This window comes from Panicum virgatum, chromosome 7K (genome assembly GCF_016808335.1).
Source record: "Panicum virgatum strain AP13 chromosome 7K, P.virgatum_v5, whole genome shotgun sequence".
NCBI classification, from domain to species: Eukaryota; Viridiplantae; Streptophyta; class Magnoliopsida; order Poales; family Poaceae; genus Panicum; species Panicum virgatum.
This window is the reverse complement of record NC_053142.1, coordinates 37632998-37753260: the sequence shown is the minus strand read 5'-3', so window position 1 is coordinate 37753260 and position 120263 is coordinate 37632998. Positions and strand designations below refer to the sequence as shown.

The window sequence follows — 120263 nt, the reverse complement described above, 5'->3', positions numbered from 1 at the left end:
ACAAAAATGACTATTCGTCTCCTGAAATGCGTGCTTTCATAAACAAGAAACGAAACAAAATTGTAAGAAAAGTTAAAAAGCTAGAAAAAATATTAAATATATATATATACCTGTGATATTACACCTGCCTTTTGGACTTCCTCAATATTCTTACAAGACCAATACCTCTGGCCAAAAGTCTCGTACTCACGAGATATGTTGGGAACACAATGCATCAGATGATCGTACATTAGACGGAACATCCTTAAACAATTTTTATATAACCCACCCGCGAACAAAAAACAATGTTATAAAAGGAACTCAAATAAAATCAGTATTCCTATGCAATAATTATATATAATCACAATACAAATAACGACACAAAATAATGATCTCAAATTTCTAATAATAGGTATGAAAAAGTCATTTTATCAGTTCAAAACAGTGAACAAACGGGTGCATACAATCATGTACTTGCAATGTAGTTATAAAACTTCCTTCAAAATCTCTCAGAAACATCAATTAAACAAAGTTAATTATCAATGCATTCAATCATGTGCATACAATCTATTGGTTTCAATTTCCTAGAAGTACATCATGTTATTCTAACACTTTAAAAAATTAAATTACTGTCATTCCTACACTACACTACGGCGTCCACGACAAACCTATAATAAACTAATCTAAGGGTAACTAAATTGTAATTAAATAAGACTTAGTTAAAAAATTTCACCTTCGATCGATGGAGTTGTCGGACTTGCGGGAGCCAAGGGCGGAGCCGCGCCTTGCAAACGGGCGGGGCGGCAGTGTCACAGAACAGTCCAAATAATACCCATCAAGTGCAATAATTAACACTTAAACTTAAACCAGGATTACTGCACTCAACCAGTACATTCAGACCGCCTGCTGTAACCAGGATCGATTACACAGGAACTCTCGCCAAAAGACGAGCACAGATGATTACCGGCAGCAAAAGCGTTCAAAACCATTTACAACTCGAGTTTAACAGAAATTCTAACTTAAACTACAACAAGTGGTTACAAGCCAGTTTTACAAATTAAACTTCAGAGTTCAACGCAGCGGAAAGTAATTTAGAGTTTGAAACAAGCTTCAAAACAATACGATAACCAACGTCGCAGACAAATACGAGCTTCACACCTTGCCCACTGATGTGAGGCTCACCTGCCCGAACTTCACGAAGAAGACGGGACCCACACAACCGACCAACCCGGAGGAAGTGGTTGACCGATCCACGAGGCGTAGATCTCTTCGGAGTCCTCCGGAACGTAACCTGCTAAAAATATATGGCAGCAACAAGCCTGAGTATTCTAATACTCAGCAAGACTTACCCGACTATGGGTATACTTAGCCCATTATCTAGACATGCAAAGCTGTTTGGCTCTGGAGTTATTTTGCTGAAAAGCTACTAACAGTGAATCCTTACTTTCAGTATTTTAGCTCAATTTAAATTTATCAGGTACCAACTAGGTTTGCACCAACATCTAGAGCACGCATGGTTGATCACATTATCTTTTCAGATTACCACAGCCAAACATTCTCAGTTCAAACTTATTCCACTTCTTTACTATGATGTGACAGAGAGATCAAGGTTCTCATATCCGCGAGTCACGGCGAATCGATTCGATTTAACCTTGCAAGGTGGACCTAACCAACACGGCACGTATATGCCCCGTCGGGCTATACACACCAACCCTTCACATATGCACACCGAATAGGCGAACTGCCCTGTGACCCGAGACTGCTAGCCCCACCGATACCAACGAAGGGTCAGCCATGAGTTTGAATACTAGCTCCACTGGTGAAGACAGTATCAAGTCCGCCTACCGGTGCACATATGGTACTGAGCTTACCGGTTTCGACTACCTCCTACTCCCGGCATGCGGTTAGTACTGTTCAATCCTCGATCAATAGTGCCAACAACGGTACGGTCCTCAATCGACACAGACGGAGGCTGATTTTCCATAACTTCCATATCCATAACCAATCCATCTCCGCCCGGTCTCCATTTTTCCTTTCTTTTTCTCAAAGATTCAAACTCCAGAACTTTTTCATAAGTAACAAGACCTATATCTCGCGAGTGACAGGAATCAATTGTCTTCTACCGAATCCTAATTAAGCATTGCAGTACTAACGACCTGTATACTAGTAGAGCGACTGAGGAAACCTAGGGATCATGCATCTAAGGTTCCAATCAACTCCTAGAAATCTAAATGCACAATAAAATATATAACAAACATTGAATACTGAAATTAAGGGTTATGCACCGGGGCTTGCCTTGCAGGTCAGCAGGGTTAGTGGTTTCTCCGGAAGCTTGATTAACAACTTCTCCTGGCTGCGGTTCTCCTGCGAAAGGCTCCTGGACCGGCTCGGCAATCAGCTCGTAGACGACGTCGGTTTCAGCGTCTACACGAGTAAAATATGCTATGCATGAAACTCATGAAATGATGCAACGCAATACAATGCAGTACAATGCAAAACTCACAAAAGGCTGCACGGACAAAACTTTACCAACAGCCGCTTCAACTAGGGTTTAACGGGATGGTGGAAAGCGGCGACAGGGTTTGGTTCTAAGTTTCTTTTTAGCCTAAAGTGTCTCCATCAAAGAAGACGAGAGGGTGCATTGATCAGATCCAGTTCAACTTTAAGTCCGAAAGGAGGTGCTCTCGGTCTCAATTACCATTAAACAAGTGCAAACAAAACCATCTATCATAAGTGATGAAACTATCCATTTCATGGTTCTATCAAATAGAGCATGAAATTACGAAGCTAATGCAACTGGTTTTGACTTTTTAGGATTTTTCTAGGAATTTCTATGAATATTGGAAGATTTCAGCCAAAATCAACAAAAAGAAATAAAACTACCCTAAAATCCTGACTCGCGGGCCCCACTCGCCATAGAAACAGAGAGAGAGAGAGGGGAGGGGGGGCGCTCTCCCCTGCTCCGCTCTGCCGCTTGCCCGGCCACGCCCGCCGGCGGTGCGCCGAGCGCGCGCGGCGGCGGCTTGGGCCGGCCGGCCAGCGGGGCGGCGCGGGCAGGCCCACGCGCAGGAGCCAGCACGGGCGCGGCCCGCGCAGGGCGGCGGCTCGAGGCAGAGCGCGGCGGCGCAAGGACCAGGGGCGGCGGCTGCTCGCGGGCAGGGGCGGTGGCGCGGTGTTCCTCGCCGGCGGCGAGGCCGGTCGGCGACGGGCGGAGCAGCACCACGGCCAGGGGAGCCCGACGGCCTAGGGGCGCGCGGCAGCACCTTGCGACCCCACGCAGGGTGGCTCCGCGGCGGCGCGCACGGCGGCGCAGAGCGCCCGCGGCGGCGCGACGGTGAGCCGGCGACGGTGGCGGCGATTTCCGCGGGGGAAAAGGTCAGTGAGGAGGAGGAGTTCGCGAGGATTCTCACCGCGCGCTCGATTCGAGCTGAGGAGGGCCGGGAGAGGGAGTTCGACGGGAGGGGCGAAGCTCCAGCGACGGCAATGGCGGCCAGCGGTGGCGCAGGCGCTGATTCGGCCTAGGGTTGGCTCAAACGAGCTCTGAAACGGGCGGAGGAGATGGTGGGCGAGGTGGAGCGGCTTGGGGCGCGGAGAATCGAGCGGGTGGCGATGATGGCGGCGGAGGACGGCCAGAGGACACCGGCGACGGCCTGCTCGTGCTCGGCTCGGCTGCGTGCTCCACAGGGGTGAGGAATGGGGAACGGGGAGGCGAAAACGGGCACGACTCTGTGCGGATAAGGACGGTGCAGGAGCACGACGGGCGAGGTTTGTCGGCACGACGCGTGGCGACGCCAACGTCAATGGCCGGCGGTGCACTGACTAACCGGGGATGCACAGTACCAATGTTGAACTCGTTTGAATGATTTTGATCAAAGTTTGACTGCCCAAAACTCCAAATTTCATACAGGAACATAAAATTTGGTCAAAATAAAAGTTGTAGAGGGATAGAAGGTCTACAACTTTGCTTTTGGGCGAAAATTGATTCGAAGCTCGGATTAGGGAGAAAAACGAGAGCGAACGCGGCTAAACAATGTTTTACCACGCGAACTCGATTAATGCTAACGATGAGCTTAAGTCCATCTTTAGCGGGTTAAGCACATGATTAGCATCACAATTAACACTGGGGTGTTACAGCCTTCCCCCCTTAAAAGAATCTCGTCCCGAGATTCACGCACGAGAAAACGTATAAGATGAGATGGGGCATTTGAGAAGTACCTTGATGAGCGTTTAAAAAGTCCGGATACTTGGATCTTAGAAACTCTTCTTGCTCCCAAGTAGCTTCATCTTCGGAGTGATTACTCCATTGCACTTTGTAGAATCGGTTGGTTGTGCGACGAGTAACTCGATCCTTGCGATCAAGTATCTTGATTGGACGTTCAGGATAAGTGAGATCAGATTCTAACTGAATGGTGTCACTGTCAATTACTTCAGTTGGAACTCTAAGACACTTCTTGAGTTGCGATACATGGAAGATGTTATGAATTGCCGAAAACTTTGCTGGAAGATTCAACCGATAAGCTACAGGACCACACCTTTCGACAATTGGATATGGACCAATGTAGTGGGGAGCTAGCTTTCCTTTTATCCCAAATCTTTGCACGCCTTTCCAAGGTGATACTTTTAAATAGACGTGGTCACCAGCTTCAAAAACAAGTGGATCACGTCGCTTATCCGCATAACTCTTATAACGGGATTGCGCAATCTTCAAGTTTTCTTGAATCAGATGAACTTGTTCTTCGGCTTCTTTAACCATGTCAGGTCTAAAGATAGTTCTTTCCCCCACTTCAGACCAATTCAGAGGTGTACGGTATCGACGACCGTATAAGGCTTCGAATGGTGTCATTTTAATGCTTTCTTGATAGCTATTGTTATAAGAAAATTCAGCTAATGGCAAGCATTCATCCCATTTCTGCGGGTAGGCTAAAACACATGCACGGAGCATATCTTCTAAAATCTGATTAATTCTCTCCGTTTGGCCATCTGTTTGAGGGTGATAAGCTGAGCTGCGGATCAATCGAGTTCCTAAACAAGTATGCAATTGTTCCCAGAAGCGAGCAACAAACTGGGTCCCTCATCTGATATGATAGTCTTTGGCACTCCATGTAAACATTGGATGTGATCCATATACAGCTCGGCATACTTCTTTGCTCGATAAATTGTCCTAACTGGAAGAAAATGTGCGGATTTGGTCAGGCGGTCTACAATGACCCAGATTGAATCATAACCCTTTTGAGTTCGAGGTAAACTGACAACGAAATCCATGCTGATGTCTTCCCATTTCCATTCAGGAATACTCAAGGGTTGCAACATTCCAGCTGGTCTGAGATGACTAGCTTTGACCCTACGACAGATGTCACATTCTGACACATACTTGGCAATCTCTCTTTTCATCCGAGTCCACCAAAACTGTTGTTTCAAGTCTTGATACATTTTGTTGCTACCAGGATGAATTGATAGTCGAGAGGTATGAGCTTCATCCAGAATTTGCTTTCTGAGTGCAAAATCCTTAGGCACCACTAATTGATTCTTAAACCATAACACATTCTCACTATCTTGGTGAAAATAACTTACTTTCGAATCTCCTTCTAATAATCTCCTCTGAATTTCCTTTATTCCTTTATCTTTCTTTTGTGCTGTGATGATTAGATCACGAAGAGTAGGAGTGAGTTCTAGATGGGCCAGTGTGCCATGTGGTACAATGCTCAAGTTCAGCTTCTCCATTTCAAAGCAAAGAGACTCGCTTAATGGTATAGCTGAGATGCAATGACAGTGAGCTTTGCGACTTAGCGCATCTGCAACTACATTCGCTTTACCCGGATGATAATGCACTTCAAGTTCATAATCCTTGATCAGTTCCAACCATCGCCTTTGGCGCATGTTCAAATCATGTTGAGTAAAAAGATACTTAAGGCTCTTGTGGTCAGTGTAGATGCGACAAGGACTACCCAAGAGATAATGCCTCCATATCTTCAGAGCATGAACTACAACAGCTAATTCCAAATCATGAGTTGGGTAATTTTCCTCGTGGCGTTTGAGTGACCTAGATGCATATGCAATCACTCGGTTCTCCTGCATTAAGACACAACCAATACCAGTACCAGAAGCATCACAATATATGTCAAATGGTTTTGACGTATCGGGTTGAGCCAGGATAGGTGCAGAAGTTAAAAACTTTTTCAGAGTATGGAAAGCCTCTTCACATTTGCCATTCCAATGAAATTTGACACCTTTCTTGAGTAGCTCGGTCATAGGTTTAGCAATTTTTGAAAACTCTGGTATGAATCGACGATAATACCCAGCTAATCCTAGAAAGCTGCGGATTTCCTTAACTGATATTGGAGCCTCCCAATCCAACACATCCTGAACTTTTCCTGGATCAACTGAAATACCCTCTGCAGATATGACATGGCCTAAGAAAGGAACTTTTTTAAGCCAAAATTCACATTTACTGAATTTTGCATACAGCTTGTGCTCTCGTAGACGTTGAAGAACAATATGAAGGTGCTTGGCGTGCTCTTCTTCATTCTTGGAGTATATCAAGATGTCATCAATGAATACCACAATAAACTTGTCCAACTCAGGCATGAAAACCGAATTCATAAGATACATGAAATAAGCTGGAGCATTAGTCAATCCAAAAGACATGACTAGGTACTCGAATAAACCATAGCGAGTGGAGAAAGCAGTCTTTGGAATGTCCTGAGGTCTGATCTTTATTTGGTGATAACCGGATCGAAGATCTATCTTAGAAAATACCTTAGCTCCGGCTAACTGATCAAAGAGAATGTCAATGCGAGGCAATGGGTATTTATTCTTGATGATAACTGCATTTAGAGGCCGGTAATCAACACATAACCTCAAACTTTGGTCTTTCTTTTTCACAAATAAAGCTGGGCATCCCCACGGTGATGAGCTTGGACGAATGAAACCCTTATTCAGTAGATCTTGCAATTGTACCTTCAGTTCTGCCAATTCATTTGGTGGCATCCGATATGGCCTTCTAGAGATAGGTGTTGTACCCGGTTGAAGTTCAATAACAAACTCAACGTCCCGATCAGGTGGCAGTCCAGGTAAATCCTCTGGAAAGACATCTGAATAATCGCACACTACAGGTATCTCCTCTAAGCTTTTACCCTCCAATTTATTTATGGTTGTATTGTGTGCCTTGTATTTGGTCAAAAGTAACACCGTAGAACCATGTGCACTTGAATTGATATGAACAGCATGCGCATGAGTATCCAACACAACTTCATGCGCCTTCATCCAATTCATACACAATATGATATCAATCCCTTGATGTGGGAGAATGATAAAATTGGTCGGAAATATTCTCCCAGCCAAGTTGATTGGTACCATTCTTGCCATTTGGTTTGTGATTATTTGACCACCTGGGGATTGAATTTTATATGAAGTATTCATGCACTCAATTTTTAATCCGTGTCTATCTGCACAAGCCTTGCTAAGAAATGTATGCGAAGCACCAGAGTCGAATAGAACCCTAATTGGATGATCATTGAGGGAAAATATATCTACCATCACGTGTTCCCCTTCTGGCACGTCCTCACAAGTGGTGTAACTCACACAGCCTTCCTTAATATCAGACACCTTCTTTTTCTTATTTGAACTGCTAGAGCCTTTTCTCGGCTTGGGTGGAGTGTAACCGATATTCTCCGAGTGATGGCAACCCTCGGCTAGGTGATGCTTGCACGGATCAGAGTGGGAGCGAAAAACATGCTGCAATACGGGTTTCTTTTGCTCCAACTGTGGAGGAGCCACAAGTTCAGGAATCCCCTGTCGTAGTTGATGTTGAGTTTGGGAAAAGCTAGTGGACACCAGGTGTAGGCGTTGCACAGCATTCCCAGAGGACCCAATAGTTGATTTTTTTCTCTTTTTCGCCTTTTCATGCTTCAGCATCGCATCTTCTTGGAGGATAGCTTTACTGACCAAGTCACTGTAGCTGCTAAATGTTCTCGCTGCTAAACGCATGAGTAACTCAGTATTTAACCCTTTCTGGAAACAATCTTGCTTCTTTTCATCGGTATCTACGTGATGTGCAGCATATTGTGCAAGATGATTGAAAATGTTGGCATACTCCATCACCGTTATGAGCGCTTCAAGAATAAGGAACTTATGAATTTGTTCAAGAGATTGTGCACTCAGAATCAGCAGCGGAAGTTTGATGCATTGTGGCAGGTGCTAGATAACATGTGCGCCGAGCTGCTAAAGGAACATGCCTCAACCTCCAGCCGGAGACGTTCCGGCGGCAGACCTTTCACACAGTGGATTAAGGATGCACCTAAGGAGAAGTGGTCAATTCTATACGACACTGGTGGTCGTCGATATGGGATTGAGACAACCAACCACGCAGAGTGTTACAATATGGCAATGCGTCATGTTCGTGGATTTCCTCTTGTTGGCATAGTTGAGTTTATCATGTACGGATGCACAAGGTACTTCAGAGAGCGGTACCAGGCAGCTGTTGTCTTACTTAATAATCCAGGAGTGATTTTTTATAATAAGGTCACTAACTACATGAAAGAAAAGATTGAAAAGGCTCAATATCACAGAGTGGTCTCCATGGGCACAAAGGATCAAAGGTTTGAGACCCTGCTTCCTTAGCACGGCGGGCCCTCTCTTGCTTCCTCTCCCTATCAGCTTCACGTTCCTCTGCCTTATGACGTTCCACTTCTGCAATCCTCTTCTGAATCTCTTCCTGGTTTTTCTTGCGCTTCTCCTCCATCTGTTCTTCATGCAGCATTCGTTGCCACCTTTGTACAGCCCACCTTGCTTGACGCTCCACGTGATCCTTATCCTGCTGAGATTGCTCGGTGTCTAACCACTGCACGAAATCACATAGAAGCGGTGGAGTCTTTCCCCAAATCATGTTAGAAGTTATTACTAGATCTGAAAGTGACAACCTCTGATAGTGTTTTGTAGTACCTTTGCTCGGTCCTTGCCGTAATGCTTGGGCGGGTCGTACTCGTAATTCTCGCACATGAAGAATCTCTTGCCAAAGTCATCCCCCAAAACCCTTGATTTCATTAGTTTGCACAAGGATCTGTAAAAACACATAGTCACCTGGACTCCTTGGGGGGTTGTTTCCGTCACCTTACTCCATGGAATGTAGGTGAATCCTGAGGATGCCATGGTGTAGAGCCCTGGCAATCACAAGTGAGCAATCAGATTGCTAATATACTATATCAACGCTAATAATTATCAGTAACTACACCTAAATGTACCACTAATCACTCCTAATAATAATTAAACTGATTGCTAAACTACTGTTTCCACAAAATACTTTCTACAATTTTCTAGCAGTTTCTAAATTTTTTTACTATTATCTTCCAATTTTTAAGACTTTCTAATACTTCTCTAACAATTTTCTAGTACTTTCTAATACTTAATCTAACACTAAATGTACTGTATCAACGCTAATCATTACAAGTAACTGCACCTAAATGTACCATTAATCACTCTGTAAGGATCACCGGGGTGTCCGACCCTAGAGGGGGAGGGGGTGAATAGGGTCGCTAATCGCTTTTCTATCCTAGGACTCAATCTAATTGCATAAGATAAACCTAACACGTCCTACACATGCTAGTTATGACTAAGGTTTATCTATGCTACCCTCTACTTACCCCAAAAGACTTGCAACCTATAGCCAATCCTAATCAAACTAACTAGGAAAGTAAAGGTAAGCAAGAAAGAGTAAATGCGGAAACGTAATGTGGTAAGTAAAGCGGTAAGGGAGAGGATATGCAAACTCCCATGAAGACACCAAGACACACGATTTAACGTGGTTCGGTTAGGACACCAAAGTCCCTCCCTACGTCCACGGCCACTTGCTCACAAAGAACAAGTGTGATGCCGAGTCTCTTCGCTTGATCACCGTCTTGCCACGCCTCCAAGGCTCCCGACAAGCAAAGGCTAAGTGACGCCAAGTCACAAAGACGAGGTCACCGCCACCATCTATCTCGAAGCGTCACCACGGCACCGTCTTCACTATCTTGGAGCTTTAACACCAAGTAGGGGCCTCCTTCCCCGCACAAAGTGTCGTTGCCACTCCACACCAAGTCGGAGGGTCACACGACGAGTACACAAGGTGCTTACCGCAGCAAGGCTTTCTCTCAAGCTAGTTCTCTCAAGAACTAAGCCTAAACAAGCACTAAGCACTCTCACAAGTGTGCTTAAGCCTATATGATGTACAATGAAGCTCTATGGTGGTTGGAGATGATCTTTAGCTCTTGTATACTTCCTTGAACTCCAGCCCTCTCAAATGGTGCGGCCTTGGGGGTATATATAGGCAGCACAAGCAAATATAGCCGTTGGAGAAAAGCTGCCAGAAATGTGCTTAACACCGGTTAATCCGATGCTCCCCAAATCGCCATCGTCGGTTTAACCGGTGATACTAAACTGCCCACTGAAAACTAGCCGTTACGTGTACGGGCAATCAACCGACGCAATCGACCGGTGTATGTAATGTTAGCGTCGGTTTAACCGGTGAGTGCAACTGTCCTCTGATCCTTGAAAAACAAACTCTCTGGACAACTGCACCGACGCCATTAACCGGTGCATCATCGGTTCATCCGATGTATGCATTTTCCTTGGTCTGCTTCTGCCATTGCACCGACGTATTCAAACTTCCTATCGTCGGTTCATCCGGTGCCAAACCCTAGCCCGCAGGCCATCTCTGTCATTGCACCGATGAGTACATTTTGCCTTACGTCGGTTCATCCGGTGATACTAAAACTCCCAGACGTGCTCAAGTCAATGCACCGACGTGTGTAATTTGCTTGGCGTCGGTTCAACCGGTGACTTGATTTCTTTTAGGGGCGGCCCTTCGGGCCTAGCTTCGCCTCTCTTCTCTTTGTCATCACTTGAACCTAAAAGCCTGAGTATATCATCTAAGCAAACACATTAGTTCAAGTGTTGCGTGTGTCATCAATCGTCAAAACATTTATATTGAAATATGACATGAGAGGCCATTTTCGCTACACACTCCTAACAATAATTAAATTGATTGCTAATCTACTGTTTCAACAAAAATAGTTACAACATAATCTATTAGTAAAGCGTAGAAGAATTTTGGTTACATGTAGTCACCGGCTCGAAAATCTGGCAGGGCTTCGCCTCTGTTCCCCCTCCCTCTTTTTTCTTGGTTTCTGAAATTTTAGTGATGCAAATGAGGGGTGGGGAACCAGCCAACCCTTATATATGGGTGGGAGAGCCGGTCGCCCAGCAGCCGGGCGGCCAGGGCCGGCCGCCCAGCTGCCGGGCCCAGGGACCTCCGCGCAATTATTTGAGCAAAAGGCTTTTCACAAAAGCCCCTGTCGCCCCGCTGCCGGGCGGCCAGGTCCGGCCGCCCGACAGCGGGGCGGCCGGGTATATTTCTGTAAATTTTCAAATCGAAAATATATATTTTTTTAAAAAAACGAAAATAAAAAATAAAAAAATAAAAAAACCGCGGTGGGTGGTGAACGAGCGGAGCGGCCCCTTATTGTTTTAGCGGCCTACTAAATCAGCCTGTGGACTTCATGGGCCGTACAACACGACACTGTATAAGCCGAACACACCATGTTCGGCCCATGGGCCAAGGCCTCCGCGGCTTAGCAATTGGCCCGGCCCCCTAAAAAAAACAATTGGCCCGGCGCGTCACTCCTCCTCCGTCTCTTGCCCTCAATCGCCGCTCCGAACGACGGCCGCGGCGGTGAGCGGAGCGGCGGCCCGTGGATGACTAGTCGTAGCAGACGCCAGGCGGTACGAATACAATCCATGTTGAATCGGATTTCTTCTCCAATCAGAATTTTGTCTTTTGAAATCCTCCCAACGTTGGACCTTCAGAAACTTCAAAAGGTGGCAGATGGTGCTCCCTATATTGAATTGGCAATAATAAACGTGGCCTAGTGACTGGTATAGTAACAGAAATTTCTAAATTTAACAAGTTGAAGGACAAATGGGTGAACCCACAGCACCACTAGACAAATAACTATTCAGTGTTTGCTGACAGCATCAGGACTTGATAAGCTTAGTACAGAATTGTGTAGCAAACAAAATTGCCGGTGACAGTGGCAACAGCATCAAGCAAGCCGTAGGCATGAGCAAGGTTGCACCTGCCAAGCACAACCTGCCAATGCCAACATATGCTTTTCACCTCTGCATCTACACATCACATTAGGACAAGAATTCTGCACAATTACGAGGAAATCAATTTCCTGACTACATGAATCATGATTTCCTTTTGGTCATTTTTTACGCATTCATGCACTGGCAAATCGATGGTGAATCAGATTTCTTCCCTAATCGAAAATTTGTCTTTTAAAATCCTCTCAAATGTTGGACCTTCATAAACTTTGAAAGGTAGCAAATGGTGCTCCCTATTTTGAATTGGCAATTGCCAACTGGATAAGGAAGGGGCGCAGCAGGTGAGCTCCCGCAAAGAAGGGAAGGCGGCAGACCGGTAGAGCCGGTGAAGCGGGAGCCGGATCGCCAAGACGAGGCGGCCGGCGCCGGAGCCGGAGCGCAAGGTGGACGCTGTCGCGGTGGCGCGGTCCGACGGCGCCTGGACGGCGTTCAACAACAGAGAGCAAAACGTGCGCGTCATCGAGCATCGAGATCGCCGGCTCGCCGCAGCATGCTCTGAGGCGGCCGGCATGCCGCATGCGCGCGGCGCGCGGCCACCGGGGGCCTAGGTGGCCCGCCGTGGACTCCGACGAGTGAGGAAGGTGGCTTACGGTCGTAAATCTCAGCTAGTCAGGTTCGATCGAAGGGCTAATATATCGCCTAGGGTGGACGGTATTCCATTTACCGTCCACCCTGACGGTATATGAACTACCGTCCACCCTGGCTCAGTTCGCCTCTCCCCACCGCCCACCTGGCCGCCACTCTTGACGCCGGCACGTCGTCGTGAGCTCGGCCACGGGATAGCGTGCAGAGGAAGGAGGTTCTCGGTCCCCGGCGAGCTGCCTCTGGAGGAGTCTAGACCCGTCCCGTGCCCCTCCGGTACAGTCCCTTCCGCCTGGCTCTGGAAGGCCAATGCGGTCGCGCGCCACACCTCGGCACCATTCGTTCGCGAGAACTGGGCAAGCAGAGCTCGAGAAGACGAGTTCAGGATGGCGCATGGCGTCTTGCTTCCGGGATTTCCTGGGGTAGTCTTCATCTACGCGGTGAGTCTGCGTCGCGAATGATCTCCCGATGGCACGGTTGCACGCCGACCACGTATGAGCTGCAGCGCGTGCCGTTCCTATGTTTGCAACTTCATGGGACATCGCAAGATTCTGAATCGAATTCTTAGAAGAGAGATGTTGGGATCTTAGCTTCTTAGATGGCCAAATAGGGAGCATGAACATATGAAAATGGCAATGAAAGTAGAAACTAAATTCTCCAGTAATGGCCAAGAAAATTCCACCCTTTACACTGTGGAGGGGGGCTATTTATACCTCTAGCCCTCGGCCAGGTTTTCCTAAATTCCCCCTCCAACTCATTTACAGCTCACTTACAGCCGGTTTCGGGGTAAAATTACAAGGTGCGAGGTGTACAAGTCCGACCTTCTCACGTATTCACGTTTTACACGCACGCTTATACCCGTCGAAGGTCATTGTGTCCTTCGGAGCATCTCCGAAGGTTATCGTCTTCGATCCTGTGCTTCCGAGTGGTCAGTCGCCACCTTTGGTCACCCGAAGGTGGTCTTCCCAAAGCTTCGCAGGTCTTGGTCCATGGGCTTGTGCTTCCGAGTCGTCGATCATCACCCTCGGCCACCCGAAGGCACGATCTTTTGTCACCTTCGGCTCCCCGAAGGTGCCCATCTTCGGTGCTTCGCAGGTACCTTCGGGTCCGAAGGTGGGCTTCTCGCTCCCTGGTGTCTTGATTGGCACCGAGCACCCTTCGGACGCTCTTGTTACCCAACACCGTGGCCCTGCAGACGGGTTAGGAGATGTTTTTGAGGCGGGGATTACCCTCCGGGTGTACTCCCGAAGGTACAATCCCCAACAAGAGATGACAAAAGCGTGTACCATTTCAATCTTCAGCGAAGCACAGTACATCTTCATGCGAGCAAGCATACTGAATTGCAGGATTCTGAGTCAGCGGATCGGAGCAGATAGGTTGCGGTGCTCCGTGCTGAAGACGGCGGCGGCGGTAGGCGCTCTCGTCTTTGCGCGATGTCCCTGCTCTTCCTCGCCCCCTCCCAGCTCCCCGTCGGGTAGTTTCCATGGCCGCTGGACGCCGGCCGGTGTGAGACGGTATTTGCTTTACCAACCGGAGTCGGCGTCGCGGCAGCCGGCGTGAGACGGTATTTGCTTTACCGACTGGAGCCGGCGCCGCGGCAGCCAAGGTGGCCGGACCTCAAGTGCAAGATTGCATTCCGGCTTCCCGCTGCCGGAGGCGCGGCGGAAGCGTCTAGTGTTCCAGGCGTGCGCGGCGGGTGGGACTAATTCGCTAAGGTCGCCACGGCGCTCTCTGAGGCCGGCCAGCATGCGCGCGGCGACCGGGGCCTGGTGACCCGGTGGAAACGGGCCCTTCACCGATTAAGATCATAGATCTCGGCCGGTCAAGTTTAATCGAACGGCTGATATAGCACCAGGGGTGGACGGTATTTCATTTACCGTCCACCTTGGGTCGGCCACCGTCCCCCTGGCCGCCACTCTCGACGCCAGGAACCACGCCGGTAGGGTTGAAAATGGGACGGGAAAATCCCGTCCCGACCGGCACCGAATCCCGTATAAACCGACCGTGCACCGTTTCGTCAGAGAAAAATAGGAATAGGAAAAAAACGGGGAAAAACGGCGGTAACGGGAACGGAAACAGGAGAGGGCGTTTCCCGACCGTTTTTGCGGTTACCGTATTTCATCCGGGAATTCCCGTCGGATATTCTCGTATTATATGGATCTAAACCTCGTATTCAGCCCGCATAACCATTCAGCCCAGCACCTCCCCCGCACTCCCTCTCGGCCCAGCCCACTCCAGCCTCCACTCCAATAAAACCCTCCAAATCCTAGTCCTCCCCCTCTCCTCAGTCCTCTCCCACCCGCCCAGCCGCCACGGGCGCCCACCCGCTCTCCTGACGCGCCCCCGACGCCGACGATTGACGACCTGCCGCCTGCCAGCCCCACGGCACGACCCCGAGTCCAGATGCTGCGCTCGGCGACCGGTGTCCCTGGCCGCGCGCAGCCTGCAGGACCGGCGACCGCCGTGGTGCCGGTGCTGCTCGACGTCCAACACGAGCAGGTGCGTGGACACGAGCTGCTGCTACATCATCGACTGGCAGACTGCAAGCCCTTCGGCACCTGCGCCTTCACACCCCAAACCTGCGTCGGCGGCACCAACAACTGCACCCAGCCATCGTGATACTTGATTTCCTGATTTCCTCATTCCCGGGAGGAATCCTGGAGGAGCAGGCGGCACCGGCGTGGCATGTGTCGTGTGGGTGTGCTCATGGCTGGGCCGTTGCCTGTTGGGTGTTGGAGATTGAATGTTGCATGGTTGTTTGTTTATCAAATTATTATCTCATTGTCTGATTATGCTGTTTATTCAGTGTATTGTTTGCATATAAATGATGAATGGTTGTAACTATTGTGTCCAGCTAAATGTTTCAAGTGCTTACATGTGTTCGTGTTCTCGATTTGAGTTACCGATTTTCGATCGTAATCGACATATTCCCGATCGAAATGTTTCGTTCCCGATATCCCGTAATATCGGTTTCGTTTCCGTCCGTCTTTCCCGTTTCCGACAAAATAAAACAGGAGCAGGAACGGTTCAGTGGTTTTCCCGACCGTTTTCAACCCTACACGCCGGCACGTCGCCGCCGAGCGCGGCCACGTGATAACGCGCAGAGGCAGGAGGTCCTCGAGGCCGCCGAGCTGCCTCTGGACCCGTATCGTGCCCATCCGGTACAGTCCCTCCCGCCCTGCTCTAGAAGACCTCAGGACCATGCCCGCCATGGCAGTCGCCCACCGCACCTCTCGGCGTCATCCAGTCGCGTGAACTGCGCAGAGATCGATAGGATGGGTCCAGGGTGGTGCGCGGCGTGTCCCGGCTCTCGGAGTAATCTTCATTTACGAGGTGGGTGCCGTCGGCCGTCGCCATGGCGCGGTCGGACGCCTACCACGAGCGCAGTGCGTGCCGGTGGACCTGGACGGCGTCCTGCTGGTTCTCTCCGCCCGCCACCAGCCCGCCACGCGCGGGCGGAGGTGGACGGTGCCCGGCGCGGTGCTGTGTTGATTCAATCTTGGCGGATGATGGTGCAAAGGAAATTTAAGACGGGAAGATGATGATGGTAAAGTAAATTCAGGGGCGGAGACAGGAAGTGATTTTTTCATTATTAAGGAGGGGCAAATATACAAATTTATATAAAAATTTAATCATCCCCCTCCGCCCCTGTAAATTCAGTTGCAAGTTATAGCCGAATGCAGGAAGGTACAGGTACAGCACTGTGCGGATTCTTCTGCTGCGTGATTTTGCCCCCCTGGGACTAATGCCTCGTGCTGGCCAGCATCGTAGTGCAGCTCCTCCTTGTTGGTACAATCCATGTTGAATCAGATTTCTTCCCCAATCAGAAATTTTTCTTTTGAAATCTTCCCAGACGTTGGACCTTCAGAAACTTCAAAAGGTGGCAAATGGTGCTCCCTATATTGAATTGGCAACGTTAAACATGGCCTGGTGACTGGTGTAGTAACAGAAAATTCTAAATTTAACAAGTCGAAGGACAAATGGGTGAACAAACTGGACCACTAGACAATAACTATTCAGTGTTAGCTGACACCATCAGGACAGGATAATGTAGAATTGTTTAGGAAAAAAAATTACCGGTGACAGTGGCAAAAACATCAAGCAAGCAGTAGGCATGAACACTCTTGCACCTGCTAAGCACAACCTGCCAATGCCAACCTATGCTTTTCACCTCTGCATCTGCACATCATATTAGGACAAGAATTTTGTACAATACAGAGGAAATCAATTTCCTGACTACATGAATCATGATTTCATTTTGGGCATTTTATGCATTCATGCACCGGCAAATCGACGGTGAATCAGATTTCTTCGCTAATAAAACAATTGTCTTTTAAAATCCTCTCAAATGTTAGACCTTCAGGAACTTTGTAAGCAAATGGTGCTCCCTATTTGAATTGGCAATTGGCATTGCCAATTGGATTAGGAAGGGGCGCAGCAGGTGATCTCCGGCAAAGAAGGGAAGGGGGCAGGGCGGCAGAGCCAGTGAAGCAGGAGACGGCCGGCGCCGGAGCCGGAGCGCAAGGTGGACGCTGTCACGGTGGCGTGGTCCGACGGCGCCTAACAGCTAGCAGAGAGCAAAATGTGCGCGCCATCGATCATGGTCTAATCCGTCGAGGTCGACGGCTCGCCGCAGCGTGCTCTAAGGCGGCTGGCATGCCGCATGCGCGCGGCCACCGGGGGCTAGGTGGCCATTGGCCCGCCGTGGACTCCAACGAGCGAGGAAGGTGGTTTACGATCTCAGCCAGTCAGGTTCGATCGGACGGCTAATATATCGCCTAGGGTGGACGGTATTCCATTTACCGTCCACCCCGGACGGTATTTAATTTACCGACCACCCTCGGGTCGGTTCGCCTCTCGCCACCACCCACCTGGCCGCCACTCTCGACGTCGGCACGCCATCGTGAGCTCGGCCACCGGATAATGCGCAGAGGAAGGAGGTTCTCGGTCCCCGGCGAGCTGCCTCTGGATTCTGGACCCGTCCCGTGCCCCTCCGTACAGTCCCTTCCGCCTGGCTCTGGAAGGCCATGCCTGCCAGGGGCCAGGGCGGTCGCGCGCCACACTGTTATTCTAACATATGGACGAAAATGACAGAAAGGGAAACAAAGTTTAGCTCAATGGCAAATAGGAAAACAAAACTTTCTCAATGGCAAATAGGGAATCACTGTAAATTTTGATGGCAAATAAGGAATTGTCTCTGTAACTTCATGGGACACCGCAGGATTCTGAATCGAATTCGTGGAAGTGAGATGGCAAAAGCGTGTACCATTTCAATCTTCAGCAAAGAGTACATGTTCATGCGAGCAAGCATATACTGAATGGAGGCATCTACGGAGAGAGAGCTCTCCCTTTAACTGTCAAGCGAGAGCCCCTCCTTCCCCTTATCCATTCCTCCTCCCCGCTCCTCCTCTTGCGAAAAAAATCAATCGTCTTCCTCCGCTCGCCCAATCCGTGCCGTCGTCCGCTGCCCTACCCCGCCCCGTCCCGCCCTCCGCCACCCTCTGCCCCCGCCGCCGACCTCCCCCTCACCGGCATCGCCGACGCCGGCGAGGACCGCCCTCTCCTTCCCCCTCCCCTCCCTCCTCCTCCACCCGCACACCTCCGCCCTCGCCGCCACCATCCTCCGCCTCGCCGGCGAGGACCGCCCTCCTCTATCCCCTCCCCTTCTCCCCTCCCTTTCCCCTTTCTCTCTTCCTCCTCCGCCCGTGCGCCTCCGCCCCCGCTGCCAACACCGCCCACCGGTTGTCCACCACCACCCGGCAGGCGGCGCCATCGCCGCCGGCCTCGCCGCCCACAACCCACCTCCTCCGCCGCCCACGGCCATCCCTCTAAGGCCGCCGGCCATGGAGCAACCCCAACCCCGAAAACCCAAAAACCCTAACTCCGCCGGCCTCCGCCGCCACCCGCGGCCGGCGGCGACCCCGCCGCCTACCGCCCCGCCCACCTCCCGCCCGTCGCCGGAGAAGAAAGTGAAGTTACTTTCTCTACTTTCTCTCCTATGGTTTTAGAAGTAACAAAAGGGCTCTCGATTTAGCCTTAAATCGAGAGGGCTCTCGATGTAGCATCTGGGATACTGAATTGCAGGATTCTGAGTTGAGCAGAGCAGATACTGGAGACGACGGCGGCGGCGGTAGGCGCTCTCGTCTTTGCGCGATGTGTCTGCTCTTCCTCGCCCCCTCCCAGCTACAGCTCCCCATCGGGCGGTTTCCGTGGCAGCTGGACGCCGGCGTGAGGGGTGGACGGTATTTCATTTACCGTCCGCCCGGGGTGCCTGGAGCCGTCCGATCCATAACTCACGGTTGCGATTTGAAGCAGGCCAGGCACGGCCATACGGAAGAGACGAACCGTACCGCCCCGCGCGATGACCATGCGCCGCCGCTGACATCGCCGGAAGCCGCCGCCGCGAATCGAGCTCCCGACGGCCGGGACCATGAACTCCAGAGAATCAAGATCACGAGACGCAGATTCTGGTTCCCCCTCTTGCGCGGCGTGCTGGCCATTGGGATGCTTGGATCACGGCGACCAGGCGTCCGCCACTTCGGCTGCAGATGATTCACGGCTGCGCACGCGCGTGCATGAGTGCGTAGTGGGCCAGGATCCAAGGATGCAAGGAGCAGTCGATACCTGCTATTGCAGTTGCTGCGCTGCACAGCCTGCAGTGTGTTCGACTGAATTTGGGACTGAATTCACGGCAATTTATCCATAAAATATGTCATTCTCTTCTTACTTGTTTTTTGTGCATGCAACCACACGGCGGGATTCAGGCAGCTCCTTGAAGAGTTCGCTCTGCTAATGGATCCTACTTGACTCTGGATTTTCGGAACCAATTTTATTTGTCATGGCTTAAGCAGGAGCCACCTGCATTACGACATCGACACTGATTTGAGAGTGGACAAAATTCTGTTAGCACACTCCTCCAAAGTTGTTACTCACAGGATAGTGTTAACTCTCAGGTCACACCAGGACGGCAGTGGTCTATACATACCAAGTTACCAAATATTGCAGTGGGATGCAAGATAGTACTATTCTTGCAAAAATGCCTGGTCTCAAAATCAGCTAATACATGCTAACCCATGCAGTATACATCTAGCCCAGTTGGCTATCATCTGGCTAAACACTCGCTCCATTTCATCAGCATCTTGTTTAACAGCACAGCTCTTTATCCAAATATTCTAAGTGCAGACATCAGAAGGGATATATTTTTTTTCCTTCATCTCATCAATAATTGCTGACACTTCGTCAGGCTCTCCTACATCCACATAGAAATTCATCAGCACATTACAAGGTAATGTGTCAGATGCAAATCCTTTTCCCCCTAATTTGCTCAAATGTTCTCTTTCATCATAGCTTGGGCGTCAACATTTAGAAGGGAACCACAAGTTCTCTTGTCCTTCAGGGAGTGCGTCAGGGAGCTCCTAGTATTTGTCAGCATGTGAAACACCATGTACTTTAGCAATCAGATCCAACTGCATTGCCATGCCACTTGATGAGAGCAAAATCTATCTCTGCGCTCTGTCGTCCAATCATAAAGATAAACCTATGCATGAGAAAACATTTTATGAGACCCAATATCAAGGCTATCTCTGTTATGCTTGGGTGTCAGAAGGCACATCAAGAATGTAGTAAATTCTAATGCCTAGTCATCAATAAGCATTATCGCAGGATGAGCAGCAAAAAGGATTTTCGAGATAGTTACGGGAATCAGGGTTCCCACCCCTAAAATAGTGATCTTAGACTGACTTCAACAATCATAGGCAAACGCATATATGCCTCCGACGCGACACTGTGCATCACCGATTCGAACTCCAATAGACGAGGCATCGCGGGATGCAGTTTGCGTCGTGAGGAGAGAGGTGAGCCAAAAATGGATTCCCTCTCTCCTCCTACGCAAATCCTCGTGCTGCTCCCGCTCGCCGCCGCGTCGGAGGAAGCTGCGGTGGTGGACGCTCCGCCGGTGGAGGCAGCTGCCGTGACCGAGGCCGCGCTGCTGGACTGGCATGCGGCGCAGCTCGCGAGGCTGGAGGTCGCGACCGCGAGCTCCTGGTGCGGCGGGGCTCGCGGGCGGAGGGAACAGAGGAGGGGAGGAACGCGTTGCGGAGGCCCCGGCACCCACCATGGCCGCCGCCGGGGAGGAACGCGCCGCGGAGGCCCCGGCGCGCGCGAGTAGGGAGGAGGAGGCACCGGAGCTTGGCCGCCCCTGCTCCTGCTTCGCCGCCGTCGTGCCGTGTCCTTGGTCCACTCCGCGCGCGCCCTTGCTCCGTCGTTGACACACGCCGCCGCCCCGGACGCCGCCGCGCGCGCACGCCGCCTCGCTCCCGCCGCCCCAGATCCGCTCGAGGAGACGCGGGTCCGCGCCGGGGAGCGAGGCCCGCTGCCGGCGCGCGTGGACGAAGCAGAGGCTGCGGTGGCGCGGAGCTCGGCCAGCCCGCGGTGGCTGCGGAGGGAGGTGGCCGGCAGCGAAGGACAGAAGAGGAGGAGGCACGACGAGGAGGCCGAGGCCGGAGGCGGAGGTGGCCGGCGGCGCCGGAGCTCGAGCTGCCGTTCTTGGGTGGAGATGGGGTGGGGAGGAGGCGAAGAAGAGCGCAGCGGCGTCGAATCAAGCTTCCCGTCACCTCCTCCCCTTCCACAACTCCGGCGCCACCTCCGTGGCGGGCGGGACGAGGATTCATTTCCCTTCCTCGTCCTCGAACAACTCTGGCTTGTCCGTCACCTCCTCCCCTTCCACAACTCCGGCTTCCTTGTTCGAGGACGAGGACGAGGGCCCGCGTGTGCAGGGGCCGCGTCTCCCGCCTGCCATGGTGCGCGCGCAGTGCGGCGAGCGGGACGAGGACGGCGAGCGGGACGAGCTGTCCGCGGGACAGTGAGCGGCGGGCCGGCGAGGGGGGAGCGGCCGAGGCTTCCGGAGCGGCCGGGGGAGCGGCCGTGGCGGCGGCGCGCGGGGCGAGCGGCGGCGGGATGATTTGCCTCTCCAATGGCTATTGTTGTTGGAGAACACCCAATATACATTTCCCTTCAGCTACTGTACACGCAAGGCAATCAGCGATTTGCCTCTTCAAAATAGCTATTGTTGTTGGAGTCAGTCTTAGGTTGCTTGAACAGTGATTACTTTTCAATTCAGTTCCAAGTTCATGAATAAATAGGTCCATTGACTGAAATCGAAAGGGAATATGTTGCCGAGAGACGCCACGGAGGCAGATCCCAACAGCATGGCTTCTTGCCAATGACATAAGAAAATTGTGAAATACGAATATACTCCGTAAGTCGTTTTTTGATGTCACGTCTAGAAATTTGATGCAAGTCAGGATAATAGCAACTAATATTGCTAACCTGAGTCACCCTGAATGTGGGTGTCATGGGATCTTTTGAGCAGTTTCATGGTGGACCCAGCAAAGCCTATTGATTCACTGATATTCTCCACTCCCCCAATTTCCTTAATCTCCTTTTCCTGAATAAGAGGAAACAATCAACTTAGAGTATGCACCTTTATACCTTTATATGTATCTTAGTTCATGACTAACCATTGAAACTAAACCCAAATATTATCTTCTAATGCTTGAGCAGGATGTTATCAAATATGTTAGCGTATTTGAGTAATATGTTAACCATATCCAAAGGCCCCAAGGCAATGGAAAAAAACGTCATAGGATGGATACCTCTAAATCTACTGAAACTAAAGGTGAGTCAATGCTCTCCAGGATATGCTGTTTTTCACAATGAAGTTTATCCCTGCAAAACAGAGATGCGGAATAAAAACTTAGATTGATTCTTATACAAAAGTAATTTGGTTAACCAATATTTAATGAGAATAGAGGATAAAACCAATGCTCAAATATACTCATAAGTTAATGAGATCATAAAAAGTATAATACCTGCTAGCATTATCTTCAATATGCAGTGACAACCTCTTTGGCCTTGCAATGGCAGCATTTAAGTTGACTGTTCCCTTGTTTCCATCGTGAACAACAAACAAGGCAGACCCTGAATAGGATTCACTTGTAATATATGATTTACCATCTGAAGGAATGGAGCTTGCTTCTGATTCTTCCTCCGGTGATTTCGAGTTCGGATGCCTTAGAAGGACACTTCCAGAACCTATTTCAAAGGAACCCACAGGAGTTTCACTATGGTACAGCAGGTCTTCCTCTGAGGATCCTGAAAGGTAATATAACTGATCTTCATGCATGATGGATTTAAGATCTTTTACAAGCTTTTCTACAGGCGAAGCCTTTGGACGAGTGACACAGCTCCTCTTTCTTGATGGCACTAGGGACTCCCAAGCATGTGATTGTGCTGAACCTGAATTGGAATATATCAGAGAGTCAACATTGACATATATAACAAAAAAAGTAATTTCTATAGCAAGTATGGCAAATCTTGAGAATCATTATTAGTCTATTAGATCTTTATCTTGGTAAAGGAAGACATGCTGTTGCATATTTACGTTATGATAATTAATGAAATGTTATCTTTGCTAGATGTTAGGGTCCATGCCATCTGAACCTAATATGTAGATTACAATCCTCCACTATTACCTCTATTATAATAATGGTTACTTCTCATGAAACCTAATAGGTATCGCATCTAATGGTTTATCAAGTCATCATAAGTTCTGAACTTCTCATGAATCCATAATTCTGGACTACATATAGAACAGAAGGTTATTAAAGACATATTTAGGTGACATCAATAAGTTCATGAAAAGCAAAGAAAAATAAGATCTTCATAACTTATTAATAATATGATCTCTAAAAGGGTAGCAGTAGAATAACGATTCAAAGATGTCTAAAGAAAAAAATATTGTTTTAAACAGAACTTCATAGACAAAGCACCCAACAATGTGCTTCCGACATTACGTCCTATCACCAGTCTGAATTGAATCCAGTCACATTCACATACAAAGTATGAGAGGCACATAATTCATTTTGTTAAACAACAACAAAGTAGGCATTGAGATGACTGACCACTCATTTCACTTGCATCAACATCACCATATGGGGCGCAACTCTCGGAGTATGATATTGCAGACCCCAAACTAGATCGATTGCTTGTGTCAGCATCCCCCATCTTTCGAAAATTCTGACCAGAGAATGGAACATTCTCCATTATGATGTGACTTGCTTTTTTCTTCTGTGACTTGAGCTTTGATGTTGGCGGCTTCAGCTTGCTAACTCTAGGTTCATCATCATCAATGTCATCCTTGCGATGCATCGGAGTGTAGTTTGCCAACGAACCCTTCGTCCTCCATCTTGAGCCACATGCATTGCAGAGCACTGGCTTATCTGGTGGCCCATTTCGCCAAAGGGGAGTACCTGTTCCAGCATTTCCCATGAGAAATACATCAAAATCGATACACAAAACATGAGCAGCGTATAAGTTAAGATAGTGACAGTGGCCCACTGTCCACAGGAATTGATATCACATTTAGATGTATCAAGAAATGGTGCCATCAGGGTAGGAAACATAGAAAAAGGGTAAGCAACTATACACTATCAAGAATGCATCCAGAAGACATAATGTAATTAATCAAATACATTCAGACTAAGTATTTCAAGATATTGTTTCCAGTGCCTCAATGGTTTGTTCAACTGTACAGGCATGCAATTCTTAATATGTTGTTATATGCAATGTCTATACTGAATGCAGATAGCCACAACAAAAGAGCATTTTGCTGCAGCAAGAGCTAAATAAAGTCCAGACCATATAATGCTCCATGCACAAGATGGGATAAGCCAGTGTAATTACACAGCAAACCAAAGTTTTCACTTCAATGGCATCCTGAAACTAAGCATTCCTGCAGCAGCAGCAATTGACCTCTAAATGTCAAATTGGCAGAAGCAAATGTTTATTATTTTCTTGTAGAATAGGCCTCTGAGCTGCATTATCTGCATAAGTTATCTAAAAAGCGCATTAAACCGTATTCAACCACAAGTCCAGATGTGTTCCGTGAGCATGGTACAATATGTTCCTCACGTTCAGAAGGATTTTACAGGCAAAGGCCTCTGAAACCACAACCATGCTCACAGGTTTGTCATGAACATTCTTGGCAGTTCAGCGAATTCAGAGTACTAATAACCATCAGTGAACACATAAGGAACACGGAAAGATGAATCCGAGTTCCACGGAGTCCAAAGATTTCGTCTAAGTCCCGATTCCCAGATGCATAATTGGGGGAAATCATCACCCCAAAAGTACTACTTGCTGCGGAACAAAAGGGAAAAGGGGAAAACCAAGAGAGGAAAAATAAAAATATGAAAAATTCTAGCTTTATTGAAGAACATGAGCTCACTTGTGACACCGCAATGACGGCAGGGCCCTTGCTTCCCCATGACTCCCCCTGCTCTTCACCTCCCCACAGGTGAAGAAGAACGGAGCAAAGGAAAATCCCAACAAAACAAATACGAAAATAAAAAACAAAAGTACAAAGAAGCAGTTCCCTGAATCTCTGAGCAAAAGAAGGGGGGAAATAATCAAGAACTATTTCTCTGTATGAATCTCGTCAAACTAGGAGGGGATTCCTGGGGGACAATTCAACAGCCCATGGAGTCCTCAAGAACCAAGTCTTGCTCGGTAGGTGTTGTTCGTTCTTCCTTCCTCCCGCCCCCTTTCTATTTGTTTTCCTATTGTTCTGTATAGTATCCAGTCTTTTAGAGAGGGTAGAGGAGAGAGAGAAAGAGAGGGGAAAGGGGTGGAGAAAATAATGGAGGAAGCCGGGGACGGAATGCAGCTAGGATGGCAACGGGCACGCGCACGGGCACGGGGCACGGATACGGCCTATTCAGACCCGTGCCCGCGAACTTATTCTCAAAAACTTGTGTCTGCGCCCGCCAGGCCGCCACCGTCGCAGCTACATTGTGCCTGCGGCCAACCGTGACATTTTTTTTTGAAATAACCGTCACAATTTAGACGAGAGAGCAAAAATCAGAGGAGAGATCAAACCTTAGGCCGGCGAAGGTGAGGGCATCTTCTTCGGGTGAGAGGAGCCATGGCTCCCGATGACCATACGGTCGAGGTTGGCATCTACACCAATGACTGCCCTCAGATCTCGTCCGGTGGTGTGGTGGTGGTGCTGGCGGTGGACGGACGGAGGAGCGACGCGTCTAGCGGTGGATGCCAAGCGCTCAAGCGGGCGTTGGGAAGGAGGTATTTGACGGCGTTCATTTTTTCTTTTGTTTTTATTACTCCCTCCATTCTATTTTAATATCTATATTTCACCTTAACACAATAATTAAAAAAATAATCTTTACTTATCTATCAATAAATAAATGCAACACTGATTTTTTTGTTGACCCTTTAATAAGCTCATGCAAATAGCAAATATAGCTATCATTTATGAACATTTGAATTTTTGGAATATAACTGTCAAAACAGGATGGGTAGTATTACGAGATGAGAAGAAAAAGTGGTGTATGGATTTGGTGTGGTGGGCCTACCTGTGAGGTTAGCGGGTAAACGGGTGGAGCAGCCTCTCCCAGACCCGCTGGGTAAGAAAGGCATTTGGTTGAGGAATCTAAAGGAATTATAGATTAAAAGCTGTATGTTTTTGTTAAATAGAGAGAGGGAGAAGCAATTAGGGATTGGGCAAAGAAAGAGAAGACGAGGAAGAGGGACGGGAAAGCTTCTTTCCTCTCTTGTACCTTTCGGTCTTTTGGGGTTGGTTTTGTTACGATTTTGCTTGAGTTCATTCGATTCCGTCATTATTCATGCGGATGTGACTAGGTTGAAGTTTAGGATATTTCCTTGCACCAATTAGTCATTTTGCTTACCTTTGAAGCCCTTAGTCATTTTGCTTACCTTTGAAGCCCTCCACGATGTGCGTGCCATTAAAAGAATATTTTCGCCTTGCCATTTTTGCATCTTACCCCCCCCCCCCCCCGGAGAGATAGCACATGTTCAATCCAAAAATGTCCTATGCATGCAGTAGTACAGCGTCTGGATATGCCACACAAGAACAGCCGGGGATTGATTATTTACATCAATTCGATGTGGCAGTTTTTCTTTCTTATAGTTATTCAGAGCAAGGAAATGACTAAATAAAAGAAAGTTAGGTGTTATTAATACAGATTTTTTCCCCTAGTTATCCAAAAGGCTTAGCGTATAAACATAGATTTGGTGAAGATAGCTATATTTAGAAACAGAGTGCCAAACACACTCAAGTTCCCATAATGGAGGCCTGCACATGCCAATCCCAAAAGTTACTTTGACGTGTTTGCCACAAATAATAACTTGGTGATTCCCGTACAATTCTGTGGGTGATCTTGCAAGAATTGGCAAAGGTGAAGGTGATATCTTGCCATTTTCCCTGTAACACGTTTGGAATTCCTTGTGCAATCTAGCATTTTACATCAAGACAAGCGACTCTGCGCTGTATCATATCAAATCCAACTAACAACAGCCATATACAAATCTGACGCATCAACCATCTCTCGTCACTTATGTCGGGTACCATGGGGGCACCCTAACTAGTGTCAGTGTCCTGACTCGGGGTCCGGATCCCAACTAGTAAATACTATGTGTTTCTTCGTCCCAAATGTTGATGCAAGAGGCAACACAGTAACGCACGGGTTTATCCTGGTTCCGGCCGCGGGGCCGTACATCCAGCAAGAGGGTGTGTGAGGACATTGTATTATCTTGCACCCGGAGTGCTTGTAGTAGGGGGTACAAGCGAGGCGAGAGAGGGAGGGAGGCTCTCAAGTCTCTGCTAGAAGAGAAGTTGAGTGTGGCGAATAGCGATGTTGGGGCTAGAAGCGAGCGTGTGCTCTGTGGATGGAGTAATGCCTAGAGAGCTGACCGACCCCCTTAAGGGAAGCTCGCCTCCTCCTTTTATAGACACAAGGAGGGACGGGTAGATGTACAGGGGATCGCGGAAGTCGTCGTTTCTCCCCGAGCCATGGGGATACAATAGTCGAGTACTGTGGGAAGTACACTGTGGGGTATGGCGTTTGTCGTGGTGGTCGTCCTTGTCCTCGCGGAGGTCGCGCCGGCGTCCTGTCAACCCCAGCAGGCGGCGTGATCGTCGCTGTAGGGTGTACAGTCCTCCAGATGTGGCGTGGTGGCGTTCCGTGGGCCCTGCAGGCCAGGGTCTTGCGTGCTCCAGCGGTAACGGGGCACGTGGCGATCCCGGACCCCCGAACAAAGTGTTGGCGTGCGCACTAAGGAGGTCCGAGGGTCGCGTGGAGGCCCCGGACCCCTCGAAGGGGAGGTCCGGGCCCCCGGTTGCTAGCGCTGGGCGTCCCTCTCCGAGGGGCTCGTGGCGACACCGGACCCCTTCCCGGGCAGGGGGCGGGTCCGGGGCCATACGTGTGATGAGGTGGAGTCATGACGGCCGAAGTTGGCAGAATAGTAACGGAACTGTGTCGAGCGCGCTTCGTCCCGCGTCGCAGGTCCCACAGTGTTGCCACAGCGTCCGGGATGGCGGAGTAGGGACCGGAGTTGGCGGATGGGACTCCGGTCACAGCCACTGTGGGGAATGGCGGCATGACGCCGTCTGTCCTGGGCGCTGTGGAGGGGTGGTTGGCACTTAATACCTCCGTACGACGGGTGGGTGAGCGGCAGTGCCATTTGTCCCTTATGCCGAGAGGTGGTCTCGAGCGAGGCGGGGATGAGTTGCCCGCTCGAGGGTAGATTCGCTACCCTCGAGCGAGGCGGAGATGCGGGACGCAGTCGAGGGTCTTGATGGGAGCCCTCGAGCGAGGCGGAGATCGCTCCGCGGGTTCGAGGGGGATGCGAATGGGTCGCATGCTTGGTTTTTTTGAGTCCTTTCCTTTCTTCCAGATTGGAAGGAGGCCGTGGGCCTTCGTTGGCCCAGTTGCCTTAACATATGTTTGCGTTTTTTAGGGTGATCTTAGTACCCCGATTAGGGTGTCCCTAATCGTGGTACCCGACAACCAGGGACTAAAAACGCCCTCAAACACGCATGAAACAGTACCCCCACCCGTACTCAGATGCCCAAATCACCTCTGGGTGTTAAAGGCCCAAAACGCACGCTCGGCCCACGGCCCAGTACTGTAGTACAGTTCTTTCGAGGCTTCATCTGCCGTGGCATAGACTTCGCCTCGCTCGAGGCCCCTCAGTCGAGCCCTTCGCGAAGCCTCGGCACGGGGGAAACTCCGCCTCGCTCGAGACCCCCCTCGGCAGATCGGGGCAGCGGCCCAACCGCTCGATGGGACGGGCGCATTTTTATCGACCAACCACCCCGCGGCATGGAGCGAAGTCAGGCGACGGCAGCCGGCGTCAGCCACCATGCCGCACTGCGGACGTGACCGGCGTCCCGTCCGCCTGCTCCGGTCACTGTGCCACTATTCCCGGCGTGGAGCGGAGCGCTGTGCGGACTGGTCTGACACCGCCTCGCCACTGTGCCACCTACCCCTTGTACTTTCTCCTCTGCGGAACCCTCGGCGGGCATGGGTGACGACCCTCGGACGCGGTACAGCCCTTGACCGGGGCAAGACCACCATCTGCGGCACCCCCGGCGTCTCGCCTCATCAACACGGAGCGCTGCGCACCTCCACAGCCATCACCACGCCGATGACTGGCGCCACAGGGCAAGGACATGCCTCGAACATAGTCAAAAGATTTCCAAGGACAATGACCACGCCTGGCACCATGCTCCATAGTGCTCGGCGACATGGGCCCTCAACTGTTCTCCCCTGATTCAGGGGGAAAGAAGACGATTCCACTAATCCCCCACGCATGTAACCCTCCCTCCTTGAGTCTATAAAAGGAGGGACGGAGCGCACTCGAACGGACAAGCGAAGCGAAGAACGCTCGGTCGCACACACGTACACTTACAACTCCCGATATTGGCACTCGCCTCAATCAGCTCTAGCGCACCCAGGGACTTGGGAGCTTCACTCCCACTCCCGCACAGGCTTGTACCCCTTACTACGAGCACCTTGGTGCAAGATAATACAGTATCACCTCTTTGCTGGACGTACGGCCTTGTTGGCTGGAACTAGGATAAACCCGGTGTCTCTGTGTCTCTTCTTGCATCAACCATCTAGGGACAGAGACACGCAGTATTTTTACTAGTTGGTGCTAGACCGCGAGGTCCGGACATCGACAACTTACTACCCGTTTCAACAAAGCATTTAATTATCTAGATTCCGGAGTTTGGTTTACACAAGAATTTGAATTTGGTTCAACCACGAGATTGAATTTTTTTTTAAAAAAGGAATATTTTATGCATTCATTTCTCCTTGAAATTAAAGTTGAATAAAAATCGAGAAAAAAAGAATTCGGCCCTGTCACCCATCAAACGGTAGCCACATCTTTAACCACTAGAGAGGATTCGTGACTCCATCGACTGATCTATTTTTACACCAAAAGAGGCTGCCAATATTCAAATCAGCGACGTGATCGAGACAAACGCTTTGTTTGAAATTAGGTGATTTATGTGTCAAGGAAATTATTAGGAATCGTCAAGGCAGGGCCACTAATGCGAGCCATATTTTACTCCGGGGACAACAAAGCGTCGTTCTCTTCTGGGTTAACATTCTTTTTGCAAAAGTCTTCTTTGTTAACATGGTGGCCACACTAGTTGGTACTTGGTAGAAGCCACCCAGACCGCCCAAACTTGCTAGCAAACAAAGGCTATTCATAAACTGAAGGCACCTAGGATAATGTTTAAAAAAATCCTGGACTAAATATTATATGTATGTATATACTAAATCCAATGGATTTGCCTGCGAAAAAGGATATCCAATGGATTTTCCCAAAAGAGAAAGAAACCCAATGGAAATCCCCCAAAAGAAAAAGAAATCCAATGCATCATTTACAAGTCTCTTATGTGAAATGGTCCAAGTTCATCATGAATCTTGTGTGAAATGTTCAACTCCAACATGAGTAGTCCGTCAAATATTCTTGGAGCAATTAAACTCTTGTAGATATGAACGTGCTTCAAGATTTTTGTGAAACAAAATACCGTTCCCCGCAGTTCAGGGTTAACCCATATATTTTATTGGTGTGAGTTTAGCTCAATAAAGGTACAATAAGGGGATGGTGACAGACCATGAAAAAGGGTCCAGGGGGGATGAGATAGAGAATATTTGGTGTACATATTCTTCTGTGTTGACCTAAGCATGTAACCCTGGCCCTGGTTCCTTTCTTTCTTATTTCTTTCTTTCTTTCTTTCTTTCTCTTGAGATAGGCTTGGCTTAGATGTGGTAGCTCTATTTGTTTTCTCTCTTGGAGGGGCTAAGAAACGGAGGGAGGCATCAAACAGGAAGCCGGCCAGATAGTGGTGCCAACCAACTCAGCCCCTCACTTATCATCCAAAAAGGAAAAGAAAACACATGCCAAATGCTAGGGAAAAACTCCACCGAATTCTCGCTTTGCTTTTCTCGCCCTGTCACAGCACTTTGCATAGTATAATAGTATAATACCGTCACCGGTTGATTAGCCTGGCACGATTAGGCCCCGTCCAAAAGCGTTCAAAGAACCTTCTCCTTCTCTTTTTTTTTTTTTACTTCATTCATCCCGTTTCATCTCGAGTTAGTTCAAGAATCACACCAGCTGTGAACTGAGAGGGAGCTGAATCCTAAAGCTCTGTGAAGGCATGTCGTCATCCAGAACCGAACGCTCCCAAAGACGCAGGGTTTCAATGGGTTCTTTCCGGTCAGTTACTCGCATTTCCCCTCCGGTTCTGTCCAGCAGCCGGACGCCCAACCTGCCGTGTGGCTCCCGCGAGAGAATTCAAGCGCTAAGCAGAGGAGAAGCCGGGTAAGTTGCGCGGAGATGGTGATTAGCCAGTCAAACAGGGCCTCCGGTCAAATCAAACGGGCTGTTGGCATCTACCTGTTCAGCTTTGCAGGCTCTACAGCCAAACATTTCTTGGACAGATCAGTAGACAGTTGGTAGAGCCCCCATCAGCAGCATAGTTGCAGGGAAAAAAAAGAGAAAACAATATCTGACCTTGGAAAAGAAAATTGATTTTATCTTTTTTTTTTTAAAAGAAAGGTAAGGGAGGAATTTTTCCTCGCTGGAAGCCTGTGGCTCAGGCGATGCTGGTGATTAGATGGATATGATATGCATCCATCCACATGTAAGCAGGAGTGTTCGATTAGGCATCTCGATCCGCCGCTGCCGGGGTGGGTTGGGTCGGCTTGGCTGTCCAATTGCATCTCGTCGTCGCCCCCCACTCCAATGCGTCATGACTCATGCGTGTGCAGTCGTAACAGCCGTGTAGCCAGGCCAGATCCTACACAAATCACCGTGTAAAGCAAAGCAGGCAGCAGGTCGTGACAAGTGGGTCGCGTTGTCCTCCTCTCTATGTAGTCGCGTGTCACTGGAGTGCAGTGTGGATGATGTAAAAAGTCACCGGTCACTCCAAAAGCACACAGAAATTGGACACAAAGGAATTGGACATGCAGGGCCAGGATTACAACAGGGACCCCTTCCCCTTCCCCCAAGTGGTGCCTGCCAATCAAAGCGGAATCAAACGGCTGCCGGAGCCGGTAGCCACCGACCAAATAGCAAATAACTAGTCGAAAATTTAGAGGCTGGGGTTCTCTGCTTTAAGCGGGCACCTTTCGTGTCCGCGTCGTGTCGACTTTGCGGAGGGTGGCGGCACGCGCTGGGCACGGGACGAGAAGCCGAGGCTCCGGCGTGCGGCCACAGCAAGGCAGATTTCTGTGGGCACGCAGCCGTCAGCGCCGGCTTCACAAGTTCATAGCTGACTCTGGGCTGGTGCGACACGCGCTCGTTTAATTTGCCGAGGAGATTATGCAGCACGAATCAGGTAGTAGAAAACATTTTTTTTTGACCAAAGGCATCGTAGAAAACATATCTCACATGTATACTACATATTTTTCAATGGAGAGAGGTCGGTCATAGAGATTGTTGAGATCCCCCTATTCATTTTAAGAAAAAGGAGAGAGATGTGTCATGTATCATAGATAGACTGAACACATCTTCACTGTTGGTAGTTAGTGGTCCTGTGACAGAAATCTTAGTGCTCTTTACCATTGCATATATGACTACGAAGCACAGGCGGTTGCAGAAATGAGCATTTCCAATCAGCAACCCAAGAATGTACATTTTTTACCCCAAAACCAACAATGTACATGTACTGCAACAAAACAACAAAACGGACCAAGTACAAGGCAATCCTATTGAAAATTAATCACACGCAAAGAAAGAATGGTCTGTCGCATAGCAATTGTGCTACCGTGCACTTTGCAGGAGCAAACTCTCCGTCTATCCAATAACCCCAAACTTGCAGAATTGCACCAACTACCTGCCACCTTGTATTTTGAAGCTACCCTGCATGGCTTTGGTCCTCAAAAAGTTCAACCAGGACCACACCAATTGGCCAAACACTGTGCATATCTTCGGTTGAGGGCACAGGGTGTAACGTTGGCCCTCGGTCCATGGAAGAGCAGACGAGACTGCTGAGAGCCATGCCTTACCATTTTTGCTGGAAGCCAGAATGCATGATTGTGGTGTGCCCAGACAATGTTTGAACAGATAACACTGGTTTCACCTGGAAGTTTAAGAGACACCAGAAGCCACAAATTTGGCTCATTCTGAAAAGAATGGAATTGAAACATAATGGAAATTAATATAAGATACACAAAATTTCTACAGAAAAAGGTAGTCAAAAAGTTATGCATTTCGTGATGCTATGGAACAAACCTGAACACAAAATGACTAAGGAGGGCCACTGGTAACGCTCCATATAGTAGGATTTTTGAACTGTGAACATATTGCGTCAGATAAGAACTTTGTAAGTTCCTCTCTTTTAACATCCTTCTCCCTTTTAAAATCAAGATGCCGAACCTGTGCCATAGACGCCAAAAAAGGAGAGTTGATCAGCGCTTCCTCTGCACAATAGTTACTGAAGGTTTCTAGAGCAATAACCAAACAGCTGGTTTCTTGTATTTAAATTTCTGAATAATCATATTTTTTTATGTATCTCGAGTTCACTCTTTCATAAGGTAGTCTCTGCCTCCAATTTCAACATTAGAATACAAGCAGTAAACATGAATTCTGTTAATATCTGATATAACTGGCAATTTGATCATTAATCTTAGTTTCAAAAGCAAATGGATTCAGTGCTCTAGAAACTGGTCATATAAGCTAAACATACTATACTAGAGAAGTTTTGCTAACTAGAAACTACAATTGCCATATAGGTTGCTAACTAGAAATTACAATTGACATATAGGCATATATGAAATGCTTTTAAAAGTTCATACTCACAGTCACAGCACAAACACACAACACAGAAGCAAATAAAATCCAAAGCAGTTGGATAAAAGCAAGGTACAGTCCCTAGCAGTCCAACTTTTAATGTATTTACCTTCACGAGATCTGTCTGTGAGAGACCTGATTCCGTGATAAATACGAGGCATTTGATGTCATGATCACTGGCATATTCATACTGTTCTTGCAGACTTGGGTCTTCCTGAGGAACAAACTGAGCCTGAAAATGGTAAATCTATTAGCAGTGGTCATAATCATAATAACTTCACTCTGCTAGTGATACTTTTAGAACCCACCTTTATGTTAGCTTTCCAAAGCTCTGAAACAAGTTCCATGCGCTCATTTAACAGACCGCCACCACCCTTTGAACACACAAGTACACTGATGCTAGGTTCAATCCTGAATGCCACGTAACTTATTTAGTTTTTAGAGATCAAAGATATTATTGGGAAGAAAAGAATCACTGATACTGGAGAGGGAAGTGTAATTCAGAAGTATCTATGATCACCTGGACAGTAACCTTGGCAGCCCCAGATCAGATGAAGGATTGTTAGGAAGGAATTTCTCAAGTGCAATGCTCACACCAACAGCACCTGGGGGTTTGGATTTCTGCACAGGTCACATCCAATACAATTAGAAGACTGAAATCAGTGGACATTATTTCTCTATTTTCTTTTCATTAAATGAAATGTATTTGTGGGAACAACAGCAATAATTTAACTCCCATGGACAGATACGGGACAATATATAGCATCTGAAAGAGGTCGCTGTACAGTAAGCAAGCTAGGATTTTGTGCCATCTGCATGTAGTTATTCGTTAAAATAGATGCATTCAAGGTATCTCCTTTAGCATACAGGAGGCCTCAAGTACAACTTACATGTGCCTTATCCCAAGCTTGTTCCATCAACCAATCATATCGCCCACCAACTGCCAGCAACTTTTCATGGAAACTTGGTCCATGATTACCTTCTTTTGAGTATACCTGTGTCCAGATGGGGTTAATTGCATGTGCCATATCAAAAAGAATACATAAAATTTTGAAGGAGCAAAGCATGAGCACTAATAAAATGCTTAGCACAATTGACATATGACCTATTATTTCATGACTCGACTAGCATTCCAAGTGTGTATATCTTGTTTTCTGCTCTTTTCAACTATTTTTGTCATCAGTTAACAAAGACAAGGAATAAATATTACATTAGAATGGTATGGTTAATTTTCAGGACAAGGAATAAAATAGGGTTCTCTCCCGAGATAAGTGTGCACTATAAAATGAACAGCAAAACTTTGGAGTGAAAATTGTTAAGGGTATAAGAGTAAATGAGTCAAGGGTAGTTTAGTCTTTTCCTATTGTCTAGGGTTTGGGTGCTCATGTACTATATATACCCCATTTGGGGCTATCCAATACATCCAATATTTCAGCCTCCTTTCCTATCATAACATGGAATCAGAGCTCCAGGTTGTGTAGATCCGGCGCCGCCACCCTCGTCGCCGCTGCGCTGCCCCTGGGAGCATTGATTTTGCTCCTGGGGGCGGCATCTTCAAGCCCCAAATCCATTTTTCCCCTTCCCGTAGCGTCATCACAGCAGTAGCAGCAGCTCGTCAGCAGCCCGTCATCTCGTCGCGCGCCTCCGTCGGTAGATCCGCTTTCCCGCCGGTGGATCCGCTTTTCCCGGCCACCCGTCGCGCGGCCGCGGGCCTCCATCTGCGCGGCCGCCTACCGCCCGTCGCGAACGCTGCCGCGGGCCCTCATCCGCGCCCGTCGCGCAGCCGCCGTCCGCTCCGTCCGTGACGTCCCTGCTCGTCCGCTCTCCGCGTCGTCCCTCCGTCCGCGCGCCTCCGTCCGCGGCCGCCGTCGCGGCTCTGCTCCACCCCCTCTCCACCTCCACTTCCGCGGTTCCACCTCCGCCTCGTCTCCGCTCGCGGATCCGCCTATTGCGGCTCTGCTGGAGGCGCTTCCTCTCCCCGTTGCGGCTCCTCTCCGCACCGCCGCCGGCCCAATCATCTTCCCTGGGCTGCAGATCGGGCGCCGCCTGGCCGCCGTCCACCTCCTCCTGCGCTGGGCCACGGCCTCCTCATCCCTCGTCCGCTCGTTCCCCCCTGCTCCTGCGGCTGGGATTGGAGCAGCAGAGGTCTGTCTGCTCTTCTTCCCCGTCATCCTGCCGCCGGCCATCGTAGAGGAGGTCGCCCCATCCTTGTGGCCTCTGCATCAGCCCGTCACTGGTCCACCTGCATCAGCAGCAGCTCGGTACTATCTGCAGCAACCCACGATGCTTTATTTGCCTGTCTCTTCTTTCTGCAGAGGCACATGGCTTCCTGATGTTGGGCTGCACACCAATGTGCTGCTCTTGGTGGAATTTGCCAATTGCCTGTGGCAATCTGCTGCTGCTATCACCTATTTGTTTGCTTGCTGCTGCTTCGTATAAGTCCATCCATAGTCCCATTTTGCTTGTTGCCTTGCTGCTGCTTCTATCCATAGTATATTGTCATATCCAAGTCCAGTTATACATCTCCAGTTCGTCAATGCCGTGCGTGTCCACCATTTCCTTATCAAATCAGCCCATATCTTGTTTTTATTTTGGTTAGCTAAGTCCCGTCGATTTAGCTAATCACATCATCATTGTTGATGCGATGTTTGCCCTCTTGGTCCCTTTCGGAGCCATTTTGCTCCACGTCATGATCAATGGCCGTTTATTCGTCGTCATCATCACACATCCTCCTGCTTGCCGTCTTGCAGCAGTGATCTCTCATTCTCCTCTCCGTTTGGCTGGTTTGACACATCTCAAGTTATTGTCAAGTTCAAGACTCCAAAGCAAGGCTCGTGTTTGAGGAGTTGATGTACTGGTTTGTGAAGACTCGGGCTATTCGCTGAAGTACGGTTGTGAAGGCGATACCCGCTTGTGGAGGAGATCCTTTTCTACATCGACATATTCAAGAGTTGCACGCTTCGACGACATCTTTGATTTTGGACTTCGGATGTATCTTGTATCAATTTCATGTTTATGTTTGAGTCTAGTGCTTAGTGTCAACTCTCCAAATGCAACGACATTGCATTCACGTTGCATTTGAGAGGGGGTGTTAAGGGTATAAGAGTAAATGAGTCAAGGGTAGTTTAGTCTTTTCCTATTGTCTAGGGTTTGGGTGCTCATGTACTATATATACCCCATTTGGGGCTATCCAATACATCCAATATTTCAGCCTCCTTTCCTATCGTAACAAAAATAAATCTGAAGATGCAAGGTTGTAGTACTTCACCTGGAAAAACAAATCTGTATAGTAACATTCTGAGGGAGGCATGAGGACATCAATAGTAACTGGTTCTACACTTCTACCAACCATACTCTCAAACATTTCAGAAGTGCAGATAGATCATCAAGAGCCTTGCAAGCAGATTTATCTATAGCAAGAAATTCACAGTAAAGACAATTAAATATTCCAGCCCTCAGATTTAAGCAGCTAATGAAATAAAGATTAAAGAATCACTACCATAGAACAGGGTCCCTCTTAATCTAGCAAGTACTTGATCTGCAGAGCCACAAAACCTCTGATCTGCTTTATGTAGCTTCTCAACAACTTCTTCAGAAAGTCGGAGATCCTGGAGCATTTGATAAACCAGCCCACGTCATCAAAACTATTTGCTGAAATGCTAAGTTTTCTTTAAATGATGTTCATATCCATAATAATATACCACAATCACTTAAATAAAAACAAAAAGATTCCCAGTAAAAAGCATTTATAACCACAGCAGCACAGTTCTACAAGTCCAAAACGAATCTTTTGGTTGGGGCGTTGGGCTTTTCTGAATAAGATTGGTTGGGTGTGGAGAAGCAAGCTCATTTATCCAAGGACACACAATGTAACACAGATGCCAACTTTTTCCACGAATCCAAGTGTGAACTGCAGTTTCCACATTGTGCTATTGAAGAATGCTCTTATAAAGAGGAACAAATGTTATGAAGCTACTCCTCCGATAGTTCATTGTACTGTATCATTATGTAAATGCTTCTAATACCTGCAACAGTTGCCCCCTAATCAAACTCCACTGTGACTTGCGGTCAGCCTTATTTGGCCAATATTGAACAAGAGTTGAAGATAGAAACTGAAAACAGAAAAGAAAGTATCAGCTAATATAATCGCAAAAGTTTCAGAAACAGATAAGGCAGAAGATCATACCTCAGCAACATTTTGTCTTCGTTCCTGAGAAACTCCTGCCCAGGAGCAAATTGCTTCAGCAAGTTTGCCATGATTCAGACGTATGACTAGTGCCTTGGGATCATAAAAACGGGTCCCAAGGTCCAAAGCCACCTATCATCACAAAGAAACAGTTACTACAACACAAAACTCCATTTTTACTATTAAAATGCACCTTCCAAGATAGTTTTACCTCTTCAAATGATTTTCTTAAAAACAAAGATAAGTAATAAAAAATATCATAGCAAGAACACAAGACAGCTTGTCATGTGGGGATATGCTACCTTAATGATTTCAGCTTCTGGTATTGGTGAAGCACCGCCAACAATGTCAAAATCCCCCTAACAGGATATCAGCATTATCTTTGAGAAGGATTTCTTCAATTATTTTGTAAGCAAAAGAGTCAAAAATGAAGGGTGCTAACTTTAAAAATGTTTGTGTCTAAATGGCAATCCCGTCTATTTAAAGCATGTACCTGAAGAAAACGATAAGGAGTTGAATGGCCAACAGCTCTTCTATGAACCCATGATATTTCATAACGCTTGAATGATGATGTCTGCGGATGAATTTGTGAGTAGATCGGGAGAGAAAAAAGAAAGAAAGCAAAGGTGTCATATACTCATGCTTTCAGAAAATCCCAAAACAGTGACTTGACAGATGGCTACTTGACCTTGCCACGATCAAATGGATTTTTCCCTGGATCCACTACAGTATTAAATCCCTTAGAAGTTGAACTAACAAATGTGGTGACACAACACGCACATTCAAATTTGTTGTTGTTTTCGGTCAAAAACAAAAATTAAGCCACCTTCTAGAATAAGTGTTTCAAGCCACGGACACAAAAAGCAGTCAGTGCACAATCTACGAGTAGGGTAGTACTATATTCACCAAGAAGTGATTTACTTGTACTGTGAAGCCATGTCTCAACTTTTGACCGCAAATATACAACCAACTTCCAAGAAGTTTTCACTTGATTTTTTTTCTAGTATATATTTTTTTAATTAAATTGGCTAGTATTTCCTAATATGCGCATATAATTATAGAACAATGTTCTAAAATATATACTCCCTCCGTCCCAAAATGAAAGTAGTTTCATTTTTTTTTCTAAGTCAAACTTCTCTTACTTTGACCAAGTTTAAAGAAAACGCACAAACATCTACAACATCAAATAAGTTTTGTTAAATACACCATCAAATGTCTTTAGTGCATTTATTTGTATTTTTCGATGTTAATATATGTTTATATAAACTTGGTCGAAGATTAAAAAAAGTTTGACTTAACAAAATTTAACGACCTACATCTTGGAATGGAGGGAGTACTACAGACTGCATCAGTGTCCAAAATGACAAGTAAAACAAAAACAGAGATAGTTCGTAGTTGAAACATGCCCCGTCTAAAAACTAAACTATTATGTAAGAAAAAAGGTAACGAGTCAAATAGAGTTGAAATATGCATGCATGAGATATAAAAAAACAAAATAGAAGCATACACGTTCTCACAAGTGAAAACACAAAAAGGACACCAACTTGCCACAGACCTGATTACCAGCAATTGACATAACAAATGGTGTTCGCAGTTCATAGCAAAGTTCTAGCATCTCTCCTCCTTGAGTTAAGATTTTCACTGTCTTTTCCCTAGAAAATTGTAGGCAATAGCATCAAATTCAGTGCAGAGTGTTAGTAAAAAATAGGTATCACTTGTCGGCTTCTCTCTTAGAACAAATATCCACCAGCTATTACTCCGAAGCAAACAAAACATGAGACATTTAAGTGGTATAGAAATAACATACCTATTTTCAGTAAAACTTCCTTCCAAAGTATGCAAGGGAGATATTTGGAACCTTTTAGCACAATGTCGCTTGAACACCTCCTTGGCAACCTCAATGATAGTATCCAAAAGTTCACTGTTATCAGTGTTACCAGTGGACTTTTTGCTGCTTTCATGTTGGCATTGCATTTTGGAAATCAGCCTGTCCTCATTAAATATTGTAGATATAACACGGTCATAAACATATGAGTCCTCTGGTGTCTGTATCATTCTAAGCACATCTGTACCAATTGCCAAAAAGTAGTGAACATAAATCCGTCAAACAGATGAAATTGGCACTTCAATTATAGGGCCAGGCTCAGAGATGTAGACAGTAGACGACAGGGAAGGCTAGTGTGGCTCCAGCACTTCAAATATATGAACTTAATAGTATTGGCAGTGTCTATTTACAAAAAAAAGAAAGCTTTAAGATTAGGTTTAAACTCTAGATAAAATGGCGTCAAAGTGTCAAACATACCAATTCATTTAATAAATAGTGGACACACGGTCTGCATATGAGCAGCCAAATCAACTCACAAACAACAAGGATAGAGCGTTGATTTGTAATTGGACTTTTCTTCTTCTCTTAATACAAAGATACGCAGCTCTCCTGCGTATTCGAGAAAAAAGGATAGAGCACATCACAGGTGCCTAATATACGAGACAAGTAGGCCTCTTATACTCTTATAGGCAGAAGGCCATATGAAAAGAGCAGAAACCTAAAATTCATCAATCCAATTTTTTTTTAGCAGTCATCAATTTCAATCAACAATCAAGTCATAACCTGTTCTTTCGGTGATAATGAAGTAATATTTTAATGACTTACCATTTAGCCATTCGTCTTCCATCCGAGGAGGCAGTTCACTTTGCAAGACCTCAACAGCAGATGGACGGTCAGATGGGCTTGGAGATAGTAAGCGTCTTAACAGGTTTAACTGGGCAGGAAATTGTGCTGCCCATGATTTTGGAAGATCTCCCTTCTGCTTAAGATCAGAAAGAACAAGATGCCTTTCCATCGCTGTGGCAAATGGATGCCAAAGCTCAAAGAATATAACTCCCAAACTGTACATGTCAACCTGACAATTGACATAAATAAAAACCACATTAAAAGGAAATATCGTCATATTACCAAATGTTTAAAACCATGGGTAGGAGATTAGGAGCTCTAAATTCATTTCAAGAATAAGCAAATACTCTGTACACAAAGGGGAAACATCAGAAAAAGGAAAAACAAATACTAAAACCTATCCCATAGGGCAGACCAACCACATTTCACAACTAGATGTTTTTTGTTCATTTTTTAAGCGAAAAAATACCAAGCAATCTGTTCTAACCTTTTCATTTATCTGTGGCCATTTCTGCTCTACCTCAGGTGCAGTATAAAAATAGGTACCAACTTGACCGGTTCCATCCATTGAAACACCCATTGCCTCAGTAGGAAGATATTGGTCATGATCTAGCTGCTCCAGCTTCAGAAATTTGGCTAACAATGACAAAAATATTTTCAGCTGAGACTTTTTTTTTCAATCACTTTTAGATTAGTGCAAGTAATCATGATTACATAGTAAAGCACTGGCAGCTGAAACATCACTATTAGAGTATATTTGGTAGTTGTAGATATATGTATCGTAGACTGCCATATGTATCCCGGGGAGTCTTGCCCCCCAAGTCATGTACTCTTATATATACCGGCCGAAGCCTCAATGCAATACAACCATCAATCCATTACACAAATTCTATCCCTTCTACAATCACAAGCTAGAACAGTGTATTCCTTTGACAATATAATTACCAATATTCTAGAAAGAAACAACTGAAGCTGGAAAGTGGAAACTTCATATGACCATACTGGCCACACTGTCTCCACTCAACAGGCACATTGAGAACTATCTAACTGAGTTTGCCAATACCACATGAAATAGGGAAATAATGACAGCAGCATTTCATTCTATATGACTCGTACCATAGAAGCTTACAGGTTTCATCTTAAAACCTCATATTTAGAGCTATCAGGTAAATAAATCAATAAAAAAAGAATACTACACGATATCAACAACACTATATGACAAATAAAAATATTTACATACCTATATGATTTTACATGTATGATATTAAAAGATATCAATCAAAAGAAGAAACAAAATATCAGCAACAATTGCTTCTTATACAACATTAAATGATTTTTTGTTTATTGGTACACAGCACTGAAAATTAGAATAAAAACAAAAACCAGATTGAAAAGACATGCCAGTTCTGGATATCATCATGTACTGTACATACCTAGACCAAAATCCCCAATTTTAATATCATTGCGAACATCAAAAAATATGTTGCTTGGAGTCAGGTCACGATGTATGATTCCTTGACTATGGACATGAGCTAGACCTTCCACAATTTGTCGAAATAGGTGCCATGCATGATCAACATCAAAAGATGAACTGTATGTCTCAAAATCCTGTCGCAGGGTCCTTTTAAAAAACAGTAGTCCAAAAAAGGTTAGGTACAGAATAATTATAATCTATATCTTACTGTAGAATGGCATTCAATGACTGAAGATGCAGAAAGAAAGATCACACTGCCCAAAGTTCCAACAATTCAAAATAAAAGCCCCATGAGAACCCTTCAAAATTATATCCCTGCAAATATTAACTATTTAACATAGACCCTCCGATACTTTTTAGAAAACATTTCTGATCCGGCAAAAACCAAGAAAATGATTGAAGGAAATGACAAAAGAACCCCATATTACAGTCTCAGGGATAAGAAATTTTTTAATAATATTATTAAGAGTGAGGTCTTTTCGATGGAATCAGTGTAGTGTGCCTTGATAAATTATAATAAAATTTTAATATATGGTTCAAGCATCAGGAGTTTCTCGACAAAGTTAACACAAAATAAACATTGGTGAAGAGACCGCAGCACAGCTTTACTTAGTGCATAGCTGCGTAATGAAACACACCTAGGACAATACTCCATTTGGATGTACAAGTATGTGGATTCCTGCTTATTTCCACCACCTGCATCTGATAGGCTGATGTCGTCATAACTAAAGATAGAGCTCTCAGCAGTGCGGGATCCACTGGCATTCAAAATATTATGATGACCGTATTCAGTTTCGACCCATGCCTGGCATCTCAATGACAGGTGTCAGACTTGGCCACACGTTGAGTAAAACGATTTCATTTTGAAGCAATAAACATCAGCGGAGATGATCACCTGGTAATAACGGACAATATGTTGATGTTGCAATCGTGAGAGTGTGGCTACCTCTCTGAGTACCTTGCAAAAATATTAATGAGAAACATCAAAAAGGCCATAACAGATGTGCTGGAGCAAACTCCTTAAAAAGAGATGTAAAAAAAAGGACCACATCCACATGAGTTACTGTCTTACTGATGAGTAGATACTATATTTGTAAACCTCATTAATTGTAACAATTCCTATAATCTATAGGGAGGCACAATGCCAGTAATAATATCAAACATACCTATTGGTCAGCTAATGCCTAACTGGCTCATTACAAGAATTGCAGAAGTGGCATGAATTTACATGTTCTAGCCAATGGCATAGTTGAATTGACTGGTCCAAGCTAAATAAATAGAAATGTAAAGATGCTTAATATACAAAAAAAAAAGAAGTTGACTGATAGAAATTAGAAGCAATCTTTTCCATTGCTTGCACCATCGAGATAATCCCCAAACATGAACATAGAAAGGATGCAACAACTGCATAAAGCAAAAATCCGTTTCTGACAATAGAACTTGATTGAATATATACAAACCTTAAAATTTTCTCATTCACTTGAGGACTTCTATCCTTCAGGCGTATCTTTTTTACAGCATACTGCCGTCCATCTAGCTTGTTTTTGCATAATGCAACACGACCAAAGCCCCCCTGACCTGTACAGATGATATCTTAAAAAGTCATGCTAATTGATGAAAATACACACGGGCGGTTAAAACTGCAACTCATACAATTCAATACTAAAGGTGAGACCTTCATCATTACTCAGGTAGGAGCCACACCCTGGGCCTCTGGGGCTCCAGGGGTGTAAGCCCAAAAACCTGTTCCATTGAAGTTTTACTGTAAGAATTCAAAATAACATGGACCCAGCCATGAGTAACGGGCCCAGCCAAGGCCCAGACCATTTCTAGTTCTGCCATAGTATATCTATCCACTACCATGAGCAACAGCAGAATTTAATATCAAGCATATTCATAACGAGTACCAATTATCACACAATAAATACAGATTGTCACACATAAAACAGTACATCACCAACCCACACTACAATGATTCACAAAGACCGAACAACGGGGCTACCAAAAAATCATTGGCTCTAGTTGGTTAATATAGGGTTGGCTAAGTACCTTTGGGCCAAGAGCTAGTAACAGAAGGCAAATAGTAATAATAGTAAAAAAAAGAAAAGGCCAACTTCAATGATTGACAACAATCAAGCAAGGGGTTTATCCTCAGGTCTGCTGGTGCTAGTTACCTAGTTGTTGGTGTATATTGAGCCCATGTATAGAGGCCCATTTAGAGGCCCATGTATAGGAACTATATATCCCACCCTTCTAGGGTTTGAAGGAATACATCCATTATTTCCCTCCTACATGGTATCAGACTTGATTTTTTTCCCTCTCCTCCCTACCCAGCCGCCGCCGCCGCTCCGCCGCCCCCGCCCCTCCCGGCGCCGCCCCTCCTCTCCCCTTCCTCCTTCCCTCCCCTTCCTTCCTCCCCTGCTCCCGGATTCTCCTCCTTGCCGCCGGCGCCGGATCCTCTCTGATCCAGGCCGCCGCCGCTGGCCCTTGGCGCGGCCCGACCGCCGCCGCCCTGGCGGTCCTGCCCGCCGCCGCCGCGGCGGACGTCGCCGCCGGCCCCCTGCTGCCCGAGCAGGGGCCTCCCATGCCGCCCCAGCAGCTGCTCGACGCCGCCGCCGCTGCGGGTGCAGGCGCGGGGCTGCAGGACGCCGCCGCCCAAGGTCCCCTGCGCCGCCCCCTACAGGACGCTACCCAGCAGGGCCCCCTGATGCCCGCCGTCGCCGCCGCCGCAGCTGCTGGCGCGGGGGCTGCGGGGGCCCAGCAGCGCGCCGCCGCCGTCGATCCGGCCGCTCTGCAGGCCGCGGCGCAGCTGATCCGGCCGCCGCTGTGGCCCACCGCGCCGCTGTCGCGGCGGGCAAGAAGCCTGCCGCCGACGCCGCGCCTGACGCCGCGTGGTCTGGCCTCGGGATGTCTCCCGCGGATGCGCCACTCGCCGCCGCTGCTCTCCGTGGGCAGCAGGCCGACACCGCTCTCGCCGCGGCCCTCCTCGCCGCCAAGTCGGAGGCTTCGGCGGCCCAGGAGCAGGTCCGCATGGCTGCCCTTGCTTGGGAGCACGAGCGCGCTACGGCCGACGCCCTCGCTCTCCGGATCGCCGAGGCGGAGCACTTCTTTCGAGCCTCCTCCGGCCAGCTGCCTGTCGTCCCCGAGCACGGCCCTCCTCTGCCCACCAGGCCCCGCCCGTTGGATCTGGACCCCGGTACGACCCGACCGACCCCATGGTCGCCCAGCTCCACCTCTAGGCCGCCGCCGTCCAGAACATCAGGGCCCTGGTCACCGTCCTCCTCGACCCCACGTCCTCCTCCTACGGACGCTGGCAGGACCAGGTCCTCCTCACCCTCCACCGCTACGCCCTCGACGACCACGTCCTCGTCGACTCGCCGATCGAGACGCGGGACGTGGTGTGGCTGCGCCTCGACAGTGTCGCCCTGTCCTGGATCTTTGGGACCATCTCCCTAGATCTTTAGGACCTCGTCAGGACCCACGGTGGCACTGCGCGACAGGCCTGGGTGGCGCTCAAGGGGCAGTTCCTCGGCAACGCCGAGTTCCACGCTCTCCAGCTCGACGCCACCTTCCGCACCTTCGAGCAAGGGGACCTCTCTGTAGGTGAGTTCTGCCGGAGGATGAAGGGCATGGCCGACGCTCTTCACGACCTCGGGTGTCCGGTGTCCGATCGGGTCTTGGTGCTCAATGTCCTGCGGGGCCTGAGCAGCACCTATGACCACCAGAAGAGCTGGATCGCCCGCCAGAGGCCCTTCCCCTCCTTCCTGCAGATCCGGGACGACCTCGCCCTCGAGGAGATCACCAGGGGTCTCGCGCCCGGATCGTCCTCGCCCACCCCCACCGCGCTCGTCGCTGCTCCACCGGTTTCTTCCGCCACTCCTGCCACCTCCCTCCTTGGTGCTGCTCCCGCCGGGCAGACCGGAGATGGGGGGGCGTGGACGTCGGCGGCGGGGGAACGGGGTGGTGGTGGCATTGGAGGCCCTGCTTCTGGGGGTTCCCGCTCCCGCTCCCGCCCCTGCCCCTGGAGGTACGCCCTGGCCATCCTTCAGCAACCTATGGTCAGGGGGCATCTCGATGTGGCCGTTCCAGGGTCCGGGCGGGGGGCCTCGTCCTCAGCTCCAGCCGGCGGCCATGTTCACCGATGGTGCTCTCCTCTTCGCGCCGCCCTGGACCCCGCCCGCTCAGCCCAGCCAGCAGTCGATCTGGCCTGGGGGGTGGGACCAGGCCGCTCTGGCGCAGTCCTTCAGCACCATGGGACTGACGCCCCCGGTCAGCACCGAGTGGATCGCCGACTCGGGTGCCTCCTTCCACACCACCTCAGATGCCGGTATCCTCTCTTCTGTCCGACCCCACACCTCTCTTTTCCTTCTTACATCATGGTTGGTGATGTATCTTGCCTTCCTGTCACTGCCATGGGTTCTGCTCCAGGCTCTTTTCGTCTTCCTAATGTTTACTGCTGACAATTCCTGTTCTATCGAATTTGACTATTTTGGTCTTACTGTGAAGGATTCGGCTTCCCGGCGTCCGCTCCTCCGATGTGACAGCCCGAGGCCCCTTTACACTCTTCGGCTTCCTGCTTCCGCTGCTCCGCCTTCGGCTTCTTCTTCTTCGTCTGCTGCTTTTGCCGTGACGCCTTCTTCCACCACCTGGCACCGCCGGCTTGGACACCCCGGCCGCGACGTTTTGGCTCAGCTCAATCGTAGTACCGATGTTCCATATACTAGGGCTCCTGCTGAGCACCTCTGTCATGCGTGCCAGTTAGGTCGTCATGTTAGACTTTCTTCTTCTTCTTCGCATGCTGCGCATGCTTTTGATCTTGTTCACTGTAACCTGTGGACATCTCCTGTACTCAGCATGTTTGGCAATATATATTATCTAGTCGTGGTGGATGATTTCTCTCATTACTCTTGGACTTTCCCTTTGCGCGCCAAGTCTGAGACCTTTCCCACCCTCCTCCACTTCTTTGCCTGGGTGTCCACTCAGTTCGGCCTCATCGTTAAGGCCGTCCAGTGCGACAACGGACGTGAGTTCGATAACTCCACCTCCCGTTCCTTCTTCCTCTCTCGGGGTGTTCAGCTGCGTATGTCTTGTCCGTATACCTCTCCTCAGAACAGCAAGGCTGAGCGGATGATTCGCACGACGAACGACGTCGTGCGCACCTTTCTGATCCAGGCCTCTCTGCCCCCGCGCTTCTGGGCTGAGAGCCTCCACACCGCCACCTACTTGCTTAACCGTCTTCCGACCACTGCTTCTCCTGCTCTCACTCCACACCACGCTCTTTTCGGTACGCCTCCTCGCTACGACCACCTTCGGGTCTTCGGGTGTGCGTGTTACCCTAACACCTCCGCCACCGTTTCTCACAAGCTGGCGCCCCACTCGACTCGTTGTGTGTTCCATGGGTACTCCCCTGACCACAAGGGGTACCGATGCTTTGACCTCACCTCTAGCCGCGTTCTGATCTCCCGACACGTCGTCTTTGACGAGTCGGATTTCCCCTACTCCACCTCTTCCACACCTTCTGACCCCGAGTTGGATTCACTGTTTTCAACTGATCCGGTGGTTCAGCCACCGTTACTTGTCTATCCTTTCCCTGTAGGTTTTCCCGGTACACCAGCACCGCTTCTGGTGATCCTTGCTGCGCCGAGCGCGGCCCCGATGCCCGCGGTCACACCACGCGCGGCCCCCGGACCTCCGGTCGTGCACCTGCGCCACGCGCGGCCCCGGTGCTTTTCCCTGCACCTGCGCGGTACGCTCAGCCGATGCAGGTGTACCGGCGTCGTTCGGCGCGGACACCGGCGCCGCAGCGGTACGCTCAGCCAGTACAAGTGTACCGGCGTCGTTCGGCGCCGCCTCCGGCTTCGGAGGCTCTTGCGACGCCTACACCGGAGCCGCCGCTGCCGCCGGCTCCCTCTCGAGCCGAGCCGGCGGTGTACCACCCAACAGTCATCCATCGGGATCCTCGGCATATCCATCCCATGGTGACTCGGCGGATGGCGTCTCCGGCCGCGACTCTCTCCGCCACCGAGGGAGAGCCGCGGGTCTCTGCGGTATGCACCTCTGTCCGCGACGCCTTGGCGGACCCTCACTGGCGTCGCGTGATGGAAGAGGAGTACGCGGCTCTTCTCGCCAACCAGACGTGGGACCTCGTGCCGCGTCCGTCTGGTTGCAATGTGGTGACTGGCAAGTGGATCTGGACGCATAAGCGTCGGGCTGACGGCACACTGGAGCGCTACAAGGCTCGCTGGGTTCTCCGGGGGTTCACCCAGCAGCCTGGTGTGGACTATGATGAGACCTTCAGTCCAGTGGTGAAGTCTGCTACTGTGCGCACGGTCCTCTCGCTTGCACTTTCTCGCTCTTGGCATGTGCACTAGCTGGATGTGAAGAATGCGTTTCTTCACGGCACTCTGTCAGAGACAGTCTACTGCTCTCAGCCAGCGGGATTTGTGGACTCTAGTCGTCCGGACATGGTCTGCCGGCTCAACAAGTCTCTATATGGTCTGAAGCAGGCTCCTCGGGCTTGGTATTCTCGGTTCGCCACGTTCTTGCTGACATTGGGGTTCACCGAGGCCAAGTCTGACACGTCTCTCTTCATCTACTGCCGTGGGGATGAGACTGCCTATCTGCTGCTCTATGTCGATGACATTGTGCTCATAGCCTCCAGTCAGCAGTTGCTTCAGAGTGTCATCTCCTCTCTGCAGCAGGAGTTTACTATGAAGGATCTTGGTCAGCTCCACCACTTCTTAGGCGTCACTGTTGGGCCTCGCCCGTCTGGTCTTCTCCTTCACCAGCGGCAGTACGCACTTGATATTCTGGAGCGGGCTGGAATGACTGATTGCAAGCCCTACTCCACTCCTGTCGACACTCAGGCGAAGCCGTCTGTTGATCTGGGTGATCCGGTGGCTGATCCTACTGCCTACCGGAGTCTGGCCGGCGCTTTGCAGTACCTCACCTTCACCAGGCCGGACCTCACCTACGTTGTTCAGCAGGTCTGTCTCCATATGCATGATCACCGGGAGTCACACCTTGCTGCGCTGAAGCGTCTCCTCTGCTACGTCCGTGGCACTGTGGACCTTGGCCTGGTTCTTCACCGCTCGTCCTCTGCTGAGCTGGTGGTCTACACCGACGCTGACTGGGCTAGCTGTCCGGATACTCGCCGCTCCACTTCCGGCTACGCCGTCTTCCTGGGCAGCAAACTGGTCTCCTGGTCGTCCAAGCGGCAGCCGGTTGTCTCCCGCTCCAGTACCGAGGCGGAGTACCGTGATGTCGCTAACAGCGTGGCGGAGGCGTCTTGGCTACGACAGCTCTTGGCGGAGCTCCACAGCCTGCTCGCCAAGAGCACGCTCGTCTACTGCGACAACGTCAGCGCCGTGTATCTCTCCACCAACCCCGTCCAGCATCAGCGGACGAAGCATGTGGAGATCGACCTGCACTTCGTGCGCGACAGAGTCGCCATCGGCGATGTTCGGGTACTCCATGTCCCGACTACCTCCCAGTTTGCCGACATCTTCACCAAGGGATTACCCTCCTCGACCTTCTCGGAGTTTCGCTCCAGCCTCAATGTAGCAGGTGGCTAGTTGTGGCTGCGGGGGGGTATTTGCCCTTTGTACTCTCTTCTTGTCCAGTCTTGAACACCGCTGCGTCGGTAGTTCAGACTGGGGGGGTCCTTTTGTGGTCTCCAAGATGCAATTTTGTCCATTTTCTCTAACAATTTTGTTTCAAAATTATGAATATACTATGATCATATGAAAGTGATCTTGATGACCAATATCCTAGTATAACATTTATTTTCAGAGATTTTTAGGAACAAAGGGTATTTCAGTAATACTTCATTTATTTAAACATAGAAAACACGTTGAGTAATACATCCTGAATTACACAATAAAACATTACTGATGGAAATAAGATACTCACCAAGTGAACGGAGTTCCTCAAAATCATTCAAATAACGGGAATTCGGCATAGATGATGAATTATCAGCTCTCCAAAACAGAGAGCACTCTGAAGAGATCTATTTGTGAATGCCATCAGAAAGACAGGTAACAATTAGAGATGATCAACACTAGATTATATTGGTAGGTGTAAATCATGAATTAGTAGAAGATAAACAGGTCTGACTTACTATTTGTTGCCCGAAAACATGACTGAATGTTTCCCCAAAAACAGGAGAGTCAGATATTAAATTCTTAGCCCACTCTGAAAGAACCTGGTTAATACAAAAATAAAGAGATAGATCATTCAGTTAGAGTGGCGTCAAAAAGAAATAAAGAGCAAGATAAAGACAAAAACTATACGCACCCCTATGTTGCATAGCTCTGATGATATTGCTGGCAAAGCAGCTGAAAGAGAATCCTTAGACGAACAGGCTATCCGAAGCAGGTGTACCTAATTAAGATACTAAACAAGTTTCAGTAATTAAGGAGAACATGTCACTCAAAGGGTGATGTGAAAACAAAAAATTACCAGAATTAAATCCCTCTTCTTATTCCTTGAAGCATCATCTAACATATCTGAAACATAAGATGACGCATTTGAGGAGCTAAAGTCTGAATCACAATCTTCTTCATTCCAAGCTTCGTCTGCAAGGTCAGCATCCTACCAGTATTGATCAATATGCAGCAAGATTAGGAATGAATCATAACCTTATCTACTTAAATCAATTGTAGGCAGGCTACCAAAACTAAGAAGGTAAATGTTCAAAAGTAAAGCAGAAGCAATAGTACAAATTACATGGTGTGACCTTGAAAGACATGGTCACAAATTGATTAGCATGGCAATATGCCAAGTTGCAAAGCACATGCACAAGAATTTTGTACAGTCAGAATGATACATATGTTGAGACTCCTCATGTTACACAAAAAGGCATGCCAGTGCAAATCAGTCAAGTGTGTCAAGACAAACACATCAAGTAAAATTGATAGTAGAACATAACTATTTAAAAAGCTCCATCACAAATAAAAGCAATAACAAAGAATTCAACTCAAGTTTAGGATAATTAACAACTCTTGGCAAAAAATAAATTTAGAATTGACATACAAGTCAGTATACAGATGGTTTCCTCCTATCCAAAATAACAGTATTCTCATACTAGGCTAATCCTCGTGCGACCTAGGCTAAATTTTCCCTTGTAAAATATATAGAAAGAGTAAAATACACCTGGGGTCCTAAAACTTTTCCCAGATTCTCCTAGGTCCATAAACTATAACAATGAGCATCTAAGTAGGGAGTTCTTAAACTTTTCAGGTGGTTCACTCTAGGTCCAATTGTGGACCTGAAATCTCATTTGGGATGAACCACTTAAAGTTGAAGGACCCGGATGCTCATTTTGAGAGGTCATGTACCTATATTAGAATCCAGGAAAAGTTTTAAGGACACTGGTTGCAGTTTACTCTTATAGAATGTGATGCCATAGTTGATCTATGAAATAGATTAAAACAAAATGAACCTGCAGAAGTTCTGTATTATTACCTCAGGCTCACGTAGACTGCTCGAACTCCTTTCTGGAGTATCTGATGTATTTCCCGCATTGCTAGTCGACAAGGTTTTGCTATCATTTTCAGTGTCCTCTGCCACAACATGTAAATTCGGAGCTGCCTCCTGTATGACACCATGCTTTGCGGCACGTTGCTGTTCAGCTTTATCACCAGATGAGCTCTTTGCACGATAAGCCTTATCAGCTGAGACATGAGATTTTTTTATGACTGTTTTCCTCTTGCTTCTAACATTAGTTTTAAATTGAGAGCCAGAATTTTTCCTGCCGCTATCCATTGTCAGATCTGGACCTTGTCGATTCCAACTAGTATCATCATATAATTGACTGTACAGATCAAAGGAGCTATATATGTAAGAGATTCCAGGGTTAGGATCACCACCAAGGCTAACTTTCACATCTACATCAGTAGTTGAGCTCGAACCCAAGCAAGAAGCCTACAACATCAGATAGCAAGAAACCTCGGGCATTATCCAAGAGCAACATATGAAATAATATCATGAAAATGAAAAAGGTTCAGTACAAATAATGCATCACGAATAATTCAAAACAGCTAAAAGCCTAGAATTTTCATCGCTAGTTTCATTATGCATACAACAAAAACAAAGGCCATGAGAAAACTGACTTACAGTGCTTGCTGAAACATGAGTGGGAGTAATCTCGGACAGAAACTCTTGGGCAGCCTCAAACAAATCAAAAATCATAACACGCCCTTCTCGGGAATAAATGTTTGCCTAAACAGATGATGATACATGAGTCAAGGGTGTACTAGGGAAAAAGCAATAATCACAATTGGTCATGCTAAGGGAAAATAAAAGTTCAATTTAGTAAGATATTATGCGATTCATAATTTTGAAGTACAATGCCGGACGAAAAAAAATCTTAATATTTCTGATTCTCTTGACAGACAAACTAGAAAATTGCACTTGCATCTTCATAATTCTTGTCGCTTGGGAAATAAGGAAGAACCACAATGGGTGTGTTTTAAACGGGGAGTCTCCTTTGTGTCAGTACTGTTCTTAGGGCTTGTTTTAACACTGCTGGGTTTCTGTTGGTCATGATTTAAATTATTAGTGGAGCTTCCAATGTAAGTTTGTAATGGTTTGAAGTGGTTCTGTACCATATTTTTCTGATTGAATGACATGATACACAAGTCCTGCATATTCAAGAAAAAAATGTATTTGCGCCTTCATTAAATGTAAAGTGATGGTCGGACAATTAGTTCACACACAAACAAAGCGAGCATAAACAACTTCAGCACTTGCCCGTATATGGAGTAGAAGCTGCCTTGATATGGTCTACAGTCTTGACATGTAACACTTCGCAAAAGGATGCATACACATAGCCTGAACTGTTCTTATAATTTCGCAGCATAGCAGTTTCAAAACGAACAGAGTTCAATGAAACTTACTCCCTCCAGTCACAAATAAGCAATACGTTCAGCGGTTCAGGTGAAGTCAAATATACCTGATCAACAAGAAGTGAAAGCAGCCGATCTGCATCTTCTTTAGACAAGTTTTTTTCAGGAACAACACGTAACTTCGGACACTTGTGGGGGTAACCAGGAAAGCATCTATATTTTTAAATTTTTAATCAAGAGGTAAATGCCTGTCAGTGCAAATAACAAACAAGTATAGGTAATGTTGTTATAGCTTAGATGAAGACACTTACATTACATCAAGAATAGCTGAAACATTTAGATCTTCAAAGCCCATGCCATCAGAATAGGGCCTGTTTAAGTTATTCAGTGGTAACAAGACATCAATTGTTAAATATCAATATTAGAAAATCCATATGTATGTACCATAGATAATACCTGATAGATATGTTAAGTCGGGTCTGAGGTGATGCTGATTTTACTTTGAAGTCCTCCCCTAAAATCGAAGTCCTAATTGATGTAGTACCAGAAGGTGCAGAGAACATACAAACAGAAAAGGGTTAATGAAGGGGCACTGACTAGATTGTAGAGCAGAACTCTGATTGTTTTTCTAGTAAACCAGTTATTCAGTTCCATTTCAAGCTCTAAAATACAAATCCGACACAGCATGTGTTTCTGCTATTAATGCCCGTGTAGACAGTAGACAATAACCGATTTAAACAAGAGTACTCAATTATACCACTAGGAAATAGTAAAAGGTAATGAGAGTATTAGATCAGAAGCGATCGTCAAAACTAATCAGTAGCATAAAAGGTTGGAAAGCGATAACAAATTGAGCTTGGGCACCGAGCCTACAGGTTTAACTCCTCACCAACTGAACAAACGACATGAAATTTACATTCTATTCAGCGTCAATGGCAACAGCTTTGGAACAGGCGAAACGGCAAAACTCTACATAAGCACAGCTGTATTATCACTGAAACGAAGAACAGTAACACTGAAATATGAGACCATGTGGGGAGGACACTGGTAGGGATCGATACACGGCACCGAAACAATCAGCAACGAATGTGAATAATGCATCAATAACAGTAGGGCGATTCAAGTACGCTCCCCTAGACAGGGGACGGCAAGCAATCGAACGATCGAAATGCGGAAGGCCACGCGGCGATAGGGCGAGAGAATCGGTGAGCGCCCAAGGAGGCGGCGGCGGCGTGACTTACAGGGCGGTGAGCTCCTCGTCGAGGGCGGTCTGGTCGCCCTCGAGCTGCGCGGCGTGGTCCTTGGCGGCCTTGCGCCCGGCCGCGCCCCGCTTCTTCTTCTTCCTCGAGCTGTGCCCCATCGGTCAAGCCGGCAGGAGCGCGAGCGGGCGCGTCGCCCTACTCCCCCGCCGGAAGCAAACGGCAGCGGAGGCGGAGGCGGAGGGCGATGGGTGTGAAGCGCGGAGATCTGCGCTGGCGCCTGGCGGGGCGGGGCGGGGCGTCGGGCGGAAGAAGGCGCGGTTTTGCCGTGGGGGTTTGGGATGGATGGATGGGGAGCGCGTCGACTCGAGTCCAACACGACTGAGGCGAGAAAAAAAAACACGACTGTGGCGTGGGCCCCGGACAGGTGGCCCGCTGGGGATGGCGGCTGGCTAGCCAGCGAGATTTTTCGGACGGGGTTTTCCTCGCGACTGCGGATGAGCACGTGACGTCAATGATCGCGAACCCGGCCACTGGCTCCTGCTGCTGTTACTAGCCTACTGCTGGTCATGGGCACTTCCGTGCGCGCGACGAAATGGTTGGCGAGATTTTTCAAGCCGGCGTATTTAGGGTGTGTTTAGTTGGTAAAAAAGTTTGGGTTTTAGAATTGTATCACATCTCGTTGTTATTTAACAAATAATATATAATTATAAATTAATTAATCTTAAAAGATTCATCTCCTGCTAATCAGTTAGACTGTGTAATTGATTATTTTTTCAATTATATTTAATGCTCCATACATGTATATGAAAATTCGATGTGATGGTTACTATAGTAAATTTTTTGGGAACTAAACAAGGCCAGTTCTTTGGGCGCAAAGTTTTTGAAATATACAACACATATTTAAAATATTAAATATAAACTAACAATAAAATAAATTATAAATTCGCATGTAAACTGCATTAAGCTTAATTAATTTGTCAGTAGCAAATATTTACTGTAACACCATATTATCAAATCACAACGCAATTAGACTCAAAAATTCATCTCGCAATTTGCATGTGAACTGTGCTATTGATTTTTTTTCACATTTAATACTCCATGTCTGCGTCCAAATATTAGATGTGACGTTTTTTATCAAATTTTTTTAGAACTAAACAAGGCTGGAACGGAAGTCGACTCTATAATTAGGGAACATATCTAGTGCAAACCACAACTTCGTGAAAACCATGCAAACTATGACAAAAAAATCGTCTAAATTCACACAAAAAATCACACATCTAGATGATATGATGGTACACAATTTTGTAAAATATCTTTTCCAAACTCGACTTCGTCTGTGAGATATAAAAAGAACAAATTTCAAGCCAGAAAGTTATCCAGGTGATTTGTTAGAAAATTGTTATTTTTATATTTCACAGGCGAAATCGAGTTTTTACAAGGTTATTTATCATCATATCATCTACATGTGTAATTTTTTTGTGAATTTAGACGATTTTTTGACGTGGTTTGCACGGATTTTCACAAAATTGTGGTTTGCACTAGATATGTTCCCCTATAATTATTATTGGGAACAGCTTTATTTTTGACCCATTACTCTTCTGTTGGGAGCTTAAAGTTATTCAGCAGAGATTTCTTGCGCTGCATTTTATCTATTGAATACGGACCTATTTCTCTGATTGAAGAGTTTTAAAATATTTTCGGCTTAAGTTTCTCTGAAACCACTCTGAAATTTGTTTTGGACATGAATTCCATTTAAGCGTACGGATTATTTTGAAAACCACATTTCCGCACTGTTTTCTTCACATGAACCTCATAATATTAGGCGATTTGAGTCTCCTAACAAGCTGAAAACTTGTACTAGAACACAATTTCACCAGGGCACACGGAGCACGGATCCAGATAAATACGCAGCTCACATCAGTGTACACATCCTTAGGAAGACGCGCAATTTGTGAAAAATAAAATCTAATATGTGGTCTGACTGAATCGCCATCATCATATATCCGGTATACAGAAGGTCACTACAGACATACAGTTTCTTTCTGCACTTAATATAACGTCATTACAGATCTACAAAACATAAAAGTTTCCGACACTTGAGCAAGCTCAACTACACATACTTTTTTCAAATTCTTTCAATCTACACCAAAGAATTAATGGAACTATGCTTTGCCATATGTACATTACTGCGGATAGAAACCAAAAAATTGTGTTTTAAAAGTATTTCCTCCTTCCACTTTCTGGATTTGCTTATTTGAAAAAGAACTTCCATATCTCCCTGTCGGACAACTCGGTTAAGAAGTGGCCACCAAGAACACCTTCCTCTTCCATCAGAGCTCGAAGTTGCCTTGCGCCACCATTGGAACCGACCAAGTTCTTCTTCGAAGCCACGTACAAGACTCCATATGGAGGACGTAGGCACTGCAAGAATAAGGTTCAAAGTTAGACACCAGAACCAAAATCAACATACCAGATGAAAGTTAAGAAAAAAAAACTGCTACTGAAAATACTTTGTATCAGCATCTACGGTACTGATCAATTAACAAACCAAAGAAGCTTCCATCACAACTTGAACTAGAAGCATGGGGAAACATATAACAAATGCAGGACCTGACATGGCTAATAAGGAACTAACCTTTGAAATAAGGGCATAGAGCTTTTTCAGAGAGTTCACAGCATAGGGGACATCAGAAATCAAAATTACATCATAGCCGCCATCCGCTTGGTCAGTCTCACTAGCCCTCTCCCATGCACGGCTACCAGAAAGCTTCCTAGATCGCCTGGGGCAGTAATCATGACCAACTATACTGCTCCCGTCATGACTACTGCAGCCATCCATAAAATCATCCTCAGAGAAGCTAAGGTTTGTCGGTGCTGCGGGTGCCTGCACAACTGAGAGAATTGTATGGAGTTCATCCCACTCCCCAGCATAGAAATGCACATTGGGAGCCAAAAGTTGCCGAGATGGTGTAACAGGGCTCTCTGATGGTCTGTTCTGTCTGTCCCGTGCTTGCTCAAGATTTGCAAGAACATTGGGTATTGTTCTGCACCGTATGGTTTCTGCATTTATGTCCTGAAAGTGCACTGTGGATGCACCCTGCAAGTACAGTTTAAGCAAGTTAGGCCATTGCTAGTTATGTCACAACTGAAAGAATGTAAAATCAATTTGAAACAAGCATACCCTATTATTAGACTATTATCATAAGCAATGGAAATATAACGCACCTTCAAGCAGGCAAAAATGCCAGAGAGACCAGATCCACATCCGAGCTGCATCAATTGTCAAAACAAAAGGATAATCAAGAAGTGGTCACATAATCTTTTTAAACGTATCCAGATGAAATTCTAAGACTACTCAAGAGTACTAACTTAGTAGCTACATTTAGTGGATAAAAGTGAAGCTTGAAGAACCGACCTAGCACTACCATTTCACAAAATCCAGATTACCAAACTCTACCAAACATTCTGCTTCTATGGAAGCAAAAGGAGTAATAGAAACCAAACGAGTCTGTACAGAGCACCAACTAGATGAAATAACTACCTAAAGAAGCAAGATTTTTGCAGGAGTTACCTCTAGAACCCTCTTCCCCCTAAAGCTCAACTGTCCATCACGGATCTCATTTTTAAGAATGTTGACAAGAGTGATTGAACTCTCCCAATATTTCAGAGTTCCTGTGAAAAGAGAAATACAGTGAGTTTATATATGTACAACAAATTAATATAGGAGAGAAAACCTTGTAAGCTCATTTAATAGATGTTTACCATCATATTTTGTTGATGCTACTTCAGAAGGTGAAAAGGCTATCATATCCGCTACACTAACCTTCCCCTGAAAAACAGAAACATATTGAGAAACAGAAGATTATTTCCAATTGCATTAGTCTTTGAAGAATGACCAAATAAAATGTATTTCCAACATATTAAACAGCGAATTTGTATTCACTGCTAACCTTGAAGATATCAAGACCTTGCACATCGACCTTCTCACCAGCATATTTGTAAGGATGGGCACTCTGAAAAAAAAGTTGAAAGAACACTGTTTCTGTTATTCATGAAAACAGTTTAAGAATCAACAGAACTTCTGCAGAAAACAGAAGATATCTCCTTTGGGAGCAAAAAATATGAATGAATCAAGTTGGACTGATCGGGTGTACCTTTGAGGGGATAATTTCAACAGCTGGTGATGGTAGCTGCAGATCCTTCTCAGATACAATTGGCACACAACTAGTTGTCTTGCTGGGAAGCAAGCCAGGAAAACACTGAACCAGTAGAGATGGAGCCTTCATTGTGCTACCTTTTAATATCCGCTGTTAATAAAGCTGAAAGGAAAAAAGAACCATGTTAAGTTTACACTGAATGAAAAATGAACACTTAGCTACTATAAATGAAATCACACGAAGAATCATAATGCTACAACATGGAAACAAAACTTCTGAGGAAACTGGCCACTCCCCTGACCCTGAGGAAGCTGGCCACTCCCCCCTGACCCTTAATCTCCTTACATGTACTAAACCTGAAGAAAATGTTACCTACTCCCTCCGTTCCAAATTATAAGACATTCCAACAATCTTGGAGAGTCAAAGTTTTTTATGTTTGACCAAATTTATATAATAGAATAATGATATTTATTATATAAACTAAGTACCATTAGATTTTTTATTAGTTATATTTTCATAGTACATCAATTTGATATCATAAATCTTTATATTTCTCTCTATAATCTTGGTCAAACTTGAGATTGCTTTGACTCTCCAAGATTCTTGGGATGTCAGAGAGAGTACATTGTTTGCTACAGTGAGTTCGTGAAGTTGAGCAGAACAGTTTACGGATTGATGAATAATTTACCATATTTTTATATTCATTACACCCATTGTCATAATAAATGCTAATGGACTCCACAATCTCCACATTAAATTAAATCTAGAGTACCGCATAGCGCAAAATAAAATTATACTGCTTACTCGATACCCAAAGATGCCAAATTATTACAACAATAACAATGACAGACGAAAGGGAAACTCGATGTTCTGTGCTAAGTCATAGTCAGACCAACTACTCTCAAGGACCACCAAAATCACAAAACAGAATGGAACTTCCCCAATTGGGCAACTGAATCTGACACCTTTTTTTAGTACCTTTAAAATTTAGTAAAAAATATAACTGGGAAGGCACGGAAGCTAACGTTGTCATTGAAAATCCATGTGGTAACTAACGCAACCTCCAAACCTGCAAAAGTGGCGCTGCAAAAGTACCCGATTGCAAAAGTATTCTACCATCTTTCCCACAAATAAACGTAATCATTCGTCAACACTAGGGGAAATCTGAAAAAGAAATACAACTTTTCAAGGAAATCTGCCGCCTCCAAGAGACTCCAATGAGGACAATGCCAGAAAGAAAAGGCGCATGATTGCACAATTCAAATGAACCGCACGCACAAAATCAACAAAAACATCCACAAAGCTACCTCTTCTTACAATTTCTTCTCGAAAACTGAAACTTCTACCAATACAAACTAAATCTAATCATATTTTACTTATGTGTTAGCACAATACTCCTACTGATGCTAAACCGTGAATAAAAAAAACTGGAATCCTGCAACTCGAACTAAGCTCGCAGTTTCTCCGCATCAAAGTCAATTCTGCAGGCTACGACACTCTGAAGCCCCCCTGAACAAACAAACAAAAACATCGCAGACCAACCAGAAAGGGGGCAAAAAGGCTTCTAAAAACCCAAATCCACATACTAGTACCTTAAATGCTCAGTAAGCCGCTAACTTCTCAAAGAATCCAGTCGGTATTCTTCAGATCACACCGTAGATAAACAAAAAACACACACAGGGGTGCGAATCAAACCAATTTCCCGGAGGAGCACAGGGAAACCCCCTCAAAACCTTGGACCCGTACCTGACGACCACCAGATTCTACCGCCCCCCCGCGCCGCCCCGTCCAAAATCCCCACGAAATCCCCCCCCCCCCCCCCCCCCCCCCCGCGAAAAATCGAAGCTCCAGGAAGCTGGAGCCGGCGCCGAGACGGACGGAGAGATTACCTCCTCGCCCTCGGTCGGAGTCCGCGCGGGAAGAATCCAGCAAGGACGCGCTTCCCCTTGACACGCCCTTCCGTCTTCGGGAATCAAACGCCGGTCCGAGTTCTCCAGCGAAGATCCCCCCTACCGTCCGTCTCCTCTTCCTCAAAGCCTCAAAGGGACGCGCCCCCGATTCCCCGGTCAGAAAGTCAAACCGCCACGTCTAGACTGGAGCGCGGTGGGGGCGCGGGGTGTGTGCGCGTATATATACGCGCGGCGCGAGCGAGAAGGTGGGGGAGAAGCTTCGCCGCTTCTGCTGCCATGGCTGCTGCTCATTACTACGCCGGCGACAAGTGTCGGGGTTTTTTTCTTCCTTTTTTTTTCCGTCCACCTACGCAATTACCGGACTGCCCCGGGGAGGTAGTGGTTGACTGGCTGCAGTGGAATATACCGCGCCGTGCGGGGGAGGAGGAGGGTGTGTGTGAATCCCGAGGGTCGCTTTCGGATCGGATGCGCGCGAGCATCGGCTGCTCGTCGCCTCGTGGCTTCTACTGCTGGTACTACTCGGTTATCTGCTCCGAAATGTGGCGGGCCGGCGACCGGTGGCTCGGGTCAGCTGTTGGTTTCGTCTCCTGGAGATGGAGTCGTGGTCGTCGCCGTTCGGGCGGGACACCGGGCAGACGGCCGGGCCGGGCCACCGACATGTCCCGGGATGGCAGGATGCAGCAGCCAGCTCGGCAGCCGTCTGTGAAGTATTACCACAAGGTTGTGACATTAAGCACCGGTTCTATTTGCGTAGTACTCCTAAATATTTTTTCGTTGACTATTTATCTTTTCTACAAATATTTATACGAAAAGATAAATCCACAAGCTAAATCTAAAGTATTTTTGATGATAAACATAGTGGTACGCATTTTACTTATTTGACTATTTTATCAAATAAATACTGATGATCAAATTCTGAATAAGTCGACAGTGTCGTGTGCTTAATAAAAATCGGAGGCAGTACCGTTTTTTATTAGATGCGAGGGCGGTGTTAAAATTTTTCGACGTGATTTTCAGTATGGCGATGTTGAAAAGTTCTCTGTAAATTTGGCAATCCAATACCGCATGACAAAGCTTCATCAACCTTCCACGACTCACTCATTCGTGAATCATGTGCGTGGCCGTGTGTGAGACTACCATTTACACGTGCTGCTACGAGTCTGACCTGCGTGTAGGGGATTAATTAAACTACAATCTGTACAAATGATCGAGCCGTGTGCTCCTAGCTCGCAGAGTCGCAGTAGCAAAGCGAGTCTGAATGGGAGGCAGCCACCACCATCACCATGTGATGAATGAAACGTGGTTGGATCGAGGAAAAAGATGCGACGATTAAAGTACGCCAAGAGAGAAACTGGCCCACGTGTGGCCGAAGGTCCACGCCCGCCGAGCACGTTAGCTGGAGGAGCCGTTAGGTGCCTGCACGCTGGGCTGGAGCGGCTGGCTAGGGTTAATTTATGTGAGGGAAGAGTACTGTAGTGCTGGAGGTACTGTAGCGACTGGTTACTGTAGCAAACGATTACTGTAGCGTTCCAAATACCGAGAATCTGACCATATGCGGTGGTACTATAGCAACAATGGTACTGTAGCACTAGTCCAGCTGGACAAGTCAAGCGAACAGGGTGAAAGATACATCGATGCTGATCTCCCCTAGCCCTTTTCTGTTTACTTTTGCACAATGCTGTTCTCATCGCTCCAATACTCATCCATAATAATGCCAAGCAGTAGTAAAGTACTCATTCTATCCCAAAATGTAGGTCGTTTTAGTTTTTCTAGATTCATAATGTTTGCTATGCATTGATATATAATATATGTTTAGATACATAATAAAATATATGAATCTAAAAAAAGTCAAAAAAAAAAGGAAAAAGCAGTAGACACAAAGATTTGCCTTCCGATACCGTACGTGTAGCGAACAAGCGACCAAATAAATAGTAGTAGTCGAATGTCAAAACTGCAGTTAAGAAAATACTACTAATAAATACCCTGAGGCAACTAGATAAATACTCTGACGCAACTGGTGGCTGGGCAGTCCAGCGCGGCAAAGACGCCAGCAGAAAAGTCGCGGCTGTCCGATTAGTGGAACCAGACAGCGGTGTGATTGATTAGCGCAGGAGAAAAAAAAATCAATCATCAGGCTAGGCTGCGCGCACGGCCGGGGGTTCGGACTTCGGAGTAGTTTAGCCGGGAAGACGGACCCAACCGGGAGAATAAGACAGGGGCTATGTTTGGTTTCTCCCGCCAAATTTTTTTCACAACAAGACAAATGTATGCATGGAGTACTAAACAAAATTTATTTGTGAAATTTTTTCACAGATGTGTGTAATTTTTCGAGACGAATCTAATGAGCCAAGTTCCACCGTGATTGGTTACAGTGATGCTACAGTAACCGCCACTAATCATCCTCTACCCATGCGGTTAAAGACCTTATTAGCTACAACACATGCTACAGTATCATAATTGTAGAGATTATTTTATAATTAGACTTTATTTAATATCTCTAATTAATTATCAAAGAAGCGAAACCCTAACCAAACACGGCCAGGGTGTGCCACGAGCTACCTACCTGCGGCTGGGGCTGGAGGTCGACCACCTCCCCCCGATCTGGTCGCCCCGCGCTTTCTATATGTCATTTGCGCACTGTTCTGCGGGCTCCTAACGTGTCCACATCGGCGAAAATGATTTGGACCTTGCGATCTCCGATCAATGGTGCCCACCTCCCACCGAAGTTTTCATAAGGCCCTGTTTAGATGTTTACAGTTTTTTTGCAAAAAAACCGTAAACGCATTAAAGTGAAACGGAATCTTGCTAATTTGAAATACTAAATAAAGTCTATTTACAAAACTTTTTACATGAATGGGCTGTAAATCGCGAGACGATTATAATGAGCCTACTTAATCCATGATTTTCAACAGTGATGCTACAGTAACCATCCGCTAATTATTGATTAAACATGGATTAATTAGCATCATTAGATTCGTCTCGCGATTTACAACCCATCTATGCAAAAAGTTTTGCAAATAGAATTCATTTAGTACTTCAAATACCCTCTTTACATCCTTACACAATTTTGCAAAATGATCTAAACACACCCTAAATTATCTTACAATCGGAACCTTCTCGCCTTTTCTCTAGCCCTCTTCGTCAGCTCAGTTCCTCTCCACTGCCCTCCGTCACCGCGTCCTCCACCCCCTCCCCCACGCCGGCCGGCTCCACGCAGCCGTCCCCGAGGGCTTGCGGCCTCCAACGCCGCCATAGCACGCGGAGCGGAGGATGCCAAACTTACCTCGCCGTACCCATCCCTGCCGTCCCCCGTGGGCCCGCGGCACGTGGTCGTCGCGGCCGCCCGCCAGCCCGCCTCCTCCTCCACGTGCCTCCGTACTGTCTCGCCGTCCTCGCCGTCCCCCTGGAGTCGTTTGGCTGTGGCACGTTCAACGAGACCTTTTTCGCAGACGCGGCGGTGGTGCTCGACGTGCCCGTCGCCGCGCCCTTCGCCATCCCATCCTCGTGCCTCGAGGCCGTCCCAACGTCGCCGTGACCGTCGAGCTCCGCAACGGCGACGTCGGCTGGTGGGGGAGGAACCCGTGCTGCCGTCCGTCACGGCCGAGGACCAGCCGGCGACGCTCGCCGCAGCAGGCCAGGCCTGCGACGCTTTGGCGGGCGCACCAGCGGTGCCTCTCGGCGCGATGCTCCAGGAAATCACCGTTGTCCTCCTGCGGAGACGACGACAGCCACGCAGCCATCCTCTCCATCCCCGAACCCGTTCCTTTCTTCCTCTCGCTGCGGCTGCCGTCGTCACCGGCTCACCGCTACCTATGCTCTTCTCTCCCGGCTCGCCTGATTTTTTTTTAACCTCTGCATCCAGGACCATGGTGTCGTATTGCAGTCAGGTAGCTTTTAACAGCTCCGAACGGATTTGTTCTAGGTAATTCCATCCTCCACCAGATCCAGTCTTGCCCCTTTTCAGTATCATTGCTTGTATTAATATTTTCGAATGTTTCTAGCTGGTGAATCCTTGCTTCGGTGATTTATCTTCTACGTGTGTGTGCCTTTTTAATTCCTGTCCAGTAATTTTCCTTGTATATGTATTGGCTAATTTTAGTTAGGTTTTATGGCTACGGAGTTTGATTTTCATTCCCTGGTGTACCAGCTCTGCTAGGTTTCGTTTTCCCTGAGCATTTTGCTTTACATACCGATATATCTAGATGCTACAAGTTTGCGTTTGTTTACCTAATTGTTTGCAACCTGTCCATAACAGCTGTGTTGTCCTTTTGTTCTACATGGTATGGCGGTTCTAATAATGCTATATTTTTTGATTATCTTGTGATGGCATGTATATCTCATGCCTGAAACCAAATTATCCCTTGTTGTTGTTGATAGTTCCCTGCGAGTGAGGTACCTGTTTATGAAAGTTTCATATTCTAAGTTCTCTACTGCTTAGATCAAATCCATCTGGTTTTTGTTCTACCATATATATTGTCATTTCGGAATTTTACTACTACTTTTGATTTGGTTTAAATATTGTAGCTTTTGTAGAGAATATGATTGCTTGTGATTTGGTTTTAATACGCAACTTTTCCTAATGCCGGTTTGATGGTCCAGGTTCTCTACTACTAATATTAATTTCATCTGGTCTTAAATTCTATCAACTATGATATGACCAGAGTATTCTTGGTTGCCTGAAAAGGTACCTCTACACATAGTGAACCTTTCTTATATCATACAAATGTCCAAATTTGTTTTAGTTACGTTCGTAGTTGTAACCTGATTTACATATCTATCTTTTGACAGTTTTCGATTTCTTTTTCCTAGGTTTAGTTGACCAACATATTGGTTCATCGTCTAATGAAAGTGTTATAGATTTATGCATTTATTACCTCTATCGATTATTATAGTTATGGACTTATGGTACTTCAGTTCTATCAAGTTCCATTTCATTTTTCTGCTTATACTATTGCCCATATTGCTATACTGTGATTAGTTTTTTATTCATAGTGCAACTTGGGTGGGCAAGATTAATGCTTAGCACCTATTTCCATGTCGAAATCTTACTGATTTCAGTTTCATGCTGCAGGTTTTGTCCAGCGAATACAAATTCCAATTTGCTTTTAATTCCACCAAACATAGTCTGCCTGAGATATCCTGCTGCTCCCTGATAAGGAAGTGAACTATTTTCCTTTATTTGTAGTGTATCTTTTCTTTGTATCCCCTTTTAGTATTTTAAAAATTACCTGTCAGATAATTTTGAATCACTGAAACCTTTACAATAGATTTCTGATGGTTTGAAATTGATGTGTAGCACATGTCTGATTAAAGCTATATAGAACCTCAGTGGCTAAAGATTAAGGATGTCTTAACTAAGGTACATTATTTTTCATGGTCGAAGTTTTCAGATGATTTCTGTTTAAATAGTGAGTTGCTCTCATCTAAATTCAATGTGGATTTCTGTTATAGAAGCCGCTAAAGACTCCAAGGACTTTATAATCAAATTTATCAGGGCCCAATAAAATGTTTAGCTGTAGCATCTTCCTAGCTAGCTATATGTACTTCTCCATTTAAATTTCTAGGGAAAAACATGAATGGTAGCTTTAACATCGTTGTACATGAAGGTACTCCTGTATTTAGGTTCCTATTGTAAAAATAAATAATATCTTTGCTGGTTGAATGTTCTGTTACAACCATATATATCCTAAATTTACTTATTTCAAGAAAAGAAAAGCAAAGGCACGCCATCAAATCCCATTAATAACATAGGCTCATATACATAGCATAAATAAATGTACCTTGATGTTGTAAAGTTAATGTTAATGTTAATGATACTATGTCAATGAAATAAATTCCATTACAGTAAGTTATTGTTAATGTTGATTCTGTCTAAATAGCAGTTAAATGTCTGCTCTTTACTTTGATTGCGTCCCATATTTTCCATCGTCTTTATATTTACAGTAGGTTTATACTGCACCTGCTTAGTCACCAACAAAATTTTGGACTACTTTCAAGGCAGAGAATCAGATTATCTGAGTTCAGTTTAGGATAATAGTATATTAAGATACTACTTAATGAATCAGATTGTCTCCGGTGCAGTATATGCATTTACCAAAAAAATGATTAGGTGTAGCATCTCTGTAACTATATGTAATTCTGCATATAAATTTCCAGGGAAAAAACATAGATGTTAGCTTTAGTGTCATTGTACCTGTGTATTTAGATTTCTATTACAAAAATAAATAACATCTTCGTACATTGAATGTTCTATTACAAATATATGTTTTGTATGTTTACTTATTTTCAAAAAACATAGATGATTATATCTTCTGTTTTTGGTGACCCTTATGTCTGTAAAATAAAAGTGTCATATCAGAAATTTACTCAATCATGGTCTTCATAATGCAGGGTCGCTTCTTGCTGGTACCAAGCAAGGCCAGTGCAGGAGCAACTAATCCTCTCCCATAGAGCCAAGGTATTAATGGTACTACATATAGCTCATGGAATTATTGTTAATAATCCTGCATTTTTTTGTGTATCTAAATCACAATTTCTTGGCTAGCTAGATTGTTCAAGTGCCTACAGTCTACCAGGCTGCCATTCTGGACCCTTCATTGTCCTGGTCCTCCAATTGATCAGGTTAACCTCTCACCGCCATGGCTTTTCTTGAAAATAAAAAATTGGCACAGATTACCTTTGTTATCAGGATCATTACAGTAGCTGGCCATGTGTTATTTTGAGAAGATACCCTTCTAAACCGAGCTATGGTCTATTTATAATTTCAAAACAATCTTTTTTATTTGCGGCGATCTACTTCGCAGCAACCAGGGCTATGTGTGATTTATATATGTAATGCATTTGCTTTCCTGTACATTTGTCACAAGCTACTATGCATTTAGATTCAAGTTGAGGTATGATCATATTACTCTCAAGTTTCCCGGTAGTTAAATGGTTTGAATCAATATTAAGGATCTGCAACTAAATTGTTTTTATGTAACTATACTAAGGTAATTAGGATAATGGTTGTGCCTCTAGCATGCACTATGGTTGGCATTATGTTGAATTTGCAAGTTCAACATTCACCTAGCAGTATAATAATATTTTATTTGCTGCACCTTAGTTTGCCGAGTCCAGGTACATGGAGGGTTTACCCCTCCAGTTTTGTTTGTCAAATTAGTTCCAATAATATGTCATTTTGGTCACATGATCTTGCATAATTTTTGAACAATACTACATGGACTTTGTAAAGATGTAGGATACTTGCAAAAAAAAAAACTACAGGAATGCGAGGTACTTTATCCTGCTGATGAGGTTGCTCTCTTGTTCAGGTTTTTGAGTCCTGTCCCTTAAGGCATGGGAAAATGTTATCCAAGGATACTTATTGTTGTTTGATTTTGCCCATTCCTTTGGTTTTATTCCAATCTACTATTTCACTTCTATAATCCGAAATGATGATTATTGGTTTTGTTCAGGAGAGTAGACTTGGGCTGCATAATGCATTTGCTAAAAAATGGTGATTAGTGGAAGCTTTAGTTCTTCGCTTCAAGAATGTCGTGTAATTGATCTAATGAACTGTTTATGAACCTGCAATAACCTGGTTATTCGTAATTTTTTTCATGCAGCATTAATGTTCATTCAGTTAAAGTGGATTTAGAAAGATGGACACATTAAAAAGCTTTTTGCAATAAACTGAATTCATTAACACGGTTACATATACATTCAGTTATATATACAATTGCAATGCACTCCACATAAAAAGCCTTTCTGCACTGCTCGATCCTTATTGTGATACTGAAGCTTATACCATGGTCAAGAAAACGGGAATTTGCACTGTTGAATGAACTGCACTCAGTGTCAATTCCATCCCAGCAACAGGCTTCCTTCCGTACCCACGCCGTACTGGTTATGAAACAATAATACATATATTCGCTGTTACTGTGAAAGCTAGCTTATTAACTACACCTAAAATATACTCTTTCAATTGGCTGAGACCTCCTACGTCAAGATGGGTTAGTGCAATGGGTTCGGCCTCCTGTTACCTTTGCCAATGATCATGTAACTCCACATAGATTAGTTATAAAAAAAATGCTGCTGTATACATATGCATGTTTTGACTCCACAGATGTTCATACTAATGCTGATTAGGACGCTTATTACACGCAAATGCTTTTATCCTTTGCTTATCTCATAGGAAAAATAACACGAGGGCGTGCCAAGGCGCGCGCAAAGTACTCGTGGATGCTAGAGTAATTTATCTGCCGGTCCACTGCCACCGTATCCGTGCGGGCGTGTGGCTCGATCGACGAACCGTGGCGCCAGGTCGATGAAAGCACGATGCCGTATAAACGAAAGCCGCGGAGCGCGCGCGCCCGTACGGCCCGGGCGCACGAGCGCCGAGATTAAAGAAGCGGAACCCGCGCGCGCACGGTGCACCAGCTGCTGGGCAGCTTGGCCGGGCCGGGTGACGCTGCTTACCTTTTCTTCTTGATTCTGCTGCACGTCGCCAAATACGAAATTTCACCATAGTTTTTTTTTCTCCTGAATAAACAAAAATACTACGGTTTTCACTACAAATCTGCCACGCGGTGCGCCCGGTTTGGTCAAGTTATTATTAAGCGGCAGCTTCAACGCACAAGCAGCACTGCAGTGCCGAGCCAGGGTCAAACAAACAAGAAATACAAGCACACCTGGCTCAACCAAGTACGCGCCATTATAAGAAAACGCGCAACCAGACTCGTCTCTTGCCTAGAAAGTTCACAAAAACTCAGGCTGACAGCAGCCGCAGAAAAAGACGCATCAAAATGCGCCAATTTTGTTCTCTCTTCTTCCTCTGATTTCCCGGAACCCGGATCATGTCAAGATTGCTTCCGACTCTCCCTCTCGATGCCCGTTCACGGTGTGTCGGTGTCTGACCGAACAAACAAACAAACAAACGGGAGAAAAAAACTAGTCAGATGCAACGGAGCCGCTTTTGGTTTCCACCGTCTGACGTGGATCGGTTGGGGACCTTTTGACAATGGGAAAATTAGTCTCATACCATCCAAAGATCACCGTTTCTGCGAAATACCATTAAAAGACCTCAGTTCCGTAAAATAGCACCGAAAAAATCCACGTTACCCCGAACTACCATTCCGTCGCGTGTTCCGCTAACTCATCCGTCACGAGCTCCTTCTTCCTCCTCGCTGCCCCATCATCCCCTCCTTTCCTCTCCCAGCAACAGGGCAAGTAGGCGGCGCCCGAGCCACCACTGCCACCTCCAGCTTCTCCCTTCTCCTCCCTGGCTTCCCCCCACGACGGCACGGGGGCGGCGAGCCCCGGTGCGGGGCTAGCGGGCAAAGACGCGGCGGCCGCCGGCCTCGGCGAGCCCCGGCGCGAGGGCAGTAGGGCGAGGCCGCGGCTAGCCTCGGTGAGCCCGAGCGCGAGGACCACCCATCTCGACGAGCCCGGCCACGGGGACTAGAGGGTGCGACGGCCGCCGGCCTCGGCGAGCCCCGACGGGGGCAGTAGGGCGCGGCCGCGGCCGGCCTCGGCGAGCCCGAGCGCGGGGGCAGTCGGATGCGGCAGCGGCCGGCCTGGGCTAAGGATCTGACGGGCCCATGGCGTGGCCGGGCCTCGGCGCCCGATGGCCCCAGCCACAGCGAGCACCGGCAGGGGGCAGGCGGGCACGTTGGCGACACAAAGCAGGGGCGGCCGGCGGGCGTGGCTCCGGGCGGCAGCTGACGAGCAGGGCGGCGGATGTGTGGCTCCAGGGTCCGGCGGGCTTCGGGGGCAGGATGGGGAGCGGGAGGAGGACGCCGCCGGTGAAAAGCTCGTCGGCGCAGATCGGCGAGGCGGCGGGGTCGAGGTGGAGCAGCATGCTTGCCTGTCGCCTTAGCAAAGGAGAAGGGGGAGGAGGTTGACGGAGGCGACGGTGTTTGCTCCGAACGTGACAGAATGCTATTTTCAGGTGACGTTGCATTCTTTCAATGCTATTTTACGGAACGGAGATTTTTTAATGGTATTTCGCGAAAATGACGATCTTTCGATGGTATGAGACCAATTTTCCCTTTTGACAATTGACGGTACGACAAGGGGGACAAGGAGCCTCTGATTTCAGCGTGCACAGTTTCAATCGCCCTGCCATGTTCCTTCGCTCCTGTCTCGCGCGCGCCGACGGACCCACGCTCACTTGTCAACCAAGCAAGCGAGGACGGAGTCGAGGTCGCGTGGTCACAAAAGGGGCCGTGGAGGATCTTGAGTTCTTGACGGCGTGAGGCAGCCGGGGAGTTAGGTGAGGATGCGGCCTTGTCTCACACGGCCGGTGGAGCAGGTCCAAGTCCAACAAAAGAAACCTCCCTTCTACTAGTAGATGCACAAATCTTTCACAAAAAAAGAGAGTAGTAGATGCATAATGGCGTGCGTTAAAAGAAACTGTGTTTGACGAAAAACGAAAACCAAGCATGGGAACGCCCATCTTCGAGCTTTAGTTGCACCACGATGGGTCAACGTCGACCACCGTAAATGGAAGTGCAGCAGCAGAAACAGCAACAACATAGTCTTTTTTCCCAAATAAATTGGATAGGCTAGAGATAAAACCCGGAAGAAATAAGTTCAAAGTTCAGGCACATTGATAGCTAGTCTCCAAGCGCTCCTATCCAAAGCTATCTCTTTAGAGATATTCCAATCCTTAAGGTCTCTCTTAACCGATTCATCCCACGTCAGTTTAGGTCTACCTCTACCCCTCTTTACATTATCGACCCGCTCAAGAACCCCATTACGCACCGGCGCCTCAGGAGGTCTTCGTTGGACATGTCCAAACCATCTCAGCCGATGCTGGATAAATTTCTCCTCAATTGATGCCACCCCGACCCCTATCCCGAATAACTTCGTTCCGAACTCTATCCCTCCTTGTGTGCCCGCAAAACCACCACAACATCCGCATCTCTGCTACACTCAGTTGCTGGACATGTCGCCTTTTTATAGGCCAACATTCAGCACCGTATAACATAGCCGGACGAATTGCTATCCTATAGAATTTGCCTTTTAACTTTTGTGGCACCCTCTTGTCATAAAGAATGCTAGAAACTTGCCGCCATTTCAACCAGCCAGCTGAAATTCTATGCCTAACATCTTCATCAATGTCGCCATCCTTTTGTAGCACCGATCCTAAATACCGAAAAGTATACTTCTGGACCACCACTTGCCCATCTAGACTAACGTCTCCCCCCTCATGCCTAGTCGCGCTGAAATCGCACATCATGTACTCTATCTTGGTCCTACTAAGTCTGAACCCTTTCGACTCTAACGTGCGTCTCCACAGCTCTAACTTCTTATTAACCCCTGCCCTACTCTCGTCAACTAGCATCACATCATCAGCAAAGAGCATACACAAGGGGATCTCACCTTGTATATCCCTTGTGACCGTAAATGGAAGTGCAGTAAAAAGAAAATTTTTGGTCCCCCTAACGTACACTTGGCAGCCCAGCAACAGTAAACACTAACCAGGCTTCATTGGCCTCCAGAAAAGTTTAGTCCAAGTACGTGTTAGTACTTAGTATTGCCTAAGAGATGTAGCAGGTGTTGCCTGCCATAGCTCTGACTTCTACCAATTGCAGTTTCATGTTCGGCACGGTTTTTACCCTCCGCGTCTGCCAAATGCCAATGCAGCCGAAAAAAGGTGTTGTTCGCCCGAATGCTGCCACATGGAGATGGAGTGACACTACAAAGATGTTGGCCTCAAAATTACAGCCGCCGCAGTTGCCCTACGCTACGCATGTATGGTGTATGGTCCAGCTATGTATGTACAGAGTTCCAGCCTCAGATCCACGTATATGGATTACGACAGTATCGGGTCCGGCTGGTACTTGAATTCAGGGAGATGGTCGAGCCTGCAGGGGAAATGGTGTACCTCATCAACAAATCATGCGGTTGGGTAAGTAGGAAACAGCAGTCTCAGGAATAGCATTGTATAAAAGAGCATAAGTGAAGCGTATACCTTTGCCTGACTTTGAGAATACCGGTACCAAGTTGCATGGGAATGCCCATGATAATGCATTCGCTGACTCCCTCTATCTCGTCCTCACGACCACTGTATGAGGCATTGAATAGATGTTCGGAGGTTTTCTCAAACGAAGCAAGCATCAGCACACTGCTTTTCATCTTTGCAATGCCATATCTAGTAATGCCAAGAACTTCACCCTGTTCCAAAGCATTAACACCAGTAGGAGAGTGTAAAAAAAAATACCGGTAGGATGTGTGTAAACCATGTAAAAAGCACATGGTGTAGAGGGGGAGAGGGGGGGGGGGGGGGGGGGGGGGGGGCGGGGGGGGGGGATTATGTACATAGGTATCACAATACCTTGTATGTCATCAAATCTGCCAGAAGCATCATATGTCTCACATCAATATTCATGCCATGACTTTTCATTGTGTACTGAATTTCATCAATAATAGATCTCCTCGCAGCTTCAATTCCAAGTGTGCTGTTCATTTCCATGATATGATTACTTTTTGTATTCCTAGCATCAACTCCCGGAGTACCCATGACTGCCAGGAGGTTTGTTCTGTAATTACAATCTTTTTTTATTAGCATCTAACATGTCAGGACAATAATCAAAGGTCTGGTAAGGTATATACTGTATAACAGCTATTCTAACTACCCACAAACTACACAAACAATGGAAGGTTATCAAAGCTAGAAAGCAAAAGATTCATGCTGCTAAACCATAAATAAAAAAAGGAAACATTACCCTTCAACCAACAAGTTGTATTTTTCTACAGTGTTGTCCTTTTTTTTTATTTCGTCGATAACAACTCTTTCAACAGTTGGAATGCCCTGAATTTAATTCGAGAAAAGGTCAGCGTTGGCATCATAGTAGCAGAAATACTTCTGCAAACGAATGGCAGTAAATTTAACAATGGACATCTTGTTCACCTTCACAATCACTTTTGGAAGCATGGATTTGAGGTTATGCAGCTCAAGCCGAAGTTTGGACTTGTCCGTTCCAGCTGGATATATTCTCAACTTGTCTCTATCGATGACACGGACATGCTGCAAAAATCAGTTAACTGTAAATTGCAACCACAGTTTTAAAAAAAAAACAATGTATCAAAGCCTGGAACTTTGCTTGCACCTCAGATTTTAACTTGATCTTTGGATGATTCAAAATTGACAGCTGCACAGTGTCAGCAGATATTCCCATGTGCAGAGCTTCTATAAGTTGCATATCAAGTTTGACCACTAAGTTTGCCTGACTTGGTTTCAAGATAATCTTTATGTCTGATGCTACCTGATCAACACACAAACCATCAATCCAAAGTTTGTTTTTAAAAAAAATCAATCCAAAAGTCAGCACGAAAACAACTGTATAAAATTTGCATTAAAAAACAACAACAACAACATAGCCTTTTTTCCCCAAGCAAGTTGGGGTAGGCTAGAGATGAAACCCGAAAGAAATAAGTTCAAGGTTCAGGCACATTGATAGCTAGTCTCCAAGCGCTCCTATCCAAAGCTATCTCTTTAGAAATATTCCAATCCTTAAGGTCTCTCTTAACCGACTCATCCCACGTCAGTTTAGGTCTACCTCTATCCCTCTTTACATTATCGACCCGCTCAAGAACCCCATTACGCACCGGCGCCTCAGGAGGCCTTCGTTGAACATGTCCAAACCATCTCAGCCGATGCTACATCTCAGCCGATGCTAGGTGTTAGCGCACCCCACCTAGCCAACCCTACCATAAAACCCAGGTGTTATAGTGGGAGGGGTGGGGGCTTTTATCCATAATCCATCATTCCCCCTACGGCGTGCGAGCCTGGCGTAGCCCGCAGCAGGTCTAGTGCCCGGCGTAGCCCGCAGCAGGTCTCAGCACACGAGAGGCGCAGGGGAAATCGCGCAGCGGAAATGCGTGGCCAGGCGGGTTCGAACCCGGGACCTTTGGCTCTGGTACCATGTTAGCGCACCCCACCTAGCCAACCCTACCATAAAACCCAGGTGTTATAGTGGGAGGGGTGGGGGCTTTTATCCATAGTCCATCACTGGGTAAGTTTCTCCTCAATTGGTGCCACTCCGACCCTATCCCGAATAACTTCGTTCCGGACTCTATCCCTCCTTGTGTGCCCGCAAAACCACCGCAACATCCACATCTCTGCTACACTCAGTTGCTGGACATGTCGCCTTTTTGTAGGCCAACATTCAGCACCGTATAACATCGCCGGACGAATTGCTGTCCTATAGAATTTGCCTTTTAGCTTTTGTGGCACCCTCTTGTCAAAATTTGCATTAAAAACAACTGTATAAAATCTATCAAGATGGGGCAGGTCAAAAGTATCCACAGACAATGTATATTTATTTGGGGGATTCATCTATTGTAGAACAGAGAGATCCACGAAAACTAAAACCAATACAAATCGTTGAATAATTTCCACCTCAAGCAAACACATAGTACTGTAAGTCTCAAACTGCTGCCCCAATTTCACAAACAATAGTACAAAACAAGCACCCTTATCATGGAACAAGTGGATGATGAGCACATGTACAGTTAGTATACGTGCTATGTTCTTGTATCACATAAAAGCAGCTACCCAACATTCAGTCTCCATAGCATACAGTAAGATAACATAGAAACTCTCAGTTCTTTGCAAGTATGATAAAGGAAAACAAACTGGCTTCTTTAAGTGCATATAAGTAATAAATCAACTGTAATAAAACCAATCATGTGTCAATTCACCTCGCCCAGCACTGCTTTCTCCATAGCTCCTTTCACAATGCGTGCAGACAGCACATCTTTCCTAGACAGAAGCTCAGCTGTGATAATAGGAGTGCTTATCTTTTTAGCAGCATTGATAATTTCCTTGATGCGAGGAACACCAAGAGTAACATCTTTTTCATGGTTAAAGAAACAAATTGTAGAAGGTATAAATGTAGGCTTCATATTATATATGTGTATTTCTATTTCTAGACTTTTGCATAGCAATTATTGTGCTAAAAAAAGTGACCCAGATTGATGGAGGCATAAAATTTCTTTGTAAAAATTCCTGAAAGCTCGATATTATTTTCCGTAGATATCAAATTATAGCAGCAATTATCCAAAGTAGATATTTTTTAGAAAAATAAGTTGAACATCCTAATTCAGCAAGTTCAATGCCACAGAATTAACTAACATTTTCCTGAAGCAGAGGTAAAAGGATACTCATGCTAGCTACTCCTGCAAAATGAAATGTTTTCAGTGTCATCTGAGTCCCTGGTTCTCCAATACTCTGAGCTCCAATTGCTCCAATAGATGCTCCTGCTTCAATTGTCTTTGAGTGGTAACGAGAAAAACAAGTATCCAAGAAAACCTGGTCCAGCAACAAAGGAATAAATATTCTAAAAGGAGGGTACAAGCACATAACTCAAAACTAGTACATTATGCTAGCAGTTAATGAAGGAATGAAGGGTACATATTCACAAGCTCATAATCACTTAAGAAGCATAAATATACCATATTGATATTGTAGGAAAGGTAGGATGCGTGTAATGTGGTCGATGTATTGCAATGAGCCCCTTGGGCGGTATATATAGGAGTACAAGGCTTGGAGGGCAAGGCATCTCCCCTAAAGATAAGAAAGGCTATCACGGGATTACATCAATCCTAAACTACCATATCTAGAGTTGCCTAATATACTCTAACATCCTCCCGCAGTCGTAGCGGTAGCAACACGAACGGTCAGACTGGAGAACAATGGAGACGTATCCCCCCTGCAGTCGGAACGCCGGTGCGAAAACTTTGACTGGAGACTCATGCAGATGATAGCCCTTTAGTGCCGTAGTAGCCGAGGTCGAGGTGGACGTGGTCGAAGCCGTGGAGGGGGCGCGGGTCGAAGCGTCGTCGAGGTGCTCGAGTACGCAAACTCAGCAGCTTCTTGCCGAAGACAGCAGCAGGACGGTGCGGCGGATGACGATGGTAGACGACGCGGTTTGCGACTTAGGTCACGCTCAGGACAGGGGTGGCGACGGCGCAGGTTGCAGCAAGTGTCGCGCTCAGATCAGGGGTGGCGACGACGTCTTCCTTCAGGAACATCGGCGGCGATGTCCTCACGAGAACGGCTGGAGGCGCAGAGGCGGATCGAGCGCTTGCTTGACGAAGACCGGCGGCGAGTGGCGCCACCGCCTGAAAAGGCGGCGACACCGGTAGGGTGGCTTGATCACGAACGTCGTCGCTGCAGCCTAGAGGGCGCAGCAACAACCTCGTCCTTCGGGAGGGTCGACGATGGATCGAAGACGAACGGCAGGGCGACGCAAACCGATCTTAGATCGGAAAAAGGGAAAATCAGCAGCAGCATCAAGACGAACCTGCGGGTACAATCTCGGGTGCACCAAGTAATGCCCCCCCCCAAACCTTATCCTCATCCGCCTGTTGGCCAGAGGACAAAGGGGCAAAAACAGAGGGGGCGAGACCCGAGCGGCCTCTGCTCCAGCTGCGGGGTGGACCGGCGGCCCCCGGGCCGCCCTCGCAGCCGCATCCTCGCGCACAAGGCGGCGGCGGAAGCGGCGCTGAGGACGAAGGGGACGCAAGCTTGACTACGCGGAGGAGAGAGCCGGCGATGGAAGGCGGGAGGGGCGAAGCCCCTGGGCGCTGCAGCCCTGCGGCGACGTCGATCGGCGGTGCGGTGGCCCGCCAGCCCCGATGGCGCAGTGGCCTGGCGTCCCCGCGATGGTCCTCCACAGCCACGCACTCGCGCTCATGGCAGCGGTGCGGCGGCGCTGGTAGGAGTCGGAGCGCCTGGCCTGATGCGCGGGAGGGGCGGGCGGATCCGGATGCAGAGCCGAGAGGGAGGACGACGCGGAGGCATGCAGGCCCAGTGGCGCCCCCATGGCGATGTGGTACCCGACGGGGACGTCGAGCGGCGCCGCCATGGGGCGGCCAGGGAAGAGGTAGGTCCTTCTGCTGTGCTTGATGACGATGGCAGCGCGGATCAGAGGGATCCGCGGCGCATCCTAGGAGGGCGCTGCCCCCGGCGGAGATCAATCTCGATCTCCCCGGGGGCGCGCGGGTGCAGCGGAAGCGGCGGCGCGGCTAGGGTTAGGATCTCGTAACCTAGGCGTCTGATGCCATGTAGGAAAGGTAGGATGCGTGTAATGCAGTCGATGTATTGCAATGAGCCCATTGGGCGGTATATATAGGAGTACAAGGCTTGGAGGGCAAGACACCTCCTCTAGAGATAAAGAAGGCTATCACGGGATTACATCAATCCTAAACTATCATATCTGGAGTTGCCTAATATACTCTAACAGATATATCCTATGGCACATTTTCTGCAGAAAATTAAAACTACATGCAAATCAGTTGAAAAAATAGCAAAAGTTTGACTTAATATAAACATAAGATTACAGCTACCATCTAAGCAGTGATAAATCTGGTGATAGGGTGCATGAGTAATGTCATAAGCACGGACCTGTAGTTGTTTTGCAGATATACCAGATATATTAGCAGCAATGAATTCTTTAACACAAGAATCTTTCTTTCCTACATGGCCCACATCTAGATGAAGTGCCCTTCTTGTGCATTCCAGTAAGTTTATACGTTTCTCAACAAATTCTCTCAAGCCTTTCTCGAACTCTTGGCTACAACCACCATCAGATGAGGTGCCATGTTGTGCGAGCTTATCCTCTAACATCTGTCGGATATCGACTGGAGATAATGTATCTGGTCCCCTTTGAGGACATGTTGCCTAAAAAAAAGTCAAATGATCAGAGAACATTTTTATGATCATCTAGCAAAGTATTCTTTACATTAGAACTAACCGTGACTTTCATAAACAATTGATCCAAATTTAGGGGTCTGCCATCTTTTCCTTCCATCTTTGCAGGATCCATACCATCATCTCCATACAAAAACTGAACTATACCACCACTAGCATTACGGACTGTCTGATCATAGAAAACAGAGAGATCTTCTAAACCCTTCATCAATCTGCGGGACATATATCCAGTTTCTGCTGTTTTGACCTATGATTAAAAAAAATTACAACAAAGAAAGCAAGAGGATATCAGGACCCCCACTATATTTTTCGAATGAGAATAATACACAGGAAATAGCCATCAATTGATACAAATAAGTGCCGATGATTCTGTAACAACACTAATGTGATCAATGAGATTCTCTTTTGCTTCTACTTGAAGATCTTTTATTGCTCTGTAATAGCTGCAGACTGCAGTGTAGCTATCAACTTGATGGTCTATTGTTGTTCTGTAATAACTAATATGTGCTTGCCAGTACCTTAAGTTGAATTATGGGCATATATATATATATCTTGCAGCAACTCTTGAAAACTAAATTCTGTTGTACTCCCCTCGTCCCAAAAAGAATGCAACTCTCATTTCCTAAGGAATCAAACAATTTCAAATTTGACCAAATTTATACAAAATAGTATTAATTGTTATGGTACCAAATAAATATCATTAGATTAATTATGTAATATATTTTCATACTAAGTCTATTTAAAGACATAAATGTTAGTAATTTTTTGTATAAATTTAGTCAAACTTGAAATTGTTTGACTTCTCGGGAAAGCGAGAGTTGCATTCTTTTTGGGACGGAGGGAGTACACCAGGTGTCAGGGGATTAATGACTTGTAACTGTCTCGGCTTCAGAAAAAGACAGTCTTCTCCTTTGGTACAAGTCTGTAACAGTTAGTAGGATCATGGTCCTTCAATAGGAACTTTTGCTTGATTGATCCATTAGGTTTGTCCAATTAGAGTTACTAAATTATAGACCAATCATAGTGAAAAACAATTTGGACAGGAAAACAGACTCGGAGACATATTTTCAATAATATCATCATGTCTGCTTCTACTTATTCAACTGAGTAACACATGAAAGTCTAATTAAGTTTATATAAATAATAGTACCATCTTTTATGATGCAATAAATATAGATTGCAATATCAAGCACAAGCAAGAAAAAACCATTTTAAATCATACCGCTGTGTCAACAAGACCCTCTCGGCCACCCATGGTGTGGAAGAAAAACTCAGTAGCAGTCAAACCAGTATAGAACGAATTAGCAACAAAACCTTTAGCCTGCAAATGGAAGACCAAACCTTATCAGACATTCAGACTACTGAATTTGCGTTATTTGAATATGTCAGTTTCATGATTAAAATTAAAAAAAATGGCAGATTCGCGCATGTCACAAATATAGCGGAATGGTATTATTTTAAAAAGAAGGATGTTCCAAACCCTCCTATTTCTCTACAGACCACTGCTGTGCTGCTGTAGAATCACCAGCTCAGCAAATAAAGAAATCATGTCATTATTCAGCAAAATGTCATGGTTGTAGCACACATGAGTTGAGAAATAAAAAGGTAAAGCTACTATTAGATCTGCACAGTCGAATAAGCAGTGTAGAAGATGTGCAATTTGCAGTCATTCTGCACACTGGTGGTCTCAAAAATTGCAGAATTTGTTTATTGAACTGAACTTAGAAATACACGATGCACAAATTAGCAAGCCATATTTCTTTTCTCCTTACTGCAGGGGTCTTCGAATTTATAGGAAAGTGAGGAAGAGTTCTATCTATAAAACCATCTGGGGCACGACGCCCACCAACTGATTGCTGGCCAACACACGCAACCATCTGACTGATATTGATTGGAGAACCTTTAGATCCACACTGAGACATAATCAATGGGCTGTTCCTCCAGTGAAGTGTATCCATGCACACCTGGAAAAAAAAGTTTAATCCCAAGAGATTCAGCAATCAACTTAAAAGCACTGCTCACCTACACGGCTATTTAGCCCGTTTACACACCGTGGAAATGGCCATTTAGCTACACAGTGGCTAGCCATGTCCGTTTAATCAGACGTGTATCCCGTTTTGACTGTTTAACCCGTTAAATGGCAGTTTAGTCCAAATAAATAGCTAAGGATAGATGACTGACTGTTTAGCGTTTACAGTTTAGGCTAACACTTTAAAAGCACAGCAAATGCAGTGTGGCCACATTGGTCAATCACTTGACAAAATCACTAGATCAACCCTGTTCACTGAATTATAGTGTTACAAGAAAACTTACCCAAACACTACAGGGACGCGGCATTTTAAAAATAATATCCAACATGAGGATAAAATGTGGGGTATTACACAACTTGTGATGACAATTATGTTCTCAATTAATTGTTAAAAACTAACAAAGCAAAGAGGATCAGATTTTCAGCAGCCTTTTCACGTGCTAAGTGACTAAAAAAATAAACAAGATAATGAAACTTGGTGTAGACTTACGTTTCCAGCAGCCGTTCTGATTTCATTCAACACGCCAGTTATCCTATGCTCCAATGTTTCAGCTGCGTTGCAACCAGGATGCAATGCGAGTGCACCTTTGGCAAACAAAGAAATAAGATCATGGCATTGTTTGTACCCCTCATCTATTTTCTTTTTCTTTTGCCGATTTAAATGTTCTCCTGGTTGGACATCATCCACACCAATGGAAAAACCATGGTTCCCAATAAATCTTGCACTGCAGGGAAGAAAGTACATAATTCAGATCAGAACAAAGTTTCCATACAAAAATTTAGCAAATCTATGGTGCATATGTGATGCATGTAGGCATACAGCGTAGGGTTAGCTAACTTGGCCCAAACAACCTATTAACTCTCCTGTATATACAAAAAAAGGATAGTTTACCAATATGAATTTCAGGTGAATTCCCTTTGTGCCACTGTGGAATTCCATGGCTCCCTTATCTATGCCACATGTCAGTGGCATATAAGGAATCACGAAAATTTTGAAGTGGCATAAAACGAATTTATCCATAAATGAATCACCTCACATAAAGTAACACGAATGATGTGATTACACAAAGCATGGAATGTGTCTCACCTAAATTTTGCCAAGCGATTCATACAGCTTGCTGCAGCGTGAGAATTGTAATCTCTTAGAAGAACAGAGTAAATGCCATCCTTATTCCCATTACCTGCAGACAAAGGGCAAAAAGAATTGTATTGCTTCCAAATCGATCATGTAAAATCAAAATAACAGGTGCCCATAAACTGCAGCAACTAGTGAACAAGACTTGTTACTAACAATTATGTTTGCCCACAGTAATGCGCTCTCAAAAGAAGGAATTGCATAAAGAAAACACTACAATTTGACTCGGCAGAAAGTTTAGATTGACATGAATATCCACATTATAATAGATACAATCTTCTACAGATAACAGCATATAATTTGGCATAATGATACTCGTCTTTGAATTACAATCATTACCTAAGGTGGCCTTCCCAACTTGTCCGGATAACAGTTCACTATTTCGGAAGTAGACATAACCATCATTGGGACACATTGTTTCCCTTCCGCACATTGTTTCCTTTTCCTCCTCTTCCCCCTCTTTTTTTTCCTTCTTTTTTGAATAAATTTTTTCTTTAACAGCAAGATTCAGAAACACCTTTGTACGTGCATTAGGTCGAACTAACACACTGAATAACTGTTTACCAGTCCAAAGCTCGATAGGCTGCAAAAATAGAGTATACCAAAAGATACGGGTATCTCAATAAGAAGGATAAAGTGTACAAAGATGCATACCAACGGAAGACAAATGCAAAGATTTTCATTTAAGAATAAAAACCATGCCTTTTGGTATGTTTTATTTATATGCAAATACTAAATTTTTTTTAAAAAGGTAATAGAACGAATTTACCACGTTCAAATAATATCAACTATTCTTAACTACAGGCATCACTCTTAGCATAACTTTTTAGATATGACCATACAAAAGTTCACTCAGTATGTATATCTAAGTTCACTCAGCATGTATATCTTACTTTAATCAAGGCTGGTGTTGGCAAATCAATGTTCTCCATTGCATCACCAAGGTATGAGCACAAAAGAGTAAAGGAAGATCTATCATAGAAAGCATCTTTTCTTGTAACCAGAAAAGATGAGGTCAAGAAATCTTGTGTGGAAGCAACCAGTATCTCCCCATTCTTAGGAGTACATAAATTATTCTGAACCTGCAAAAGCAATGGATATATTAAATACCGCTATCAAATGTGAGCTAGGCGTTAGCACATAAAACCAAAAATTGTTCAACGACAACAAAGGTCAGCAAATGCTACCCCCATGAGCATAAGTGCTTCAGTGCGAGCTTCCTCTGTCTGAGGGACATGCAAATTCATTTCATCGCCATCAAAATCAGCATTATACGGGTTGCAAACAGACTCATTAAATCTCAGTGTTCTCCATGGCATTATCCTTGCCTGTGCTCAAATACAGAAGCAAGCGCCCAAAGGTGAGGGAAATGCTTAAGTATAGTAAATATAAAGAAATAAGGAGACTTTTATACCCTGTGAGACATAATCGACATTCTATGCAAACTTGGCTGTCTGTTGAACAGGACAACATCACCATCCTCTAAATGCCTTTCAACTGTATAGCCACACTTTAAATCCCGCGCAGCAATCCTTCTATCACCAAACTTTAAGCTCCTGAAAAGAAGAAAAGAATGATGGATGAAGGTCATGCTAGCTAACAATTCAGAAGATTATCTAGGACTTACAGCTTTGTGCCATCAGGGGTTATAATAAAATTAGCCCCTGGATGTTTATATGGTCCGTTTCGTATACACTGACGCAACTTCTCAAGGTTATAGTTTGAAACCCTTTCAGGATAAGTCAAGACTCGAGCCATCAACACAGGAATAGCCACCTGAAGTATTTATTAAAGATGACATAAAAAACTATAGCATTTAAGGAAATAAAATGAACATGAAAGGGCACCTCTGTTATTCTCAAATTTGGATCAGGAGATATGACAGTCCTTCCAGTGTACTCAGTACGTTTTCCAGATAAGTTACCACGAAATCGGCCTGTCTTCCCTTTCAGTCGTTGAACAAGACCACGATGTTGCGACTCAGGGAGACAGGGGGCATCGCTATTAACATATTCAACAACTTGAAGTTGAAGTTGTTGCCAGCAATCCTAGAAAGAAAGAGAAGTCTTAGCTAAAGATCTCACCAAGTTACAGTCTGATAAATTAAGTTTCCAGATTGAAATGAAAGCAATCCAAAGTGTACATCTGAAAATATGATCCCTGCCATTTTTAAAGATAAGAATCACGAATAAAAGTCAGAAGTTTGAAGTCTATATAGATGTCTGCCCAATATTTGCGCATAATTCCAATTTATTATTTCAGATAATTAATATGTCTAAAAGACCTGATTTGAATGTCAAATATCTAGTTAAAATTTGGATTGTGATGTTGACAATGCAGCAGCCCATACATGTAAATGATGAATGTCGTAATTTTAATTCTGTATAACTTATTTCCTGGAACAACACTTTACAGGCCATTAAGAATTAAATTAATATTGAACTAGTTTGTGGGTTACAAGGAACACAAAGAGACACTACTTTCCAAAAATGGTACAAAAACAATAAAATATGAAAGAGCACCTCTAAAAAAGAAAACAAAAAGGAGATATGCAAAATTGCGGAAAAATGTAAACAGACAAGTGAGGAGCTCTGAGATATCTCACAAAGCACTTGGTGAACAGACCCCCAGCTTGAAGGGTCTCCTTAAGTATGGAATTTGTATTAACAATGCTCTTCAATATAGCAGTAATGCTATCTTCATTGCTGCAACAAGCAAGACCAATTCATGAACGCAAGGTTGCTCTGAATCACCAATGAGCATGAGACTCTCCAGAAACTGAAATACAAACCTTGTTCTAGTATTACCAACAACAGTAGAAGGCCGTATAGGTACAGGTGGCACTGCAATCTCCGTCACAATAAGTTTTTCTGGCCTATCACCAAGGTTTAGCAATTCACAATCCTGCAGAAACATGGGGGGATGTAACATTTGCTTAGCAAAACTGAAATTGAGTCCAATTTGGAGAATAGCATCCAATGTGAGGCAAGCAATGAGGCTTGGGGCAACTTGTTAGGTAGGCGTGATGTTTTCTGAAGCTCGCATGACTATTATTCTGTTATTGAGTATTGACTACTAAAAGACTGAGTAACAGATAACACATATCCCATACATAGTGGTACCCTCTTCGAGTAAGACTTTTGAAGAATGAAAAATAGCCCCTACCTCGTCAGTCATTCTTCTGAATAGAGAGAGAACAGTTGCAGGGTCTAACATGCGAACTGAACTCGTGGAGACTTTTTCTTTCTTGTTTTGTAATGCATTCTTCAGTTCTTCTGCATGTCCATCCAAAATTTTGCTGCAATCATGAATCACTATCAGGCCTGCTCTGCCTTTTTTAACTACACCTGTATTTCCAACAAAAACAGGAAAGAATTGAGATATCTTCAGAAAATGTTAGCTTCAAAACAAATAGCCAGGTGTCTGGTAGTAGACATTCCTAACATGATATGATTATGGGCACAGTATAGTATAGCTTACCATTTTTGTATTCACACCGGGGGCAGCTGGTTAGCTTGCATTTGTCCCTCACTTTTTTCATGGTAGCACTTTTCTGTAGTGCATCAGCTCTGGGATTTCTCATCTTCTTCAGAAACTCTCGGCGGTCTTTCTCTGCAAGAAGAACCCTACTACAGCCCTAGGAAAGTGCAAGCAAACAAGTATCAAGGCTGAGTCCAACACACCCATGATGTAAGCATCTTCATGGCAGTACCTTGCAGATACACTTCAACACGTCCAGCATATTGTTGAAAAAGCCGACATTAAAAACTGGAAGCGCCAGCTTCAGGTAACCAAAATGACCAGGACATGCAGAAAATGGACCATGGCAGGTGCTGCATACAGCATCCTTTTCTCGTTTGCTAGGGAGTCCCTGAAATTGGACACAGGGAAATAAATTGCAACAACTTGAACAATGCTACAAAGGCATTTTCCTATGTAACAACTAACAATTACGATTCCTCAATCAAAATACATATAACGAAAACAACATAATCTGACGTTTCAATGCGGAGCAGAGGAGCACTGCAAGCCCGAGGGGGTCATTACCATTCGCATGTCGAGCAAACCATTGGGGACTGGCTTCATGTCATGACCATAGATCCGGCTGTTCCAGACCTGCACCTCAGCGGACTTGCGAATCTCGCTGCCCGAGAGCACACTGAACCGGATGCTCTTTCTGAAATCAAAAGCGGACGACCGAAACGGAGAGCGGCGGGGTCAGTGTAATCATTGGACCATGTGCCTCGCAAACGGGACGGGAAGGCGCGTGCTTACATCTTATGGGCGCCGACGTCCTCGATGAAGGGCTCCTTCGTGCAGCGCAGCTTCTCCTCCGGCTTCGCCATAGCTGCTCAGCAGATTAGGGTAGGGTTGCTAGCCAGTGAAGGGCGGAGGCGGCGGGGAACGAGTAGCGCCGCGTCGCCTCGGGCCGCCGCCCGATTGCGTGCGCGCGACCGCCGCCGGGCCTTCTCCCGTGGGGAGGCCCCGCGCGGAAAGGGAAGGTGGCAGTGGCAGCAGAGCAGGCGGCGGCGCGGGAGACCTAGATCATTTACCTTTCGGAGGAATTAAATAGGTGTGGTTAAATTTTGGTGGTAAGTATATTTATTTCTAGAGTTCGGCTCGTGCCGCCGTGTGATGTATTGGTAAGTTTCGTTGATCCCAAACAAGTGGTGCTGCGTTCGAAGTTCAAAGCCACCTGCTATGTTCTTTTTTAGACCAATATTCAGTATTTTTCAGTTTAGCGTAGTTTTTCTTTCTGAAGTTTGACATAATCATTGGGCAATAAATTCTTTATATTTTATATTCTTCATTCAGTTTAGCGTACTTTTCCTTTTTGAGAAATTTGACATAATCATTGGCCGACCCTAGCCTAATCCATAATTTCATTTATCTTATATATTTTTTGTGAATTAGTTTTCAAAAATAAAAGGCTTGGAATCATGTTCAAAGGGATATAAGGTTTATACTCTCTTCATTTCAAATTATAAATCATTTTGAATTTTCTAGGTTTGTAGTGTGTGTAAACAACCTATAATTTTCCTTGGAGGCTAGAGCTGATGCGCAGGTATCGAGATACCAACATGGACAGCTTACAATAATTAAACTAGTGAGAAGTTCACTAGTCAATGTATGTCAATCAACAACCTAGACCATTCCATTTCTCCAAAGCGGATTACACAGCATTCCTTTTCTAAAAAAATACAAGATCCAGCAAGAGTTCACCTATATGTGTGCAATAGTAATTAGTACCAATTGAATTCTCTTAGCGGATTGAGGAAGGACGAAGAAAGTATAAACAGTGGCTACACACACATAAATACTCAAATATAGGAGTGCAAATGGATAACCTGTTCATTTTGAAAAAATAGTACAAAATTTTAAACTAAAAGGGTTGGGGTATACCTAAGGGTCACCCATTGACACCCCTACCCAACTACGTACACAATATGAAACTCAATACACTAGAACAAAACAAATAAACTATGGGAAGAACACGGCCAAACCATGCCTCGCAGACCATAGGCGGAGCATTCCATCCGTCGTCGGTTTGATGCATCATTGCACATTTCTCCTTCCTACTAATTTGACACTACAAAAAAATTAGAAGTGAAACATCATCGCCGTCTTCATCTAATCGGTGTGGAGCATATTATCGCCACCACCGTAGTTGTTTGGTCGCAATGAGTTATCATCGATGGAAGGACTAAGGTCTGCCAAACACAACTTAACAACGTGAGGAAGCCATTTGTTGCCAGTGCTCATCGGATACCAAGTCATCCCCACGGATTTTTTTTTTCTTTCAGTATTCCTTCAATCAACATAGTTTGTGTATATCATGCGTATTTTCTATATTTTCTTCATTCAAAAACATGAATATTGAGCATATAGAAATTACTCTCTCTGGTATAGAATAATCAAAATGTGTTCTCCACAATGCATCCTAGTCTGCTAGAGCTTTCCGTTGCTGTGACAGGATATCTGATGCACAACAACTTATTACATCGCTGACAGACTATCCTAACTGTTCTAAAGAATAAGCACGGCCGCGCACAAGTAGAGGGCGATCGCTCCGAGCAGCCCCGATGATCCGCCGGCGACGGCGACGGAGGCAGCAGAAATTCCCGGCGCCGGGGCGGGGGCGGACGAGGGGTAGTAATCAGAAGACGGCGGACGCGCGAGATCGCTCGGTGGGGGAGCCTCTTCGCCGACGCGAGCCGGGGCCGGGGCCGGGACCGGAGCCGGCGCTGTCGCTGTTGCTTCCTCGTGATGCGGAGCTGGCGCGACTATCGCCTGAGCCGAACCATGGAGCTGCGGGCTTGGAGCAGGAGAGCTGACCGGCTGTTTGGCATGGACGACCGGCGCCGGCGCAGGAGCCCCGTAGCCGACATGGTTGTACGGAGTCGGCGCGCCGGTCGGCTGGTTGGCATGAACCGGCGCCGGCGCGGGAGCGTTGTGGCGACCATGGTGGTACGGAGTCGACGCGCCGGCCGGACGGTTGGCGTGAACCGGCGCCGGCGCTGGGGCGTCGTGGCCACCATGGTGATGCGGACTCGGAGCGCTGGCCGGCTGGGTGCCGTGAACCGGAGCCAGCGCTGGAGCGTCGTGTCCGCCATGGTCGTACTGGCTCGGGGCGCTCGCCGGCTGGCTGCCAAGAAGAGGAGCGGGCGCTGCAGCGCGGTGGCGAGGGTGAGGATGATGCCGCCCGTGGACCGGCGCCGGTGCTGCGGTGTCACCGCTGTAAGGACCTGGCGTTGGTATGTGGCCGGCACCTTTGGGGCTGGGGGTGGGAGTCCTTGGCAGCTGCGCGGGCCCCGCCGCCGGTGCCAGGGCGTGATGAGGGCTCGGCGCCGCAGCATGTCGGTGGTGGGGGTGGTGGCGAGGGGCGAGGGCAGGGGCGTAGGCCGGCGCGTGCTGGGCTGCGTGGGCAGCGGACGCCGCGAGCAGGAACAGCATTGCCATCGACGCGATCGGCGTGGCCATGGTGAGAGGCTAGAGGGAACGCCGGCGCCTTGGTGTGTTGGAGCCGTGGGCGAGCGCGCATATATAAGAGCAGCGAACCCAGAGGTTTGACCGCCGCATGGTTTGGAAAGTTTTTTATGCACTTCTGGGGAGGAAACAGCTTGCGCCAGGTTTAATCACGGCAAGTTTTGATCATCGTCTGGGCGCTGAGGGCAAGTGAGGATCCGATCGATTCGGCCGCTTGCAGAATCAATCAAGGCATTCTCTCCATTCTTAACACGGGCATAGCGATTTAGGCATCACGCAATTAGTTTCCAAATACGAGATCGCGAGGTTTATGGCAATCCTTTCAAGTACTGGATTTTACGGGATTCTTTTGATTACTGCTCACCAAACAAGACGCTGATGATCATAGATTCACAATTGAGGGTCTCTTTGATAGGGCTTCAGCTCTGACTTCCTCAGCGGCTCCTGCTGGAGTTCTACCGAACACTCTAGAGGTGGAGCAGCTCTGTCCTATAGATCGTAAGAGCCGCGAAACCGATTTTATTTGCGAGAAACTGGAGTAGACGGAAAAAAAACAGCTCCAGCTGTGCTCTTTTTTGCAAGGACCCGAAGCCCTCCCGGGACCTAAATTAAAGCACGGTTAATATTTCTTTGGCTTACTTAAAAACATAAGATATATATATTAAGGATTTGCTGTGAATATGGATTGTTGCCTGAGCGTGGGCAGCCAAATACACTGGTCCCCGTGTTCCTCGGTGGAAGAGCAGACTCGTAACAACAGGAAACTGTCACAGCTTACTACTTCCTCCATTCTGATTCTGATTTGATAGCTATATTTCACTTTAACACAAAGATCAAGAAAATAATCTTATTTGTCATATAATAAATGTAACAGACTCTTTTTGTTAGTCCTCTAATATTTTAACTGGACACTCTTTGTTACTAGTGCTATTTATTACCACAATCCATGTCAATAGCAAATATAACTATCATTTATGAATATTTTTATAATATAGATATCAAATGAGAATGGAGGGAGAAATCATGAGCCAGAGACAATTGTCCCCTCTTAACAAGACTAAATTTCTTTTAAATTGGTCAGAGCATTATTACATTACAACAGCACTACACAATTCAGCTCATTTGGCGGCGGGCACCTCCTGGGCCCCCTCCACTTCCACAAAACAAAACATTGTTACAAATATTATACTTATATATACAAATCGATCTGGATGATGAGTTGAGGGCTTGAGGCTTCACGGGTGCTGTCAGACGACAAACAATAGAGGATACACGAAAATCTACTTTCTTAACTGTGTCCGCAATCCTCCTACTGATACCTCCTCGCTAGCCCCAGATATAGGTTAACTCTTAAATTTCATGTATATTGCGCATCACGGAGTAACACCTGAGGGTTTGCAAATGAATAGTCCAAAACTCAAATGAGCACTGACTAGCGCTATCGATGTTGGCGATCACAGGCCTGGCAGGCTCTGGCTGATTTAGGGTTTGCAAATGTGCACTGATCGCATATCCAAATGTTGCTGTCATCCAAACCTCTGTTTGAGCCACCAGATTTGGAGCTGGTGCTTGATGCCCTGTTCTTGCCACTCTTACTTTTACCACCAAGACTCTTGGAAGTTGCACTTCTGCTGCATGTGCCATGGCTAGTGGAAGGACCCACATCATTTAATCCAGTTTCCAAAGCCCGGACAAGATTTTCAAAATAATTGCGAGTCACACTGTAAAACAAAAGAAGATGTCAAATACATTTATATCAACAAACTAAGCGGTCGTTTGTTCAGAGTTGGTAGTGACCAAGTCCTCAAGGAAAAAAGCAGCAGCAAAGAAAATGACGTTTTCTTCATGTCATCAGAGCAAGCATAGATGGCATAAAAAGAAGTGATATATACCTAGTTAATCCAGCTAGCTTTGTACGGAAATCATTGAAATCTTTTGAGGGAGATTCGGCTTCAAGGTATACTTGAAGTTCTTTCTCTGTACATTGATGCAACCGCTCCAAACCGGATTCTGCCTCGCCTAAATAAACAGAAACCAAGAATAAATCAGTTTAGTGACAGCAGTCTAAACATGTTTATTTATGGAAAGCTAAGCTGAAAACCTTGCAGATATTCAAAGAACTGTCTTTTGGCATGCTCATGCTCTGGCAGGTAAAATCCATAGGCATAAGTCCACTTCAATACCCTTCTACATTCGACAATCTGAACATTGAAATCAAAGCAGTCATGCGAGAGCAACAAAGACTTGTGATGAAACTAAACTAGGCTAGGCAGTAATGAAGTAATACCTGTAACCATGCCTCTATGATGAACTTCAGCTGTGACTCAGGTTGGCTTTGTATGTCACTCAACTTTTCAAGCTGACGAAAGATTTGGACAAGTCTGTGTTAGAAATTTTGGATTGGTGAACAGAGGTAGCTTTATTTTTTAAGGTAGTGAAAAAGAGATGCATGACATTTATTATATCCAAACCCTACATGCCTTCATCGACTTCATGTGAATAGGGAATAAAAAAATGATGAAAAAGAATGTGTCATATATGCATCATATACCTTGTCATTCTGCAGACTTTGAAGATCTCCCAACGCTTTTTGCCTTGACTGCACCATTAGAGAAGAGTATATTTTAAAGTAACTAGAAAAGGTGTTCTATTACTAAGAAGTCATATGAATAGTGCAGTGTCAACCAATAGTATTTTTTTATCTGTAAGGGTTTATGCATACAAGAACCAATATGTCAACAGACATCTACATGCATTAATTGTTGGCCTGAACTCCATGCTAATGTGAGATCTAACATTTGTTCATGTCATTTCTTTCACTCTCAACGACTTACAGATTGATTGGCTGCCCATCGTTCATAATAATGTGTATATCTCTCAAGGGAGTTCTTGGCCATTTCTCTTCTCCTTTCAGATTCATCATACTGTAGCCACAAGAAAAAAACAAAAGGTCTGAGAAAATTTAGGAGATGACCTAGAATTTGCTGATCAAGATGACATCTTAGATCAGAAGCTCAGAATCCCTACCGCTCCTTCTTGCCTTGCCGACTCGTAGCGGTTACAAGCATAAAATCCACCAGTTCTCTCTCCATGCTCCGACCATGGACCAAGACACAGCCTGTATAATGATAGGAAAATCATTTTTTTATTTGTATGTGGTAAGAAGATAGAATGTATAATATGAAGAAGAAAAATTGCATACCAGCAGAACTCAAATTTGCATGGAGGAGTGCATGTGATGTGCATGCATCCCTGATTTTTTTCAATAGGTCGCTTGCATTTAGAACAAGGCTTTGAATTAGCCAGTATCCTGAAAATCATAAATAAACAGTTTGCAAGTCAACAACATGGTTCACACTTGATAAGTTGATATACCTAAGGTTAACAGAAAAGAAACCATCTTAAGAAACATCACACAGCCATTTTTTTTTATAACTTCAGAAAATGGTGGACTGGTGATTTTCGAACATCATTATGCCACTAAAATGACATCAACTAAGCTACATTTTGTATGCATGGACCACTGAACACCTTGATGTAGTGCATCACTTTTTTTAAATAGTCAAAGAAGCCGAAGTCTGCAATGCAATGACATGCTGGGTCAAATATTGTACAGAGCTCAGCTGTCTGTACATGGGCTCACTTTGGAGCAACACCTGTTTTATTTGGCTGTGGGTGAGCGAGCAAGAGGGGATTATTGCCAGGGCAAGTCATCGAGAAAATTTTAGTTCCGATAGGGGATAGGGGAATAACTAAAACATCAGCATAATGTACTTTGTGCCTGCTATACCAGTTCATATTCTCTGATTCAGCACTGTTCTTGAGGATCCACTTTGAAACAGTTGCACAGTCTACTGGACGATGAGCTTCCTCAGTGCACTGCAAAAAAAACAATCTTTAAGGCCTACTGATTACAATACAAGTAAACAAATCAGTCAAGTACTCACATTCCAACAAAATCCATATGAACAATTACAATTGACATCATAGCTGCCACTGCCCATGACGAATTCCACTGCATATTCACATCCAGGAGCAGGACACCATTTTGTCTGTTCCACACAGTACTTTAATCAGCATGAGTTTAAGGTATGAGAGGTGTCAAGTTAAGTGTTGACTAGATATGGCAGTCAAAGATAGTTGTATACCAACTACCAAGCAACATCATTTTTAAGTAATTGACATAGTCTACAGTGCACACTTTGAAATGCATGGGAAATGCTGGCTTCATTCTTTTGGAAAAGGAGAACACGAAAAAAAACATGTTTATTTACAACCTCAAAAAATAGATCTTCAACAGAAATGAGTGAATTCAAATATCAGCTGCACAGCCTTTTATTGTTCATGGTAGTATGGTAGATACCAACATCTCCACACCAAATTATATTAACTTACCTTTCTGTTATCTTCAATGTAAGATCTGCGAAGATATCTCCCATACTTTTCCTTATCCTCATCATCAGCCAGTGCATTTATCATATCTTGTCCAACAGCAGCAGCACAGGATGGATCAGGACACCTCAACATCAAACACCCTGGACCATCATTTATAGCAGTGCTAATGTAACCTGTCAATAGCAAAATGTTAATTGATGGCCTAGTTCTAGTAAAAAAAATTAAAGGTAGAGTTCTTCATACGAAATTGATTTCATGAAATGTCAGAACAACAACACAAAAGTGCCCTAAAAAAGAGATATGCCACTAGCCCACCATACTGACACTTTATATAAATTGATGCATGCAAAGTCTACTAGTATTATTAAAACACTCTATTTTAGGGGCTCTTGTTGGGTTCATCTCTAGCCTAGCTCAACTTGTTTGGGACAAGATAGCTTTGTTGCTGTTGTTGGATCCAAAGCAGCAAACTTCCTCTGTCCTAGAAAGTTTATCATATGTATATCTACTCGAGTAATCTATTTTCCAAATATATTATATCCAAATGCAGTATGGGAAGGTAAGGGTAAATTGCATCATGCTAAGGAACAAATGAAATAAACCTCACATTGAGGTCAGACTGCGATGAATTAGCCTTTCACCTAGACTGAAAACCCATGTCATTGGCGACGTTTAAGTACTGGATCCTAGTGATCTCGGCAAATTTTGTTAAAACAACCGGTGGTAACTTTGAATGGTAAAACAAAATATGTAACTGAAGATGATCACTTAAAATTAAACTGCTCCCAGATTTCACAAACTTTATAGGCAACCTGACATCAGTCCTAAGGGCATTTGCTAAGTGATGCAGAAATGGTAATGCCAGCAACAACTATTAGTAGCAGGACAAAAGATATATAATCACTAAATATGGTATAATGATACCATATTTAATCACAGCAACAACTATCACCAATCACAGCAATTGCCATCGACCAATGGTTTGATATGATATGAAGTGAACTTCATTTCACGTGAACAGGAATTCAACATATACAAACAAATATTTAGTCCCAAATTGACAAACCTCTCCAACATGTACTGCAGAAAGGATGACCACATACAGCAGCACTCATCATGCCACGAGGGCAACTTTCAAAACATATTCCACATATCACCTGTTATGATAAGAATAAAATTTAAGGAGTTCAACATCATTCAAGAGTGTTGAGTGTCACAACCAAGTTTCGGTGGAATTGAGTGGGAATAGGCAAGTAATGACCAGCACACATTCTCAAAATGTATGGTACATGTGAAATTGTGTGCTGACGCATGTGCATTGAGAACCTGCAACATATTAGTATAGTGCCAACTGTTTCCCCAAACAATTGGACAGATAGTTATATGATTGTTCATTATTGACATAAATAATTGCTAAATATAATTATTACACATAACAGTAGAAGTACAAATTGAAAAATATGAGTGGCTACAATGTATCTTTTCCTATTTTATGCGCTTTATGTACACTCAGATACATTTTTTCTGTCAGCTAATACTCAGTACAAGTAGGAGTGCCCATATAGTCCTATAGAAAGAAATTGTAAAAAGTTGGGATATAATGATGGAGTATCGATCTCCACCAGACCTCCACAGCTTTTACTTTTAGTGCTAGGATTACAAAGTTTCAAATTAGGAGGACTTTATTTCCAAGACTTCATCTCTAGTGAGAATTTGATCTACCTCTAAAACAGAAATATGATAAGAGCCAAAAGTTGAGCTACATGTCATAGCTCAAAAGCAAAACAAAAAAGATTTCAACAGCTGTTTTCTTGAGTGCTCTCAATACTCAATGCTTTCCTGTGTACAAAACAAACACATGAATAAACACACAACACGAGCTACAAATGGGATTACACCAAGTGAATCTCTGTTCCTTTGTACTACTAGCTCTATGAAGATGAAGCACATAAATACACAAACAGCTTAACTAAAAGTGAGCAGCTTGACTCAAAGTGATTGCACAAGCTGGTATGGAAATAAGCACAAAGACTCATGAGTCATAAGCAAACAAGCCCTGCGCCACTAGCCACAAGGACAGGATCACAACTAGTTTAGCACCTAAACTAATGCATTGGAAAGCTACCAACTGCCTCCTAATGTGCTCCAGCACATAAGCCCTGGACCTACTCTTAAGCCACGCACAAACACATTCATGGCTCAAGCATTTAATTCAACATGAAACATGCATACTTGCAACAAGATCAACAGTAACAATAGCAACAACCAAGAACTATTATATTATTCAGAGAGAGAAAGTGTGCATAGCCAACTAGAACAATTGAAATTAGTGAGACATGGGCATACTTCTCTGTCATTTGGCAGTTCCATGTGCTTCTCTGGTAAGCCAACAATCTTACGAACACGCTCTTCATCGGCGAACCATTCGTCATGCACCTTACTAACACTCCTGTAGGGTGAACTAGAATCAGGTCGCTAAAAGAACAACACGCAAAACGGCACCTTGTGCTCTGAATCCATATTGAAAAAAACAACAAAGAAGCACATCTGCAAGTGGTAATTGATTCTATAAAACTTAAGTGCACTATAAACAGGATAAAGCAGTATTGATTAATCCTTAAGTGAACAAACACGAGCCTATAGCATAAGCTGTAGACAATCACAGCTCTTCACATACAACAGCTTGAACCTTAATAGCCCATCATATGGAAAGATTTTGCAAGGAACTAGAAGAAGGAGCAATCTTAAAGTGTAAGTTTCAATCTTATGGTGCGCGAGGACTATACCAGTTATAGTTGCGAAGAAGAACACATGCTTCTGACTTAGAAATTGAAAGAACAGTTGAAACCCTATTTATGTCATCTTCTTGGCGCTGCTTGATATCAACTTCACTGAGTATGCTGTAATTTTGCTGGAGGCACAAAAATAAATGACTGCAATGAGGAACACCTAACACCGAATGATAAAAAATGATCAAGTGATCTAGCATAAGTTTTTAGCAAAGAGATCAGCGTGCTATCACAAAGAGAATCAAATGTTAACTTTAAAATAATCTAATGAAATTCTTAGCAACAAATTGTGGTTAGACAAATCAAATCAATATGCTTACCATTTACCAGAAAAATCTAACACGAGTCACATTGATGTCCACATTGTTACAAGGCTGGCAAAACAATGTATTTTTTTACCAGTGTCATGCTCAAATCACTTCAAGACTTCCTTGAAGTGCTTGATTTGCCTTACATATAGTTCAAGTTCAGCCTGGCAGTAGCTTCCCTAAGAAGATATATTTATCGTTTTGGACTGCTAGCTTCTATAAAAAATCCCTATACTGAAACATGCTTAATAGTCAATTTTTCTTCTACAATATATATTTGTTATTTCAATGTGTTACATGATCGCCAAGGCAGAAGCATAAAACATAAGTAGATTTGAATAATGAATAGCAGCATATCAAATTAATTTCCTTTATTCCCGAAGCATCCCCAAGTCAATACAAACTGGTAGGGAACAGGGATGTTGGAAAGGAGATGCGAAAACAAGTAGAAGCAACGCTAGTCAACTTTCTCTCAGTGCTAAAAAGTCTTCAAGGCTATATGATTTGCGAACATTCTAACACAAAAAAATCGTAACTGACAAGCAATTACTACAGTAGTTCAATATCAATGTCAAACAACCATAAAATAATCCTGTAGTTTTCTGGTTATCTGTAGCCAGCTTGTAAATGAAATTCGGAAACAATTTCCATTTTCACAAAAAAAAGCTGTAAATGAAATTCGAAACAAGCCACAAAATAAACAGACACAAGGATACTGAAACATACATGTACATAAACACAATAAATACCATAGATGAACATCATCAAACTCAAAGTTGTACAGAACTAGGATATTGGACCAGGGCTATGTTGACACGGATAAGGGTGTCGCAATCTAACAGTTTCATATCCGCTTTCGCAAGTTGTTTTTTGACACAAGAATTATACTCAGACACAGACACAGGTATAGGACTACGATTTGGATCCAGAAATCAAATATGGAAAATTAAGGGGGGCACTCGTCTCCGAAATGCTTGCTGTACATTTGGCAGAACAAGATGCAAAGCCAGAATAAAGTGGAAAATAAAGAAATAGATAAAGTAAGATTTACAGTGCCATCATCAACTTTGTCTGCTAATCAAAATTTTTCTTCAGAACTACATGGAACTGCACCAATTCTGCTCTTCTGGTACAGCAGTTTACTAAACTGTTTTGCATTCTCCAGTTCTAAGTCCTGAATACTTCAACGAATTTGGACATAGAAGCACAGTAAATTTTTTTCTCTTGGTTGTTTGTAGGACATCAAAAGTTCAAAATTTGTCACAGATTGCATGCCATTTGCAGCTCATATACTCTATTTGATTTGACATCCAATAAGCGGATAAAGCTTAGCATTACTAAACCTCCAAATTTCCATCGCTTATGCGTAATCACAAATATTCTACACTAGCACCACTTGGTGTACATAATTTTGGTTGAAAGTATTTAATTGTCCAACACAATGTGTCTACCTAGTGCCTGACATGTATTTTATGCACCAAATGGCATCACTCGCTACGTATAAGTGCTATTGATTACCCAGGCTCTGGCTTTGCATCACCACTGTGCATTCGTATAGGGGTAACAGCCTATGCAGAGGTCACTTACTCTGAGCCAGTGCGTCACGTCCCGGTCTACGCTACTAAAGTACGAAGGCAATGTCCTACACGTGCAACGCCTAAACAGTCGTCTCATCAACCACCGCCTAGATTCACGACCCATCAATTCCCACATTTTTTTCGCATGGAGGCAGATCCGCACCCACGCACGCCACGCGCCACCCCGCGGCCGGGAGCCCGAGATCACCTGCTGCCGGTGGGAGAGGAGCTCCCCAGAGTCGTCGGAGTCGTGGTCGGCGAAGTCGTAGTCGCCGTCCCCGTCGTCGCTGCCGGGGAGCCCGGCCTCCCCGCCGCTGTAGAAGTCATCGTCGGCAGAGTCGTTCGCGTCGTGCATGTCGTCCTCGGAGTCCATCCCTGCGCCGCCCCCGCCGCTCGCCGCCGCGCGCCGGAGCCCCAGGAGCAGCGCGGATCGGGCGGATCGGAGCGGCGCCCACCACGAGGAGGTAGCAATCGGGGTAGGGTGGCGAGGCGCCCGCGCGGATTAGGGAAGCGGAGGGGGAGGGCTCGGCGTGCGGAGGAAGGATTGGAATAGGGGAATGGGGAGGAAGGGAGAAATGGATGGGTGGGCTCGGTTGGATTCGCTCGCTCGCTCTCGGTTGCAGAGGAAGCTGGGAATGAGAGCTTTCCTCTCTTTTTCTTGCACCTTTTTTTTCTCTCTCTCTCTCCTTGTTTTTAGTCGCGTCTGGTTTCTCTCTCTCCGTTCCCCCTTTCCTGTCTCTTATTATCTTCCAGCTTTTCCCGTGTTTTTAGCTGTCTTAGGATACGTTTTATTTCACTAGTTTATGGCTTCGTTTCATAAAAGTAGCTTTCTACTAAGTTGCTATATTCGTGCATTGTTCATTTGTTCTCTGTGATCCTCAGCATCATTCTTTCCGTTTGTCTCACTTGTTTACAGCATCCAAAAAAACGTTGTACAATAGAGATATTAATGGTATAGTTATTACAATAACTCTTACTATTTGATATCTTCAAATAAAATTAGTAGTGCATGCAAATGGTACACCCACATAGTAATATAGATAAAAATAAATCGGACAATGTTATAATCTTAGCTAAAAATATTTCTGATTAATATTCATCATTCGTCTGGAGGGTAAAATAAACAATAAACATATCATAATGAAACTTCATTTTGAATGTACCCTAGGAAGAATTTTATGCGAAAAGACACGCAGCTCGGTGATTACTTGAGCCTCGATAGCATCTCAGATTTTGGGTTCAACTCCCCAAAAGAGCGAATACTCTAGGATTTAATGATACTATACTTTTAGTGGTAGCGAGGTACTCTGGTGACTTTGTCGATCTCGAAGATTTGCTGGACCAGTATTCGAAGATACTCATGTTGACGTAAAAATCAACACACTAGAATCTGAGGGCAAGTGTTCACCAAGTTCCGGAAAGTCAACCAAACGTGCCAGTCAATTTAACCTGCGATTGATAAATGATAAATAATAATTAATTTCGAGAGCGTATCAGCTGGGATTCCGAATATCTCTCACATCAACGTAACAGCAGGCTCTCCCGATAAGGAAAACGACAAAAGAATATTGAATACAAGCGCGGAGTAAACAAACGCGTCGGCAGATTCGGCCGATGCAGAAAACAACAAAATCAGCTTAAACTAGCCGATTGCGCGTATGAAACAAAATCTAAGCTATGAATGTGTAACTCAGATGATGTTTGTTTGATAACGCTTGAAACAGATCTAAATCGGCCTTTATGATAACAAGATATTATTATAAATTCTGTAGCCGATCTAATATGTTTCTAAGCAGATGGTGATAATGGTAAAAAAACATAGAAAAAACCCATAAATCTAGCCGCCATGGATAAATTGTGAATAAATCTATATGAGAAAACAGCAATGCGCCCGAGATCAAAGCCTAGATAAATTCGATAACTTTTGAATAGATTTCCGGATCCGGATTATTAGTCTGAATGCTATCGAAAAAAGTCGTTATTTCCTGGCCTAATTCAGCATTCAATTCGAAGCCACAGCGATACGCCCGGTAGCTAAAGCTCAAATTTACTCGGTAAAACGAAAACTCACCAGCAAATCAAGTCGCTTGAATGTGAGACGTCCTTGATCGACTTAAAAGAACTCACCAAAAAACAAAATAGCGACGTCGCCGACAGAAAAGTAAATTACAAAGAAATTATAAAGAGTTGTTGTATTGAATGTGTATCAACTTTTTCAGGTCCCGTACAACTGATATATATAGCCTACGCTAACAAGTCGTAGCCGATTACGACAAACAGATTACTTGACTAAAAAGTAAAGACTCCCTAAAATAAACTATCTAAAAATTACAACCAAATCATCATAATCCCAGTCGAATCAAATCTTTTCCTTTCTTCTGATTTATCGGCAACTTCCATCGGCCAATTACGAAACCGCACGGATCAGCATCTTCATGGAATATTCTTATGGCCCGTCGGTTGTAACCCCATCGGCCAGACCCTGGTACTGTGCTTGTTTTTGGTTTCTTTCAAATCGGTAGCTTCTTCTTCACAACACCATCATCCTTAACACATGTCAAAAAACGGTGTCAACAACTCATAAGAGTAGTATTTGCGTATCTATGTTCATATAGATGAGTCTGTGTGCGTTACGAGTGTCTGGGTTGCAATTTATGAGATTATAAAAGCTGGATTGTAAGGGGGTGAAACATAAGATGGTCTGCTTTGAGTAAGCTAGAGCTTTTAAAATCCAATGAACAAAGCTGCTAAAAGCTAAGGAGAAATAGCTCATGCAATTGTAAAGGTTAGACCAAAAATTAACATGTTTGAATTAGATAGAGCTCAGAGCTCGATTAGATAATGTGGAATTATGGATGGATTCAAATAGATATTAAATTGGAGAGTGGAGTAAACAAAATATGGTTGTGCTTAGTGCATCGAGGCGATATAGGCTGAACTCAACAAAACTAAAAACAGATATCTGAAGTGTTTTTTCTATAATTTATGTATCGATAAAAATATGTTAGCTTAGTAAAAGCTAAGTTTTGTATGTGTCATCACGTCAAGCTTAGTAGCTAGAACCTTAGCTCAAAAAATCGTGCTACCTCCGTTTCAAATTATAGGTCATTTGATTTTTTACCCTTGATTACTCGTGTTATTCAATAAATTTATGTAAACATTGCCAAATTCAAGTCTTTTTTGAAGATCTTGTATTGCTAAAGCAACTCACAACAAAAAAAAAAGATATTTTGCATAATTTTTTAATAAGACGAATGGTCAAACTTGGTAAACAATGTCAAACGACCTATAATTTGAAACGGAGGGAGTAGAAGAGAAACTCCGAATTGTCTGGAACATGGGCCAAATAGTTCTGGGGTGTAAAGTTAAAAAATTGGAGCATGCCTTCACAGGAAATATTTGAGATTATGATGTAATGGGATCAAAATGAAGAAAGAACGAACAATTGTTTTTTTTTAAAAAAGAAGTAGAACGAACAAGTTCCTCTGGGTAGAGCTAAGCGTCTCCAAGAGATTAGTAAAAAAAACTAACCAAATTAACTGATTTATCCACTCTCTAAAATAGTTTTGACGAGAAAATAATAGAGTATTCTAATAGAATCTGTAAAACTAGACTCGATGGCTACTGAGATAGGATATTTAAAGTAGAAAGTGAACGAGGTGGGATGGAGAGCTAAATTTAAAGAGTCGTTTACAAAATTTGTTGAAAATGTTTTCTCTATATTTATAACTAAATTTAGTTTTAAAAATATTTTAGCTAATCTCGTGGAGATGCCTGTTTTTTATGTTTTGAGAGCCAAGCAAGCAGGGGCGGAGACAGGGGGCGGGTAGGGGCCTGGCCCCCCTATGGTTCCCAAATTTACATTGAATATTTAAATTTTGATTAAATTTTTATATAAATTAGTATGATTAGCCCCTTCTAATAATGAAAAAAACAAATTTCTGGCTCCGCCTCTGCAAGCAAGGGTGGCTGTCGCATGTCTCTTAGCCAAACTCTTTCAACAAGATTTGGGCCTAATGTACCCAACATAGTAGCAGGCCCACGAAAGACCTCTTCTCCACTTTTCCTGTGCAGATAGAAATGATCAATAGAGCAACTTATAAGGAGAAATAAATTGGAAAAAATCCTTGCATTTCAATATGCAAGATGTTTTTTTTTCGAAAGACATTTCGATATGCAAGATGTAACCTCGGTTAGCTGTAGCCTGTGGACATAATCTCAGGGAGTGTTTGGGAGAGGTATTCATCAAACCAAATTCTGCTGATTTCCGAGGGGATCCTGTATAGTGAACAGACTCGATCATGCGACTACAGGTGTATGGGAAAAATCCATGTGCCAAATCCATTGCTCGGGTGAAAAGAAGTTGTGTTCGTAGGGGTGTTTGGTTTTCAGGAGCTTAAAATAAATCTGTCATATCAAATGTTTCGATAGAAGAATTACACATAAGCTAATTGTAAATCCTAAAAACCAAACATCCCGCGGGACTCGGAATAAATCCTAAACCAAACACCTCCTTAGCGATCTCGCATTCAGCTTCGAGCGTCCAGCACATCAGATCGGATGACTAATGGTACCCGAACCAACACGAGCTCAGATCGAGATCACGTCGCCATCGCAAGGCCCACCGACGAGCAAGTGGCGACATATCCGCCAAGAACTTCTTTCCCAGCTATAGCTGCCTAGCTTCATCACAACCACTGAGGCCCGTTCACTTTCCAAAAAATTTTCTAAAGTATTTGTCACATCAAATTTTTAAATATATACATAAAACATTAAATAAAGTAAACATTAAATAAAGTTGAAAACAATTACTAATTACACAGTCTAATTGATTAACACGAGATGAATATTTTAAACCTAATTAGTTTATGATTAGATATTATTTGTCATGTAACAACAAAATATGCTACAGTAATTTTTCACGTACTTTCACGAACCAAACGGTGCCCCGAATAAAATACCGTGGCAGACTGGCGGCAGTCCTAGAGAACAGGGCATGTCCGCAGGTGGCCCCGGTCGTGTCGCCGACGGTGACACCTCACCGTGCTAGTCCCGAACGACCGGACGGCGCACGGGCGAGCCGGCCGGATTACGCGAGACAAGCGGCGGAGGAAGAAGAGCAGAGAACACGTGAGAGAGCGGCGTCGGCCGATCGGCTCAATCACTTCTTCGCGCCGGTTGGCATGGCAGCAGCAAGCCATTGCCATCTCGGCCGGGGCCCCGAGGCGCCAGCCGCGCCACGGCATCTTGTGGGGCACATTTTCGCCTGGCAGCCATGCGTGCCCGCCCGTTGCTCGGTTATTCCTCATTCGGTTCCGGTGAGCCTGCACCAGCACCACCAGGAAGCTTCTAGCAGGCGTAGAAGTTTCTGGGCGTATGCACGACAAAACACGGAACACCCATCAAATGCTTCGTGCAGGAATGATGTGGCCATGTGGGGTCGTGCAGGAATGATGTGGCCATGTGGGGTGTGTTTAGATCCCACAAAAACTCCCCAACATTCTAACTTTTCATCACATCAAAATCACATCGAAACATTAAATATAACAAATAACCCATGCATAGAGTACTAAATGTAGTTAAATAAAAAAAATTAACTGCATAGTTTTAATGTACGTTGCGAGACGAATCTTTTGAGCCTAGTTAGGTCATGGTAGGACAATATTTAACACAAACAAACGAAAAGTGCTACAGTGTCCGATGTGACTTTTCGCATCCTCTTTTCCCTCCATCTAAACACAGCCCTGGCCAGTGGCCACGACAGGTTCCGTCGAATCGGCTAGAGATCAGATCATTCGTCCATGACTGTGTTCACTTCCCCAATCTCCTCCAAACTTTCTAAACTTTTCATCACATCGAAATCACATCGAAACATTAAATATAGCAAATGACTCATGCATGAAGTACTAAATGTAGTAGGTAAATAAAAATAATAATTACACAGTTTTGATGTATGTTGCGAGACGAATCTTTTGAACCTAATTAACCTATAATAGGACAATATTTATCACAAACAAACGAAAAATACTACAATATATTACAGTGTCCGATGTGACATTTTCTACTAGATTTTCGCGGATCCAAACACACGCCATTTTGCATTGCCATGTGCCTTTCCATGAAAGAAGGCTGTTCAATTTGTTTTTTTTGTCGTATACTAATTCACCACCACTACCAGCACCGGAAGATGATGAGGATTTAGCAGGTTCATCCGCTCATGTGCTACTTTTATTACACGGTTTGCGGGGGAAAAATGTGACGATTTTACTCAGCACGAGCAGAACCGGGGAAGTGAAAGCTCGACGACGATGTTCTTTCCGATTTCCACGGAGGCACAAAAGGAAAACCGCCACCGTAAATGCTGATGGAGCAAAGGCAAAAACAAATAGTATTCCAAAGAGTACTCTCTATTCCAAACTTACAAGCTTCTCTCTCTCCGATCATATCCACACACCAACCCAGCCGTATGAACAAAATCCTCCCTATTTAAGACGGGCGTCGCGTCGCTGGCTTCAACTACGCCCCAAAATCCACCCTTGGTCCATTACTCCATTTGCTCGAATCCCCAGCCCCCCCGTTCCTGATCGATTCTAGAAATTTCACCCTTTCTCCAGAATTTTTTTGGCTTGTTTCGGTCTGGGGTTGCAGCGCTCCGCTGCTCCTAGGTTTGATTTTCGAGCGGTAGCTTGCATCTCCGTGGGTAAAGATTGGATTTTGAGCGGATTTGGGGGGCGTTTCTGCCTGATTCGGGACCTCTCACCTCTGTGAGTGTGAGGTAAGGTCCCGGGGTTGGATTTCGGGGTGGGGGATTTTTGATGGTCCATTGAGATTCGGCCGGAGCGAAGATGACGATCGACATGTCCATGCCCGGGAGCTCCGGGCTTCTGAACGCTGTGGGGAAGAGGAACATGAACTTCTTCAGCAACCGCTATGTGCTCGCGCTCACGGGCGCCGCAGGGATCGGCGGATTCCTCTTCGGCTACGACACAGGTATAAATTGGTGGAGCTTCTCTTCAAGTTTTGCCTGAGCCATCGATGGCATTAGCGGCTATTGTTAGGAATCTTTTCATTGTAGGAGATGGTAGTTTCTCGTTGGTTGTGAGGGTCGGGACTTGATTTGGGCCACGTTATATGAAAACATAGCAGGGTTCTTTTGTAAGATTAGTTTATATTGAATTTGATGGTTTGGAGTCTCTTTCCTCAGTTAGACATGATGGTTGACATACTCCCTCCGTTCCAAATTATAAGTCATTCCAAGAATCTTGGAGAGTCAAACTATCTCAAAGTTTGACCAAAATTATAGAGAGAAATATAAAGATTTATGACATCAAATAGGTGCACTATGAAAATATAGCTAACAAAGAATCTAATGATACTTAATTGGTATCATAAATGTTATTATCTTGTCATATAAATTTGGTTAAACTTGAAAAACTTTAACTCTCCAAGATTCTTGGAATGACTTATAATTTGGAACGGAGGGAGTATATAATTGTACATTGAAACGGACATATTAACAGCAAAGGTCGTTTCAAAATCATTTGTTACTCAAAAACTGTTTGACGGTGTTTTTGTAGTGGAGCTGAGGCAATTTTTTTTTGGGTTAGGCTTTTTAGGCAGCACTAGTTGTTCTAAGTACACCTGGAATTCTGGAAAGCTTTGAACTTGCTACTATGATAAAAATAATATTTTTTGCACTTGTAGTTGAGAATTTTCTGTTGTCAGGTGTCATATCTGGAGCCCTTTTGTATATCCGTGATGAATTTCCAGCTATCAGAGACAATTACTTCCTACAGGTTCAGTGTAGTTTACTGATTACTGCTTGCTATAATATGGTACTTCCCCCATATATATACTGAGTGTCTGGGTTTGGTTTCTTCCTCAGGAAACTATTGTTAGCATGGCCTTAGTCGGAGCCATGCTTGGAGCTGCTGGGGGTGGTTGGATAAATGATGCATATGGTCGCAAGAAGTCTACTCTTCTTGCTGATTTGATGTTTGCACTTGGCTCAATTGTCATGTGTGCTGCTGGCGGTCCTTACATTCTAATACTCGGAAGGCTCCTCGTTGGGTTAGGCGTGGGTGTGGCATCGGTCACGGCACCAGTATACATTGCTGAAGCTGCTCCATCAGAAATTAGGGGAGGTTTGGTGTCGACTAATGTACTCATGATTACTGGTGGCCAATTCTTCTCCTACCTTATCAATCTCGGCTTTACTGAGGTAATACTAAATCTCCAATTAGGATTCTCTATTCAGCCATTCCTTTGAAATAGTTCTCGGCCCAAGTCTCAATTAGAGACAACTAGAAATTAGGGGAACTTGCACCCAACCTTTAAGCTCAGCAAGCCAAAGCAACTATGTTTTGTTTCAGTTGCATCGAAAGCTCTTACTATCTTGATTAGTGAATGTGACTTGCATTGTACATAATGTTAGAAACTAAAGACAATGTTGAATATCCCTTACAAGTACTGATACTACTTTGATGTGGTGTGCTTGCACAAGAACCATGTAGTAAAGCTGCATCTCACAAGAATATTTTTTTCAGCACGGCAAGTTTACCCCAATCTGTTCTCTTTTATATACATATTTCTACATGGTGTTAACATCCTTGTTGGTGCTAGTTAATTGTGTAACATTCTGTACTGTGATTGAACAAGAGTCGGCCTTCCCCTGCCAGCAGCAATGGAATTATTTCCGACAAGGTGCTGTTCGGTGCGTACCAACTCTGATGTTGGTGAAATGTTCCATCTCTCTGCTTTGGATGTTCAACTGAACTAGCTGCATGCCTGCATCATTGCTTTATATTCCTTTATACACACAATTTGACACTCCTCAACTCTCATCCCTTACTGTTCTCGCCCAGAAACAATAGCTTGGCACAATAATGATGTTCGTGGCCTATTCCACTGTTTGTTCATGCATTGCTACATATATACATACCCAGAGGATTAAAATTGATGAGTTTTCTTTTTCTTTTTGCGAAAGAAAGTTGATGAGACATTGGAATTGCCTGGTTTCTGTTTGTGCTGGGAAGTTGATGTGTAACATTCATAACAATGGCCAACTAGATTTAGGACACTCATCTGCTTTGCATCTTGAAATGTCATTTTGTCACTGTAGTTACGTAAGTAATGTTTGTATTAAAGAAAATAAATTTGAATATAGTAAGCTCTTTTGTTGAAAGAATTCTGTTTGAGTTACTGCTAAGCTGTCGATGTATAACTAATATATGTTGTGGTAGTAATATGCATGCTGCATGGAAACAGGTTCCTGGAACATGGCGCTGGATGCTTGGAGTTGCTGCTGTGCCTGCCATTGTACAGTTTGTGCTGATGCTTTTTCTGCCAGAATCTCCCCGTTGGCTTTACTGGAAGGTTATTGCCTTTTGGTTCAGTTGTGCATTGTCTCATCTGATGTGATATCCTGTTCTCATCTTAGTTTTCATTACAGGATGAGAAAGCACAAGCTATTGCTGTCCTGGAGAAGATCTACGACTCTGATCGTTTGGAAGAAGAGGTAGAGCTGCTTGCTTCATCTTCCATGCATGAATTCCAGGCTGACAATACTGCAAGCTATTTGGACATCTTCAAGTCAAAGGAATTAAGGCTAGCATTTTTTGCTGGAGCTGGTCTTCAGGTGTGTTCAACCACTGGTTTACTCTGTTACTCATGATCTACTATACTGCTTTCAGTTTCAGTGAAGTAGATATTCTAGTATTTGGATACAAGTCCTGCATCCAGATTCTGTTGATAGGCAACTGCATGTCACCTTTTTTAATATAGGCATCAAACTATGCAGGCCTTCCAACAATTCACTGGGATCAACACCGTCATGTATTACAGCCCCACGATCGTCCAGATGGCTGGTTTCACTTCCAACAAATTGGCCTTGCTCCTTTCCCTCATTGTTGCTGCGATGAATGCTGCTGGGACCATTGTTGGAATCTACCTTATCGACCGTTGTGGCCGCCGCCACCTGGCTCTTACAAGCTTGTCCGGTGTCGTGATCTCCCTTGTCATCCTCGCTATGGCCTTCATACTGCAGTCATCATCCAGCCTCTGCATGGCTGCCGCTAACGGCACCTGCCAAGGCGTGCTAGGCTGGTTCGCGGTGGCAGGCCTTGCCCTGTACATCGCCTTCTTCTCTCCAGGCATGGGCCCAGTCCCGTGGGCTGTGAACTCGGAGATCTACCCTGAGGCATACCGTGGAATGTGCGGGGGCATGTCGGCCACCGTCAACTGGATCTCCAACCTCATCGTGGCGCAGACGTTCCTCTCAATCGTGGGGCTGGTTGGGACCGGCGTGACCTTCCTGATCATCGCTGGAATCGCTGTGCTGGCCTTCATCTTCGTGGCACTGTACGTGCCGGAGACGAAGGGCCTGAGCTTTGAGCAGGTGGAGCAGCTCTGGAAGGAGAGAGCGTGGGGAAGCCGTGGCAACTGTCAGAGCCTTTTGGGTGCTGCGCCGTAGGCTATAAACATTTTAGCATTGATCAAGCATGGCCGCAACGGTGGCGGCAGTTTTAAGATGGCTGCGTTGCGCTTGATCGCCTGCATCCAGCTTAAAAGAAGGTTCGTAAGAAAGCTGGATGCAGATCCAAACTGTACTCTGTGGTTCTGTTGCCTGATTGTATGTAATGGCCGTAGTGCATAGTGGAAAATGTTCAGTGTCGGTAAAAGGATCAGGTCTTGCCGTTACGTTGGGTTGTGCCAGAAGATTGCCTGTAGACCCACAGATTTGGGTTATATTTTGTACAGCTTTCGGCGCCGAATGTGCCGGAGAGAAGACAATTCAAATTGTTTGGAAACTGAGAAAAATCTCCTCCGTTGTCTTGTTCAATCTGCTGAACGGTACGGCCAAATCGTAGTCTGTTTCTGACGGTGTCAACTCGGCAGCACTGGTTGTTTCCTGCACGGCAACGCGACGACTATCGCGGCCGCCGAGGTGCAGTTTCTGAATTTTGACGGTGGCAGCGAACGAGCCATGACACGCGGAACATAGCTGCATTTTTTTTTGTCGCTTCTCGCGTTGGGTGTGACAGGGTTAAAACGCTTAATTAAGCGTAATCACCATCATTTGAACATATCAGGCACATTAGTTTAATTAAGTGTAACTTGATATGCTGTTTTCAACCCACAGGCCGATCGAAACACACCAGAAGTCTCGCATGATGGCGAGCGCAGACGGTACCAGTATGACATAATATTACAAAAATAGTAAATAATATTAAGGTATTTACAAAATGACTTTTTAAATTAAAGTGCACATAATAAATAAGAGCAGCGGAAGGGAGTCTAACCTGAGAAAATTTTTCATTAGAACCAAACGAAATAAAATGAAATAAAATGATAACTATGAAGACGTGAGGACGACACGTCGAGCCCACCGATGTGAATCCGGATTAGATCCTTGTAACATTCCGAAAATTCACCCAAATAAATCACCTGCTAAAAATATTATTTTTCAAAACCTTTTTCAGCGCTGTGCTCCAAAATCTTTTTCCGCCCGAACTCCCAATCTCCCGAAATCATGTCCCGACAATCCGCTGTCCCGACACTAGTACCAATCCCTGTCCCGTCTCTCTTTTTCTCGTTCCGCGTGCACGTCGTCGACCAGCAGCGTCGCAGCGAGCGCGTGGCCGACCGCCGCCGCGAATCGCGCCGGCAGCTCCATCTTTCCCTCTCTCTCTTCTTTTCTTTTTTTCCTTTTTCCTTTTTTCTCTTTTCTTTTTCTCCCTCCTTCCCTCTCTCCTTTCCTCCCACGAGCTGCACGCCGGGCAGGGCTCGACGTCGGCCCCCCACCTCCCACTTGCGCTGCCCCGCCCCCACCGGCCACCTCCACTTGCGGCCGCCCCATCCCGTCTCGCTTGCGCCGCAGTACCGCCTCATCGCACGCGCGTCCACGCAGCTGTCGCCTCAGCGCCGCCGCGCCGGCCCCCCTCCATTGGCGAGCTGTAGAGCACCACGCGCAGCACGCCGAGGCCCCTGCGCCGCACCCCTCCTCCCCTGGCCGCGCCTCCCCCGCTACACACCACCGCCCACCCATCGCGTCGCCTGCACGCCGTCACCTCCGCGCCACCGAGCCGCCCCCATCGCCATTACTGCCCGTCCTCGAAGCTCGCCGGCCGGCCACCGCTCTCCCCTCCTCCTAGCCTCGCCCCGGCCTATAAATAGGGCCTCCACCGTGCCCTCGACCTCCACAACCACCGCCGCCCCTACGCGCCTCCCTCCCCAGCTCGCAGCGCCGCCGCCACGAGCCTTTGCGCCGGCCGCCGCCCATCGCAGTGGCGCCGCCGCCTCAGGCCGCCTCCGCCCGAGGTGAGGGCAAGGGTAGGACCCCCTCCGCATCCTCTAGCTCGTACGCCGCCGCTAGTCCCCTCCTCGGCGCCATAGCGCCGCCGCCACGCTCGCTAGTGCCGCCTACCGCCGTCCGCCGTGGAGCCACCTCCATAGACCGCCTCCGCCCTAGCCGTGGTAGGGAATTGATTTCCCTTGGCTCCTTCCCCCATTTCCCCTCCTCCATGGGCGCCGCCGTGCCCCAGGGCCGCCGGCCAGGCGCCGCCACCCCTGCATCCCCTCCCTCTGCTTCTGGCGACGGGAGGAAGAAGAAAGGCAAATTTGCCTTTAGGCCCCTGCCCTTCCCTCTATTCTTTAAGAGCCCCACCTCCCTTTAGCCCCTTTTCCAAATAAGCCCTCCCTATTTTTCTTATTTAGGAAATAACCCTTCCACTATAAAGAAATAATTCTAAATAGACCCTTGTCCCTTTTAAGAGTAGCCCGGATATTTTCAAAAATTCCAACCAAGTCCTTTTCTCTTCCAGCGTATTTACGAAGAAGCCCCTCCCTGATTCCATTTCAAGAATTGGTCCCTCCACTACACAAAAATATTTATGAGTAGACCCTTGCCCATCCCAAGGGTGACCCAAATGTTTCCAGATATTATATTCAAGTCCCGTCACTACCAGAAAGAATTACAAATAGGCCCCTGGATCCTTATTTAGCCCCTAAACCCCTCTTCGGCCTATCATTTCATGCGCCAAAAATCCTCTGTTTGCCCCGAAACTTTACCACGCCATTTCTAATATAATTTTAGCCATGCCATTAGAAAACCACCAAAAAATATTACTCCCATCTCCATATCTTAATTTCTTCCGATTCGAGCTCGACGATAAAGCCTTTATTTCTTTTTCTTTATTGTGTGTTTATTTGTGTGCGCCGTAGATCACGAAGTGACCGAGGAAGAACCCGTCGACGAGTAGTACCGCGAGCAGGTGTGCGAGGACCAGTACCGCGACCCCGAACCCGAAGGACAGTACCTCGATCAGGACCTCCCGGAAGGCTTTGAAGACGGCAAGTTCAATCTCATCCTTTGATTGCATATTTCGACCCAGCTTTATAAACACAACCTATCGGCCCGTTTTACAAATTTGCATATGATTTACTGCTGAAACCCTTTGGATAGCCACCCCTTGATTGATATGATTATTCCTTCATGACCTAGATTAATCTCTAAATATGATTCGTTCAATTTAGATATTAATCACTGCTAGAAATGCTTAAGACTTGGTTACTCTACTACACTTCAAAAATGATTACGATGAGTTGTTCAAAAGAAAAATGTGTGAGTGTGTACCAAAGGGAAAGATGGGATATTTGAGAAATTAAAGAAAAGATTATTAAGATGGGATGGATGAATGGCATTCCCTGTGTGGATTGTCATATGTTGGAGGATCGTACCGATGTGATTGAGCAAGAAGGTTGGGAGATATCCATCTTGTCACAATTAATGACCGAGTTGATGTGTCATCTTGCCTAACTCAACTATCGTGCAAACCACTCGATCGTTGTGTGTGGCAACGGCTTAGCATAAACCCCACTAGTTAGTCTGATAGCCATCAGTAGAGCTGAGAGCAACGGGTGATCAAGGAGAAGGGATAAGGTCATGGTGACTTATGCCCCGGTTATACCTCAGTGATAGGTCAATGGCCCCTTGGTGGAGTCTGTGTTGGCTAGTCAGGTCTAGCTAAGGTGGGTAATGGTTTTGTTGGGATCTGCACCGACACTAAGGTGATCATACTGTGGTACCCCACTTGTGGGTAAAGTTGCACAACTATGCAGAGTTAAAACCTATTCGAATAGCCATGCCCACGGTACTGTGCGAGTTACAGTTTGGTCACATAACTAGCCTTTGGGATGGATGGTTTCGTGGTATGAGTTGTTTTTGGAAGGTGTCCGACGGTTGTGCCGTGAGTACTGCGGATGAGGAGTCCGGTAGCATTTAAAACTTGGATCATTCGTGTAGGATCAACCCCACTCTTTACTCGGTTACTAAAGAATTGCTTTGAGAAAACCATTTTCAAAAATGAACCCTTGCATGTGTAAAATCTAGCTTTGCTGCAAATAAACCTCAGCCTTTTTCGCGACCGTGCCTGAGCACGTTTTTCATTAAGAAGAAAGCAGTTACAAACATAATCTTGTTGCGGCCAAACAAAACTTGGCCAACACAAGAACACAAAGGACTAAAGAAAAAGAAACACTAAAGAAAAAGCACAAACAAACTCACAAACGGCCGCAGCCGCGGACACAACAGAAGAAGCACGAAGGGGGGACCCTCCAAACAAGACGCCCGAACAGTAGCCACCCGAAGAGCAAGACCTGCACAAAGTACTGTCGCAACCACGAAGCAAGAGACGGTAGAAAAGCATCCACCGAAAAGCACAACCACAGCGGCAAAGTATCCGCCAGAGTAGAAACGGCGGCAAAGCATCCGCCAAGCTCGAAGTACCCACGGGTGGCAAAGCATCCACCAAGCAACACGAACACAGCGGCAACGCATCCGCCAGGGTCAACGAACCACCATCTGCAAGTAAAAGCAGACATCGAACCAAGGCGGCAAAGCATCCGCCACGACCTAGGCTTCCAGGGCGACAGTGCAAATGGAGCGAGGCAGGTATGCAGGATGAACCACCGATCAGGCGACCAGCCATGGGGGTGCGGCCGGGGAATGGAGCGAACAAATGATGCCTCCAAGAAGGAAAACGGCGCCCGAAGGCGTCGCCATCATTGGCCTGCGAACAGGCATAGACTTTCTCCTGAGCTCCACCCCAGAGCACCCACCCCAGCGACGACGACCCACCACAAGCAGCGCCGCAAGGAAGACGATACTGCAGTGACGAGGCAAAGGGACGACGGCTCCCAAGACATCACAACAACGCCTCCAGGGAGGGGAACGACGCCCGCAAGCGCCGTCGTTGATGGTCCAGCACTGCACTGGACAGAGCTTTCGCTCGAAGTTCCTGGGAACAAGACGAAGTCCGCTCGCCACGAGCGTCAACCGACGGCAGCGCCAACGAATGACGCCCCAACCGGCAGCGGCACCCCCACGACCCACAGCGACCATGGGCAGCGGACAAGGGAAGGAGCCCTAACCCCCAGCCCGCAGCCACGGGAAGGGGATCCCAGGGCCCGGAGGCCACAGCACGACGCCGGGAAGGGGCGGCCAGGCGGACGAAGGAGCAAGCGACGCGAGCACCCGAGGCGAGCAGCAGAGGCCACGACCCCCGAGTGGCACCAGCGGCGGCGAGGTCCCCCGAAGTTGGAGGCGGACGCGACGCCCGACCAGGGGCGGCCACCCCAGGGCGAACACCGACGAGGGGCGACGGCAGCCGAGGACGGCGAAGCGCAGCAGGGCAGCACGCGGCCGTGCCCAGCGGCGGCGGCGGCCAACCGGAGCGCGCCGGGATCCCACGACACCCGCCGGGGGAGGGAGGCCACGAGCAGATCCGGCCATGGTGGGGGTAGATCCGGCGAAGGGGAGGCCGGATCCGGCCCCCGACGGCGGCGAGGGGCGGGGCGGGACGGCGACCATGGTTTGGAGGCAGGGGAAGGAGAGAGAGGGGGAGGGAAGGAGGAGGCAAGCAGAGCCGGCTTCGGCTCGGCCGCCGGCCGCCGCCGCCGCCCGGCCGGACGCCGGCGGCGGCAGCGGCCACCGGAGGCAGCGAGGCGAGGTCGGGAAGCGGTGGCGCGGAGTCGCCCCTGAGTCGCGAGAATAAACCTCAGCCTTATCCTTGACTTATCCTGTGCATATCTGTGTTACCCCCTCCGTGGGTGGGGTTGGAGTTGTTGAGTACTTTTGTACTCACCCGATATATATTTGTGGTTTTCTTCAGAGGAAGATCCGGACTTCGTTGTTGAAGGCGTCGAGTAGAGGTTGCGTCCGCACCCAACTTTGCCTGTGGTGTTGGCCCTCTGCAAGATGCTTCTGCTGGCGTGATACTCTGAGCCCGAGCTGGATCCCATGTGGGTCGTGCTTTGGTGTATTACCGTAGCCTTTTTACTTCTTGTTATTGTCTGTCTCAAGTGTCCACCTCCTCGGAGGATTGTACGGTGATGTATCATCTGATGTAATAAATGTGTATCAACCTCATGGGACTGATATTTATATCACATTTAAGTCACCTCTTATGAGAGAACGCTTCACTCCTGTACCTGAAATAGGGTAAACAACAAACCCTGAGCAATTTGGGCGTGTTTGGCAGCACTCCAACTCTAAAAAAACAGCTCCACTCCACCAACTCTATATTTTTTCAGCTCCACTCCACCAACTCTAGGAAAACAAGTTGTTTAACGTGTTTGGCTGACTCCAGCTCTAGAAAAAGGACTTACGAGGAATAGTCCTTTTTGGCCTCCATTTTTTCCACGTGCTACAGTGCGTATCTACAGGACTTCGCTACAGTGCTTCACTATAGTGTCGAAAATGTACCATTCATTGAAACAATTCACGTGCAAGTTTCAAGTTCACATACAAATGAGAATAATAAACTTTATCGACTACTTCCAAGCAAGAGAAACTACAATCGCCAGCTCATCACGAAATAAATCCATTGTTGGAGCGTTTGGTGCAGATGTTGACGCATCGGATGCCGATGAAGGCACAACATATTTGTTGTATCTTTCTGGAATCGTTGGTATGAAATTAGGATCACGATCAAAACGAGCAAAGTCTTCGTCACCTCCATGCTCCCGAATAAAATTATGAAGGACCATAGTTGCCACAACAATAATCTTTTGCTTGTACATCGGATAGGATGGCACCTTGTAAAGAATTTGCCATTTCATTTTTAATAATCCAAATGACCGCTCAATGACATTCCGGATGGATGAGTGAATGCGATTGAATCTTTCCATTGGAGTCTTAGGTTTCGTACCTCTATGCCATTCTGGCATATGGTACCTTTCACCCTTGTATGGAGAGAGGTACCCAGGGCGATTAGGATATCCTGCATCGACAACATAATATTTGCCTAGACCTAGATAAAAAAAAAGTTAGTACTTACTACTACTACTGTAAAACAAATATAACTGTAATCATGATTACCACATGATACCTTGTGGAGGATGTGGGAAGAATGTTTCGTCCACTTTAATTGCATTGTACAGAACACTTGTGTCATGCATAGAACCTGGTTGTCCCGTGGAAACATATGTGAAGCGCATGTCGAAGTCACATACTGCTAGAACATTTTGAGTAGGTATACCGGTTTTGCCAATATATCTCACTTGATCCTCAGGTGAGAGGGAGTCTCGAATATGAGTGCCATCTAGTGCACCAATGCAATCTTTGAAGTGTGGATAAGTACGTCTGTCATCTCTTATCCTCTTGTGGGTACTGGGAAAGTTCGGATTTTTTGGTCTAATGAAATCACATGCCATAGCCATTAAAGCATTAAGCACCTCATCAATTTTTCTACTAATAGTTTCTCCCGAATGCTTGAATCTATTTTGACCTCTTCTATTGGACTCATTTCCACTAACTGTGTATAGGAATATTGCAAGCATCTCTTTTGTGTCCATATGCATAGAAGATTCCAATCCATACCTTTGCACCAACAAATCATGTAGATCCATAAATATTTCTGTGCTCATAGAAGTTGACTATGGCATTCACTTGGAGTCCGCAATGTCTCCAAAAGCCATCCCATGCCGCTAAGGATCGATGTCCTTGGTGGATTTTTAGAAAGATAAAGATCAGTATATATTAGTGCAATCTCACTTGCACCCAAAATAAGATTACAATATTGCTCGATTTCATCATCAGATTCATCACTCTCACTTTCAATTTCCTACAAAGGAGTTGGCACAAAAAAAAATTAGAGCATAGGATACAAACACAACATTATAAAATAAAATGACATTGGATAAATACTTCAAATGACATAGGATACATAGTTCAAATGACAAAGGATACATAGGTCAAATGACATAGGATACACAGTTCAAATGATATAGGATAAATAGTTCAAATGACATCAAACATGATAAAATAAAATAGTTCAATCGCCATATTTGGCATTGAACTTCCTCCTAAGCCAATTGAACCTAATCTCATTGGTGGGCAGGGTCATGAACATTTCCCTTTGGTCCTTCTTGACAAACAACTCAGTGGCAATGTAATGTTCATATGTATCATAGCCTGCCCCACATTCTAAAACCACTTCCATGACTTGTTGGACAGTAACTTCCCCAAATTTTTTTGAGGTAAAAGAAGAAGCAGTTTCAGCAATCTTGGTCACTGCTTCTTGAATGACAAGTGCTATGCCAACTATAGGTTTCTTCAATTTGTCAGGTCCACCTTGAGCTCTTCTCTTTTCTAGAATAATGGAAGGAGAAGGAGTATCCCCCTCAACCTCATCGTCATTGTTGGTCCCATCTCCAACCTCAGCATCATTGTTTATCTCATCCCCACAATCACCATCTTCGGGAATATCATAAACATCATCTCTAGATGGAGGTATGATGGGGTTAGAACTCAGAGGATTCCAATGATCAGATTCGTCATTAGCGATGTCACCGAACATAATTCTCATGTCTTCCTCATTTTTCAATGGTCTCTTCTTGAACTTGCCACTTCTTGGAATATCCTGTACTGTTAACAAAACGAGATCAATCATTCCTACAAAAATTAATTAAGAGTTCAATCATCATTGCTAGAGAAAATAATTGTCAAATTGTCACCTTCTTTGTCTTCTTCCACCAGTCATCATCCATTGTAATCTCACCAGCAGCATTCCGCCCCAATCCGGTTTGCTTTAACACTTTTTGCCATGCCATTAAATCAGGCTTAAGCTTATCCCACTTGTTCTTCAATTGCAGCTTGGTTACATATATTCCTGTCATTTGATAAAAAGTTTCTGCCACCTCCTCATAGCCTACTGAGTTCAAGTGAGTGTTCAGCCTATTGCCCTTCTTAACTTGTTTGGCAAATAACGAACATATGATTGATGTATTTGTGTCATTCCAGTCTATTGCATCACCCTGACCATGATTTAGGGTAGCATCTCAAGTATTTGCAGTGCTAATTTTCAATTTTGTATATCATTGAAACAATGAAAATCAAAGTGGAAGAGTTCTCCATTTGCAATACATAGAAACAAAGGTAAAGAAGATTTTATTACGTACCACATCTCTTGTTTTCTTTTGTGCTGCAGCACGTTTGTTGGCTTGCATAGCTTCACTGCAGAGGCCAGTCCATGGCCATCTCCTTGTGCACGGCCCGCGCCAGGAGGGAAGGGCGCGCCTCGGCCACGGCCGGCACCAGTGCCACGGCCGGCGCTAGGGCCACGGCCACGGCCGGCGCTAGGGCCAGAACTGCGCCCTCCACGGGAGCGCCCAGGGAGCTGGGTGCCCTCAACGGCCCTAGGGTCGGCCGGCGCCTGCGGGAGGAAGGGCGCCCGGGCCCCAATGAACGAGACAGGGTCGCTGTAATGGAGTCATGGCGATATGCAGTGAGGGGGATGAAAAATTGAAGGGGATTTGAAGGAATTAGGACACAATACCTATACTGGAAGGAAGATCATCTTCTTGGGGATCCATTCCGCATGAGAGATGAGGCCGCCGGCGTCAAACCTTGGAGGGCGCGCCTAGGGTTTGGGCGGCGGCGGGAGAGGTGACGATGGGAGAAGGGGAGGCGCACGGAGGGGGAGGCGCTCGATTCTTTTTTCTGTGTTGCGGAAAGAGCGGCAGTGGTGGGTAATTTTACTCTAACTCCATATAGATATTCATAATATGTGTTTTTGGAGCACTCTTTGAAAAGCTCTAGAAAAAACCTGGAGTTCACCTCCAACTCCATGTTTTTTTTTGGAGTTGGAGTTGTTGGAGCTAGACGCGTTTGGCATGACACTTTGATGGAGTTGCTAGAATTCTTGGAGTGGAGCTCTTCTAAACAACCCCTAATACTCAGCAAGACTTACCCGACTATTGGGTATACTTAGCCCACATATCTAGACATGTAAAACTTTCTGGCTGGTAGTTTATTTTGCAGAAAAAACATCTAAAAATGGATCCTTATTTCCATATTTTAGCTCAAGATTTTTTTATGGGGTAACCATCATCTAATATTTGCCTCCTAACTAGAGCAATCATGGTGGAGCATTAAACTTGCATTACACAATAATCATCAACAGATATAATACATTTTCCATAAAATATTACCACGATGCAGCAAAGAGAAAGGCTCTCATAACCGCGTGACACGACGAATCGATCCGATTTAACCTTGCAAGGTGGACCTAATCAACACGGCACGTATTTGCCCCGTTGGACTATACGAGCCAACCATTCCCCTCCCCGCCTCGAACTACAGAGCCGCCCCACCTGCATATAGTCAGCCGAGCTCAACGAGAGACCACCAAAAGTAAATACATGCATCCCAATTCTCCGCGACTACTCGACTCGCCCTAAGGGGTGGGTAGAAGTTCTATACTTTCGAAGCAAGGCAGTACTCGGCTTACCGGTTTTGACTACCTCCTGCTCCCGGCATGCGGTTAGTACAATTCAATCCCTGATCAGCACTGCCGACAATGACCGGTCCTTAATTGATACAGACGGGACTAAGACACTCAGGAACCCTGTCCTGCTGCCATACCTATATATATCATCATTCCCCGTCCGGTCTCAAATTTCCATTCATTCTATATCAAATTCAATAACTCATGTACTGGGATATAAATATATCCTATATCTTGCGAGTAACCGAAAAATACTCGACTTCTAAACATCCTATATTTCGTGAGTGACAAGAAATCACTCGACTTGTACCGAGAACTATTAAACATAGCATTACTTGTCGGAGTTTACCGCCAAGCCTGCTCAGGGATACCCTTAGCAGTAGGGTTTATAGGTAGGGATCGACTGCTCTAGAATTCGATGGTATAAGGAACACAAAGATTTAGACAAGTTCGGGCCGCGAGTTTGCGTAATACCCTACGTCCTGTGTGGTTTGTATTGTCTTAGGTGTTGATGATCGTTTGGAGGGGGTCCCTGCCCACCATTATATATCCGGGGGGATTATATGGAAAGTCCTAGCCGAGTACAATTGGAATCCTACTACAACACAATCGGGTAGTTTGCTTTGTACTACAGCTAGTTCTATACCTATTCGGGTAGTTACAAAGGAGGTAAGGTATATCCATGAGCTATCTCTTACTCTAGAACATTCTATGTCTATAAGCAGTCCCGCTGTCCCGGGTCTGACAAGCCCCCGAGCTCTTCGTAGCCGAGTCCTACAGGCGTCGAGTACTTGGCTGGGCGTCTTCGAGTACTTCAAGTAGTCAGAACATCTTTCTGGTTGCTTCTGGTCCTTCCTTCAAATACGTCGAGTAGTCCTTTAAGTACTTCCGTTTGCTTCGAGGCTGTGAGGTGCTCAAACCGTGAAATCTTGATCATATATGGTGCGCGAAGTACTCGCGCTCCATATGGAGTAGCCCCCGAGCCTTAGGTTGAATCGCAGAATCAGACCGAGGGCCACTTCAGTCTATTTTCCAAAAAAATTGAAAAATAAATCTTTGATGCCCATATCCAGCAGCCCCCGAGCCTTAAATCAAAATCCCTTTTGTTGCGAGTAGCCCCCGAGCGTAAATTTGGAATTAAGGATTTAAGTCGTGGCATCAGATTTTATCCTTCAGATTATTTGCAGGATTCATCAGATCCGGAATCCGAAAAGACCTCTTTTTCGGGTAAAATCCTAGAAAAAATGATACAATTGGATCCGCCACACTGATTGCACCTGAAATAATTTCAGGAATAAAACCCGAGATGTACGGCTCTTTATTCAGTGCTCACATGAGACGTTACTGTTTGGAGAATCTGCATTACTGTAGCTTTGACTGCGTCCGTAAATGCTGTCATGAATGCGTCCATGAAACATGCACTGTTGATTTACGGGTTCTCCTTCAGCAAGTCTCCTTGTGTCTATAAAAGGCAGTGGAGAGGCCTTTGCCAGAAGCACCAAAGTGTAGCGACCATGACTTTTACTTGGTGTTCTTGCTCTCGCCCTCCTGAGATTTATGTAGTTCCTTCCAACAAAAGATGCTAGAAGAGAACTTGCGAGTGACAAGAGAAGTCTTCGCTGCCTCCTCCTGCTTTCCTAATGCCTTTGTCGGATCCATGCTGGACATCATGTCCTTGCATCTTCCAATGAGACAGTTTTGGAGTCGCTGGGTTGAGTCTTGTTGTGTCACATCATTGGTGTTGCCTGTTTCTAGGTGCCCAAGAACTGACATCTCTAGTGGGGAAGCTTGATCTTGCCACAAAGTGTTTAGGGAGAAAGAGAAATTTCTCTGCAAGATGCTACAAGAGGACTTGCGAGGTGATTACTGTAATCTGCCTCCATACTCTTGTAGCTTATCTCCCTAAATACGAATATCTTTATTCCCGAAATGGGAATAATAAGTTTGTACTTTGTCACGGCCTCGGGCCGATCTAGCTGCAGAATGCTTCTCAGGAAGCCAAGAAGTGTGCATGCAGACCCGAGTCATTTTGTAAAGTTATGTAAAAAATACTCGAGTTGTAATGTTGAGTAGTTGTACTATGTCGAGTACTTATTCTTGTTTTGGAATGTAATCCTAGTTAAGGAAAAAGATGTCGAGTAGTCGATTAGGGATGTGAGTGTTTTCTTTTCCAGAATGTAATCTCAGAAAAAGGAATGTCTCTTTTTAAATCCCATTA

General features: G+C 45.6%; 7 protein-coding genes, 1 long non-coding RNA gene and 1 pseudogene across 19 annotated transcripts; 2 read left to right on the top strand and 7 right to left on the bottom strand.

Moving 5' to 3' along the window:
- Positions 1-16291: 16291 nt before the first annotated feature.
- On the bottom strand, positions 16292-25453 carry LOC120641335 (GATA transcription factor 26-like). Of its 2 annotated transcripts, XM_039917406.1 has the most exons (7): positions 24989-25453; positions 23664-24011; positions 22572-22998; positions 22356-22428; positions 22030-22147; positions 16780-16881; positions 16292-16599 (listed from the first exon to the last, which is right to left on the bottom strand). In XM_039917406.1, the coding sequence occupies exons 1-7, from the start codon at positions 25026-25028 to the stop codon at positions 16526-16528; spliced, it is 1182 nt and encodes a 393-aa protein (XP_039773340.1). In that variant the 5' UTR covers positions 25029-25453; the 3' UTR covers positions 16292-16525. The 2 variants fall into 2 exon arrangements, with proteins under 2 accessions (XP_039773340.1, XP_039773341.1); XM_039917407.1 differs by lacking the exons at positions 16292-16599; positions 16780-16881 and adding an exon at positions 19604-20239.
- Positions 25454-32647: 7194 nt separating this feature from the next.
- Positions 32648-54607, bottom strand: LOC120641334 (annotated as a pseudogene). Its single transcript, XR_005662242.1, has 30 exons — positions 54311-54607; positions 53526-53597; positions 53381-53440; positions 53177-53282; positions 52339-52443; positions 51688-52146; positions 50683-50814; positions 50518-50604; positions 50342-50425; positions 50134-50230; positions 43683-43800; positions 43118-43172; positions 42861-43027; positions 42182-42369; positions 41236-41384; positions 40728-40977; positions 39885-40143; positions 39633-39729; positions 38571-38651; positions 38380-38436; positions 38078-38209; positions 37917-38003; positions 37391-37499; positions 37160-37301; positions 34782-34886; positions 34412-34512; positions 34200-34302; positions 34001-34123; positions 33334-33477; positions 32648-33224 (listed from the first exon to the last, which is right to left on the bottom strand). The product of XR_005662242.1 is annotated as an eIF-2-alpha kinase GCN2-like (transcript).
- Positions 54608-56219: 1612 nt separating this feature from the next.
- On the bottom strand, positions 56220-60641 carry LOC120641333. Its single transcript, XM_039917404.1, has 8 exons — positions 60318-60641; positions 58426-58590; positions 58222-58284; positions 58034-58100; positions 57843-57943; positions 57497-57541; positions 56907-57368; positions 56220-56692 (listed from the first exon to the last, which is right to left on the bottom strand). The coding sequence occupies exons 2-8, from the start codon at positions 58555-58557 to the stop codon at positions 56522-56524; spliced, it is 1041 nt and encodes a 346-aa protein (XP_039773338.1). The 5' UTR covers positions 58558-58590; positions 60318-60641; the 3' UTR covers positions 56220-56521.
- Positions 60642-63475: 2834 nt separating this feature from the next.
- LOC120641332 lies at positions 63476-68022 on the top strand. Of its 3 annotated transcripts, none has more exons than XR_005662241.1 (6): positions 63476-63713; positions 63788-64260; positions 65410-65697; positions 66729-66795; positions 66887-66959; positions 67793-68022. It is a non-coding gene; the product is annotated as an uncharacterized LOC120641332 (long non-coding RNA). The 3 variants fall into 3 exon arrangements; XR_005662240.1 differs by adding an exon at positions 64938-65022 and having other exon boundaries at positions 63476-64260; XR_005662239.1 differs by having other exon boundaries at positions 63476-64260.
- A 3750-nt stretch (positions 68023-71772) lies between these two features.
- On the bottom strand, positions 71773-85742 carry LOC120641330 (DNA-directed RNA polymerase III subunit 1-like). Its single transcript, XM_039917403.1, has 27 exons — positions 85479-85742; positions 85251-85380; positions 84916-85074; positions 84684-84840; positions 84369-84550; positions 83995-84107; positions 83809-83908; positions 83051-83251; positions 82831-82979; positions 82618-82759; positions 82391-82531; positions 82097-82285; positions 81543-81786; positions 81156-81249; positions 80559-80793; positions 79812-80003; positions 79262-79360; positions 78083-78286; positions 77734-78009; positions 75489-75636; positions 75027-75178; positions 73433-73588; positions 73234-73350; positions 73049-73134; positions 72658-72862; positions 72295-72497; positions 71773-72187 (listed from the first exon to the last, which is right to left on the bottom strand). The coding sequence occupies exons 1-27, from the start codon at positions 85547-85549 to the stop codon at positions 72136-72138; spliced, it is 4197 nt and encodes a 1398-aa protein (XP_039773337.1). The 5' UTR covers positions 85550-85742; the 3' UTR covers positions 71773-72135.
- A 1488-nt stretch (positions 85743-87230) lies between these two features.
- LOC120640211 (skin secretory protein xP2-like) lies at positions 87231-88184 on the bottom strand. The gene has a single exon (XM_039916070.1). The coding sequence runs from the start codon at positions 88182-88184 to the stop codon at positions 87231-87233; it is 954 nt and encodes a 317-aa protein (XP_039772004.1).
- Positions 88185-89214: 1030 nt separating this feature from the next.
- LOC120641329 (probable E3 ubiquitin-protein ligase ARI8) lies at positions 89215-97936 on the bottom strand. The gene is made up of 15 exons (XM_039917402.1): positions 97468-97936; positions 95372-95496; positions 94932-95034; positions 93652-93742; positions 92586-92758; positions 92138-92242; positions 91981-92069; positions 91393-91500; positions 91218-91308; positions 91025-91114; positions 90742-90789; positions 90478-90549; positions 90292-90391; positions 90083-90209; positions 89215-89911 (listed from the first exon to the last, which is right to left on the bottom strand). Exons 1-15 carry the CDS (start codon positions 97630-97632, stop codon positions 89629-89631), a joined length of 1770 nt encoding a protein of 589 aa, XP_039773336.1. The 5' UTR covers positions 97633-97936; the 3' UTR covers positions 89215-89628.
- Positions 97937-103641: 5705 nt separating this feature from the next.
- On the top strand, positions 103642-108084 carry LOC120641328 (inositol transporter 1-like). The gene is made up of 6 exons (XM_039917401.1): positions 103642-104249; positions 104985-105055; positions 105145-105480; positions 106527-106634; positions 106711-106896; positions 107059-108084. Exons 1-6 carry the CDS (start codon positions 104105-104107, stop codon positions 107728-107730), a joined length of 1518 nt encoding a protein of 505 aa, XP_039773335.1. The 5' UTR covers positions 103642-104104; the 3' UTR covers positions 107731-108084.
- Positions 108085-114004: 5920 nt separating this feature from the next.
- On the bottom strand, positions 114005-117289 carry LOC120641327 (putative nuclease HARBI1). 8 transcript variants are annotated; one of them, XM_039917400.1, is made up of 6 exons: positions 117095-117276; positions 116718-117017; positions 116274-116573; positions 114647-116179; positions 114467-114568; positions 114008-114353 (listed from the first exon to the last, which is right to left on the bottom strand). In XM_039917400.1, exons 2-4 carry the CDS (start codon positions 116763-116765, stop codon positions 115592-115594), a joined length of 936 nt encoding a protein of 311 aa, XP_039773334.1. In that variant the 5' UTR covers positions 116766-117017; positions 117095-117276; the 3' UTR covers positions 114008-114353; positions 114467-114568; positions 114647-115591. The 8 variants fall into 8 exon arrangements, with proteins under 8 accessions (XP_039773326.1, XP_039773332.1, XP_039773330.1 ...); XM_039917392.1 differs by having other exon boundaries at positions 114005-114568; positions 114647-116184; positions 117095-117289; XM_039917398.1 differs by having other exon boundaries at positions 114005-114562; positions 114647-116184.
- Positions 117290-120263: the final 2974 nt, after the last annotated feature.

Coding starts and splice junctions, on each gene's coding strand:
- LOC120641335 (XM_039917406.1), bottom strand. CDS start 25,028: ATGGGGAAGCAAGGGCCCTGCCGTCATTGCGGTGTCACAA. Junction 22,999..23,663: donor TGATGCAAGTGAAATGAGTG/GTCAGTCATCTC, acceptor ATTCCAATTCAG/GTTCAGCACAATCACATGCT. Junction 16,882..22,029: donor CCACATTCAGGGTGACTCAG/GTTAGCAATATT, acceptor TATGATGTGCAG/ATGCAGAGGTGAAAAGCATA.
- LOC120641333 (XM_039917404.1), bottom strand. CDS start 58,557: ATGAAGGCTCCATCTCTACTGGTTCAGTGTTTTCCTGGCTTGCTTCCC. Junction 58,285..58,425: donor TTGAAATTATCCCCTCAAAG/GTACACCCGATC, acceptor CTTTTTTTTCAG/AGTGCCCATCCTTACAAATA. Junction 58,101..58,221: donor AAGGTCTTGATATCTTCAAG/GTTAGCAGTGAA, acceptor TCTGTTTTTCAG/GGGAAGGTTAGTGTAGCGGA.
- LOC120641330 (XM_039917403.1), bottom strand. CDS start 85,549: ATGGCGAAGCCGGAGGAGAAGCTGCGCTGCACGAAGGAGCCCTTCATC. Junction 78,287..79,261: donor AGGGTCTTGTTGACACAGCG/GTATGATTTAAA, acceptor TTTTAATCATAG/GTCAAAACAGCAGAAACTGG. Junction 78,010..78,082: donor AATTGTTTATGAAAGTCACG/GTTAGTTCTAAT, acceptor ACTTTTTTTTAG/GCAACATGTCCTCAAAGGGG.
- LOC120640211 (XM_039916070.1), bottom strand. CDS start 88,184: ATGGCCACGCCGATCGCGTCGATGGCAATGCTGTTCCTGCTCGCGGCG.
- LOC120641329 (XM_039917402.1), bottom strand. CDS start 97,632: ATGGACTCCGAGGACGACATGCACGACGCGAACGACTCTGCCGACGAT. Junction 92,759..93,651: donor CTGCAGTACATGTTGGAGAG/GTTTGTCAATTT, acceptor TGCTATTGACAG/GTTACATTAGCACTGCTATA. Junction 89,912..90,082: donor AAGCTAGCTGGATTAACTAG/GTATATATCACT, acceptor TTTGTTTTACAG/TGTGACTCGCAATTATTTTG.
- LOC120641328 (XM_039917401.1), top strand. CDS start 104,105: ATGACGATCGACATGTCCATGCCCGGGAGCTCCGGGCTTCTGAACGCT. Junction 104,250..104,984: donor CCTCTTCGGCTACGACACAG/GTATAAATTGGT, acceptor TTCTGTTGTCAG/GTGTCATATCTGGAGCCCTT. Junction 106,897..107,058: donor TTGCTGGAGCTGGTCTTCAG/GTGTGTTCAACC, acceptor CAAACTATGCAG/GCCTTCCAACAATTCACTGG.
- LOC120641327 (XM_039917392.1), bottom strand. CDS start 115,184: ATGAGCACAGAAATATTTATGGATCTACATGATTTGTTGGTGCAAAGG. Junction 114,569..114,646: donor CTTCCCACATCCTCCACAAG/GTATCATGTGGT, acceptor TTTTTTATCTAG/GTCTAGGCAAATATTATGTT.